This window comes from Furipterus horrens, unplaced genomic scaffold, assembly GCF_987537825.1.
Source record: "Furipterus horrens unplaced genomic scaffold, mFurHor1.1.pri manual_scaffold_4, whole genome shotgun sequence".
NCBI classification, from domain to species: Eukaryota; Metazoa; Chordata; class Mammalia; order Chiroptera; family Furipteridae; genus Furipterus; species Furipterus horrens.
In genome coordinates this window covers 106555937-106700115 of record NW_028327174.1, presented here as the reverse complement: position 1 = coordinate 106700115, position 144179 = coordinate 106555937, and the positions used below count along the sequence as shown (strand labels likewise).

General features: G+C 36.1%; 1 long non-coding RNA gene, 1 other non-coding gene and 1 pseudogene across 3 annotated transcripts; 1 reads left to right on the top strand and 2 right to left on the bottom strand.

The window, feature by feature from the left end:
* The first annotated feature begins 71115 nt into the window (after positions 1-71115).
* On the top strand, positions 71116-140340 carry LOC150012618 (uncharacterized). 2 transcript variants are annotated; one of them, XR_016510764.1, is made up of 5 exons: positions 71116-71190; positions 81121-81259; positions 99287-99441; positions 131752-131919; positions 139880-140340. It is a non-coding gene; the product is annotated as an uncharacterized LOC150012618 (long non-coding RNA). The 2 variants fall into 2 exon arrangements; XR_016510765.1 differs by lacking the exon at positions 99287-99441.
* On the bottom strand, positions 90447-92698 carry LOC150012620 (serine/threonine-protein phosphatase 2B catalytic subunit beta isoform pseudogene; annotated as a pseudogene).
* Positions 99284-99449, bottom strand: LOC150012619 (U1 spliceosomal RNA). The gene has a single exon (XR_016510904.1). It is a non-coding gene; the product is annotated as a U1 spliceosomal RNA (small nuclear RNA).
* Positions 140341-144179: the final 3839 nt, after the last annotated feature.

Below are 144179 nucleotides of genomic sequence, written 5' to 3'. Positions count from 1 at the left end.
AAGGTGTTTAATTTACAGGCAAGAAGAATGTCAAATGCCTTGCACCTGGATGTCTTTCTGATAAGACAGTCTTACAGATTTAGAGATTTGTTTGTGGGTTATGTTACATAAATTAACATGTGTTGTCTGTTTTCAAAGGGCATAAGCCCACAATCTCATTACCTGAGTGATTGTCTGTATGTATAGGCCTCACTTAATCCTGTCTGCATCGCTGCCTCCTGAGACTCAATGTTCTGTCTGAAATAAGTGGCTGGGTTGATGAAGAATGGGGTGGTCTGCGGGCTTCACTTTAAAACTGGTTTCTCTTTTCTGTCCTAAAGGCTTGGACAGAAAGAGCCCAGAGGCCTGAGAGGGGAGAAACCTAAAATATTTCCCTCAGCCCAAACTAAGTATAATGGGCAAAAGTGTTTTTGACAGGTGAGATGTACCTGGCACACCTTCCTCCAAAGAAGCCCTTCTTTTCCCTAATGTGGGACGTTGAAAAATTAATATCTGCCTCTTGTCATCTAGTGGTTATAAATTGAATGATGTCCTTTAACTCTGTTGCCAATCTGTTGCCTCCAGAATACAACAAGGATGCCAGCCTCTTCAATCAAGCTCGCCATTGTCCGGGGACAGCCAACCGACCTGGAGTCTGTACGATCCTTCCCCATGTGTGAAGGCCACCCTCCCCTCCACACCCCGACTCTTATTAGGGATTTGTGGCCCCAAGGGTAGGTAGGACGACGACCATGTCCAGCTTGAAGCAGCTAGAGGAGCTTGAGACCTTCACCCATTGTCCTTTATTAGATTATAAAAGGTCTTAAGTCTGAGAAGGAGGGATTGTTATTTTTTATTGTTAAAATAAGTATTTATTTATTTATTTATTTATTTATTTTTTAAAAAAGAAGAATATATAAAAGGGTGAGGCAGGAGAGCTTGTATATATGACCCGTGGGCATGGACTTGGGGGGTGATTGTTGGGGAAGGGGTGTGCTGGGTGGAGGGGAGCAAAGGGGAAAAATTGGAACTGTTGTAACAATATAATCAATAAAATATACTTAAAATAAATAAATAAATAATCTATATTATTATTATGGCTGCTGAAGGATCTAAATTTATATCTTCCATGGTTAAGTCCAGATAAACTTTTTTTTTTCCCAATAGTGACCATGCCACTATATAAAAAAATGTAGTGAGCTGTCCCTCATTACTGAAAGAGTGTCATACCCATTTCTGATCTAATCTGCATGGCCAAATGAAAAAAATCTGTGAGTGTCTCATCACAAACCTATTCTCCGTCATTGAGTGAGGAACTGTGCATTGAATAACCTTATTTGAATCAAACTTGGAAGACAAGTAGTTTCCAAATGAAAACCTCTGTGCTAACTTTAAAACAAGGGAAAAATTAATTCTGAGAATACAATAAATTTCCTTCTCAGGGGGTAAAAGTCCCTTTTGTGTATGTGTTTTCAGTTCTGCTATGGTAATAAATACACCAAAATCTCAGCAAATTTAAACAACATATATTTATTTCTGACTCACATTGCATGAAGGCTGTGGATCAGCTTCAGCTCTGACTCAGCAGCTCAGTATGGCTTCAGATCTTCTCATTCCAAAGCCCCAGGCTGATAGAGTGGACCCTATGATGTGATTCTCACAGCAGACGCTAGGGATACAAGCGTGACGTCAAACCAAATCATATAACAGCATTTGAAGCTTCCAGCTCAGGGCTTGCAAATACCATGTTCATTCACATCCCAACTGCCAAAACTTGTCACCTGGTCAAAGATCTGTGGTCAGTGCCATGGTAACATATGTATAAGCAAAGCACAAGGTCAATTGACAGGGATGTATAATCCTATTAATAGGTGGGAATAAATATTTTTCAGTAATTATGTAATCTACCACAAGAATATATAATTCCAGTTTACAAATTATTTTCCTCCAAATTTTGAAGGTGTTTTATTTTTTGACATCTAGTTTTACTGATGGAAAATATGAAATTGATCTGATTTTTTTTTTTTTTTATAGCACATTTTATTCCCTTTGGATGTTTCCCACAGGCACTCTATCTGGGTTTGGTAAAATTTTCGTTTACTGACTTATCAGATGTCTTGTTTTGCTTCAAGTATACTTATCCTGGGTATTACGTTCTAGACCCCCCGGCGAAAGAGGAACCTTACATTTATTCTACACTCTTAAATGTACATAACTTTAAAACATACATATACAGTACCACAAAATCCTGTGATATAGTGAAAAACCCACGCTAAATAATTAAATATAATATTTTTAAAAATCCCGCGATACAGGGTGGCCACGATAAGTGAACTGCGATATAGAGAGGGACTATTGTATATATTTAAACACTTTTTGTTTTATCATATGTGTATTGTTTATTTTAATTATTTATGTCATTCTTTCTCTTTTATCTTTTCCAGCTTGAATGAGTATAGTCTATTTGTTGTTCTTTTCTAAGAGTGGTTACCTCTATATCTTTAAATAGTATTGCCAATATTTTTCATTTTCTTATTATCAACTACAGAAAATAAATGGTATCTTTTGATTGCCTGCTGTGAAAGGTGAAGGGTACCCTTTCCTGTATGGCCATCTTTCTCAATTTTTGTCACACTGTGGGATATTTTTGTCTCTCTGCTATTTTTCAATATACTGACTTTTTAAGAAATGCTACATTTAAAAAAGATTCTTGTATATTCAAAAATGTCTTTTTTTCTCTTATGTGAATCCTGCCCTTGTTTAAAATATATATTTAATATTTTTCTCCTGAATATTCTTTAGATATTGGTTTCCTGTTCTTAGTACTTTAATGTTATGCTTGAGCCACCTGGGTTTAAAATGAAAATTATATTTTATATGTTTGATACATATAGCAATTTGTGTTTCATTATCAGGGGTTCTGTATTTTATTTTTTCTTGATATATATTACTCTTCATCCACATGGTCAAGATTTGCATCGAAGCAAATAGCTCCTTCTATGCTTCTTAGTCTTTGTCCTAGTCACTTGTCTGGGATTACACCCATTTGATTCTCCCTTTATATTTGTTCTTTTTCCTTTTAGTATAATTTTAATTCTGGAAAACGTGTCAGAATAGGTTTTTTTTTTTAATGTTAGTTTCCCCCATGGTTGGAAAATCAGTCTTGTTTTTGATAATTCCATAAAAATTACATTTCCTATGGATAATGTAAGAATATACCATGGTAATTCCCTGTTACATTGCAAAGGAGATTACAAACTACATAAACACAATCATCATTTTATAAATTATACCAGGAGGATTTAAGAGTGAAGAAGATACATACATGTTATTTTACAATCGACTATCTTATGCTTTGGTTTTGACCACAAATACAGAAATTCAGAAGTCAGTCATGGAGGGAAGTAGGAGTATGGTTATTTGTTACTTTTTTCTCTTGTTACTTGTCTTCAATCATCAATATTTAATACATTTTTAGTTAATTAAAAAGCATGGCATCAGGATGGCTACTCCAAATTTGCATTATGCATCAAAGAATGATGTGCATGTTGTGGAATGGCTTTAACACATTCTATTTTCTCAAATTCTTTCCGCATAGTACAACTTATTCTGAGGACTTTTAAGAGGTTCCCAAAATTTGTTATCTTCCACATTGGAAAATATAATCTCAATTATATAAAAAAGCCAGGAAACTCAGCTGACTCAGTCTGAAGTCACAATTAATCTTCATATTCTCAACAATTGGCTCTGTATTCTATCTCTAACATTTATTAACAAAATAAGAAAAATGGAGTAAGACGTGGTTTAAAAAATGCTTTGTTTCTTGTTGAAGAATTTTAGCTATATATGTGCCAATTCAGTCTCATCAGAAGGAAATTAGCCATATAAAGTTCCATTAGGGAGATTCCATATTTTAAAAACATTTTGGAACACAGACCGGGAACTCTTTCTTATCCTTTAGTATATGGACCTGGACAACCTGGCACATTAAAAAGTTATCCTAAAATTGTTTCTTTTCTCTGTGTTATCAGGCAACCAACCATCCATTGGCTCATGTTAGTGGTCATCCTGGAGAAATCTTTGCACAGCTACAAGCAAGGAAATGAAGTACAGATAACTCAATCTTTCAGTCTCTCTCTCTCTCTTTCTCCCCCCATAGATAGATAGACAGATAATAGATTAAATCTCCAAAAACATAGTTTAAGATTTCAATAATAGAATATTAACCTAGGAATCATTAAAATTACAAATAATATTATAAATGAAGTTTATGCCATATAAAATTATTTAAAGAATTACTTTACTGTAGTATATGGCTTATAAAACTAAAGTTTATAAAAATACAAAAAAACCCAAACTTACCTTTTTCTTTTCATTTTTTGCTTTATTTTACTTTAAAAATAAGGATTGGCTTAGATATTAGGTTTTTTTTTTTAAAATCAAATTTGTTTCTCAGAAAATGACTCTATAAGACAACTTCGTTTACTTTGCTGGGGAAAATAGTATTTTACTAAAGAAGATTATTTGATTCTTACGACTGTTGGAAAATAAATTTGAATTACATGTGAAGATACTTTGGACTATTTCAACATATTTTAACATCACTCTCAGCTTCTTATTTAAATGGTTATGATTCACAGTATAAACATTTATTCAAACATGTTTCAAGATCATTATTTATCTATTCTCCCAAATACTATATATCAAAATTTCTTATGTACTCATGCATTTACAGCAGTCTTCTTGATAGACTTTTTAACAGCAAAACATTGTTGTTGCCAAGAATTTGGATTAATGACTGTTTACTGCACTAGTAATGGAAAATATTAAACAAGGGCAAAATTTTAAGCTTGGGGGTCTGATTAATGCTGCAGAAGTAATTGAACTTTGCTTAAATCAAGCAGTTTTTCTGAAAAGGATAAATAACTGTTCTGTCTTGTACAATACTTTGCTAGTCAACATCAGCATACATATTTTGTACCAGCATGACTATTTTTATTTTTTCTTGTGACATTAATTGTATATTTTTGGGGTTACACAATGAAAAATGAAGTATTTCTTTAGGTATCATAATTTGAATCTATTCCAATATGCTGAGTTCTCACTAATATGAGCAATAGGAAGAGACTGAGAGTATGTTAAGTTTGCATGGTATCTAAAAATCAAAGTGACTTTCTATAGTCGGATGGCTTAAGGGCAGGCTATTATGACAGTGAGCAATGTCTAAAGGGGTGAAAGTTCAGACATGGTCCGGGAAAGGTTTGGTACATAAAAGAAAGATTTAACAATCAATAATCATTTTCAGATTGGGAAAAAAACAGTCAGTGTTAACTTTTTCAAGGACTCAGTTCCAGGGAGTGATAGTTTTCTTTCTGGTTAAGTGGTTTTATGACAGGGTTCTCACTCCTAGTATATCTTTGAAGGGTCAGGTAGAAAATGAGAATAAAAAATAGTCATATGTACATGTCCACTCTGTTCATGAGAGAAGGAAAGAGAGGGAACAAGAGAAAGAGAATGTCTGGGGATTCTTGCAAAGCTAAATGGAAACCTTCATAGGAAACTAGAAACTACCCAAGATGTCAGGTAGAGAAAGAAAGACTAATCCTAGGCCTTTCTTTAATTGAACAGAGGCTGATACTTTTGTTCTGTCCTGCTAAGAACTGACTCAAAAACTAAGAAAGAATAATAAGGTAAAGGCTCATTTGATCATTTTTTAAATTTATTTTTAAGTATATTTTATAGATTATGTTGTTACAGTAGCCCCATTTTTCTTCCCTTTGCTCCCCTCTGTCCAGTACCCTCCTCCCCTCCTGCAGTCCCAACCCCCTTAGTTCAGGTCCATGGGTCATGCATATAAGTTCTTTGGCTTCACCCTTTCCTATATTATCCTTAACTTCCCCCTGTCTATTTTGTACCAAGAAATATGCTTCTTAATTCCTGCACCATTTCCCCATTTCTCCCCCTTCCCCCTCCCAGCTGATAACCCTCCAAATGATTCCCATACCTATGATTCTGTTCCTATTCTGGTTTGCTTAGTTGGGTTTTGTTTTTATTTTTTAGATTCAGTTGTTGATAGTTGTGAGTTTGCTGTCATCTTAATGTTCATAGTTTTGATCTTCTTTTCTTAAGTTTCTTTGACAATTCATATAATAATGGGTTGGTGATGATGAACTCTTTTAGATTTACCTCGTCTCAGAAGTACTTCATCTGCCCTTCCATTCCAAATGATAGCTTTGCTGGATAGAGTTATCTTGCTTGTAGGTTGCCTTTCATCACATTGAATACTGTTTGCAAGTCCTTTCTTGCCTGCAAAGTTTCTTTTGAGAAATCAGCTGATAGTCTTATAGTGACCCATTTGTAGGTAACTCTCTTCTTTTCTCTTGTTGCTTTTAAGATTCTCTCTTCATCTTGAACCTTTGACATTTTAATTATGATGTGTCTTGGTGTGGTCCTTTTTGGGTCTAGCTTGTTCGGGACTCTCTGTGCTTCCTGGATTCATATGTCTGTTTTCTTCAACAAATTTGGGAAGTTTTCCTTCATTATTTTTTCATATAAACTTTCAATTTCTTGCTGTTCTTCTCCTCCTTCAGGCACCCCTATGGTTTGGATGTAGGCATGTTTAAAGTCGTCCCAGAGGTTCCTAAGCCTCTCCTCATTTTTTCAATTCTTGTTTCCTCATTCTGTACTGGTTGACAGTTTTTTTCTTCCTTATATTCCAAATCATTGATTTGAACCCCACATTCCTTCCCTTCACCATTGGTTTTGTGTGGATTTTCCTTTGTTTCATTTAGCATAGCCTTCACTTCTTCCCTTATGTGTTTGCCCTACTTAAGCATATCTGTCAAGTCTGTGAGCATCTTTACCACCAGTGTGCATCTGTTAGGTTGGCTATCTCCTCGCTGCTTAGTTCTCCCACTAGAATCTTGATCTGTTCCCTCTTTTGGGCCATACTTCTTTGTTTCCTCATCTTGACAGGCTCCTGAGTTTGTTTACCTCTGTGTCTTCGGTAGAGCTGTCACACCTGTTACATTGTAAGAGATGGAGACTTAGGGATTTGTCAGTACAGGGTGTGGGGGAGGGGTCTGAGAGGAAACAATGCCACTTGTTCAGCACTAGCCCCCTTTCCAGTCACTTCTCCCACTTCTGTATGGGACTGGCGCCTCTGTAGTTGTTGCCCTGGCTGTTGTTTCCAGAGTGGGTGGGTCTGTGGATGTTCTAGGGCCATGGGTGGCCTTTAAACAAGCAGACTCTGCTGAGAGACTGGCAGTTTCTTTCTCTACCCCAAACCCCACAAGTTTGCACAGTCAAAAGCAATAAGGCTCCAATTTCTCCTAAGCTGCGTGGTCTGGTCTGGTGCTGGGAGCTCTCCCCAGGTGTCCCTCCTGACTTTTTAAAATGCGTGACTGTGCTTTCCACTGGCCTGCCGCTGCCGCCGCTGCTGCCACCACCACACTGCCTCCTCTCCACCCCGGCTCTGCCCTTCCTACCTGTCTGGATGAGTTTTTTTTTTTTTATATCTTTGTTTGTTGGACTCCCATGTAGCTTTATTTTCTGGAACTTCTTGTTGTCTCTAGTTTTGAGGTAGTTGTAGTCATTCTTAGTTGCGAAGAGAGACATTGCGAGTCTGTCTAGGTCTCCATCTTCAATGGAAGTCCTCTACATAAATTTTTAATCACTCTTGTACACCTGAAACTAATATAATATTATTTGTCAACTGTAATTTATAAAAATAATTTAAGAAAAGAAATCACTAAAAATGATCATCAGCACTGAAGTGGAAAATTTGATAAATCCATAAGCTCCTATTGTAATTACTGTACAACATGAGAGAAGTCGTTAGAGATAAAGGTATTAAAGTTCTCAGTTGAGCGACTTAATGTATACTACACAATTTATTAAGAGAAGCACTAAATACCCACTCTTCTTGCTTCAGGAGCATTTCACTCCCTGCCCATATAAAAAAAATATTAAAAAAAATTCTTCTGGGTCTTTCCTTTACCTCTTACTTAACAGACCACCAAAAAATCAGTCACTTATCTAGCAGGTAGAATTAATAAAAGGGGTGCTGAGATTGTATCACTTATCTCTCTCACTCATTTTCTCTCATTCTTGAGACCCATCTCTTGGACTAGTTTCCCATAAGGACCATAAGACCTCTCTGTTGTTATCTTCCATCCAGGAAGCACCACAGTATGATCTATATATGTAAAGCTGTAGTTGTATGATTTCATTGCCTGAGATAAATGTATGGGATATGATATAGGAAAACAACTTTGGCCTTCATCCACAGTGTGTTTCCATATGCCAATTCAGCTTTCTTTTCCCTATATTACTTCTGTGTCTCTACCATAATTGGTTCTGAATTCAGAAGGGAGTAAGTTATGGGTTATCATCTAAACACTAATACACTTTTGTGTGAAAAAGATATGTTGATCACTGCAATGGATTCAAAGGTAATTCAATCTCTGTCTTCTAAATGTTTATGATCTAAATAGAGATAGAGTGTTTATTTGTCTGTTTTTCCTCTTTTATTCATCTTGTTGCTTAGGATGTGTCTTCTGTAAGTGAGTCTATTTGGTCTTTGGGGACATGGGTCATACCCTAGTTTTAGTAAAATATGAAGCTCAAAAGAGCCTGAGTCCTTTATAACTTAAAAAGTCCCCTTTCCTGCCCTAAACACTGCTTATATCTGAACTTTTTAATGAAAAAGTTTTAAATTTCTATCTCTGTAAAGCACAATTTGTATAATTTTTTTTGTTATGCATAGCCAAACTGACTTTTAGAGAATCAGTTATAGACATTTTGAGGTTGATGATGTAAGAGGTAAGATTGAATGATGAGTAGGAATTATATATGATACTAGGTTGATGGGAATAGAGTGTTTCAGATTAGAGGGCCATACATTCTAGAAAGTGAAATGGCTGTTCAGAAATTAAGAAAAAAGTCATCTATTTTTCTGTGAGTGGAGTGTATGTGAAAGGGGACAAAGTCTGGAGGGACTTAAAGCCAGATTAAAATAATAAATAATTCAGTAAATAGAGACTGTTATATAACAGGTTTTGGGGCCAGGAAATAACTCATTATTCTACAATTAAAGAAGATAAATATGGGCCTGGTCAGGTACTAAATTGGTTAGAGTATCGTCCCGATATGTTAAGGTTGCAAATTTGATCATTGGTCAGGGCATATACAAGAATCAACCAATGAATGCATAAATAAGTGGAATGACAAATTGATGCCTGTCTCTCTTAAATAAATAAGTTTAAAAAAAGATAAATTTGAAAGCAATGAGGGGATGGATGGGGAAAGGAAGACTGAACATAAGTATGATGAACAGTCAGGGGGTGGTTGCATAACTCTATGACCATACCAAATACCACTAACTTGTATTACTTTAAAATAGTAAATTATATGGTATGCAGATTATATATCATTAAAGCTGTTAGTTAAAGAAAAACGGGGAGTGATAGACTACACAACAGGAAGAGAGCTCTATTTTGGGCACTGGCAGTGAGAGAGAAAGGTAGAGACATGTGATGTTATGAAATGTCTTGAAAGGGTTGTCTAATCAAATGTCTCCAATCCTTACATTTACCTGCTCTTTATATCTCATTACAATTTCTTCCAGCACATCACTGTTGTTTCTGTTACCATTGATAAACTATTTTAACTCAATGGTTTCTTCTCTGTTGCAAAATGTAAAGCTGTTTGTAGCATTTAACCTTGCTGAACACATAACACTGATTGAAACTCGGTCACTGACCTGGAAGATAATCTACCCTGGGTTTTCCACTAACTTTTTTAGTCATTTTTTATCAGATTCCTGATTAATTACACACATATGAGAGAGAGAGAGAGAGAGAGAGAGAGAGAGAGAGAGAGAGAGAGAGAGAGAGAGAGAAAGATTTGTTTTAAGGAATTGGCTCACACTATTGTGGGGGCTGGCAAGTTTGAAATCCACAGGGCAGATTAGCAGTTGGAGATTCAAGAAAGAGCTGATGTTTAGCTTGAGTCTGAAGGCAATCTGGAGGCAGAATTCAATTTGTTTTCTTTTAAGACCAACTGATTAAAGGAGGCCAATACATATTATGGAGGATAATCTTCTATTCTCAAAGCCTACTGATTTAAATGTTAATCTTATTTTAAAAAATATCTTCACAGAGTTATCTATATTGATGTTTGAGCAAAAATCTGAATTTCACATCCTTGCCAAGTTGACACATGAAATTAACCATCCCAGATTTTTTTGAGTATATTATATTGATTATGTTGTTAAAGTAGTCCCAATTTTCCCCCTTTTCTCCCCTCTGCTCAGTACCTCACTTCCCTCCAGCAACCCTCCCCCCCTTAGTTCATGTCCATGAATCATGCATATAAGTTCTTTGGCTTCACACTTTCCTATATTATTCTTAACTTCCCCCTGTCTATTTTGTACCAACTGATTATGTTTAGTCCCTGCATCATTTCCCCATTTCTCCCCCTTCCCTCTCCCAGCTGATAATCCTCCAAATGATCCCCATACCTATGATTCTGTTCCTATTCTGGTTTGCTTAGTTGGGTTTTGTTTTTATTTTTTATATTTAGTTATTGATAGTTGTGTTTATTGTGATTTTAGTGATCATAATTTTGATCTTCTTTTTCTTAGGTAAGCCCCTTTGACATTTTATATAATAATGGCTTGGTGATGATGAGCTCCTTTAACTTCACCTTGTCTGGGAAGCATTTCATCTGCCTTTCCATTCCAAATGATAGCTTTGCTGGATAGAGTAATCCTGGTGACAGGTTGCCTTTCATCACATTGAATACTGCTTGCCAATCCCTTCCTGCCTGCAAAGTGTCCTCTGAGAAATCAGCTGATAGTCCTATAGTCACCCCTATGTAGGCAATTATCCGCCTCTCTCTTGCTGCCCCAGGACTCTTTTATCTTTCACCTTTGGCATCTCAGTCATGATGCATCCTGGTGTGGTCCCCTCTGGGTCCAGCTCGTCCAGGACCCTCTGTGCTTCCTGGACCTGTATGTCCATCTTCTTCACAAAACTTGGGATATTTTCCTCATTTTTTTCAATTCTTGCTTCCTCCTTCTGCACTGGTTGACTGTATTTTTCTTCCTTATGTTCCAAATTATTGAATTGAACCCTGGTTTCCTTTCCTTCACCATTGGTTTTGTGTGGCTTTTCCTTCATTTCACTTAGCATAGCCTTCACTTCTCTTATCATTTGCCATACTCAAGCATATCTGTCAAGCCTGTGAGCATTTTTATCACCAGTGTTTTGAATTCTGAACCTGTTAGGTTGGCTATCTCCTCATCTGTTAGGTTGGCTATCTCCTCATTGCTTAGTTCTCCCACTAGAACCTTGATCCATTCCCCCTTTTGGGCCCTACTTCTCTCTCTCCTCATTCTGACAGGCTCCTGTGTTTGCTTGCCTCCACATCCCAGGTAGAGCTGTTGTTCCTGTTACATTGTAAGGGGCAGAGCCTTAGGGATTTGTCAATACAGGGTGACCTGTTTCACCACATTGTGGAGCTGTATGTGGGGGAGGGGTCCCAGAGGAAACAATGTCGCCAGCCCAGCACTCGCCCCTTTTCCAGGCACCTCTCCCAGTTCCGTACTGGACTGGTGCCCCTCTAGCTGTTGCCCTGGCTGTTGTTCCCAGAATAGGTGGGTCTGTGGATGTTCTAGAACTGTGGAGGCCCTTTAAACAAGCAGACTCTGCTGAGACTGGCAGTTTCTGCCTCCACCCCAACCCCCACTGGTTTACACAGTCAGAAGCAATGAGGCTTGATTTTCCCCGGTCCTGGGACCCTGAGCTGAGCGGTCCAGAGAGGAGCTGGGAACACTCCCCAGGTGTCCCTCCTGACTTTTTAAAACACGTGACTTCGTTTTCTGCCATGAATTCACTTTCTGCCGGCCTGCCGCTGCTACTGCAGCTGCCACCACCATACCATATCCTCTCTGCCCTGGCTCCGCCTCTCCTAACTGTCTGGGTGAGTATATCTTCTTTATATCTTTGTTTGCTGGACTTAAATGTAGTTTGATTTTCTGGAACTTCTGGTTGTTTCTAGTTTTGAGGTAGTTGTATTCCTTCTTAGTTATGGAGGGAGACGCCACATGTCTGTCTTTGCCTCCTTCTTCGCCAGAAGTCCCCAGATTCTTTTTTAATGAGTGTTTTTTCACCCATCTATCAAACTAACTCTGTTCTAGTTTTCACTCCTTGGTTCCCTTTGTTACCAAAATACTATTAACCTTTTATTCAGAAATAACTTGTACATCGATCACTTTTATTTAGTAATCACTTTTATATTCACATATCTGCTATATTAAAATTGATTTAATGTGCTATCTGCGTTGAAGGGAGAGATAAAGTTAAGGTGTTGATAAGATCATTTTAGAGAGATAAAGAGGTTCAAGGACAAAATGATAGCCAGGTTTGGAGTACAGCAGGATAAATACAGTCATAACCTGCAAGAAGGGAATGGAGTAAAGGCTGATGGGTCAGGTGGTAAGGTCAATAGAACCAGCAGACTAACTTGTCTCTTAAAAACCTCACTAGTAACAAATTAATCAGGAACCACAGAGAAGATGAAAACTGAAGAAAAGGTAATTATTTGGTGACTAAAGATAATTAGGGATCTTATTGGAGTGAGGCATGGATTCATTAAAATAGAGATACCGTGGGGGGAGAGAAATGGCTTCAAAATTAAAAACCAGAAAACAGCAACGTCAGTCACAAAAGAAAAACCATCCAGATCATAATGTTTGGAGCATATACAAGCTGTCAAACCATGCTGCTTATAAGCTATATAAACTTGAGCAAACTAATGAACCAGCACTCCTCCGTGTCCTCATCAATTATATAAAAATATTAAAATTAGGATACATATATATACACATTAAGTACATATGACTTATATAAATAAGTATTAGGTTTTTTAGTAAATATTTAATAAAATAGGATCCCTTAAACGCTTAACACACAGTGGAGAATGGCCTAGTCTACTGGCCATTTGGGATGACGAAATTTTTTATGCAGCCACTTTCTTCCCAGAAGTACAAGTGAAGTTTTCCCCACACTGTCCATATCCTCTCTGGTCCTGAAGCTAAAAACAACTAGTTAAATATTTTAGTAGTCATAGAGATATGTGTCAGGTGCAAAAAACCCTGGGTACTGTGTGGAGTGAGGGGGACCTTCTCTCACCCATGATATTGTTCTTGTCTTGATTTTCAATGTACCAGACTGGGCTGGTTTTTGTATATTTCTCAGATAAGGCTTGATAACATAGAGTAAGAGTTGAGCATATTGATTTGACATCCTACAACAGGATTTCTTAATCCGAAAACTATTGACAGTTTGGGTTCCACAGTTCTTTCTAGGGAAATGGGGGCTGTCCTGTGCATTGTAGGAGGTTTAGCAGCTTCCCAGCCTTTACTAACTAGATGTAAGTAGCAACTTCCTTTAGTGTGCTAACCTAAAATGTCTCCAGACACTTCCAGATGTCTCTGAGTGTAAATGTAAAATCTCTCCTCTTCCTCAGTTCAAAATCACTGCTCTACAACTATTCAAATGCAGCACAAAAACTATCTGCTTGGCCCAGTTTTATGGGTGCTTATATGTATGAATGTAGTGAGTAGAAAGGGTTTTGCCTTTGGTTTGTTTCAAGGATCACTGTCTTTTTCATTGACTGGCTTGGGTAATTATTAAGATCATTAATCTATATAGCTAGTCATAGAGATCATGGGACCGTCTTTATTTTAGTAAAACATTTTTATTAGAAAGAACAAATTAATGCTTTGGATTGCATGAATACTCTCTTGTGTCACAATTAACACCACCATAAATAAGCCTTTAGTGACATTCCCAGAACCATTTATAGTGCTATCTAATGGTAATTGCCAGAATTACAGGAAATTCTTTTTAGGAAACCTCTGGCTATGGTAGGACCAAACAAATCCTATTGTGTTTAATGATGATAAATATCACACTCTGTGATATTTCTCTAATAGAAACACTGGAGGTTTTGGAAGCCCTTTAGAGAAGTGGCAGAGGATGCCCACTGGGTTCACAAATCCTCTGGCTCATTGTCCCTTCTATATTAAGTCCTTGCCCACAAACATCAGCTACTGACACCTCCTAAAACCCTTCAGAGATTTTTATAAAACTGTTTTCAACAAAATAACCTCTAATACAAGAAAATCCTAGCTTTCTAAATTTAAATTCTTTATTTTAGGAGCTTTGAATTTTAAAGTCTAGATTCTTACTGTTATTGGTTATTAACTCTTTTGAAATAATTAAAACCCATCAAAAACTGAAAAGAATGAAAACAATTAATTCTCCTTCTTCAAGACTTGCTTAATGTAAATTCAACACCTGGTTAGTGCTGAAGTGGGAGCAGGATTATTTTTTGTTCTTTAATAACACGAAAAAATGCAGTCACTCCATTACTCTGGTTAAAACACGTTCTCTGACTATTCTTCTTCAAGATAAAAGCCATATGCCTTTCATGGGCTTTCTGTGATATGCCCAGGTTTGCACATCTCCCCTTTACCACATGCTCTTGCACTCGGTGCTCAAACCTCCTACTCTATGAAGTTTCCTGGGGCTATTCTTCTCCTCATGCCTCAGAGGCTTCCGAGTTTATTTTCTTCCTCTCTTATTTATGGAACTGACTGTTGATACAGATTCATGACTCAGCTAAAATATAGGTTATGCTGCAAAGTCTTCCCACAATTCAGTTAAACTCTGGACCCAGCACGCTCCCACAGTGTGGCAGCCCCAAGACAGTGTCTAGCAGACCTCCCACTACAGGGAGGATCCTTGACCAAGAACTCAGCTGCTGTGCTCTGATATCCACGGCTGCATTTGTGACATGATCACACCTTTCACAGGCCATGTCTAGTCAGCACTGAGTGTGGCAAGACTAAGGCAGACTCATGCTGGGAGTTATAGAACTCATCAAATTCTAGCTTTGCCTCGGTGCCTCCTCTGCATTGCTGGACCTTCCTTAAATTACACAGCAGTCCAGGAAGCTTTCACCCTTTTTTCCTCCCTTTCTCCTTCACTCAGAGGCAGGTTTGTATCATGAATTGACTGCTTCTCAACCTTTTTCACTTCCTCCCTACGTTCCCTCACAGACATATCCCCCAAGCAATTTGTTGCACATTTAATCCTACCTTAGCATCTGCTTCTCAGAAGACCCAGAGCACCACACACATAGCTCTGTGCATATCTCTGGGCACCATTATGCTGCATTGTACTTGCACATTTACTAGTTGGTCGTCTATACTAGATTTCCATCTCTTTGTCACTAGGGAATAAGCTCTCTTTTCCTCTATCCTCAGTGCAATATTTAGTTAAGTATTCCATACATATTTGTCAAATGAAAGACTAAATTACTTTACTGAGCTTGCAATCCTACAGACAAATATGACTAAATCCATTTTTAAAATTGACTTATTATGGCAAGGCATTCTGGTTGCTATAGGATACAGAAAGCTATTAAGATAGTTCCCCATTTTACAACTTATAATTTTAGATCTGGAGATAGAAAAATATAAATACATAATGCTCATATAAAGATGCATGCACATGTGTGTTTGTGAAAGAGAAAAGAGACTTCATTGTAAACTAAAAATGGTATAGGTTTCCTGAGCAATACTATTTCACTTGACAATGGATTGTGTGCCCAGGTAAAGGAAGTTTTATATAATATGCAAGGAAAAATACAAGAATAAATTTTGAAGATGGAAGTACTCATGGATTCTTTGGGCACGAACATAGTGTTTACTAACAGAATGTTAATATAGAGGGATAAAACTGTGGAAAACTGTAAATGTTGAGCTAAGGAGTTATTTTATCTATTTTATGTTTATTTCCCCCCATTTTCTGTACACTAGCCACTCACTAGTCTTTTTTCCCCTTAATTGGTTGAATTTTAGAGAGAGATGAAAGGTGAGAGAGAGAGAGAGAGAGAGAGAGACATTTATTTGTTATTCTAATTATTTATTTGTTCATTGGTTGCTTCTTGTATGTGCCCTCACCAGCAATTGAGCCCTCAGCCTCAGTGTTATTGGGATAATGCTCTAACCAATGGAGTTACTTGACCAGGGCCTTCACACCAGTATTCTTGCTGTTCCAGAAACTTTAAGCCTGCTTCTACCTCAGGCCTTTTCACTTGCTTAATATCATTAATTTTTTCTATTTTTTTATTTCTATCTTTTTATGCAAGTACCACTTTCTTAGTGTCTCCTCCTCTGGCCATTCTACCTAAGGGTTCAACTCCAGTTCTATATTTCCCTCATCCTCTATTAGCCCTATCACTAACATTCTATAATATTAAATTTATTTGATATCATTTTTAACTCTTCATTAATAGTATTTATTTTTTATCTCTTAAAACATATGCTCAATATATTTGTTCACTATTGCATTTGTACTGTCTGAAATGGTAGCTAGTACATACTAGGCATTCAGGAAATATTTTCTGAATGGATGAAAATTAAGAAATCATTGAAGATTCCTAAATTATGGTGGGAATAGTATGTACAGTATTGTAAAGCAAGTGGCTGCAAAAATTTCAGTTAAAATTAGTAGAAGAAGTTACTTGGAGTGGAAGTTATAATGGGAGGCAGGGGGAAAAATAGATAATTATTGCAAGCTGACAAGGGCAAAACTGTAATAGTAGTTATATTTATAGAAACAATAGCTTGTAAAGTATGACCAGCATTGTCATTACCTGAGAATTTGCTGAAAGTACAAATTGTCTGACTCTACTTCAGATCTATTGGGTCAGAAACTGTGGGGATGGGGTCTAGCAACTATTTTAACAAGCTCTCCAAGGATATTTGAAGACACTGAAGTTTGAGAATTGCTGATATAAGGAGAAGGAGTAAGGTAAGCAACTGGATACAGGAGGAAGACAAAATGAAAGGTACTGTTGAAGATTATTTAAATTTGAAGGAGTCTTGGCATATGAAAGTATAGTGGTTCCATTGAAAGGAATAGAAAAATTTAGAAGAATAATTTGAAGGCAAAAGTAGATTAAAATTTTCACTGGCCTATCTTATCTATTTATCTCTATATGTCATCTGTCATCTATATACACATGTATTTATTTGTTAAAAATGTCTTTCATGTTATACAAATTTTTCCAATTAAATACATGTGTCTAACCTATTTGCTGAAAACCAAGGTGACAAATGATGCAGAGAAGAGTATTTGGATACTTCAGGGACCTCGTGGCATCAATTTCTCCAAATCTAGTAATGTTTAAAAATATCTGCAGCCTATTAAAAACCCTTGTCACAGATCCATGAACTTTGTAAAATATTTGGTATTATATTAAATGCAAATTTTTAAAGTGGTAAAGTTGAGAAAGCCATAAAGAATATCTAAACTGAGATATCTAACATAATATCTAAGTGCTACTATTTCCTATGACAGTAGTTTATTAAGAAGCAAGGAACTGAAGTGACATCTTAAAGCATATTTAAGGAAAAAAGGATGCAAGTAGAAATGTCAGTTACATTTTTCATTATGGACTGAAGCTAAGAGAAGAAAACAAAGAAGAAGCCACATGTTTTTCTTCCAAGTTTGAGGATATTGTCAAAAAAAATATTTCTGGGCATTTTGGAATTCCACAGGCTCAAGATTGTTTGCCATTACCTAGAGAAAATCGGCAAAAAAAAAAAAAAGAAAAAAAAAAAAAGAAAAAAGTTTTTCTGTACTCTGAGTTTTATCATTACTTCCTCTATGATTCTTTAGAAACTAAATCAATACTTGCAACCGTAAGCCTCAGTGAAACCTTGTCTCCCTATCTTGGCTCACAATTTCTATGGATGCACATAATAACAGTGATTTTAGGGACCATTTTTTCCTAAATGTGCATGCTGTTAAATTACTGTGGAAATAATTTAATTCAAAGAGTAGTTGCACTTAGAAAAGGCAGAGTGCTTGGCTGGCATGTAGTCAAAAGCCCACTGTCGTAGCTGCTTCTTTCAGGTTCCACTGTGATCTCAGGCTCCTCACTTGCTTAATGGATATTGTAAGTAAAATAAATAGAGGTTTATTTGGTGAGTACCAGCTTGGAATTTTCAAATGACGAGAACAAAAAAATTCCTAGTTTTTATTTCCTCATCAACTGTTTAATATCTGTAGAGAATGAGATGGTTGAACATGACTTTTTATTGCAAAACCAAGCCATTATTGTTTTAGGAATATTAGCTTTCCTTTAAATGAGCTTTCACACTGAAGGAAAAAGGAAATTTTGATTTCATTGATTTATTTAACAAATGATTTCTGTACTCTCTGAAAAGTACACTTACATTCTGGTCCCCCCAATATTATTTGTCTTAAAGGATCAAGTATTCTGAGAAGAAGGTTTTGCTTTTTTAGGACTTAATCAAGCACTAAAGCAAGTTGTATAAATTTTTAGCTCAATATACCAAGTTATGGGGCAAAATGTCAGATCATCATGTCTCAGCTCAAATGTAGAGAAAATGTGCTCACTAAGAGCAAGTTACCCAATGCAGGACAATTTGCAGTCATTCTATTTTCTTACATCATTTTGAATCTCAGGCAAAAGACCTTAATTATATCTATATTGTGTCAGTAATGAGAAATGAGATTTGAGAATAGAACTGATAAAATGCTTCTTCTCAGAGGTATCATCAGCCCTCATTGCTGGGAGACAATCAGTTTTTCTTAAGCTACCAAATAAACAGAGTTCTTGGCCACTTATATTCTTTACAACTAATAACAATTTGAAACAAAAGCTTAATTATGACATATGAATGAAAGCTTTCCCAGTGAATCATACAAGACTAGACATAGAAACAAATCTGCCATTGTTAGACATGAATAATAAAAACATTTTAAATTTTTAAAACTTTTCCCTGTTTACTTTTTCTATATCTATTATCTAATAATCTCTAAATGTTATTGAATATTTCCTTTACATAGGGTAAGTACTAAAGACATAATGTAGAAAATATTTCTTAATATACAAAATTACCTCATTCTGTAGGTACTATTATGATGGCCATTTTACAGATTATTTTTTGCCTAAAATCACAGTTATCACACATAGAAGTCTTATTTAAATGGACATGGCCTATTTTCAGAATTCAACTCTTAATTACTTCATTGTATTTACCAGCCTTATAAAGATATACGGAATTTTATAAAACTTTTTGACTGTGATAAAATGATATTAAATGTTAAATTGCAAGAGAGCTAATAGTAGAAATATTAATTTACTTTTATATCATGTGTTTCAAATTATAACCATAACATATTTATACTTTTTCTGTCAAAAATTATAATAATGTATTGAAAAAGGCTTCTTGGGTCATACTTCCCTTTATTACCCTGCACTTTACTCATGAAGGACATGTTTATGGTGAACACATTTTCTGGTGGAAGGTCTTATTAGCAGGGATTCTCAAGATACCTAGAGAATTCAGGAATGTAGTCACACTGTACTATACTAACCTACTTATTTCCTGGCTTTATTGTGTGCAGTATCTTTCAGTATACAGTGTGTACAAGGACACATCATCAAGTGCTGTTGGCCTACATGAGGTGGTCACTTAGGCATCCACAAGAGACTAAATACAGGAATACTCTTATCTTGTGTGATTTGGAGGAAGAGATTTATGCTTCTAGAAGGTCTGGGGTTACTCTAAGTCATTCAAACATATTATTTGTAACTGTGCACTTGTTGGTGAGACATTGCAATAAGCAATTATCCCAACTATGCTGATATTATAAGATGTGCTAATATATTCTACTATATTGAAGCTTGATATTTGCCTTCTAAAGAAACAAAAAATGACTGTTACTAATCATCATTAAATTTAAAAAGTTTCTACCAAAGGAACTGACTTAATTTCTTAAAATATCTAGGTAGCTCTTTGGTCACTGATAAAATACTATTAGAAGAAAATCATAATAAAAGAAACATTTATTATAAACCGGCAGAATTTAGTAAAGAGCTAATCAGATGTACAAGGTCTGTCTGGAACAAGTTCAGCCATTGTTAATATAACAAGAATGGTTTGTGTGACATCAATGTAAACTAGCAGCCAAGGAAAATGGACTGGAATGTTGCATGTGTGAACAATAATAACTTCACTATACTAGTCAGTGGGGGTGGTAGACACCATTGAGTGAGCATGTGTACTATGTGGAGGTCGTATTCAAAATGATTGAGTGACTAGAGCAAGGAATCCGCATCACATTTTGCATTAAGCTTGAACATTCCTTCATGGACTATTTGGATGACTCAGAAAGCCACAGCTACGGGCAACTGGTGATTGGCAGCTTCATCATGACAACACACCTGCTCATACATCATGTCTCATGCAGAGTTTTTCAGTGAAACATCAAATCACCCAGGTGGCTCAGCCCGCTATAGCCCAGATTTGACACCCTGTGACTTCTGGCTTTTCCCAAACCTAAAATCACCTTTGATAGGAAAGAGATTTCAGACCATCAGTGAGATTCAGGAAAACATGAGAGGGCAGCTGATGGTGATTGAGAGAAATGTGTGAGGTCCCAAGGTGCCTACTTTGAAGGGAACTGGGATGTCATTATCTTATGTACAGTGTTTCTTTTATCTTGTATCTTCTTCAATAAATGTCTCTATTTTTCATATTACATGGCTGGATACCTTCTGGACAGACCTCATATATATGGAACTCTAAGTATATTTATTAAAAATAAGAAAAATTTAAGAAAAACCCTGCATTTTTAAACATAAATAAGTGGGAAAATGCAGTAATATAATCATGTGAAAATATTGATGAAAATTCAGAAATTAATTTCATAAGGCAAAATAAAGTTGATTGATAAATTTAAAAGAGCTAATTCTCTGGGAAAAAAAAAAAAAAAAAAAGACAGATCGTGTCCCTGATGGTTTCAGTGGAGAATTCTACCAAAGGTGTAAAGAAGTAAGACAAATTTTGCATAAACTCTTGTAGAAAACATATCAAGAGGATCCTTTCCAAATTCATTCTATAGAGCTGGTATAACCTAATGCCAAAACCAGAATCAAGAACAAATGGATTGCTTCCCATGAATATAAACAAAAAATCCTCAAAAATAGCAAATAATATTCAACAATATAAGAAAAGAATTCTACATCATGACCAAGTGAGGTTTATTCCAGTGATACCAACAAAGCTGGCATAGTATTTGAAAATTAATCTGTCTAATCTACTTTATTAATGGATCAAAAAAGAAAAATTATGTAATCACATAAATTGATTTTCCTAAATATTATATGAAAAAGCAAATATAAAGAATATTTAAAAATGATTTCAAAAAGAATAAACTTCAAGGAATAAGTATATCTGATTTCTAGACCTATTTATAGCTATGATAATTAGGACTATGTGAAAATTAGCATGAGAATAGACATATAAGTCAAGAGAACAAAATAAAGAACCAGAAACATACCTATGCGAATATACCCAACTTATTAAAGGCAAAGATGTTAAAATAATACAATGAGGAAGGATAGTTATTTTAACAAATGTTGACATCCATAGACAAAAAAAAAAGAGCCACAACTTAGGTCTCATACTTTTTGAAAAAATTACCTCAAATGGGTCATCATACACTTAAATATAAAATGTACTTGGCTCTTAGACTTGACACCAAAAAGTATAATCCATATCAGAAAAAATAATTGGTAACTTAGACTGGATCAAAAATAAAACTTTTGTTCTGGGAAAGACTCTTTTAGTGGTATAAAGAAAAGACAAGCCAAAGTGGAAAAAAAATTCAAATTATATATCCAACAAATAGCATCTAGAATATATAAAATCTCAAAACTTGGGCAAAATTTTAAAAATTTTTAAGAAATGAACAAAAGACAAGAAGAGGTATTTGTCAAATCAAGGAGAATATAGAGATTTCACATACTGAAATGCTTCATTTAACAAGAGGATGAATACTTACTGAGAAGCAGGTAAGTGATGTTTTCACTGTGCGAATATAATATCGTGCCCTTACACAAACCCAAGGTGGTACTGCTACACAGCACGCAGTTCAGTAGCTCTGTTTACACCAGCACCATCAAAAACATTGAAGTAATGCGTTGTGATAGCTATTAGGGTGGTTATGACACCATTAGGTGATAGAAAATTTTTAGTTCTTTTAAAATCTTATGGGACAAGAGTTTGTATTTTGTCCATAGTTGAACAAATGGAATGTCATTATGCAGTACATGATTGTATAAATAAGGGGACACAGATAAGCACATAAAAATATATTCAACTAATTAACCTTTAGAAAAATGCACATTAAAATTGCAGTGAGACATCAATACCCAGTTATTATGACAACTAAAAGGAAAAGAAAATTGTGACAACACCAAATGTTAGCCAGGGTATGTAGAAACCAGATCACTCAAACATTGTGGATGGGAATGTAAATGATAGATAGAGCTACTCTGGAACACTTCAGCAGCTTCTTAAAAACCTAAACATGGAACTACCATATGACCCCGCAATTGCAATCCTGGGCATTTATCCCAGAAAATTGAAAATTTATACTCACACAAAAACCTATACACAAATGTTTATAGCAACTTTATTTATAAATAAACAACCACAAATGATACAACCCGGATGTCCTTCAATAGGTAAAAACATCCATACCATTTGACAACCAGGACTGACCTTTAGAGAATTATACTGAATGGAAAAAGCCAATCCCAAAAGATAACATACTGTCTGATTACATTTATATAAGGCTTTTGAAATGACAAATACAGAAATAGAGAATAGATTTTTGGTTTCCAGGAATTAAGGGAATGAGAGGACAGGAAGTGGGTGTGTCTGTAACTGGGCACCATGAGGAATCTCTGTGGTGATGGGAATGTTCTATATTTTAACTATGTTACTGTACTATAATTTTTCAGGATCTTACCACTGAAAGAGAGTGAGTTAAGGGCATATAGGATTTCTCTGTAGCATTCCTTAGAAGTATATGTGAATCTGTAATTATATAGAAATAAAAAATTAATAAAAATAAAGATGTGATAATCCTGTCAAAATTATTAGTGACATTGAGCACTAAGATTAATCAATGTAAATAAATGTCTTAGAAGATATATGATTATAAAACTGAATAAAATAAAAATAATTTTAAAAAGATGAAAATTTTACCCTTTGCAACAGCATGGATGGACCTGGAGAATATTATGCTAAGTAAAATAAGCCAATCAGAGAAATACAAATATCATATGATTTCATTCATATGTGGAATCTAATGAACAAACTGAACTAACAAACAAAATAGACAGATGCATAGAGAGCAGGCTGACATCTCTGGAAGATAATGGAGGGGGTTGGAGGGATGGAGCAAAAGGAAAAAGAAAAAGCACTCATTGAAATGGACAACAGTGTGGTGATTGTGGGAGAAGTGGGTGAGTGGAGGTGGAAGAGGGTATTGGGGAAATAAATGGTAATGGAAAAAATACAATAAAAATGCAAAAAACCTGAATGAAACAAATTCTTTATAAAAGCAAGGAATAACAGGAAACAATTGATAATGTGATAATAAGTCTATGAACTGAACACTCCAGGTTTATTAACAGAGTATATTAATTGTGGTAAGGATAGTGGTAGGGGCAGCATAGAGTGCTTTGAATCTTTTATTTCAGGTAAAACTCAGTAGGAAACTCTTCCTCATAATTTTGAGAATAAGATTTTATCAAGTACTATACTTTTTGCACTAGAAGATGCATCTGACCATAAGATGCACCTAGGTTTAGAGGAGGAAAACAAGAAAAAAATATTCTGAGTCAAATGCTGTATTAAATTATTTAACAAAATATAACAGAATAATATTTCAACCATGTAAAGTGAACAGCAATCAACAATGGTATTAAGAACCATCATCACTGTCATTAACAAATGAGGAGAGATTTTAAGGTCTAAGTACTTTTCTAGTTTTCTGGGAACTCCAAGAACTCATCATCACTAGTGTCAGAATTTATGGGGGCCTTTAATAACAGGCATTGAGGGAGTTAAAAGGTATCCCTAGTTGTAACAGTCACTGAGAGTATCACTATCCTAGTTATAATTCTGGAAGACTACCCCCAGTGCCAGTTATGGTAGTGATACCCATTAATCCCCTCAGTGCCTGTGTTACTATTAGAATAGTAACCCCACCATAACTCCCTTTATATACTACAAACTTCAGCATTTATGGCTGCTCACCCAGTTACTGCTGGCCTCCTCACACAGAAATCTGGTGTGCACTGAAAAGAGTATGGAGGTAGATGAGACAGCTGTAGCATCTAACGAAGCCAGTAGCCAGCTGAGAGCATGTTACTTTAGCTCCATCCATCTGCCTCTTGTGATTGGCAGAGCTTAAGATACAGTGATTGGTGATTGGAGATGGTTCTACTGACACAGACCCCACCCAGTGTCAAAGACAATTGGCAATCTGCACTGTGCCTCATACCCATTATTAGCCTCAGCTGACTTGACAGGTCAGTGGTTGTAGCTGAGAGTGTCAGGTGGCTCTGCACTCTCCCACGTCCTGGGTGATGGGCAGAGGTGGACAGCAACTAACCAGATGCCCTGAGATTTGGCAGTAAAGTGGGACATTTAAGCATCCCCAGGGGGTTCACATGGGCCTACCACTTCCTCTTCTAACAGTCTTCTAACAGCTGTCGCCATTGCTGACAGGTTAGGTAATACACATCACGGTCTGTGACACAATATTTGCCCCGTAAGACACACAGACATTTCCCCCCATTTTGGGGGAAAAAAGTGCATCTTATGGAGTGAAAAAATATGGTAAATATATGTTGAAAATCTATAACAGTATTCATTGGTTGAATAAAAGATAAGGCATATACATATTAAATACCAGGTAATATAAAATCAGAGAAACCATAAAGCAATATATGTGAACATATTAAATAAGAATTAAATGCAAAAACAAAAATTATAATAGCTAAATGATGTATTTATTTTGTTGTAGATGCTTCTATCCTAATTCATTTAAATCTCACAATGCCTGTATGATGTGGATGTCATTACTATTCTCATCTTGCAAATGGTACTGTGACAGTTTCATTAACTTGCCCAAGATCACACCTCAGTAAGTGTTATAGACAAGATTCAAATTTAGGCAGCTCATACTCTTATTCTCTATTACAGAACAAGATGATGAACATAAGCCTAAATACTTTATACTTTATATTGATTATAATAAAAATGCCAATGTAATAAGTTTTTTTCCAATTAAACTAAAGCCTCTTAGTTCCAATTACAAAACAAAACTAAACAAATGACTAATTAGGAAGAACACAAATTATAAATTTAAAAGGAATCATGCAATATTACATAAGGTCAATATAAAGAAAATGGAATCGAACAATGATTACAACAGTCATGCTAGGCAAAATAAAGTCAAGGCAAAGAATAAAGATGATTGTGGTAACTTTCACTAATAATATAGGGTTAAACATCACAACAGAGAAGGAACTGCCACAGACTTTTTCAGTGATAATAATATGTATTTGAATCATAAACCATTATTGGTATAAACACAAGAGCTGAACAGAAACTTGTAATGCTAGAAGACAGTCCACCATACAAGTAGATAATAATAAATATATAAACAAATGTGTTTTATAAATTTTAATTCAGAAAATTCTAATATTCTGTGGCTTTTAAGAGGATAATGTAATAACTGAACTGATCCAAATATCTGGTCTCTTTAAAATACTTAATTGGCATTCTGATTACACACTTCAGTTTTAATTCCTATAAGTCAGGCTCTAGCACTGAAATCTACCATGGAAAATATTAAGCACTTGTTATGAATTTGCTCAAGAGAGTACAAGTAGCTGGTGTGCATGTTTCATCATTATGCTATTGTATGACCAGACAGTTGCTCTTCACTGGCTCCTTCTCATTTCTATAGAGTATCTGTAATTCAAAGCTTTTAGGACTTATAAAAAAGGCATCCATCCAACAGAGGATTTCAGAGGAAATTTTTTATCTACATTTCTTTATTCACCATAGTTTATTCAACGAATTCCCCTACTTTGGCTCATTTCCAGGTTTTTGAATCTATAAATAATGTTGTATTGATAACCTTGAAAATAAATTGTATATTATTTCAAGATATCTTTAATATGACACTCATTCAAATTTTTGGAATTTGACAGAGTTTAGCAGGAATTGAGAATCATCGGCAGCCGTCCGTCTCGAGAGACGATGGTGTAGCTTCTTAAGAGTCTATCTGCACCGCCGAGAATGGCTGTGCAGTCCGACTCGGGAGTGACACGGTATCTGTCTCCTCTCGTGTTGAATCGACATCTTGCGATGACGCTGGAGTGTCCTCTCCAGTGAAGCTGAAGCTACAGAGCCTGGGCAGGGTGATATGGAGGGTCTGCTGTTGCCCATGCAGCAGACCCCCCCTCTCTTCGCAGCTGAAGGGTCCAAGGGAAAGACGGAGTCAATACAGCTTGGTTTCAGGTGCGCCGCAGGAGTTGCCGGTGTTGACTACAACGTCAAACCGCCTTAGGGACTCCGGCTCCGGATTTTCTGTCGGGGTTTACTCCCTTAGCCTTTCCCCTGAAGAGGTATGCCGCAAGGCAGCGGAGGTTTTTTGGAGTCAGAGTTTTCCTTCTCTGATGTGCCCTGACTGGAAGATCGAACCAGAGACACTTAGCTCGCAGGCTGACGCTCAATCCACTGAGCCAAACCAGCCAAGGCCAGGAATTGAGAATACATTTAATGTAAATAAAGATAATCTTTTTGTTTATTTTAAAATATCCTCTTAAGCTATATTACAAATTTATGTCTCCTTTTCAGTTATGGCCTGGATAAAAACAAATTAAATCCAAATATAGATGATAAGTAGGTAGGTAAGTAGGTAAGTAGATAGATAGATATGTGATAGAGATAGATATAGATAAACAGATAGATAGAATCATTATTCTACTCAAGAACCTGTGGAAAGCAAAAATAACAGTGTGAAGTAATTGTCACTTGTGTCAGAGATAGGTAGTTACTTTTAAAAAATCAATTTCCTTCTTGTCCTGCTCAGTGACTCAGTTGGTTGGAGCATTGTCCCATAGACCAGAATGTCTTGGATTCAATTTCCCATCAGAGTACACACATAGGCTGCGGGGTTGATCCCCGGTTCAAGTGTGTATCAGAAGGCAACCAATTGATGTTTCTCTCTCACATAGATGTTTCTCTCTCTCTCTCTCTCTCTCTCTCTCTCTCTCTCTCTCTCTCTCTCTCTCTCTCTCTCTCACTTTTTCTCTCTTTCTCTCAAAAGTAAAGGAAACATATCCTCAGATGAGGATATAAAATTAAACAAAATAAAAATCCAATTCCTTTTCTTGCTGGACATAAAATTAAACCACATTTCTAGGCCTTCCTTGCAGGTAGTTGAGACTTTCTGCCTAATATTTAAAGGGTATGAGTAGAAGTGTTATGTACTACTTTCAGTCCTGGCCCTTAAAAACTTTTTAATCATGATCACAGTTGTTTATTCTCTACTTTAGTGGTCTTCAGAGTGTGGTCTCCAGATGAGCAGCAATATCACCTGGAATATCACCAGTGCTGGAAATGCAAATTCTTGTGTTTCACCCTAGACCTGTTGAATAAGAAACCTTTCAAAGTAGACTGAGCAATTTTTCTTTTAATATATCCTCCAGATAGCGGAGCCATAATGTGGACGATTTCTGAAAGTCATGTGGAAGGCAAAACTCTAATCATGAACACCATTACTTGTCTCTATCTTGAAAAAAGGTGATGTATTACTTCTAACAAAGACACCTGTAATAAAAGAAATATATTAATGATAAAGATTCTCAGCCTTCATTGGATATGGCTAATGTCTGTTGTCTGTCAACAGTGTTCTTTCTAGACATCACAGTATATTATAGATAGGGATGTGTTAGCAGCCATCTCCTGGTGTATAAAAAAATAAAGGAACAAAGAGGGTAAATATCTGAGATTTACTTGGCATAATAGACTTAATGACCCAGGATTCTAGTAACTCCAGCTCTTTCTTTAATGATATTTTCTTTCTTTTCTTAAAAATAGTATCTGTAGAAATGGAAAGCTAAAATACATTGGTCAATCCAGACAGATGATGTAATATTTCTTTTAATGCCAGAAAGAAGTAATGGTGACAACTTTCCACAGTACTTTGAGTAGTAGACGGTTGTCACTTTTAACACTGATTGACTTTACTACAGTGTCTGATGATATAAACCAAAAATAATAATAGGAAGAAGTAGTTAATTGGGGAATAATACAACTCTGTTCTGTATAGTTTGCCAAAATATACTTTGGACCAACCAAAACACAGGTATATTTCTGTGGTTATAAAGACCAATAATGTATGTTATAAAATGTGAAATAGATATGCTACTAAAACATTTACAAAGGCAGATACCAGGCTTTGTTGGGTGCATGTAAAATTTTTATATTCCCTCCTGGATATTGTTAGTTATTTTTTACTTGACTATCTGAAAAATGCTGCAGTAGGTAAAATTTCATTTTTATAAAATACTTTCATATGTCATTGAGTCAGAAAGTTTTATACAAGATTGATTATTATGGATAATTAAACACTTGATACAAATTACATTTGGTTTAGTAATTATCCTTATTTGGGGACTTTTGGTTGAATATGCCATTCATAGAGTTAATGGCCATTTCAAACAACCTGCTGAATTTAGTCTTGTTTTGGATGAAGATGTACTAATCACTTTTAGTGACCCAGGAATATACTGTCTTTTTATGTGCTAAGCATAGTGAGACACAATGCCTTTCATTTAAAAGTAATTACTATTAATTTTTTATTCAAAGCATTGCCACAGAGTTGAGAACATTTAAATACACATAAACAGTTGAACTATATTGAACAAAGAACTGTTGAATGATCATTATAACGTGTGTTGTTTTGCTTGGTTGCCAGAAAATAATTCTTGAGGGGTAATAAATTACAATTAGTTTGTTAATTCAAGGAGTTCTAATATGTTCTGTTATAACTTATATAATTATATTAATTAATGCCATATTTATGTAGAAATAACTGCACTAAATACCCAATATAATTATTAAAATATCTGAAATAGCTCCATCCTTCAGCACTGGGAACAAATATTTTAATAATAGAATTTGAACCTGCTATTATCAAAGACAAAATTTGAATTAAGACTGGTAAGAGAAGAAAGGTCAAAGATCTTTTATCTTCCCTGGCAAATAGTATGCCAGAGAAGTGTTTGTAAAGACTCTAAATATTTTTTTCAGACATCTATAAACAAAGTGAACAAGGTGGTCTTCTTGAATTGAAATGAGATAAATTCAAGTAGGAACACCTTATGCTTAGCTCTTTCACTAATTAAAAACAAGCCAAACATTTTTCTGTGTCTACATACCTAAAGAGCTTTCTTTCTTTCCTATGTGTAGTAGAATCCCAGTATTTGGATTCTATTACGTTGGTGAGTTTTAATGAGATTTATGCAGGTGGTTTTGTTCATTTATTTTAATTAGTCTATCATATTAAATTGTAAATGTATACTACCAGTTATATATTCTATAAATGAGCTTTAAATTCATTTCCAATTTATTACTATTCTAAACACTGATTCAATAAGCATACTTTTTACATATTTCATTGTGTACATGCCCAAGAGTTTTTATAGAGCAGTTGGTTTCAAAATGTGGGTAGTGGACCAGCAACATCAGCATCACTGGAAAATTTTTAGAAATGGAAATTCTATGGTGGCAGGAGCAGACATCTCTATGTGAACATGCCTTCTGTTTGACTCTTATGCAGCCTAAAGTTTGCTGATTCCTACTTGAAAGAATATATATAGGTGTGAAATTACTGCATCGAATCATACACACGTACTCATTTTATAAAACAGACATTATGTAGTTCTTTACTTATTGGTAATATCTATTTATACTTTGCACAATTATATATGAGAGACCCCTTTGCTCCATATCATCTGCAAGACCTAGTATTTTCATATTTTTAAAGCATTGCCAATCTGTCATATGGTAAATGGCATTTCTTTTAATTTATATTTTTCTGCTCATAAGTAATAAATAATTTTCATATGTGTGTCTATTGTATATAAGTGTTTTACATGTTAGTTTATTGATGTTTTTCTTATGTAAATTATTTGTTCATATTATTTGTTACATATTTTAAAACTGGGGTTTCACCTTTTTAAATTGATTTGTGAGATTACTTGTATAATTTGGATACTAATATGTATTCAGTTATGTGTTACATTTATCTTTTCTTACTATGCTGTCTTTTCTCTTGGGTAATAACAAATTTCACTCTTAAGTTGAATTTCTTACTTTACTTTATATTATACAAACTCCAGTAAGTCAAACATGTAGATCTAATGTATTTTATGGGTATAGTTGTGTTTGAATTTATTGAACCATTCTCTTATTGATAGATGGATCAGTCAAAATCCCAGTTGAAACCAAATACCCCCCTTACTCTGAAAATAATTTAATAAAAAACTACTTCTAAGGGAGTAAGAAAAAACAACAACAGGAGACTAGTAGCACTAGGGAAACACTAACACCAAGAAGTCTGAATGGGTAAGAAGAGGGAGCAGAGAGCAAAATTCAGAGACGGAGCAGCAGGAAGCACTCTTCCAGACAGAAACTGTGGCCTTTGGTGGGGGCACATACTAATCCATGAAAACCTAGTGAAAAGTGAGTGTGGGGAATAACTATCCTAGAGTTATGTGTCTCTTTTCCTTCCAATCACTGTCTAACCTAACTGGACAGGTCTCTCAGAGTGCCAGGGAGTCCCTAATGCAGTTTCTACAGATGAACCTCTGAGGACACAGAGCAAGAAGAATGGAGGATGGCACTGGTGTTCATGTGGCACAATGGCTGTTCTTTCTTCAACGTTTAGTCTTCATTATATGTGAATGAACAAAAATCTTGTAATAAGAATCCTTGTTCATTTTTACAACATATTGGTACTCTCATATTGCATAATTGAGCCACCAATTTAGGAATGAGAGTCAAAATATATTCTTTCCCTCTGTTTTTAAGGAGATAATGCAAAGTTTCTTCCCAAAAGTATAAGAATTCACACTCTCATAGCAATGTACGAGAATGTTTTGATTCTTTGTGATAATTTCATTTTTTGCTAATCTAAATAAAAGTTATAGGCACCTCATTTTTAAAATTAGTGGATGATATTGGCCATAGTTCATTCAATATTCACATTTCTTCTCTATTTACTTTTTTTCTTCAGTAAAGATTTTGTACAATACTATTTTTATATTTACATTGTTTTTTTTAATTCTTATAATTTGGTAGATATGTGGGTATATTATTGATATTAATAAGTCTGATTCCCTAAAAAGTTGACATATTGTCTTTCTTTATTTATGGCAATGATTATATGGAAAAGAAATACTGAAAAAAGATATCTAATATGAACATTTTAGGTGATTGTCTTATCAATTGGACTCCAGCTATAGATATCTTTAAGTGGTTTAGCACAGTTTTAGCCAACATTATTGAGTACAATAAAACTGTTATGTCAGTTAACAACACTGACTCAAACTTCATTAGAGGTATGGTCTTATGCCTAGTAAAATAAAGTTGGACTCTTCTCAAAATGAGTAATTAAAGTGAAAAAGAAATTCACAGTTTTTATTTATACCAAGAGGAAAGCATTATTAGTATACTTCTTTAATCCTGAGAGCATGAATGCCAGAGTAATTTATTCTATGAATTAGACCTCAGTCCAATTCTCTTTTTAAAATGCAATTAGCAATTGAGAGCTTAATATGGGAGTATGAACAAATTTTGTATATTTTGTGGTATATCTCTTGTTCCATTGTTTTACCTATAGTATTCACTGATGTCAACAAGGAGCTAGTAGTCTATTGATGTAGAAAAAGAGGCATAAGTCCCTACACTCACTAAGTTTCCCAGATCTTGCTTTTGTTATTAATGTACTAAATGTATTATATTAATGTATTTTATCTTTCTAAAGAAATGAGTCAGTTTATAGCAAAGTATAACAATAAAGTTAATTTAAAAAGAAATTGTATCTTAAAATCAGAAGTAAAGTGTAGATGTGAAAATATAACACACTTTCTGGGACTAAATCATATGTTTGCATTTGAAATTCCTAATAACCAGAATAATTCAGAAAATACAGTAAGTGAAAGACACTTGACATGTATTTCGGGAAGACAAAGGTTTTTCTGTGAGATAATTCTAAATAAGTTTAAGATAATTTTTTGTAGACAGATTGAACACTTAGCATTGGCCTATAAAACTATTTCCATCTTCATTTTATGCCTGAATAAAACCGTGAAATTACTTAAACATCTCAAATGCCACCTTCTATTTATCTAAGAAATGTTTGTTAGGATGCGCATGGTTTCTTCTGAGTTCCTATTAAGCTAATATTGGGGATGAGACAGGATTAGGTAATGTCAGAAATGTTTTATGTGTATGCTTACAGAGTTGTTAAAAAGGTAGCAGAAATACAACAAAACAATAATGCTTTAATGTTGTAAATAAATTTTCAAAAATATATATTTGTCTTAATGAAAATATATTACAGTATTATGCCTTTTGTTTATGGCATTTTTGACTTTTCAGATAATTTCAGTGTTTGCATTTATAAAGATATATTTGGAAGTGTTAATTAGTATTTATTAACAGACAGCCAAATAAGCAGACAAGAAAGCACAAAAGATTACAGAACAATGAATTTAATGTGAGTTAAATTACATGGCAGTAGTTGAAATAAAAATAAAAAGACAAACATGTATTAATGAGATGAGAAGATTAATCATTAGTCAAAATAAAGGTGTTTAATAATCCCACAAACAGAACAAAAATACAATAATTGTACATACTAACAGCCTAGTTATACTGTATTGTTAGGTATTATTGTCTTTTGTAATTATTTACATAGTAATTGTCAAAATAAGTAAAGAAAGAAAATAATGATAAAACTGTTATTCTTAATTGCTACGTAAGTTTCAACACTGGTGATTTACAAGCAGTTTCCATGTTTAATCTTCAAACATCTCTGTAATGTGTTGCCTGTTATCATCCTAATTTCATACACAAAGAAATTTAGGCCTAGAGTGGTTAAATCATTTGCTCAAGGTCATAAGGATAGTAAATGGTAGAACATGAATTTGAACTAAAAATAATTGACTCTAGAACCTGGGCAGTTATTCACAATGCTATACAGGTTTTTCAAGCAATCCTTCATAGCTCCATATTTCAATCACATTATTTTATTTAATGCTCTCAACTCTGCCAACTGCACATGGCTAACATTATTTTATATAAGAGGAAATTGAATATAGGCCCTTTCTTTCATGATATAAAGCATGTTAGCTAGGCTTAGAATAACCATCCATCACTTGATGCCCATATGGAAAAAGAAATGAAGCAAGATGTAAGAGGGAATTTACCCACTATTTCTAATTTGTACTAAATGACTAAGTGGAGATAATTAGCCACAAAATAACAAGTTCTTGCTCTGGGCTTCTAAAGCAATTCTGCATATATTACAAATATAGCACTTAAAATAAATTGCAATGTTTTACTAATGAGTTTAGTATGTGTAAAAAGTAGATAATAGAAAGAACCATACTTTTTCCAACTTCGAATTCCAGAATATGGTGAAATGCCTCGTATATACCAGGCACTCTGCAGTAGTCTCAGTCATAGTAGTGTTGGGTCCTGGGGGAGAAAATTGGGTAAGAATCAGGTCTGCAACTTGTTCTTTACATTTATGAAAGAATATCTGTGAGAGAGGAAAAACAAAAGATCCAGTCATGTATGATCATAATCAGGCCAATGACAAACCTTCTGGCAAATAACTGTTTGCATTTGCTAGTGGGATAGTCCTTGTTTATAGAATGCTTTCAGCAGTATATACCTGATCTATCTAAAATTGTGTATAATAAAGAAAATTAAGTTTGATGGGTTTCTAGGACATAGTTCTAGGAAAAAGTGTAATGAACCAGAGAATAACATAGAGATATTTCATTACCAAAACAGAAGGCTTTGAGTAAATAACATATCTTCCTATATTAATTAGGAATGTCATATGTTAATCTGCAGCAAATCAAATACTGATACAGTGACCAAAAAACATGGGAAGCTATGCACTAGAGCTCCCCAGCTTTGCCTGTACCTTATAATTACTTTTATTTTGAAATTATTAATAAAGCTTTATACTGAATAAGACCCCTGATTCACATGAGTCTGATTTGAACAACAGAATAAGATAATATGACTTGAATTTTAAAGTGGAGAATAGATTGTAGAGGAGCAAATACAGAAGCTGGGAAAAATATTGCAACTCTGCAGGTGAAAGCTCATAGTGGTTTGGATTAGAACTGTAACAGTGCAGGTTGCAAGAAGTGACTGGAGTTTGGATGCTATTGCATCAAGAATGACAAGAGTCAAATTATAGCTCACTAGGAGAAATCTACAACAAGATCCATTGTTAGGTGAACAATACAGTGATTCCAGAGAAGCAGAGAATTAAATCATTAAGGTCTGAGTGACATTAGATGGTGTTTTGAAAGACAGCTAACTTAAAATACAGATACATTTTAAAGCTCTATATTGACAAGTTTTAAACAGCCTAATTGAGCAGGAGGTATGAAGGTAAATTCTGTCTCTTTGATACCCTGTTTTTCTTTGCCCACTTCTTTTTTGTGTGTGTGGGGGGGACGATGGCATGGGGTACATGTGAGTTTAAACTTAGAAGAAGTGGAACTACATTTAAGGACATTTCTTTTTACTGATGTATATCATATTGTATGGATACATTATAATTTGATTATCCATTCAACAGATAGACATTTATGAAACTTCTTTTAACATTATAAATAAAGCTTCTATTAACACTTATGAACAAGTATTTCTGTATAGACATGAGGAAATTAGCTCCCTTTTTAAAATAAGTGCTATAAACTTCTATGACTCCTTTTTGGTATTATTTTACTTAAGATAGACTTTCATATTTGGTAGCTATTTTAGGTCAATCTCAGGCTAACCCTCCTCTTCTCTCTTCCATGCTGTTTCTCCAAGCTACAGTGCCTCTGCCTGCAGTGGAAGAGTGCGTTTTAGGCTTCCAGGTGGTTTGAAGATTGATTGTTCCCCTTCTGTATGTACATTATGATGTGTGTAGGGATCTTGCTTCATTTATTCTTCTTATTCTTCATCATTTTTGAAGGGCATATTGGAAGATTTGAATTAAATGCTTAGCATTACTGTGGCTACCAGCTATCAAGGTGTAAAGAGGAAGAGTGTGGAAGTCAGAATATGCCCTTCCCCCCCAAGAAAGATACCAAGTTTTACTCCTTAGAGACTGTAATTATTTACTTTTAAGGAAAAAAATAAGTGTTTTACAGATGTGATTAAATTAAGGATTGTGTGATGGGGAGATTATTGTGGATTATATGGTGGGTCCCAAATGCTGTCCCAGCGTTCTGAGACCAGAGAGTCAGGGGGAGACCTGGCATGCGCATGGAGAGAAGCCATGTGAGGACAAAGCAGAAAGAGACCAAAAGGTGCTAGAGTTGAGTTTGGAACCCCAAATGTCACAGTGAAAAGTGTGCTACCAGCCACCAGAAGATGGAAAACAAGGAACAGACTTTTCCACTAAGATGAAGATAGTGAGGTGTACCTGTAACACAATAAAAAAACAAAACAAACAAACAAAAAACCCCCAACACTTAACTTCAGATATCTACTTATTGACCACAAGACATGTCCATTCACAGGACATTTATATTGACAGTTTTTCTCCTTGGTCTAAATGCTGATATCATAGGACAGCAGCCCTGTGCTACCCAACAGTAGATGGTCAACATATATTTGAGGAATATTGAATGACTGTGTTTTTCTGGTATATTCTCTAACTTCTATTCCTGCAGTTCAGACTTATCTCGTTGACTATAAAAGAGCCAAAATAAAACAAAATAAAAAGTTTGCATGAAGAGTAATCTCTTCAGAGAGTTACCCTTCAAAATCATCACATAAAATTTACTAATATGAAATACCATACTTAATTATTTTACTGATTCATCTCTTTTTCAAGTAGATGATATATATGTTAGGCTTAGTAAATCAGCCTCCACTAGGATAAAGTAAGGAGTCTATCTCAAAAACAAATTTCAGTTCCCACTCTTTGAACTGATAAAAAATCAGAAATATTTTAGTTTAGCTCCACAGTAGCCTGGTAACAGTGCTCGAAATATAATCACTTCTTTACTTTCTTCAAGTTTCTTGTAATATAATTAGTACTCAAGAAAAAAAAATAAGCAAATTTGGTTGGAGCAAAAAACAGAGTCTCCTATGCATATATATCATTTCTATTTCTTTTTTTTTTTTTTTTTGTTGTTGTTCTACTTATTTATGTATTTATTGGTTGATTCTTTTTTTTTTTTTAAATATATTTTATTGATTATGCTGTTACAGTAGTTCCAATTTTTTCCCCTTTACTCCCCTCCACCCAGTATCTCCCTCCCCCAGCATCCCCCCCCAAGTCCATACCCATGGTTCGTAAAAAATAACTATCCCTCCCTCTCAGATATTAAGACCCTTTGTAATCTTGTAAAGGACAATGGGCGAAGGTCTCAAGCTCCTCTAGCTGCTTCAAGCTGGACATGGTCGTCGTCCTACCTACCCTTGGGTCCAGAAATCCCTAATAAGAGTGGGGGTGTGGAGGGGAGGGTGGCCTTCCCACATGGGGAAGGATCATGCAGACTCCAGGTCAGTTGGCTGTCTCCGGACAACGGCGTGCTTGGTTTAGCAGGCTGGCATCCTTGTTGTGTTCTGGGGGCAACAGATTTGGCAAAAAGGGTTAAAAAGCATCATTCAATCCATAACTACTAGGTGGCAAAAGGCAGGGATTAATTTTTCAATGTTCCACATTAGGAGGAAAAAAAAAAAAAAAAAAAAAAAAAAAAAGGGCTTCTTTGGAGGAAGGTGTGCTAGGCACATCTCTCCTGTCCAAAACCCTTTTGCCCATTTTATTTAGTTTGGGCTGAGGGAAATAGTTTATGTTTCCCCCCTCTCAGACCTCTGGGCCCTTTCTGTCCAAGCCATTAGGATAGAAAAGAGAATTCAGTTTTAAAGTGAAGCCCACAGACCACCCCATTCTTCACCAACTCAGCCATTTAGTTCAGCCAAACTGTTGAGTCTCCGGAGGCAGCGCTGCAGAGAGGATTAAGTGAGGCTTATGCGTACAGACAATCACTCAGGTAATGCGGTCATAGGCTTATGCCCTTTGAAAACAGAAAACACATGTTAATTTATGTAACATAACCAACAAAAAAGTCTCTAAATCTGTAAGACTGTCTTATTGGGAAGACATACAGTTGCAAGGCACTTGACATTCTACTTGCCTGCAACTTGAATCTCTTTGGTGATATCACAGATATGGTTTAATTTTCAAGTGAAACCATTTTTTAAATGAGAAGAAACTTTTAAGACGGTTAGCTGCCCTACTTTACAGTCTGCCACTGATCATTGTGATTTTCCTTGAATACTGATTTTTCTCCCTAAGATTACTCTCCTTGTCTTTAAAGGGACTACATTAAGTCCATTTTTAATTTATCCTGTTCATTTGCATAAGCATAACAAGAGCAGCAAATGATCACTTATGATCTTTAGTTCTGTTTTGCTGGAACTTACCCAAGGAACATTTAGGGTGGCCCTCAGTCTGCTCTTCAGTGCACAGAAGCTGGGCCACATACCTGGCATTCATCCTTGCCTGTACACACCTGTCCTTTCCAAGTCTTTCTGGTTTTCCATTGTGCCTTAAGGTCCCTTCTAGCCATCTTTCAGGAAAACAACCTTCGTTCCTTCCCTGGAGAGATTGCTGTGGACCGCACAACCAACCATGGCAGCAGGCCTTTTATTTCGCGGGCTTTTATTACCTTTGAAAGTCATTCCCAGTTCCTTAGGGCTTTTTGGTAACAACATGAGCCCAAGCATGTCTCCTTTAGGCTTGACATTCCAGTCAAAGGCTTGTTCAGAAAAAGGAACCTCTATTAACAACTGGTCTTATTAGGTCTATGCAAAGAAACTTAAGTCATTACTTACTTGTTTAGAATGCCAAACTCTGGAGAGATCAAATAGGGAGAAAAATATACAACGTGAAGGAAAATCTTTGTCCTAATATTCACTGAACTGGCATTTCCATTCTTCATATTTTCATTTTCCCCCACTAAAAAAAATTTTTTTGTTTGTTTTTCCATTACAGTTGTCTCTCATTTTTTTTTTTTTTTCCCCTCTTGCTTCCCTGTATCCTGCCCCTCCCTTCCCCCACATTCAGTCCCCACTCAGTTGCCCATGTCTGTGGGTCATTTATACATGTTCTTTGATTTTACACTTCCCCTTCTTACCCCCTTTTCTCCCTCCCCCCTCCCCCCTTGTTACTGTTAGTCTACTCCTTGTTTACATACCTCTGGTTCAATTTTGCTCATTTGTTTGTGTTGTTCATTAGTTTCCTGTAATAGGTGACAGCATAACGTATTTTTCTTTCATTGCCTGGCTTATTTCGCTAAGCATAATTCTCTCTAGTTCCATCCATGTTGTTGCAAATGGTAGAAGTTCCTTCTTTCTTTCTGCTACATAGAACTCCATTGTGTAAATGTACCACAGTTTTTTGATCCACTCATCTACAGATGGGCATTTAGGTTGTTTCCAGCACTTGGCTATTGTAAATAGTGCTGCTATGAACATTGGAGTGCATAGGTTCTTTTGAATTGGTGTTTCAGGATTTTTCGGATATAATCCCAGTAATGGAATTGCTGGTTCAAAAGGCAGTTCCATTTTTAGTTTTTTGAGGAAATTCCAAACTGTTTTCCATAGTGGCTGCACCAGTCTGCATTCCCACCAGCAATGCACCAGGGTTCCCGTTTCTCCGCATCCTCTCCAGCACAAGTTGTTTGTTGATTTCTTGATTATGGCCATTCTGGCTGGTGTGAGGTGGTATCTCATGGTGGTTTTTATTTGCATCTCTCTGATGGCTAGTGATGTTGAGCATATTTTCATATGTCTATGGGCCCTCTGTATGTCTTCTTTGGAGAAGTGTTTGTTCAGGTCCTTTGCCCATTTTTGAATTGGGTTGTCTGTCTTCTTGGTGTTGAGTCGTATGAGTTCTTTATATATTTTGGAGATCAATCCCTTGTCTGAGATGTCATTGGCGAATATATTTTCCCATATGGTTGGTTTCCTTTTCATCTTGCTGATGTTTTCTTTAGCTGAGCAGAAACTTTTTAGTTTGATGTACTCCCATTTGTTTATTCTTTCCTTTATTTCCCTTGCCTTAGGAGATATATCAGTGAAAATGTTGCTACGTGGGATATCTGAAATTTTCCTGCCTATTTTTCCTCTAGGACTTTTATGGTATCACGGCTTACATTTAAGTCTTTGATCCATTTTGAGTTTATTCTGGTGTATGGTGTAAGTTGGTGGTCTAGTTTCATTTTTTTGCATGTCCCTGTCCAGTTCTCCCAACACCATTTGTTGAAGAGGCTCTTTTCACTCCATTTGATGTTCTTTCCCCCTTTGTCAAATATTAGTTGACCATATGAACCTGGGTTTATTTCTGGGCTCTCTATTCTGTTCCATTGATCTATATGTCTGTTTTTATGCCAGTACCAGACTGTTTTGATTACCGTGGCCTTGTAGTATAGTTTGATATCAGGTATTGTGATTCCTCCTACTGTGTTCTTCTTCCTCAAAATTGCTGTGGCTATTCGGGCTCTTTTTTGGTTCCATATAAATTTTTGAAGTATTTGTTCTAGGTCTGTGAAATATGTTGCTGGTATTTTAATAGAGATTGCATTGAATCTATAAATTGCTTTGGGTAGTATGGACATTTTAATGATGTTGATTCTTCCCATCCATGAGCATGGTATATGCTTCCATTTATTTGTATCTTCTTTAATTTCTTTCTTCAATGTTATGTAGTTTTCTGAGTACAGGTCTTTTACCTCCTTGGTTAAGTTTATTCCTAGGTATTTTATTTTTCTTGCTGCTATGGTAAATTGAATTTTTCTTTCAGTTTCTATCTCTGAGTTTTTATTGTTGGTGTATAAAAATGCCTTTGATTTCTTAATATTGACTTTGTATCCTGCTATTTTGCCGAATTCACTTATTAGGTCGAGTAGTTTTTTTGTGGAGTCTATAGGGTTTTCTATGTACACTATCATGTCATCTGCAAATAATGACAGTTTTACTTCCTCTTTTCCAATTTGGATTCCTTTTATTTCTCTTTCTTGTCTGATTGCGGTGGCTAGAACTTCCAAGACTATGTTGAATAGGAGTGGGGAGAGCGGACATCCTTGTCTTGTTCCTGATCTCAGGGGGAATGCTCTCAGTTTTTGCCCATTGAGTATGATGTTGGCTTCAGGTTTCTCATATATGGCCTTTATTATGTTGAGGTATGCTCCCTCTATTCCCATTTTGCTGAGAGTTTTTATCATAAATGGGTGTTGTACTTTATCAAATGCTTTTTCTGCATCTATTGATATTATCACGTGGTTTTTGTCTTTCATTTTGTTTATGTGGTGTATTACGTTTATTGATTTACGAATGTTAAACCATCCTTGCATCCCTGGGATGAATCCTACTTGATCGTGGTGTATGATCTTTCTAATGTGTTGCTGGATCCGGTTTGCCAATATTTTGTTGAGGATTTTAGCATCTATGTTCATCAGCGATATTGGCCTGTAGTTTTCTTTCTTTGTTGTGTCTTGACCTGGTTTTGGAATTAGGGTTATACTGGCTTCATAGAATGAGTTTGGCAGTCTTCCCTCTTCTTGTATCTTTTGGAATAGTCTGAGAAGGATAGGAGTTAGTTCTTTCCTAAATGTTTTTTAGAATTCACTTGTGAAGCCATCCGGTCCAGGGCTTTTGTGTGCTGGGAGTTTTTTGATTACTGCTTCAATTTCACTAGCTGTTATTGGTCTATTCAGACTTTCTGCTTCTTCTTGATTCAGTTTGGGAAGACTATAGGTTTCCAGGAATCTGTCCATTTCCTCTAGGTTGTCAAATTTCTTGCCATACAGTTGTTCATAATAATTTCTTATAATCCTTTGTATTTCTGTGGTATCAGTTGTGATTTCTCCTCTTTCATTTCTGATTTTATTTATTTGGGTCCTCTCTCTTTTTTTCTTGATGAGCCTGCTTAAAGGCTTGTCAATTTTGTTTATTTTTTCAAAGAACCAGCTCCTACTTTTGTTGATCTTTTGAATTGTTAGTTTAGACTCTATGTCATTTAATTCTGCTCTGATCTTGATGATTTCCTTCCTTCTACTTGATCTGGGCTTTGCTTGTTGTTCTTCCTCTAGATCTTGTAGCTGTAGGGTTAAATTTTTTATTAGATATTCCTCTAGCTTTTTTAGGTAGGCCTGTATTGCTATGAACTTTCCTCTTAGGACTGCTTTCGCTGTATCCCATAGGTTTTGGGTTGTTGTGTGTTCATTATCATTAGTTTCCAGAAACTTTTTGATTTCTTCCTTGATGTCATTGTTAACCCATTCATTATTTAATAGCATGTTATTCATTCTCCATGAGTTTGAATGTTTTTGAGTTTTTTCCTTGAGGTTGATTTCCAATTTTAAGCCATTGTGATCTGAGAAGATGCTTGATATAATTTCAATTTTCTTGAATTTGTTAAGGCTTGTTTTGTGTCCTACCATGTGGTCTATCTTTGAAAATGTTCCATGTGCACTTGAGAAGTATGTATATTTTGCTTCTTTGGGGTGAAAACTTCTATATATATCGACTAAGTCCATTTGATCTAGAGTGTTGTTCAGTGCCTCCATATCTTTGGTGTTTCTTTGCTTCGAAGATCTGTCCATTGTTGACAATGGGGTGTTAAAGTCCCCTACTATGAGTGTGTTGTTGTCTATATCTTTCTTGGAGTCTTTCAAAAGTTTCCTTACATATTTGGGTGCTCCTAAGTTTGGTGCATATATATTTATAAGGGTTATATCTTCTTGATGGATTTTTCCCTTAAGTATTATGAAATGCCCTTCTTTGTCTCTTTTTATGGACTTTGCTGTGAAATCTGTTTTGTCTGATATAAGTATTGCTACCCCGGCTTTTTTTTCATGTCCATTTGCTTGGAATACATTTTTCCATCCCTTTACTTTCAGTCTGTGTAGATCTTTTGTTCTAAGGTGGGTCTCTTGTAGACAGCATATATGTGGGTCATTCTTTCTAATCCATTCAGCTACCCTATGTCTTTTAATTGGAGCATTTAATCCATTTACATTTAAGGTTATTACCGATAAGTACTTATTCATTGTCATTTTTCCCCTTTGTACTCGTGTTCTTCTCTGTCTCTCTCTGTTTCTTTATCTTCTTAGAGCAGACCTTTTAGCATCTCTTGCATTGCTGGTTTGGTGGAGATGTATTCTTTTAGCCTTCTTTTGTCTTGGAAGCTCCTTATTTCACCCTCCATTTTGAATGAGAGCTTTGCTGGGTATAGTATTCTAGGTTGTAGGCCTTTGTTTTTCATTGCTTGGAATACTTTTTGCCATTCCCTTCTGGCTTGTAGTGTTTCTGCTGAGAAATCTGATGATAGCCTTATTGGAGTACCCTTGTATGTTATTAGTTGTTTTTCTCTTGCTGCTTTTAGGATCCTCTCTTTGTCTTTGAATGTTGCCATTTTAATTATGATGTGTCTTGAGGTGGGCCTGTTGGGGTTCATCTTCATTGGGACCCTCTGTGCTTCCTGGACTTGCGTGACTCTTTCTCTCGTCATGTTAGGAAAGTTTTCTGTCATTAGTTTTTCAAAGAGGTTTTCTATCCCTTGCTCTTCTTCTTCTCCTTCTGGAATTCCTATGATACGGATATTATTACGTTTCATGTTGTCCTGCAGCTGTCTTAGAACCTCTTCAGTCTTGTTCAGTCTTTTTTCATTTTGTTGCATTGTCTGGGAGTTTTTGTGTAGGTTGTCCTCCAGCTCGCTGATCCGATCTTCTGCTTCCTCTAGCCTGCTTTTAATTCCTTCTACTGTGTTCTTCAATTCAGAGATCGTATTTTTCATTTCCTCCTGGCTCTTATTGATAGCTTCTATGTCCTTTTTCATGCTCACGTAATTTTCTGTGAGTTCCTTGTAGTTTTTCTGGAGTTCTTTGAAGTTTCCGCTGAGCTCATTCAGCTTCTCCATAATCCATGTTTTGAATTCCATATCTGATAGTTCGCTCCCCTCTATTTCATTTAGCACTCTTTCTGGGGATTCTACCTTTCCTTTTGATGGGAGGTTGTTTCTCTGTCTCCCCATTTTTTTGACTCCTATTGTTTGTTGGTGCTTCTTGGAATGATCTGCACTTCCTGGATCTGCCTCTGGTGGCGTCAGATCATGTACCAGTCTGGCCCTAGGCAGCCTGTTGGAGACTTCCAGGGATCTACTGCTGTTGTCTGTCTTCTTTGATTGTTAATCTATTCAATCTGTGATTAGCTGTCAGGCTTAAGAACTGTGGGTGTGGCAGCTTAATTCCTGCAGGCAGGGCTTTTGCTTCCCCTCAGGCTGACGCCACTTGGAGGGGAATGGTCTACCCGCAGTACTGGGGATGAGTCAGCACTGGGACCCAGTCAGCTGCTCCTCCAGTTCTCCCCTCAAAGCCACCGTGCCAAATTCTCCCCAAGTGTCTCCAGTCCTCTCTGCCTTCCCTCTGCTTGAGCCCAGGGTAAGTGGTGGCCAAAATATTTTCGTATGTGATCCACTTAAGAGCTCTTTTTCTCCTGCTGTTTCTCTCCGGCTAGCAAGAAAGCCTGTGGCTTTTCGCTTTTCACAGCTGATACTATTTTACTTTCCACTCTGTCGCTGTAGGCTGGGAAGCCCAGCTGGGGGTTTAGACCCTGCCCTTCTCAGGGGGAATCCCCGGCTGCTGAGCTGTTTCTCAGTCCCTTCAGCAGCCACCCGTGTGAGCCCAGCCAGCCCTTCCGCGTCTCCGCACTCCCTACTGGTCACGTTGTGATGTAGCGGCCTTTTCTGTCTCTCCGTGGTTATAAGACTTCTTTCCAGGTAGTGTTCCGTTGGTTATTCCAGATGATTTCTCCAAAATTAAGTTGTAAATCCAGACTGGTCCTGGGAGGAGGTTAGTGTAGCTTCCACTTACTCCTCCGCCATCTTGGATCCTCATTTCTATTTCTTGATGTTATCAATTGCAAAGAAAATCTCCAAAACATAATGGAGCAAAACGAATTGTGTCTAAAATTCAAACAATTGATCAGTAGTCTCAAATTACTCTAAATATGAGGTAAAAAGTAGCCATCTAGTATTTCAAAATAATTTCCGTGTAGGTAATGCTTTAAGTATACACTTTGATAATCACAAAAAAAACTCTCCAGTTAAGGTAAGTGAGAATATGTTAATTTTATACATAAAAAATGAAGTTCAGAATAATTTGGTGATGTCTCAAATCACAGTGTTGTAGCTCCCTTAATGTCTGCATCACTAATGTTCTTTGCACTTATAACATCTTTTTTAAAAAAGATTTTAAAATTTATTTTTAGAGAGAGGAGAAGGGAGGGAGAAAGAGGGAGAGAAACATGGACGTGCAAGAGATACATTGATCATTTACCTTTTACATGCCCCCAGCTGGGGACCTGGCCTGTAACCCAGACAAGGGCCCCTATGGAGACTCAAACCAGCAACCTTTTGGTTTGCGGGCAGGCACTCAATCCACTGAGCGACACCAGCCAGAACTTATAACATTTTTTAATGATAGGTAAATTAATCAGTACTAATACTACAAATTTATTTGAGAAGACAGAAATAATTCTAAAATAATTCAAAATTAGTATCAGAGCATGGAATAATGTGTTTAAAACATCAATCATTTAAAAACTGAGCTGATACTACCATTTTTGGAAAAGTTGCAACTTTTAAATTTGAATATAGTCTCTGAATATTTGAACTTGTAAAAATTTACCATGAATTCATTTTAATAAGTGTTTAAGTGCATATAATAATAACAGTGGAAGTGGATTTTTCTTTATTAAAACTACATAGAAATACATTTCATAAAATAAATTATTTTATTTCTAAGCCTAATGTCATCGTCGTCGTCGGCAGCCGTCCGTCTCGAGAGACGATGGCGTAGCTTCCTGAGAGTCTATCTGCACCGCCGAGAATGGCTGTGCAGTCCGATTCGGGAGTGACAATCCCTGCCGCACTTGGTACAGGTGAAGGCAGATGGCTGTTGTTGCTGCTGTTCACGCTGCTTCCGCCTCGATCTTTTCTGGGCCGCCTCCTCGTTGCGCGCAGCCTCCGCGCGTGACGTACCTTGCCTGACCGCGAGCCTCCAGGCTAGGCGGTCGTCTGCTTGAACTTCCCATGTGTTGAGATTGATGGAGCATTGTGTCATGTCCTTTTTGCAGATGTCTTTGAACCGCAGTTTTGGGCGCCCTGTCATCCTCTTGCCTTCTGCTAGCTCGCCGTAGAGGAGGTCTTTGGGGATACGGCCTGCATCCATTCTTTTGACATGGCCGAGCCACCTGAGGCGTCTCTCGCTAAGAACTGCATGCAAACTGCTCATGTTGGCTCGCTTCAGCACTTCGGTGTTGGGGACCTTATCCTGCCAGGCGACATGCAGGACGCGTCGCAGGCACCTCATGTGGAAGTTGTTGAGTTTCCTTTCGTGCCTTGTGTAGGTGGTCCACGTCTCGCTGCCATAGAGGAGAGTGCTGAGTATGCAGGCTTGGTAGATGCGCAGTCTGGTTTTCTCAGTGAGGCTGGAATTGTTCCACGCTCGCCGGTTCAGTCTGGCCATAACTGTGGCTGCCCTGGCGATTCTCCGGTTGACCTCCAAGTCGACTGACAGAGAGCTCGAGATGGTGGACCCGAGGTAAGTGAAGTCGTTGACAACCTCCAGGGTGTATCCATCGATGGTGATGCATGGGGGAGTCCCCGTGCCTTGAGCCATAACATTCGTCTTCGTCAGGCTGATGGCTAGTCCGAACTCCTTGCATGCGTGGGAAAGGCAAGTGACTAGCTGCTGGAGTCCCTCTTCGGAGTGTGATGTCAAAGCTGCGTCGTCGGCGAAGAGCATCTCACGGATGAGCACCTCTTTGACTTTGGTCTTGACTCGTAGACGGGCCAGGTTGTAGAGCTTGCCATCGGATCTGGTGTGAATGAAGACACCCTCGCTGCAGTCCTTAAAGGCGTATTGGAGGAACATGGAGAAGAAGATTCCGAACAGCGTAGGCGCGAGGACGCAGCCCTGCTTTACTCCGCTGCTGACTGGGAAGGCCTCAGAGGTTGCGCCGTCATAGGACACCGTGCTGTGCATGTTGTCGTGAAAGGACATGACCACAGCAAGCAGATGTGGTGGACAGCCAATCTTCCGTAGCAAGCTGAAGAGACCGCTTCGACTGACCAGATCAAACACCTTCGTAAGGTCGATAAAGGCGAGGTAGAGTGGTTTATGCTGCTCGTGACACTTCTCCTGCAGCTGGCGTAGGGAGAAGATCATGTCCACTGTTGATCGGCCAGCTCTGAAGCCACACTGGGACTCTGGGTAGACGCGGGAAGCAAGGGTCTGCAGGCGGGCAAGAGCGACCCGGGTGAATACTTTGCCGACGACGCTGAGGAGAGAGATGCCCCGGTAGTTGTTGCAGTCGCTGCGGTCTCCTTTGTTCTTGTACATGGTGATAATGTTGGCGTCTCTCATATCCTGGGGGATGTAACCCTCCTTCCAGCAGTGACAGAGTAGATGGTGGAGCGGCTGTAGCAGGACTGGTTTCCCGCTCTTTAGGATTTCTGGAGGGATTCCGTCGCTTCCTGGTGCTTTCCCACAAGCGAGGCGGTCGATGGCTTTGCCGAGCTCTGCCGCAGTAGGTGGGGTGTCTAGCTCCTCCATGACTGGTAGGTCTGGGATGACGTTAAGAGCAGTGTCTGTTACAGTGCTCCTCGTTGCGTACAGCTCGAGGTAGTGCTCGGTCCACCGCCGCATTTGCTGTTCCTGGTCAGTGATGACCTCACCTGTCTTGGACTTAAGGGGGGTGATCTTGGAGGGGATTGGGCCTGTTGCCTTCTTGATACCCTTATACATTCCTCGTGCATTGCCTATATCGGCGGCTTCCTGGATGCTTCTGCACAGGTTTAGCCAATAAGTGTTGGCACAGTGGCGGGCTGTCTTCTGGACTTTGTTCCTGGCAGCCCGTAGAGCTTGAAGTGTACTGGGAGTGGGCGTGGCCTTGTAAGCCAGTAGGGCCTTCCTCTTAGCCTCGATCATGGGTTCCATTTCTTCCCAGTGAGCCTCGTACCAGTCAGCGTTCTTCCGCTCTTTCTTCCCGTAAGCAATAATGGCGGAGTTGTATATGGCGTCGCGGAGACGTGGCCAATTGGATTCGATAATGTCATCTGCCGCCACTCCCTCGCCGAGTGCATCTTCCATCTTGTTGATGAATTGCTGGGTCTTAACTGGGTTGCTGGCACAACTGGTGTTGATGCGTGGGCGACCCTTCATCTTGGAGTGGTGCAACCTCTTCGGCATTATGCGCACCGTGCTTACCACGAGGGCATGGTCCGTGTCGCAGTCTGCACTGTGGTAGCTGTGGGTGAGGAGGGTGCTGCCAATATCCGTTCTTCTGGTGATGACGAGGTCAAGCTGGTGCCAATGGCGGGAGCGGGGGTGCCTCCATGACACCTGGTGGATCTCTTTGCACTTGAAGAATGTGTTTGTCACGCACAGGCCGTGGTGACACGAAAGCTCAAGCAGTCGCTGACCATTCTCATTGATCTTTCCTCTCCCAAAGTTTCCAAGGCAGGTGGGCCAGGCCATGTGGTCGGCTCCTACTCTTGCGTTGAAGTCTCCAAGGAGATAGAGAGCGTTACATCTGGGGATCTTGGATAATGCTTCGTCCAGTGCATGGTAAAACTGTTCTTTCTCTTCGATGGTGGCGCAGAGGGTTGGGGCGTACGCGCTAAGAATGCTGACTGGGCTGAAAGTTGTTGACAATCGGAGGGTAAGTAATCTCTCTGTACCTCCTGTGGGTGGCTCTATGGAGTTAACAAGCGTGTTCTTCACAGCGAACCCAACACCCTGCTGTCTTGGTTGGTCCGGAGACTTCCCTTGCCAGTAGAAGGTGTAGTTGGTTTCTCTGATAGTTCCGTTGTCGGCCAACCGGGTCTCCTGTAGAGCCGCAATGTCGATGTTTAGTCATGCCAGTTCCCTATCGATGACAGCGGTTTTCCTGGCACCCTTGATCCACGGAAGGTCTGCAGTAAGTCCGGGGCACATGGTCCTGATGTTCCAGCTAGCGAGGCGAAGAGCCGGAGGCTTCTTTCTTGTTGTTTGCTTGGAATTAACTGGTGCGGGTGTTTTGTGGCCCACTTTTCGAGAGGCGCCTCTCTGATCCCCACGCACCCAGTGGGGCAGGCGATCCATGGCGAGACGGCACCTAATTGGCTGGGGCTGCCCAGCTTGAGGTGGGCGGTAGCTGTCCAGTGAGGTGCGATGACCTCTCCCACCGTCAGAGGAGACCCCTGGCGCTTGTTTCCTTCGCCAATCGGATGAGCTTATAACCAGTATCTGTCTCCTCCCGTGTTGAGTCGACATCTTGCGATGACGCTGGAGTGTCCTCTCCAGTGAAACTGAAGCTACAGAGCCTGGGCAGGGTGATATGGAGGGTCTGCTGTTGCCCATGCAGCAGACCCCCCCTCTCTTCGCAGCTGAAGGGTCCAAGGGAAAGACGAAGTCAATACAACTTGGCTTCAGGTGCGCCGCAGGAGTTGCCGGTGTTGACTACAATGTCAAACCGCCTTAGGGACTCCGGCTCCAGATTTTCTGTCGGGGTTTACTCCCTTAGCCTTTCCCCTGAAGAGGTATGCCGCAAGGCAGCGGAGGTTTTTTGGAGTCAGAATTTTCCTTCTCTGATTTTAGAGATGAAATTTGTAATAATCAGAGAATTTAGTATAACAAGTGGAGTCTGAAATATTTCAGAACAGGAACAGAATCATAGATATGGATATTATTTGGAGGGTTATCAGCTGAAGGGGGAAAGAGGAGAGTGAAGGGAAAGGTACAGGGATATGAAGTACAATTGGTAGGTACTAAATAAATGGGGGGAAGTTAAGGATAATATAGAAAAAGGTGAAGCCAAAGAATTAATATGCACAACCCATGGACATGAACTAAACGGGGATGGGATTACTGAATGGAAGGTGGGTACTGGGTGGAGAGGAGCAAATGGAAAAGTAATTGGGACAACTGTAACAGCATAATCAATAAACTATACTTAAAAAAGAAAGAAAGAAAAAGTCTGAGAAACTCACAGCAAGCAGGATCCTAAAAATATATGAGAACTAAATGTATTAAACTATATCTTGTATATATATGCTAAATATATGGTATAGGCCCACAACTTGTTATTTGAGGCCCTGTGGGGCCAGATGTATGTTGGAATTCAGAATTTGGTGTGTGGGGGGGGCAGTTTAGGAAGTCAACACTCGAAACAGGGTTCAGGTCAGCATTCCATAATCAAACATTAACGCCTCTGCAGTGAAATATAAGATTATTCGCACTAAGTGGATAAGAAATGACTATAAATAGCCTCACACCAGTTCAGGTCAGGTCTTGCTGCCAAACGAGTTCACATCAGGTCCCGTTTGCTCTCAAACGAGTTATGGAAACACTCTATCTTCAGAGCTTTCTGGGTCTGGGCATCGAGAATGAGAACTTGTGAGCCTATATGACAGACTGTTCCCTTGCAGAATGCCATCTACTCTGCAGGACAGGCGATGAAACACATTTCAACCTACCAAATATGTCACCACAATTAATTTGCGAGTAATATTATTCAAGAAGTACTTTCAAAACAGGGAGTAAACAATTGCAGGGAGATTTTGAAATAATTAAGCTGCATGCTGTTAGCTGACATTAAGAATGGGCCAAAAGCATGATAGTAGTTGGTGGGTAATCTTTTTGGAAACAGTCAACAAGAGCCAATATCTTATCTAGCCTGTCTTCTGCTTGTCAGAGGCAATGTATCAGCTAAGAAAATTGCCTTGATGGACAGACACATGGCTGATTTCAGAGAATCTCAGGATTGGAATAGACCTTTAAAGTCACTACTGCCCAACCACCTCTTAGAGTGAAGAATCTTCTTATCCTCGGGTCACCAACCCCCCCATCTTGCTTCAAGAAAACATCTTCAGCACGTCATCCACTTTGCAGGAAAGAAGCCTTCTGTGTTTTGATACACTTGACCTCTGTGGAATTATACCAGAGGGAACAGAAGTAAAATGAATGTTTATAGATGTTGAACTTTAAACTGGCCTTCTAGGTAACATTCTGAAATTCCTTCAGTAATCCATTTTTTATTTTTCTACCTAATGACTATGTTATAAAATGAGCATTTAATTGCCTTTTGTTTCTTTTCTCACAAAACTGAACTGATTTCAAAATAAAGACTAAAAAAATGAACACAAAGTAACCCTTAAGAATCTGCATGGGAGATTATTTGACTTTGGATGATGGGCAGAGAAAGAAATATACAGATCATGTATCATAGAAATGTATACAAAACCTATATGATCTTATTAAGCAATGTCACCACAATAAATTTAATTTTAAAATAAAAAAAAGAGAATATGCATTCCCATTTGTTTATTTGTTCTTATGTTCCCCTTGCTTGGGGAGATAGATCTGATAAAATATTGCTATGAGCAATGTCAGAGATTTTGCTGCTTATGTTTTCTTCTAGGATTTTTATGGTTTCAGGTTTAACATTTAAGTCTGATCCATTTTGAATCTATTCTTGTATGTGATGTAAGAAGGTGGTCTAGTTTCATTTTTCTGCACGTATCTGCCCAGTTTTCCCAACAGCATTTATTGAATGCACTATCTTTAGCCCATTGTATGTGCTTGCTTCCTCTCTCAAATATTAATTGACTATAAAGGTGCAGGTTTATTCCTGGGCTCTCTATTCTGTTTCATTGATCTATGTGTCCTTTTTTTATGCCAGTACTAGGCTGTTTTGATTACTATGGCCAAACTAAAAAGTTTTTGAACAGCAAAGGAAATCAACAACAACAACAACAACAAAAAAAAACAACCGACAGAATGGGAGAACTCATCTGCTAACAAATCTGATAAGGGGTTAATATCCAAAATTTATAAAGTACTTACAAAACTCAACACCAAAAAAACAAACAACCCAATTAAAAAATAGGCAAAGGACCTGAATAGACACTTCTCCAAAGAGGACATACAAATGACCAATAGACATATTAAAAGGTGCTCAACGTCACTAATCATCAGAGAGATGCAAATTAAAACCACAATGAGATATCATTTCACATCTGTCAGAATGGCCATCATCAATAAACAAACAAGTGCTGGCAAGGACGTAGATAAAGCCAGACCCTTGTGCACTGTTGGTGGGAATGCAGATTGGCGCAGCCACAGTGGAAAGCAGCAAAAGAATACCTCAAAAAATTTAAAAATAAACCTGCCTTTTGCCCCAGCAATCCCACTTCTGGGAATATATCCAAAGGAACCCAAAACACTAATTCAAAAGAACATAAGCACCTCTATGTTCATTGAAGCATTATTTACAGTTACCAAGATATGGAAGCAGCCCAAGTGTCCATCAGTAGATGAGTCAATAAAATAACTATGGGACATTTACACAGTGGAGTACTATTCAGCTGTAAAAAAGAAGAAAACTTTACCCTCTGCAACAATATGGATGGATGTGGAGAACATTATGCTAAGTGAAAAAGCCAGTCAGAGAAAGACAAATACCATATTATTTCACTCATATGTGGAGTTTAATAAACAAACTCACCTAATAAGCAAAACAGAGACAGACTCATAGACAGAGAGCAGATGACAGCTAAGTAGGGGAGATTAGGGGCGGATGGATTGAGCAAAAAAGCAAAAGGACTCATGGACATGGACAACAGTGTGGTGATTGCTGGGGGGAGGGAGCTATAAGAGGACTAAATGATAATGGAAAAATACATTAAAGATTAAATAAAAATAAAAAAATAAAGATATTACCTTGTTCTCAGCAAAAAATATAAATATTAAAAAATTAAATAGAATGTGCAGAAAGCTTGTTCACATTTCTTCTTTGCTAGCAACGCCCCCAGAACAATAGAAGAACACTACTCTGCGATTTACATTCCTGCTGCAACGCAGTGATTTCAACTGTTGATTGCAGTTTCTCTTACTGAGCAATAGAATACTAGGCCAGAAAATTCTTTGCCAACTGTATTGTGTAATGCAGCATTATTCTTGAATGCAAAAACACACATTTCTCCTTGGCATTTCTCCCACTTTTATCTAGCATTTCTAAACAAATAAGAAAAGACATGTTGACACATATTGTGTGTATAAATAAGATATCTGTTTGGCATATTCTTTCTGCTGACAATAAAAAAGTTTAGTGTTTGTTTCGTTTTGTTTTGAAGAAATAAATGGTAACTACCTGTGTGGTCTGTCACTAATTCAAAGAAAACCATAGGTTTCTGAATATAGGAATATTTATCTACTTATTTATTCAATAATTCACTTCTTTTTAATGTTTTATTTAATTACCAATTAGTGATAACCTACAATGTACCAACCAGTCTTCAAAGTGCTAGAAATATAAACAAACAGACTACAGTCCAGGTTTTTTAAGGACTGAGTATATTATGGGAAGTAGGTAAGAGAATCTAATTCTATCACATGGAGTACTACATCAGAAGCATGTTTGGTTTAATAAAAGAGAACTGAGGAGATGCTTCCAACTTAACCTGAATATTTCAGGAAAAGTCTCTCAGAAGAATTGCTGTTTGACATTTCCCTAATGATATTGATTTTGTCATTAACACCACCTGAGGCTTTTTTATAGGCAATCTCATTATACGAAACTCATCTGTGAACAAAGTGCTGATATTTTTTGATTTCTATTTCAGAATGACTTTTTTTCTTGTCCTATAGTTATGCTTTAGGATGATAAGTGAGAAATGAGAATTAAGAGCTGGAATTACTAATGGAATGAATTCTTGTCTACCTGTGTTCCCAAAATAAGTTTAATAAATGAAGATGAAGTTAGGTCTGTGTGACTATACAGTTCATGCTAATTTATTTTAAAATCACATAGTAAGTATGTTTATATACATGGTCAATAGCACAGGTAGCTGAAGAATGACATTGTTCATCACACAATATCATTGTATTTAAACCCCCAAATCATGGCAAATAATTGGTTTTAGAAACTAAAACCTAACACTTGAATTAATCATTATAATGAATATTAGGTTATTTCATACCAATTATTGTCCTTGGCTTCAAAATTTCTAGAGTAAAACTAATTTTAGTATCATGTATAGATATTTCATTTGTCTTTGGTTACAATGTTCTGATTTCCTTAATAACCATTTTATACACGAATTTTTCAGCACCTCATTCAACATTTTTGCTCATCTCTTCTAGAGAAGATAGAGAAAATCAGATATGAACTATTTAATACTTCTGTTACTTGCACCCACAGATATCAGTGCTGTAGCCCCTCACTTCATTTTCTTTAGTTGCTCATGGTAAGTTTCCTTCATGATTCATTCAGGTTAAACCCACCATCAATTTGGGCTTTGATTTTATTTGCTCTCCTACTCCTGGGACTTTGCTACCTTATTAACTCTTCTAACTGCAGAATCTTCAAGCTTTCTTTCTTTATCTTCTGAATTTTTCCTGTTAGCAGGTAAACATGCTTACATCTTTTCCATCCTAACAAAAATCCACAATAAAAAGCACTTAACCCTAAATGCATGCCCCTGGTTACAATCCAGTTTCTTCCATTATATTCTCACAAAGCTTGTCTACTTTTGCATATTCTGTTTCCACACTACTGGTCATGCTTCACCCCATCACAATATGGCTCAAGTCCCTTTCTTGTATTTGACACCTTTGATCATTCTCTCCATTAAATGTATTTTCCATCCTTGAAGTCGTGTTTCCAAGACAGCTTCATGTAGCTACTGAAGTAGTCTCTCAACTCTTCTTTAATCTTTTAGGCTTATACATATAATCTCCTAAACTACAAGGGTAATTAACTAAAATGCAAATCTCACCATTATCACTCTTTTGATTAAATCAATCTGAGGAGTGAAATTCCAATATCTTAGAAGGGAAGGTCAGATTGTGCTTGATTTGACCTGGACTCTCTTTCTCTCCAGCTTTAGCTTCTTGTTTTACCTATACAGAGGATGGTAAAACTGAGTTTACAGTTGAAGCACAAATAAGTAATACAATAATTAATAACTAATACAAGAATAAACTCTGTGTCTCATTTACTCACAACTGTAAACCTACTATTGCCTACACCTGTATTTTTGACTCCTAACTTTTGGTGCTCCCAGAATTTTGTCCTTTACTTACTACTTTTCATGGCCAAACACTTATATACTCTTAGGGTTTCTTTTCTTTCTTAATTTTTTTGCTAATCAATTCATAATCACCTCAAATTTACCATGTCAAAACTGAAATACTTTCCTATATAAATATGTTCATCTTGGTTTTTTTAAATTTGTGTAGGGTATAATTTTTAAGTATATTTTATTGATTATGCTATTACAGTTGTCCCAATTGTCCCCTGTTTCCCCCTCCACTTAGTAGCCCCATTCCCTCCAGCAATCCTTGCCTCCCCCTCTTAGTTCATATCCATGGGTTGTGCATATAAGTTTTGTGGCTTCTCCATTTCCTATGTTATTCTTAACTTCCCCCTGTCTATTTTGTACCTGAAAGTTATGCTTCTTAACCCCTGTGCCTTTTCCCCCACTTTTTTCCCTTCCCCTTCCCTGCTGATAAACCTCCAAATGATCTCCATATCTACAATTTTGTTCCTGTTCTAGTTGTTTGCTTAGTTTGTTTTTATTTTTTTAGATTCAGTTGTTGATAGTTGTGAGTTTGTTGTTTAATGTTCATAATATTGATCTTTCTCTTTTATAAAAAAGTCCCTTTCACATTTCATATAATAAGGGCTTGGTGATGATGAACTCCTTTAGCTTTACCTTCTCTGGGAAGCACTTCATCTGCCCTCCCATTCTAAATAATAGCATTGCTGGATAGAGTAATTTTGGTTTTAAGTCCTTGCTTTCCATCACCTTGCATACTTCTTGCCAGTCTCTTCTTGCCTGCAAAGTTTATTTTGAGAAATCAGCTGATAACCTGATGGGAGCTCCTTTGCAGGTAACTCTAATATTCTCTTGCTGCTTTTAAGATTCTCTCTTTATCTTTAATCTCTGTCATTTTAATTATGATGTATCTTGGTGTGGTCCTCTTTGGATCAAACTTGTTTGGGACTCTCTGTTCTTCCTGGACTTGTATGTCTATTTCCTTCACCCAGACATTTTCTTTCATTATTTTTTTCAAATGCTTTTTCAGTTTCTTGCTCTTCCTCTTCTCCAGTTGGCATTCCTATGAGTTGGATGCTGACCTGTTTGGAGATGTCCCAGAGTCTTCTTATAGTCTCCTTATTTTTTTCAATTCTTGTATCTTTATTCTGTTCTGGTTAAAAGTTTATTTCTTCCTTATGTCCCAAATCATCGACTTGAATCCTGGCTTCCTTATCTTCACTGTTGGTTCCCTGCAGATTTTTCTTTATTTCACTTAGTATAGCCTTTATTTCTTCCTTTATGCTTTTGCCATACATATGCAATGAGTTCTCTGAGGATCCTGATCATCAGTGCTTTGAACTCTGCATCTGATGGATTACTCATCTTCCATTTTGTTTAGTTATTTTCCTGGAGATTTGATCTGTTCTTTCACTTGGACCATGTTTCTTTGTCTCATTTTGGCAGCATCCCTATGTTTGTTACTATGTATTAGGTAGAGTTTCTTTGACTTTGTATCTTGGTAATATGGCCTAATGTAGTAAGTGTCCTGTAGTGTCCAGTGGCACAGCCTCTGCTATTACTGAAGATGGGTATTCAAGTTGCACCCTTTGTTTAGGTTGAGTACAACCTTCTCTTGTAGTTGAGCATTGGCTGCTATTGCTAGATCAATGGGAAGTATTTACCTAAGTAGGTCAGCTGCAAGGACTGGCTGTGACCACTGACCATCAACCTCCACCCTCTTTGGAGGATCAGCTGTGCAGGGGCAAGGTGGCGGTGCTATGATGTGGTCTGTAACTGTCCACTGGGTACATTGGCCCTGGGGTTTCATGAGTGGTGCAGGCCAACATCAGCCTCCACCTGTTTTGCCCAGAGCACCCTGTGTGAGCTTTAAAGCAATCTAAGATAGCTGCTACTTGTACCGGGCTTGGAGATTTCCAAGCTGTAAATCTAGGCTGGCTTCTGGTAGTGCCAGGACTGGAGCTCACTGAGGCCAGCTGTTGCTTATTTGATAGGATTTAGGGAGTTGTGAACCTTGAGCCAATACTATTCATTCATATGGAAAAACAGCTTGGGTGGACCCATAAATTGGGTGGGAAAGAGTCTCTGGGGATCTCCAAGGTGGGTCAAACAGTATTAGTTATATTGATGGAGTCTCAGATATGGCACTGACTTGCCAGCTCTGTGGGGAAAGGGTTTAGCACAGGGACAATGGCCTCTGCTTGCCTTGATAGGAGACACCTCAGTTCTCCCTGTGTACCACTGGTGCCTTTCAAGCTGCTATCCTGGTGCTGAAGCTCAGACGGAGTGAGTCTGAGTAGGTGAGTCCATGATTGGGTTCTTTAAGAGGGACTTCAGAAGTTTCTTCCACTAATTCAACCCCCACTGGTTTTTTTTTTTTTTTTTTTTGCAGCCAGAAATTGTGGGGACTTGCCTTCCTGGACTGGAACCCTCAGCTGGGGGGCCTGGTGTGAGGCTGAGACTCCTCACTCCTGAGATATCCCCATGGAATTTTTATACACCACACGTGGGTGAGGAACCAACCTGTTCCACGTCTGCTCCTCCTACCCATCTCGATGGATATGGTTTCTTTAATTCTGTAGTTGTCAGACTTCCATTCAACTCAATTTCATAGTTGTCTGATTTCCATTCCACCTGATTTCTGATGGTTCTGAGTGATGGTTGTTCTATATTTTTTTGTTGTAATTTTGATGTGGTTGTGCAAAGAGGTGAGCCATGTCTCCCTACATCACTATCTTTGGGTGTTTCTTGAAGCCCATTTTAAAGCCTGTTCACAAGGAAAATTACTGTTATAACCAAAAGAGCCAGGTTTAATACAATAAAGTTCAATATAGGTCAGTAGCAAAGCTCTGCTGTTAGAGTCATTCAGGGATGCAGACTTCTGTCAAATGCTATAGCCTCCCCTAAGGTCATGGAGTACTTCAGAACCCTATGTATCAGAGGAGTGAGAAGAATAAAAAAACATTTTAGAATTGCAGACAGAACATCTCAGTGAGCAGCTGGACACTGGCAGGACTTGAACCTTAGCACTGCTGGATTAGAGAAAAACCATCTGGGAACAACCTGTTTAGTGAGGATAGCGGAGGAAAAAGGGATGAAACAGGATTCCTGACTGGGGCGGCTGCCGGAGCTGCGGCTGGAAGGACACAAAGGCTTTTTGGCGACCACAGGCTCCCCCAGAGGGGAGTCAGGAGGAAAGCAGATCTCTGCCCGCTGGCAGAGACGGGACTCAACCAGGTGGTATTGGCACTGGAAGATGGGAGACAGCGTGCTGCTGTGCAAGTGAAAACGTAATTTTTCCTTTGTATTTTTCTCTTGTGAACTGCGGAGAGGGGTGGAAAGTTTGGGGGTGATAGGACATTCTTGAGGAGCGCAGGCGAAGAAGTGCACTTGCCCACTCCCCAACACTCCCCTTGGGTCGTGCAGGCGCACATAGGAAAATGCCCTCATTCACTGGCCCAGGTGCGCGGGGCCACACATCCAGGTGCCCCTCGGACACTCCCCAACAGACATAAGATCAGTGCCCCAACAGGCGCAGGGAGGGCCCACTGGACACGCAGAGGACCGTGCGCAGATACCCCTGGCCAGCTCCAGTGGCTCCCAGGCTGGAACGCGGAGCATTTGCTCAGGTTCTGCTCGTGCCCGCCCAGGCAGGAACGGCGGGTGGCTGCAGTGGGGGAACAGCAGGCAGCAGCGACTCGCAGACACTCACTTCTACTGAGCACAAGTGTCCAGGGCCCAGCATTGGGAGGCAAGAGACCAACTCCCAGAGCACGGAGCGGCAGGCCTGACTAGCTCCAAGGCCACTTTAAGCGCACACAGGCGCACAAGCGCAAAAGCACGTCGCCAGCTTCAACAGGTGCCAATCGCACACTTCTACTATTCCCAAGAGTCTGGGGCCTTGCCCTAAGAGGCGAGAGGCCAACTCCTGGAACGCGGCACGGCAGGCCTGAGGCAAGCTCTTGGGTCCCCTTGCGTGCTCACAGGTGTGCATGCAAGGGTACCTCGGCTAGCTCCAACAGGCGCCAGAGGAATGCGCCATGTGGGGGCATACCACTGCTGCAAGGAACAGGAACCTCTGACCCACCTCCTTAGACCAGCTGTGGACACAGAAAAACAAGACAACACACAAAGGCTGAACTGATATCTCCACAAAAGAACTCAAGACAAAGTGGATAGAGTGATTCTCAACCAACTAGCCAGAAGGAAGATCCTAACAAAGAGCATCTGAAATATAACCAGACAACATAAACAAATGACATAAAGGGTACCCCAAGAACAACAGGCTCAGGAGATCAAAGAGACTACACCACTGAAACCCCCAGAACTCGTATAAAGAATCTCATACCACAAAGGTGGGAAGTCAAAGCAGACAAACCCAAAAAACAAACATAAATAAGAAGAATCCAACATGGTAAGATGCAGAAACAACCTCTCAATGAAAAGAAAAGAGGAATCCCCAGAAAGAGAGGTAGATGGAATAAACATAGCCCAAATGTCAGACATGGAATTCAAAACAATGGTGGTGAAGAAGCTCAATATACTCGACAACCTTAAAAAGAGCTATGACAACCTCCAAGGAGGTTACCAACAGCTCCAAGAAAATTACAGGGAACTTGCAGAGAACTACACTAGTGTAAAAAAAAAAAACAGAAACTATCAACAAGAACCAGGAAGAAATGAAGAATGCAATCTCTGAACTGAAAAACACAGTACAATCAGTCAAAAGCAGACTAAATGAAGCAGAGGATTGGATTAGTGAGTTAGAAGATAATATAGAAAAACATTCTCAGACGATACAGCAAAATGAAAAAAGATTTAAAAAGTATGAAGAAGAGCTAAGGGGATTACAGGATAGCATAAGGAAGAACAATATCAGAGTCATTGGAATTAAAGAGGGATCAGAAGAACAAGGAATAGATTAATTGATAGGAGAAATAGTGACAGAAAATTTTCCGAACCTGATGAGAGAAAAAGTTATGCAAGTCCAGGAAGCACAGAGAGTTCCAATAAAGAGGAACCTCCAAAAACCCACTCCAAGGCACATCATAGTTAAAATGGCAACATTCCAAGACAAAGAGGGAATCCTGAAAGCAGCAAGAGAAAAACAGCAAATAACATACAAGAGAGCTCCAATAAGGCTCTCGACTGATTTTTCAACAGAAACACTACAAGCCAGAAGGGAATCGTCAAAAATATTTCAAGCAATGAAAAACAAAGGCCTACAACCAAGAATACTCTACCCAGCAAGGCTCTCATTCAAAATGGAAGGTGAAATAAGGAGTTTCTCAGACAAAGGAAGACTAAAAGAATACATCTCCACCAAACCAGCATTGCAAGAGATGCTAAAGGGAATGTCCTAAGAAAAAAGAAGGAAAAAATAAAAATAAAAAGAGGAGAGGAACAGAGGTACAAAGGGAAATGAATAAACGCACGTCAATAATAACCTTAAATGTAAATGGATTAAGTGCTCCAATTAAAAGACATAGGGTAACGGAATGGATAAGAAAACAGGACCCACATATTTGCTGTCTACAAGAAACACACCTCAAAACAAAAGATTTACATAGACTGAAAGTAAAGGGATATAAAAAAATATTCCAAGCAAATGTACCTGAAAAAAAAGCTAGGGTAGCAGTCCTCATATCAGACAAAACGGATTTCAAAGCAAGGGCAATAAAAAGAGACAAACAAGGACATTTCATAATACTTAAAGGAACAATCCATCAAGAAGATATAACACTGATAAACATATATGTACCCAATATAGGAGCACCCAAATACATAAAGCAAATACTAGAAGACCACAAGAAGGATATTAACAACAACACACTCATAATAGGGGACTTCAACACACCATTATCAATAATAGACAGATCATCGAAGCAAAGAAACACCACGGATATACAGGCATTGAACAACACACTAAGCCACATGGACTTAACTGATATATATATATATATAGAACTTTTCACCCCAAAGAAGCAAAATATACATTCTTTTCAAATGCACATGGGGCATTTTCAAAGACAGACCATATAACAGGACACAAAACAAGCCTCAACAAATTCAAGAAAATTGAAATTATATCAAGCATCTTTTCAGACCACAATGCCTTGAAACTAGAAATCAACCTCAGAGAAAAAAATCAAAGACACCCAAATTCGTGGAGAATGAATAACATGCTATTAAATAATGAATGGGTTAACAATGACATCAAAGAAGAAATCAAGAAATTTCTAGAAACTAATGACAATGAACACACAACAGCCCAAAACCTGTGGGACACAGCAAAAGCAGTCCTAAGAGGGAAGTTCATAGCAATACAGGCATATCTGAAAAGACTAGAAGAATCTCAAATAAAAAATCTAATCCTAAAGCTACAAGAACTAGAATAACAACAACAAACAAAGCCTAAGGCAAGAAGAAGGAAGGAAATCATCAAGATCAGAGCAGAATTAAATGACATAGAGACTAAACAAAGAATCCAAAAATCAACAAAAGCTAGGAGCTGGTTCTTCAAAAAAAAAAAAACAAAATTGACAAACCTCTAGCCAGGCTCATCAAGAAGAAAAGAGAGAAGACTCAAATAAACAAAATCAGAAATGAAAGAGGAGAAATCACAACTGATACTACAGAAATACAAAGAACAGTAAGAAATTACTATAAACAACTGTATGGCAAGAAATTTGACAACGTAGAAGAAATGGACACATTTCTAGAAACATATAACCTTCCAAAACTGAATAAAGAATAAGTAGAAAGTCTCAACAGACCAATAACAAAGAAGGAAATTGAAACAATAATGAAAAATCTCGCAGCACACAAATGCCCTGGACCGGATGGCTTCAAAGGCGAATTTTACAAAACATTTAGGGAAGAACTAATTCCTACCCTCCTCAAACTATTCCAAAAAATCCAAGAAGAGGGAAAAATCCCAAACTCTTTTATGAAGCCAGTATTACCCTAATCCCAAAACCAGGTCAAGACACAACAAAGAAAGAAAATTACAGGCCAATATCGCTGATGAACATAGATGCTAAAATCCTCAACAAAATATTGGCAAACAGGATCCGGCAATACATCAAAAAGATTATACACCACGATCAAGTGGGATTCCTCCCATGGATGCAAGGATGGTTTAATATTCACAAATCAATAAATATAATACATCACTTAAATAAAATGAAAGACAAAAATCACATGATCATGTCTATAGATGTAGAAAAAGCATTTGATAAAGTACAACACCCATTTATGATGAAAACACTCAGCAAAATAGGAATAGAGAGAGAATACCTTAACATAATTAGGCTATATATGAGAAGCCTGAAGCCAATATCATACTCAATGAACAAAAACTGAAAGCATTCCCCCTGAAATCACGAACTAGGTAAGGCTGTCCACTCTCTCCACTTCTATTCAACATAGTGTTCGAAGTCCTAGCCATAGCAACCAGACAAGAAAAAGAAATAAAAGGCATGCAAATTGGGAAAGAAGAAATAAAACTATCACTATATGCAGATGACATGATAGTATACCCAGAAAACCCTAAACACTCCACTAAAAGACTACTCGATATAATAAGTGAATTTGGCAAAATAGCAGGGTACAAAATAAATATGCAGAAATCTAAGGCATTTCTGTACACCAACAATAAATATCACAGACAGAGACAAAAAAAAAATACCATTTACTATAGCAACAAGAAAAATAAAGTACCTAGGAATAAACTTAACCAAAGAGATAAAAGACCTGTACACTGAAAATTACACAACATCGAAGAAAGAAATTAAGGAAGATACAAATAAATGGAGGCAAATACCATGTTCTTGGATGGGAAGAATCAACATCATCAAAATGGCCATACTACCTAAAGCAATTTACAGATTCAGTGCAATCCCTATTAAAATACCAATGACATATTTCACTGACCTAGAACAAATACTCCAAAAATGTATATGGAACCAAAAAAGACCCCGAATAGGCAAAGCAATCTTGAAACAGAAGAAGACAGCAGGAGGAATCACAATACCAGACATCAAAGAATACTGCAAAGCCACTGTGATCAAAGCAGTCTGGTACTGGCATAAGAACAGACATGTAGATCAGTGGAACAGAATAGAGAGCCCAGAAATAAACCCAGGCCTCTATGGTCAACTAATATTTGATAAAGGAGGAAGGAACATAAAATGGAGTGAGAAGAGCACCTTTAACAAATGGTGCTGGAAGAACTAGACGGGGACATGCAAAAAAATGAAACTAGACCACCAACTTACACCACACACGAGAATAAACTCAAGATGGATCAAAGACTTAAATGTAAGCTGTGACACCATAAAAGTCCTAGAGGAAAACATAGGCAGGAAAATTTCAGATATCCCACGTAACAATATCTTCATGGATACATCTCCTAAGGCAAGAGAAATAAAGGAAAAAATAAACAAGTGGGACTACATCAAATTAAAGAGTTTCTGCTCAGCAAAAGAAAGCATCAGCAATATGAAAAGGAAACCAACCATATGGGAAAACATACTTGCCAATGACATCACAGACAGGGGACTGATCTCCAAAATATATAAAGAGCTTACATGACTCAACATCAAGAAAACAAACAACCCAATTAAAAAAATGGGCAAGGGACCTGAACAAACACTTCTCCGAAGAGGACAAACAGAAGGTCCATAGACACATGAAAAAATGCTCAACATCATTGGCCATCAGAGATGCAAATAGAAACCACAATGAGATACCACTTTACACCAGTCAGAATGGCCATCATCAACAAATCAACAAACAACAAATGCTGGAGAGGATGTGGTGAAACGGGAACCCTACTGCACTGTTGGTGGGAATGCAGACTAGTGCAGCCACTATGGAAAACAGTATGGAATTACCTCAAAAAACTAAAAATGGAACTGCCTTTTGAACCAGTGATTCCACTGCTAGGATTATATCCGAAAAATCCTAAAACCGTAATTCAAAAGAACTTATGCACCCCTATGTTCATAGCAGCCCTGTTTACAGTAGCTAAGTACTGGAAACAGCTTAAATGCCCATCTGTAGATGAGTGGATCAAAAAACTGTGGTAAATTTACACAATGGGATACTATGTAGCAGAAAGAAAGAAGGAACTCCTACCATCTGCAACAACATGGATGGAACTAGAGAGAATTTTGCTTAGTGAAATAAGCCAGGCAAAGAAAGAAAAATACCGTATGATATCACCTAATACAGGAAACTAAAGAACAACACAAACAAAAAACCAAAATGAACAAAGAGCAGAATAGCAGTCAATAGGGGGGAGGGGAGAGGGAGAGAAGGGAGATAAGTAAGGGAACGGTATAGTCAAGGAACATGTATGAATGACTCATGGACATGGACAACGGGGAGGGATATGATTGCGGGAGAATGGGTGGGCTGGGTGGGGTGGGGAGCAATGGGGAAAAAATGGGACAACTGTAATTGAAAAACCAAATAATAAAAGAAAGAAATAAAGAAAAACAAACAAACAAAAATATGTTTTAATGAGCCAGGACCAGAAGTAGCAAATAAGAATTCTAACTATATGCCACTGGTCACCACAGATATAAGGCTACCCCAACTGCAATTAAAGCTGAAAAATGCAGTGTATTCATCAGTCTGAGAGGAAAAAATAAAAGATTTTGAAGAACACACAGCATAGTCTCTGCTGTAACTGCTGAATTTCAAGTTGTTTTTCCTCCTTTACTTCCTAAATACTTTTCATATTTATTACCACCTCTATTTTCAACCCTACAAAGCCCATTTTCATGGGTCTGACCTCGTCATTTCTCAAAAGAATCACTGTAATAACCTCTAAACTGCAATCTTCGTGTTCTGGTTTAACTCCTCTGATATATCATCTGCATATCTGTAGGAACATTCAAAGTAAAATAAAAATTTTACCTATCAAGTTCCTCTACTCAAATCCTTTCAGTAACTTCCCCTCATATACAGGATAGATATATCATAGATTGAAAAAACAAGGTCCTCCTGTCTTGAAATATGTCTGTTTCACCAACGTCAATTCTGGCTGCACATTGATATCCACCTTATTTCCACCAAGAATAAAACAATACTGGTATCCTTAAGACATGCCATTTAGTGTCTTTGCTCATTTTGTTTTCTCATGTGAAATACTGTTCACTTCTCCATAACTTTTCAGGATGAGTGAGGTGTCTCACATAAAAATCTGCATAATTTTTGGTACTTTTATCAATCATCTTTTATTTACATCATTGTACATAATAATCTGTGCTGTTGCCTAAATAATTCATTAAACTATGAGATCCTTGAGAATAGAGGCTATGTCTTACTTATATTTCATTCCCATCTCTAGCAGATACATAAAACTTGGTAATCATCTACAGATATCTGTCAAATGAGTAAACTTCTAAGCAGAATCTTACCTCCAAACTCAGTTTCTTTACCCATATTCCTTGTAACCTACTTATATCTTGCCATTTACTTCCATGGGACTAATTCCAGATTTTCCCAAGTCCACTGGCTGGAGTTTGCTTTTGTATGGACAGATTACAAGATAATAATTATTGTTATATTAAATTCCACCATTTTTACCCTCTCCATATGAATGGATACCCTGGCATCATGTGAGCTTCAAATGACACTTGGGCACTATATTATAAGCCCAGGGAAGCCTGTCTAAGCTTTCTGGAATTTGTCCCTTAAACCATGTCAGTGTCTTTTAGCCCATAACTCTTGTATAAAATAGATTCATGCTTGTAATTCCAGCTGTCAATCTATGCTCATTCAAGTAACCAGTCATATCTCATAATCAAGGCTGTTCAATATTATAACAATAGGCATTTAAAATAATGGCATTTCTACCACACAGTGGGATCAAGAGTTTAGCCATGATAATAGCCCAAAACAATACAAAGAAATTCCATTGCAGCAACAGTATAGTGTGGGTGGAAATCTAAGTATAATTTTCTGTTGTCCTCTGAATTTGAAATGACTTGTGCCAATTGTGAACTTTTTTATAACGCAGACCAAAATTGAGTGGAAAATGCACTCCACTCAATCTTTATTAAGTTTTGGTCTCATTTCAAAATTGGTAGAGCCAAGGCTTTTTCTACAATATCTTGATTGATAGCATCAAGTTATGATTTAGGACAAATTATGAAAGACTACATTAGTTGTACTTGTGCCTCATAAAAAGTACATTGGTTTTCATTAATTAGGGGCATTGAATTAAGTTGTTATTGGGGAAAAGAAAAATAAATGCATAACATAAAATGCCTGGATGTTTAAATAGATATTATTCAGAGGTTAAGTACCTAGAATCCTTGAATTTGAAGTATAACTTGATTTTTTAAATGATATGTATAAGAAGAAAAAAAAGAAATAAAATATCTAAATTTAAGGCTATTTTGAGATACTTTTATTTACTTTCTAGTTTACTTTAAAGGAACATTTTTTCAGTTCATTTGAGTTTTTGTAATAGACAAAAATAAAAAATACATATATGCTATAGGAATAAACATTTTTTATATATTACTTCTTTATATGTCTTTGGAGACTTAAAATGTATTTTTTAATTTTGATTTTTAATTATAGTTTTTATTCAATATTATTTTGTATTAGTTTTACATGTATAGCATAGTGCTCAATCATATACTTTACAAAGTGATCCCTCAATATTTCCTATATCCACATGGCACCATACAAAGTTATTAGGTATTACAATATATTTGTCTTTTTATATTTTATTGATTATGTTGTTATAGTAGTCCCAATTTTTTTCCATTTGCTCCTCTCTGCCCAGTACCCCCCTTGCTTCCAGCAATCTCATCCCCCTTAGTTCATGTCCATGGGTCATGCATATAAGTTCTATGGCTTCATCCTTTCCTATATTATTCTTAACTTCCCCCTGTCTATTTTGTACCAAACAATTAAGCTTTTTAATCCCTGCACCATTTCCCCGTTTCTACCTCTTTCCCCTCCCAGCTGATAACCCTCCAAATGATTCCCATACCTATGATTCTGTTCCTATTCTGGTTTGCTTAGTTGGATTTTGTTTTTATTTTTTAGATTCAGTTGATAGTTGTGAGTTTGTTGTCATTTTAATGTTCATAATTTTGATCTTTTTCTTAAATAAGTCCCTTTGACATTTCATATAATAATAACTTGGTGATGATGAGCTCCTTTAGCTTTACCTTGTCTGGGAAGCACTTTATCTACCCTTCCATTCTAAATAATAGCTCTGCTGGATAGAGTAATCTTGGTTTTAAGTCCTTGTTTTTCATCACCTTGAATACTTCTTGCCAGTCCCTTCTTGCCTGCAAAGTTCCTTTTGAGAAATCAGCTGATAGTCTTATAGACACCCCTTTGTAGGAAACTCTCTGCTTTTCTTTTGCTGCTTTTGAGATTCTCTCTTTGTCTTTAACCTTTGGCATTTTAATTATGATGTGTCTTGGTGTGGTCCTTTTTGGGTCTAGCTTGTTTGGGACTCTCTGTGCTTTCTGGATTCATATGTCTGTTTCCTTCAACAAATTTGGGGAGTTTTCCTTCATTATTTTTTCACATAAACTTTCAATTTCTTGCTGTTCTTCTCGTCCTTCGGGCACCCCTATGGTTTGGATGTTGGCATGTTTAAAGTTGTCCCGGAAGTTCCTATGACTCTCTTCATTTTTTTCAATTCTTGTTTCCTCATTCTGTACTAGTTGATTTTTTTTCTTTCTTCCTTATGTTCCAAATCATTGATTTGAACTCCAATTTCCTTCCTTTCACCATTGATTTTGTGTGGATTTTCCTTTGTCTCATTTAGCATAGCCTTCACTTCTTTTATGCATTTGCCCTACTTAAGTATATCTAACAAGCCTGTGAGCATCTTTATCACCAGTGTTTGGAATTCTGCATCTGCTAGGTTGGCTGTCTCCTCGTTTGTTAGGTTGGCTATCTCCTCATCACTTAGTTCTCCTACTGGAACCTTGATTCATTCTCCATTTTGGGCCATACTTCTCTGTCTCCTCATCTTGATAGGATCCTGTGTTTGCCTTTGTGTCTTAGGTAGAGCTGGCACTCCTGTTACATTTTAAGGAGTGGAGCCTCCCTTAGGGATTCGTCGGTACAGGGCCACCCGTTTCACCACATTGTGATGATGTATGTGGGGGAGGGGTCTGAGAGGGAACAATGCTGCTTGTTCAGCACTCGCTCCTCTTTCAGGCACCTCTCCAACTTCCACATGAGACTGGTACCTCTCCAGCTGTTGCCGTGGCCATCATTCCCAGAGTGGGTGGATCTGCAGACATTCAAGGACTGTGGGGGCCCTTCAAACAAGCAGACTCTACTGAGAGATTGGCAGTTTCCTTCTCCATTCCAGCCCCCACTGGTTTGTACAGTCAAAAACAATGAGGCTTTAAGTATTTTCCCCCGTGCTTGGACCATGAGCTGCGCAGTCTGGTCTGGTGCTGAGAATGCTCCCCAGGTGTCCCTCCTGACTTTTTAAAATGTGTGACTGCGCTTTTCACTGGCCTGCCACTGCCACTGCTGCCGCCACCTCACCATGTTCTTCCCACCTGGGCTCTGCCCCTCCTACTTGTCTGAATGAGTATTTCTTCTTTATATCTTTGTTTGTTGGACTTCCATGCATTTCGGTTTTCTGGAACTTCTGGTTGTCTCCAGTTCTGAGGTAGCCGTATTTCTTCCTAGTTGTGGAGGGAGATACAGCATGTCTGTCTAGTTCTCCATTTTGGCCAGATGTCCAGTTATTACAATATTATTGACTATATTCCCTGTGCTGTACTTTACAGCTCATGACTATTTTGAAGCTACTGATTTACAATTTTTAATTTTTTCACCGCTTTTTCCAATCCCCCAACCCGTCTCCCATCTGGCAACCATCAGTCTGTTCTCTGTGTCTATGAATTTCTTTCAATTTTATTTGTTTATTTTGTTCTTTAGATTTCACATATAAATAAAATAATATGGTAATTGTCTTTTTCTGACTGACATATTTCACTTAGCAAAATACTCTCTAGGTCCCTGGTTTTGCAAATGGTAAAATTTTAATCTTTTTATGGCCAAGTAATATTCCATTGTATATATGTACCACCCCTTTTTTTACTCCCTCATCTGTTGATGGACACTTGGGTAGCTTCTACATCTTGACTATTGTAAATAATGCTGTGATGAACATAATAATGCATATATTCTTTCAAATTAGTGTTTTGTGTTTCTTTTTATATACACTCATAACTGGAATTGCTGGGTCATAGGCGGTTTCATTTTTAGTTTTTTGAGGACCTGCCATACTGTTCTCCATAGTGGCTGCACCAGTCTGCATTTCCACCCACAGTGCATGAGAGTTCCTCTTTTCCACATATTTGCCAACACATGCTGTTTGCTGATTTATTGATATCCATTAATAGTTGAGTGGATAAAAAAGCTGTGGTACATGTAAACAATGGCCATAAAAATGGCACCTTTCCACTTGCAATAGCATGAATGGATCTGAAGGACATTATGCTAAGTGAAATAAGTCAATCAGAGAAAGAAATATGTAATTTCACTCATGTTGGAATAATATTTTAATAATATTTTATTTTTTAGGAATATATGTATATAAATAATATAGTTTTCAAATCATGAATTTAACAATTGAATATTTGATCAAGTATTGGTATATTAAATAAGTCTATGCTTTGACAAATAGTGTTTGCTGCAGCTTAAAAAGCAACAAATCCATTTCCCAGGCTATGCATTTAACTCTGATCAGTCCTGCTACAGTTTTTAAACATTGGCCATTCATATTTTGTCAATTATCTTTATTAATATGAGTTCCTCCAGAATTTATAAATAGCTCATTTAAAAGCAAAATTAAAAAATGCTTTAGTTACATCTCATACATTATAAATTGCTAAAAATAAACACTCATTTTTGAATTAACTCAGAAAAATAGAATATAAGAAAAAGCACATTTTTGGTTCTACAATAAGGGATCTTAATTGTGACTGTGAATGTTAATAAAAGATTTGTCAATGTTAGTGTTTTTAAATCTCAAATTACCCTAAGAGTTCAGAAAATTATCCATCATTATCTATTTAGGTGTCTTCTAAGCACACACACAGTTATTTAAGGCAGTTGTTCAGAACTCAGAAAATATATGCTCATGCAAACTGTAATGTTCCAGGCTGCCCAATACAGGAATATTTTACTCATGCAATAGATAAATTAAAATTAGTTAGGTACCACAGAGCCTCTTTGGGCTCTGAGGGCTCTTGGGAGGCAAAAGAAAGGTGGAAGCAGTGCTGACGCACCAGAGATTTTATCCTGAAGTCAATGAGGATGGAGAAGGGAAAGAAAGATCCTAGGGTGTCTGGTTGCTGCCATAACAAAGAGAAGGAGTAGTTTAACAAAACAAGGGGAAGTATCAAAACATTGTGAGCATTAGTATTATTTTCATAAACATTAAATTCTTATCCTCAAAGTTTCATGAATTCTACAAAGTTAATCCAGGTGTCATCTCCTCTGTCAAAGCTTTCCAGATCTGTCAACCTGAGTTAAAATTGCAATTGCTCTCCTGTGTATTTCTATAGCTGGAATACTGTACGAACATACTTCTTTACAGCACTTACCACTCCACTGAATTAATATTCTATGAAATTTGTCTGTCCTCATTGACTCAGGGATCTTTGAGAGCAGAGACTGTCCATTTTTAAGCCTTTTGTATGCTCCGTTAGTGCCACAGCCACTGCTCCAGTATGTAGCACCATGATAGGCATTCAATAAACACACACTGAATTAATGACTGAAATCCAGTCAGAGAGCATTAAATATATGCCAGGCTGACTAGTTTAATCATGGACTGTGGTAATAGGGATCCAAAAGGGCAGGTGTCACAAATTTAAATTCATAGTATGTTCCCAAAAAGGTGACAAAAATGTAACAGGTAAAATTACATGTACATTTTATATATAAAGAAAAAAAATTCAGTATTAAAAGAAAAGCTAATGGATAAGCTATAAGGTTGATGATAAACCCTAATCAATAATAGTTGGTCACAGTATCAGGGAGACAAGGGGACACAATGTATACTATGGGAAAGCTATTTCCTGGCTCAAAGACACGCCTCTTTCAAGTCTATTGTCACACAAGGAAATCTGGGTTCAGTATTGCTAGGCATACCAATTTTTAAGAAAAGTCAGAAATTGAGTATTGACATGACATATCACAGTTTTAATACGCTGGCTTAAAAAACATATGAGTCAAACAAAACAAACTGTATGAATCTGAAACAAGGGCCACCAGAGTATGAATGCCACCTGAAGTGGTCCTTTCAGGTCTGACAAAGCTGCACCACTACTTTGAGAGCTTAGTTTCATGCTAGTTTGTCTCACTGTTCCAGGCTGATGTACAAGCATAGTCACATCCAGTTCTCAAGGAATTGAATCCAAAATCATGATGACAATGACATATATAATAATTTTATAATTTTCTAGTATGTTTCCTACATTTGACTCTCCTGAGCGAACTACAATGGCATAGCCAAGTCAGTTTGTATATAAACAGCTCTACACTTCAAATATTATGTTGTTTTTCCTTTTTTTTTACTGTTATCACTGTTTCTGAGTTCCTATTTCCTACTACATTTCCCATAAGTCTTCACTACATTCATTCCACCCAGCCGGCTCTTTTTTCACCCTCCCTAGAATCTTACAGGCCACAGAAATACCTGATTTCAAAGAGATGTTCACATTCTATACTGATGCCATCTAGGAGGGTAAATGCCCATTGTCACACTGCTGAATGGAGAAAGGTAAGAGAAATCATTGCAGGACTTTATATTCTAATCTTTTAAAACATTTTGAAGAGACAGAAATGTTTTATTCTTCAACCAATATCTTAGTTCCTTATTTTTGTTTTATCTCTGCAAATCAAAATGCAATAAATTTTTTGAACTATAGAACTGGAATGTGTACTCAAAATGTGACACCAATGTGATTGCAAGGAAAATTGAAGGAAGACTTATGTAAGACTGACAGTGGCTCTGACTCCAACAGCATGACTTTGAATATAAATCTTGCACAAGTAAATGAACTACAAAGAAAATATTAAGCTGATATCCTGCCTGATTGATATGCCATGATAGCAATGCAAAGAGAAATAGATTCATTTAAGTTAGGCTAGAGGCTTAGTTTTTTCACAGCTATCATCAGAAAGCATATATTAAGTTCTTATTCTCAAATCATTTCATGATATGAAATCTTTTCATGTCTTTCAAGTAGGGAATCAACATTTAAGATAAAAAAGCAAAATACACACACACAAAAATTGAATGGCTAAAGAAAAATTTAGTTACTTAGGTCATAATAGGATTTTCTTTTTAACTAAAATGAGAGTGTAATCAGGTAATTTATCTCCAAGTAGTGGAGATTATAGTTCTGTATTAAATGGATGCATTTGAAGGTTACATTTGATTACTTACTGTCTAGGATTGACATAAAAGTGGTATATTACACTATGCCATGTACTTGGTTAACCCACTTGTAAATCATTAAACCTTTGTTTAATAATTAACAGTGTTCTCATGAAAACAATAAGATACATCTATTATTTATTTTCAGTACAGCTTTGCACAATTATGATAATATGCAATTTAATCTGTGAAGCTATTAATTAAATACAAAATACTTAATGAGTACTGGAGAGTTGTGCTTCAAAATGCACAATTGTTCATTGTGTGGTCATTACCTTAACTGCCCTTCCTGCAAAGCATGGGGGAGTAATCCATAAAATACATTAGGAGAAAAAGGAATATTAAAAAACAATGATAACCACAAAGTCGTGGGTTGGTCAATAGTGTTACAGTTTTCCAAGCAGGTAGAAATATCTAATTTGTATCCTACCTCCTGTCCAAGCTCCTACTCTGTGTCTTTGAAGATGAGTATACTTAAAAAAAATGGCCCCAAACAGTCAGGAAAGGGGAAAGGGAAGCAGTTTTGGTGCCTAGATTATTGAAAAATTAAAAATATTAAATAGAGTATTCCAAAAAAACTAAGAGCTATGATTTCCAACTTCCAATTAGAAAGTCTATCTTTATGAAACTCCACATCATTGGCAAGAGATTAGTCAGATATTCTTATTATTCTTTTCCAATTTAGCTTCAGTGTGCTATTAGATGTAATCTTATCACGTTATTCAGAATTTATCACTTTATTCTGCTCAGGAATTTAACACTTTCTATAGTATTAAATCTAATCTTATACATTTTTAAGACCTTTACATACTAGGCTTTGTTACCTTTAGAATAATAATGATGGTTTAAGCAGCGAAGGCTAATATTTTCCCTAGGAATTGTGCTGTGTCCTATCACCTCATTTAATTTACTGAGGGGGAGAGAGAAGAGAGAGAGAGAGAGAGAGAGAGAGAGAGAGAGAGAGAGAGAGAGAGAGAGAGAGAGAGAGAGAGAGAGAGAGAGAGAACAGGCTGTGAGAGATAACCTAACTTGGTTTGAGTTTTACTGCTTCTGTGTTGCAAAGTTAAGCCAAACCCACAGTTGTATGATTCAGAACCATTGTTCTTAACCTTCCTGTATGCTAAAAACTTCACATTATTCCAAGACTCTTCAAAACCTCCCCTGTATTTCACTAAATGAATCAGACCTGACTCTTTCATGTACTTAGTATTGATTTATTCCTTTCTCAGTGCCTTAGCTTTTATGTTGTTTCCTCTCTTAAAGTACTTTGTCGATTAATCAAATATCCCTCCTCTTTAAAGGTGTGTGTCACGTCTTCTCCACAGCAATTCCACCTCAAATGCATACCTCAGACCTAAGATTTATTTATATTCCCCTAGTGCCGATACAAAGGTTATTATCTTTCAGTAAGTATATTTCCTGAAAACATTAATAGTAAAGACACAAATAGTTCACTATAAAATTGAGTCTTTGTCATACACATTTGATTTCCTTATACAAAAGATAGATTTTCTGCCAGACATATTTCCTGTGCAAGATTTTTCATCATCAACAAAATTTTTTAAAAAATTTTATTTACTTTCAGAGTGCCCTTGGTCTGTGTTCAATTTTTTTCTTAAGAGCTTCCAAATTTAATTTTAACTTTAAGTGTTGCTGCCCAACATAAGCAGTATAGAGTCAGAGCAGGAATTTCCCTTGCAGAGAAATGGGATCTATTTAATTGAAAGGAAGGATGGGAATTATTCTGAGGCTGTACACATCCTTGGGAGTAGTGGGCTCCACTCTTCTTCTGGCTTTTCCTCTCCAGGGTCCCTGCTCCCTTTACCCTTAGACTCAGGTTCATTCACACTCCTGGGGCAAGTCCTGGCTTGGCCCTGATACAAAGGAGAGCTCTTCATGAGGAGTTGGTGGGTTCAATAAAGCTCTAGTCAAGTTTATTGCATGTTACTCTGACACCTTTATCCAATATTCTAACCTTATGATGCTCAACTCCTTTTTGGCTCTATGATATATTATTGGCAGGGAATGGATGACTGCCAAATTGTTAGGCTGGTGGCAGGGAGGAGGATTCTGAACCTTGGCCGGCATGACTAAGTAGCGTGATTACCATTTCTTTATGCTAGGCAACATCAGGCATATAGGTAATACTCCAAGGACATCAATTTAGATTCACTGTATGATTGTACTTACAGAAAAGGCAGTGTGTTATAGTGATTGAATGGACTCTGGAGCCAGACTGCTTAGGCTGAAGTCCCAGCTTTTATACTTACAATCTGTATGACTTTGGATCACTTATTTGGCTTCTAAATATCTCATTTTTCCAATATAAAACAGAGATAATAATAAGACCTGTGTGATATGCTTTTTGTAAGAATTAAAATGAGTTAAGACATGTTAAGCATGTTGAGCAATGATTGATCTCAACAGTGTTGTTATTATTTTATATTTGTTGAGTAAGTAAATTAACTTTAAAATAATAAATTTATTGTATAATACAATTTTTGTCTTTTTATCAAGACTGAAAACCATTTGAAGGCAGAGAGCAGGTATTGCTACTCTTTGTACATCCCCAACACTTTTCAGATGATGGTCCATTGTAGGCCCACAATGACTACTTGCTGAAAGAAAGTTGTGGAAATTAAAGATAAGGAGTACCCTCCCTGGCAGGTGTGGCTCAGTGGATTGAGCACTGGCCTGTGAATCAAAGGGTTGCCAGTTTGGTTCTTAGCCAGAGCATATGCCTGGGTTGCAGGACAGGTCCCCAGTTGGGGGCATGCAAGAGGCAACTACACATTGATGTTTCTCTCCCTCTCTTTCTCTTTCCCTTCCCTTCTCTCTAAAAATAAATAAATAAAATCATTAAAAAAAAGATAAATAAGGGGCAAAGCGAAGTAGAGTTTAAGAGTTTAAGGAGTCCAAAATGTTTAGGAATAATGAGACTATTATATTAGTAGGTTTGTCTCATCAATGTTGAAGTCTCTCATGGTGATGGTAATAGTCAAAGTGTAGATAGGAATTGTGAAACAAGTGTCATATTTCTCAGAAAAGAAAATAAGTGTGAACAAAATCATAAAATAGTGTGAAGATTACCTTAGATTGCTGGTGTAAACTGCATGTAAAGACCTTTCCATGAAGAGGAAGCTAAACTGTCTGCTGACACCTGGGAAAATAGAAAAATGCCAACAATATTCATGGCATATAAAGTGTCCATTTAAAATGGCTGCCTACTCCTTATCTCCTCTTTATTTAATCCTCACCTGAGGATATACTTATTGATGTTAGAGAAAGAGGAAGTAAGAAAAAACAAGAGAGAAACATCAATGTGAGCAACATCAATCAGCGGCCTCCTGCACCTACCCCAACTTGGGATCAAATCTGCAACCTAGGTATGTGCCCTGACTAGGGATTGAATCCTACTTTTTGTTGCATGGGATGATGCTCCAACCAACTGAACTACCCAGCCAAAACTCCTTATGTCCTCTAAAATGTCTTAAAGTAATTTTTAAAATGGAGCTCTTGATTTTATTAATTTCTTCCCACCAAAGTACATATAAATTAACAGCAACAATGTTATGGGTTGAATTGTGTTTCCTAAATGTTCATATGCTGATGTCCGAATCCCCAAAACCTCATAACCTAACCATATTTGGGTATAGGGTCTTTAAAGAGATAATAAAGTTAAAATTATCAGTAGAGTGATCTATAATCCCATATGACTAGTTTCATTATAAGAAGAGGTAACATGGATATAGACAGATACAATGGGAAGACTATGTGAAGATACAGGGTAGTAGCTGAAAGTGATAAAAGTGGAAAAATAGAGAGAAGCTAGTTTTGATGTTCTAGGCATATTTAGACTAAAGCCCAAATGTTCAAACACCTAATGTGGTTAATCTATGTCCATGGTCAACAGTGCACTCAAGTCTCAAAAATTGTTCTCAGAGAAGTGCTCCTTGTAGCCTTAAGAGTTCTCAGCATAATTACTTGAAAAATTGACGAGCATTGAGGATGCTTCTCTTGGATGGGTTTAATAGCACCTTCTGTTGGTTCGGAGACCTTAGGCTTCCACGGTTAAGTTGGATGGTAATGAGGAGTAATAAACCTTGAAAACAACCCTGCTCAGGTGGTTAGAAGGAGAGTTCTGCAATACCCAGGAGCTCCTGCTATAGGGTAATTGGCAGAGGAACATTCTGAAGAAGGACTGATCAAAGAGCTATATAAACCAGAAAGCTCAAAAAGAGACACAAGGCAATAATATACATATGCTATAGTTTTGGTGCCTTCTGTCCCTTCCAGACTGCTCTGGAGCTGCATGTTGGACTCAGTTATCCTGGATGGAAATGTGAGGAAAAAGAAAATAAGGGTCAAATAATGAGGTAGTATAGAGGCCAATGGTCACTTCAGGGGAGTGTGAGATCAGGAAAACTCTCATGAGTCCTAACAGAAGCCAGTGATCATTCACCTGCTGTGTAGGGCTCCCAATGGCCATTTACTGGTGATAGCAACAACACTAACCAACCAACAGGGGACTCTGCCAGTAACCAGCTAAGAGAAGAGGTGCCTGCCTCTTCCCTCCCATTGCCCAACACCCATTTTCCTCAAATTTGATTTTTGCATAAGTATGTTTCTGACTAGTGAAAACAGAAAGAAAAAATGATAAGGGATGAACGTATGAACACAACTGATCTTTCACTCAGTTTTTCTATCCAACGTCTTTGGACTTTGAAAAATATATCCTTTTTACAGTGGTGACATTTTTGTTTAATGTACGTTTTTGTTTTACTACAAACCTCAATTTCTTAGGTTGAAATTTATAGTATAAATTTTTCCTTATTTGTAATGGCTTTCAATAGCTTCATTTCCTACCCCCAAATAGTTCCTTCTATTTGTTACATAGAAAGGAGATACCAAAAGTAAGTTAAAATTAGTTCTCTTTTTCCAGAGAAATAACATGAATATTCTAATTTGCAGAGAATATCATGGTGTGTGCTAAAGTAATTGGCAAGTGTAAAATCTGCTCTAAGATGTGGTTCTAATATTAAGACTGTTTGGCAGTATCACAAAGGAAAATGCACTCATCTATGGGATCAGGAGGTTCCCATTCTAATTCCCAATGACTTGACCATTTTCTACATAAATTTTGGCATGCATTATATCTTCTCTGAGCCTCAGATATATAAAATAAGGAGTTTGGTCTAGAAAATACCTAGCATCCCTTCCCAATGTAAGTGTTAATGACTACTTAGGGCTGGGAATGAGCCTAGATTGTTATTAACTAAAGGAAAGACCCCTCTGACCACTGGGCAGTTCCTTGGTCCATGGTGATATCCCATTTTATATTACACTGAAATGTAAAATATGTCTCAGGATAGAATAAGATATAAAACTAAGAAGAAAATTTTAAATATTTATTCCATGTAGGACAACACATTAATTAGAAAAGTTATGATTAAAGCAAAATTCATAAGGATAAGGAATGAATCTGACATATTTGTTGCTCCATTGTCAGTGCCTGTCTCAGAGTGACATTTGAGAATCAGTCAAATACTATTGGTTAATGTACGAATAAATAAATGAACAAATAAATTAGTCATAGTGAAAATATGTTTGCTAAAATAAAGATATCCTATACTGGCTTCCTTTGATCCCATGTCACCTCCACCCTGCAGGGACACAGACCAATGCAGGAATGAGGCAGGGTGGACATAAATATTGCATTCTTTGCCTCAGAACCTAATCAACCCAAGGCACTGTGCCCCATGGGTGACCTCTGCATTTCTGCCTTGAATCTGTAGTCCCAGAATAGGAACAGTTTTGACCATTAGGCTTCTCCATTAGTCAAAATTTATCCTCTTTTGCTAAGAATAGTCTGAAATGCCTTGTTGCAGAGCCTGTGTCTTCTCTCTCCCTGTTATTATAAGTGTCACTTAGATTTAGGGTTCTGCCTTGGTCACTGTTTTATGTTATGATTTCAGTATTGCCAGCTTCCACCATGTCCCACTTGTAGTTGGAGACCCAATTAGCTTTTTCAGATTCCCATAACTGTATATGAGAATCTTCACCTAAATTTTAATTCAAAGCAAAGTCCTCTTATCCATGGTCATCAATTTTCTCCATATAATATTTATATTACTTACCTAGAATTCTGAATATTGCAGACATGGCTTTCCCATCTGTGGCTCTTTTTTAATGTCCTTCCTTTACAGCTTTCTTGCTGCCTTGCTCTACTGATGGAATCTCCACTTATGGATGGGCCTGACATAAAAGCCAGCCATAAACTTCCATATCCTAGTATAAATAAATCCTTACATCTGCCAAGTTGTTCTGCACTATAATAATAACATCCTTGGTTTTACTTATGGAAGTAATTAACAATGATGTTTATTTTTGATATATGGGAACATATTTAGACCCTAAACTTTGAAATTATCAACCAGTGACAAAAATGTCATTAGAACTTCCAATTTTACAACAAAAAGTTTGGATCATACTATGAAAAAAAGAAAAGAAAAAAGGGAAAATTCACCTATAAGCTTATTATTTAGAAAGGTACGATAAAAGAACTAAAAGTGTTTCCCTTCAGTTGTTCCAATCCTATGCCTGGAGAGAGTGATTGTTAGCATTTATTGAAAAATTACCATGTTCCAGGTACTGTTGTGGGCCCTGAGGGTCCGGAATGGAACAATAAGAAACTTATCTTCCCTCATGAAGCTTACATTTTGATTGGTGAAACCTACAAGCAAAAGAAAATTATGTAAGATTTATAATTATATATGGTGAGGAGAAAAATAAAATTAGGAAGTGTTAGGGGAATATATACTGAAATTTTAGATTAGCTCTCCTGGAAAACTGCTGAGAGGAATGGATAGGTCAAACCATTCAGATTCCTGGAAAAGAACATTCTGGGAAGATAGAATAGCAAGAGCAAATGCTCTGAAATTAGAGTGTGGCTAAATGTTTGAGAGCAGCAAGAACATGTGTGAATGAATTGAAGGGAAAGGCTTAAAAAGGAAGGGCTAGTGTTGTCATAAGGGGAAGAAGTCCAAGGAAACATGTTCAAATAAGTACTTTGATTTTGACTTTGAGGCAGATAAAAAAATATTTTGGAGAAATTACGGTAATGCTTGTTGTGCCGAAAGGAGAATGAAGAGAACGAAGTGTGGATCAGGGACACAACAAAGATTTGCAATAATTCAGGCCAGAAACGGATGTGGACTAGTGTAGTGCCAGAAATTGTAGTGATTGAATTTTGGGCATAATTTGAAGGTAAATATGACAGGATTTGCTAGTGGTTTAGGTGGACGTGAGGGTGGAGGTACAGAACAAGAGGGGATTCAAGGATGCCACCCAGCGTTGAAGCCTAAGGCACTGGAAAAAGAGCTGTCATAAAGTGAGATGGCAAAACTGTTAGAGCAGGTGTGGGATGGCTTAAGAATCAGAAGTTCAATTTTAGACATGTTAACTTTGAGATGGAGATGTTAAGTAAGCAGCTGGATATGAGTTTGAAGTCAGGAAAGAGATCCAGAAATGAAATACAGGTCTGGAGTCATCAGCGTATCAATAGTATTTAAAGATAGAGAGTGGATGCAATCACTAAGAAAGTGATCGTGGGTGAAATGAGAACATGACTGGAAGGAGTAGCAAAACTACAAAGGAAAACAATAGTAAGGAACTAGAGATGTAAGAGAGAAGCTAGATGAATATGGTGGCTTGTAAGTTAAGAATAACAAGTGAGTCAAGAAATGTAACCCATGATTATATAAGGTCACATGCACATATGCATAATCAAGTATATATGGATGTACAAATATACAGGTGTGTATGTTTATGTAGGGGCACTTTTATTTTGTAAAATAAGATTATACTATACCAAATAATGTAAAATCTGCTTCTAAAAATTAAATTTATTATGGAAAAAGTTTTTATATCATCATTACTCTTAGATTAAAGATGTTCTATTTTCAAATTGTTTACTTTCCAGCATTAGTAAAATGAAATACCAGGACAAACTTTTGTTTTTAAAAAAGCACAGTACAGTGAAATGTTGACTGAATTTTTAAAATAACACTATTTAGTTAGCCAAAACCCTCTTTGTAAAATTAAGAAACCAAAGAAAAACCAAATCAAGGAATACAGGAGTAGAAACAAAATAGAAAAATATTTTTGATTATTACTATTGGTACATATCAATGGATGCTGATTCTCTTTTATTAGAGTGAGGAAATAGCTTTGAATAGAATTTTATGAAAACAATTATGAAACAGCTGGCATTTTCTGCTTCTTTTTACCAGAGATAAGGTACCGTGTTTCTAAGATTCTAACATCTGTTTTTGTGTCACAAAAACCAACTCAATGAAAAATCACCTATGTGGGAGCTCCAATATTTCCATTAGATAGGAGAGATGGAAAATAAGTAAAATTAACAATAGTTACAATGTGTTACTATTAGCACATTTAGGACAACAATATGGTACATTATTTCACTCCATCTGGAAAAACATTGAATGTGTTGAAGGCGTTCTAGTAAAAGATGTGAATCAAATGTCCCTGAAAGACTCTTGTCAATGTCCCCAGCTTTCTCCCAAATGAGGGAACTTTTAAAACAGTAAGTTAGCTATGTCATAGGACATTTTATCTACTCAAACATAAGTGAAAATCAAATAAACAATTATTGAACATTGACTACATGGCAGAAACTGTGGTGGGCTGTTTATACTCTCTGTAATGTTTTGGATCATTCCCTGGTGTTCAGGGTAGAATTTATAGGAACATTCAACCAAAAGTGATTGTGTAAAAGAGAACAACAAAAGTGTTCTAGTGCATAGTTTAAAGACTTTATTAATTAGAAGTAAGTACACTGGCAAACACAATTTTTCAATCAATAGTTCTTATGATCTAAGTGTTATAACAAATTAGATGTGTCATTTAAAATTTTCTGAGTATTTACAATAAACATAAAAGCAGCCTTAGAATTGCCTGTATGAAAAACTTTCAATGACTAAAGAAATAGACATGAGCAAAGTTAATTCTTTTGTCTTCCTCAACTACCCCATGCAATGTCATACTTCTTTTTCATTCATATTGTTGATTTTGAAAAATCATCTGGATTGAAGTCAATTTCATGTGCAGCAGTGCTTCCCAAATATATTTGTGGTAAACATATAAGGAAGGATTTCATGTTGTGAAATGACTTCTAAACTGGCATTTACTCAGACCAGGCATGCAATCTTGGCTCTGCTACTAATTGACTACTTACCCTTGTCTTTTAAGTTCCTATGCCCTCTGTTCCCCTCTTTGTAAAATGAGGAAAACAACCCAAGACTATGCACTGACAGAAGAACAAGACAATGGGATGCTGAGGTGCAACTTGTAGATCAAAAACCCATTCGATTTGAACATCGCTTTGTGGGTAAGTACAGAATGTGTTCTTTGGCAGCCTTGTAATTAATAGAGGAAATTATCAGGATGTGTGAGCCTTGTTTCTATTTTTAGGAATTATGGTTACCCTGTGTAGACTCTGATTTTTTTTTCTTCTTTCTTTTCCTATATAGATGATTTTTCTTTTAATTTGTTCTGTTTCATCTGAGGATTTTTGTTTTCTGATTATACTTTGTCAATATTTAGGGTACAACTTCTTTCATTATTTTTTCCTTGTTTTTATATTTTGTATTTTTTCCTTTGCACTTTCTCTGAGTGGCAATTGTGCTCTATAACAATTACATATTTTATTTTCTCATATTATTTTTGGAAATTAGTGAAATTAAAAAATAGTTTTATGTGTGTATCTCCTACATTACAATAAATACTTGTTGAATGACTGGTTCTCAGCCCTATCTCATCTTGTTGATTCATGTTTCTTTTCTATAGATGCCAATCTTTTTTGTGTGTGTGTGCCTTGCCAAGAAACTATAACTGATGCTCCAAATTAATGTTATAAATTTTCTTTCTTTCAGAAAATAATTTTCAAAATTAATCTTTTGCTCTCATTCTTTATGACAGTTCTTGCCTTTTATATGGTCTCATTTTTATTTGTTTGCCTGATTTTTTTTAAAGTTAATTTATTATGTTGTTACAGTAGTTCTAATTTTTTTCTCCTTTGCTCCCCTCTGCCCAGTAGCCCCCTTCCCTCCAGCAATCCCACCCCACTTAGTTCATGTCCATCGGTCATGCATATAAGTTCTTTGGCTTCACTCTTTCCTATGGTATTCTTAACTTACCCCTGTCTATTTTGTACCAATCGATTATGCTTCTTAATTCCTGCACCACTTCCCCATTTCTTCCCCCTCCCCCTCCCAGCTGATAACCCTCCAAATGATCCCCTTACCTATAATTCTGTTCCTATTCTGGTTTGCTTAGTTGGATTTTGTTTTTATCTTTTAGATTCAGTTGTTGATCGTTGTGATTTTGTTGTCATTTTAGTGTCCATAGTTTTGATCTTCTTTTTCTTAAGTAAGTCCCTTTGACATTTCATATGATGATGGCTTGGTGATGATGAACTTTTTCAGGTCCACCTTCTCTTGAAAGCTCTTCACCTGTCTTTCCATTCCAAATGATAGCCTTGCTGGATAGAGTAATCCTGATTGCAGGTTGCTTTTCATCACATTGAATACTTCTTGCCAGTCCCTTCCTGCCTGCAGTGTCCTCTGAAAAATCAGCTGATGGTCCTAAAGGCACCCCCCTGTGGGTAACTCTCCACCTCTCTCTTGCTGCCCTCAGGACTCTCTCTTTATCTTTCACCTTTGGCATTTTAATCATGATGTGTCTTGGTGTGGTCCCCTCTGGGTCCAGCTTGCCTGGGACTTGCCGTGCTTCTTAGACTTGTATGTCTATTTCCTTCACCAAATTTGGGGAGTTTTACTCCATGAATTTTTCACATAAGTTTTCAATTTCTCACTCTTCCTCTTCTCCTTCTGGCACCCCCGTGATTCGGATGCTGGCATGTTTAAATTTGTCCCAGAGGTTCCCAAGCCTTCCCTCATTTTTTTTCAATTCCTGTTTCTTCATTCTGTATTGGTTGACTGTTTTTTTCTTCCTTATTTTCCAAAATATTGATTTTGACCCGGTTTCCTTCCCTTCATTATTGGTTTTGTGTGGATTTTTCTTCGTTTCGTTTAGCATAGCGTTCACTTCTTCCTTATGCATTTGCCATATTCAAGCATATCTGTCAAGCCTGTGAGCATCTTTATTACCAGTGTTTTGAATTCTTCATCTGTTAGGTTGGCTATCTCATCATCTGTTAGGCTGGCTATCTCCTCATCACTTAGTTCTCCCACTGGAACCTTGATCCGTTCCCCCTTTTGGGCCATACTTCTCTGTCTCCTTATCTTGACAGGCTCCTGTGTTTGTTTGCCTCTGTGTCTTAGGTAGAGCTGTTGCTTCTGTTATGTTGTAAAGGGCAGAGCATTAGGGATTCATCAGTACAGGATGACCTGTTCCACCAGGTTGTGGCACTATATGTGGGGGAGTGGTCTGAGAGGGAACAATGCCGCTTGCCCATCACTCGCCTCCTTCCAGGCAGGCACCTCCCCCCCTTCAATATGGGACTGGCGCCCCTCTAGCTGCTTCCCTGGCCATTGTTCCCAGAGTGGGTGGGTCTGTGGATGTTCTGAGACCATGGAGACCCTTCAAAGAAGTGGACTCTGCTGAGAGACCTGCAGTTTCTGCCTCTGCCCCAACCCCTACTGGTTTGCACAGTCAGAAACATTGGTGCTTGATTTTCCCCAGTGCTGAGTCTGTGAGCTGCTGCAGTCTGGTGAGGAGCTGGGAATGCTCCCCAGGTGTCCCTCCTGACTTTTAAAAACATATAACTGCTTTCTGCTAGCCTGTTGATGCTGCAGCTGCTGCCACCACCACACCCCACCCTGGTTCCGCCCCTCCTACTTGTCTGGATAAGTTATTTCTTCTTTATATCTTTGTTTGTTGGACTTCCATGCAGTTTAATTTTCTGGAACTTTTGGTTGTTTCTAGTTTTGAGGTAGTTGTATTCCTTCTTAGTTGTGGAGGGAGACGTAGTGTGTCTGTCTAAGCCTCCATCTTGGCTGAAAGTGATTGCTTGTTTACTTTGTTAAATATTCAGTTACCCTAGGATTTGGTGTGATGCGTCTGGGCTTAGACTTTGGTGGAGCTGAAACTTTCATCCCCTTCACTGTGTGCTTATTCTGCTCTAGGGTACTATAAATGTCCCCACTTGAATCTAGACCAGGAAGCCAAGTTGATGCATAAATATTCTAATTAACTTTGTGATATCCAGTAGAGCTTTATTGAAAGTTGGGCTGGTCTCTCTCCTGACGGTTCTCTGACTTGGGAGACCCCTGTTCTTTTCTCAGTCTATGGGGATTCAATGTTGTGGCTTGACCAATCCTTGTGTATCTTACTATGGCTGCAAGATGCCTTTTGCAATAACAATCATCAAACTTTGAAAGAGAAAATCTTTATTATTTACAAGATCTGGAAATTACATGGCACATTCATAGCTGCACAACAAGCTCACATAGAGAGAGACAGATAAAGAACAAGAGAGAGATGGGCCTGGGACTCTACTTTCATTAGAGTCAAGAATGGAAGCCTAGGATTTCACAGGCTCATTCTTTATGGGTGAGTATTGGTGAATTTAAAACATAACAATGGGAATTTAAAGTTGGGAAGGGAAAATACAAGTGGCCCAAATGGTCACTTAATCAAAATCAACCAAGATCTCTAAAAACAAAGCAGTGAGGAGCACTGGCTTTCTTTATCTTGTTGTGTGGCTGGCAATGCAGCCTCCTTGAAGGGGGTGCCTCAGCAATCACAGCTTTAGTGATGCAGTTGATTATAAAAAGAGAAGCCAGCTGTCAGGGATTATACTTTATTCTTACACTAAAAATAAAGATATGAAACACTATATCTCAAAGCATGTAGTGCTTCTGGTGTTCTTCCTATCTTCTTTGATATGTTTTCCTTTGACAATTTAGAATCACATGTTACAGTGTGTTTCTGTGTCACATTATAGTTCCTGCCATATTACCTACTGGGTGTTGTATCATCAAAGGGATTCACACAGAAAACAACAACAATAACAAAAACTAAGGGAAATGGAGTAGGGTGACTGGTTCTGTCAGCATATACAGTGGCCAAGCGTTCGGGAGTATGAATGGCAATTTTGTGTATCATGGAATTAGAGAGGAGCAACAAGAGAGTGCTGAGAGCAGTATCTTTTTCAAGCTCTTTTAAAACAAATGGGGAGATGGGTGAAGCAAGAGGAACAAGGTGCTTCTCTGTGGTACCCTAATTTGGAGGGTGGAGGTGTGGTGGTTATTACAATGATGTATTTCTCAACACATCACCATGGACAAGACACTAAGTGGGGGTGGGCCTGGTCTTTCACAATTAAGTCTCTTTACATTTATTTTACTCTACGTTTTTGACATTTTAGTCCTTTAAAAATACTTCCATGAATATTTCTATGTGACGTTGAGAGGCATATCATTTGCTACAAAATATCTACATATAAACACATTTGAAGCTCATCTTAAATCAAAGCCACTATTCTAGATTGCTGGTTATATATGCCCATATTTCCCCTGTTTTCTGTGGCAGTTATTTGCTTGAACTGTACAAATTTGAGAGTATATTGAAAAACTTTCATAGAAAAATGCAGTCATGGTTGTAAAGAATGCAGGGTCTCAGCTTTTATTATTAGTCTACTTTTAAGTTATTTCAGCTCTGTAAAATGTAAGAAGCTATGAGAATCAGAGAAGTTCCTTATTTAAGTTTTCAAGGAATAATTTCCACATATATTATATCTTGTATCCAATGGTAAACAAAGGCATCTATCTATTGTAAATAAATACAGAAATAGACATAGGAAAGAACTTTAAGTTTGAAATCAATAATTTTTAGCTCTATCAACAACTACGTTATGATATTGATCATTAATCACAAAAATGATGGAAATTTAAAAGTCCCTTAAAGTCAGTTGGAAGGATAATTCAATATACTATAAATTGCAACTTTTTTTGCTAAACTTAAAAGTGTGGTGCCCCCTACAGAATATGAAAACTCTTCCATGGGATACTTGCCACTTTTTACGGATAATCGCTGGTGTAGGGGTCATCAAGCTCTAACATACATACTTTATCTCTGCAATTATAAGAACATAATATTAAATAAGCAGTATAAAAGTACAACCTAGAAATTTTGACCTTCCATTCCCTCAGTTAAAAATAAATGATCTAGATTAACCTCTTGATTTCAGGCATAGTAAGTCTTATAAAAGTACACTATCTCATCCAATGTTGGACTAATTATAAATGGAAGAACCCAGGGCCCTGACTCAGCCTTTGCACAGCATTATGCTTTCTAGCAAGACAGGGTCCTAAAATTGATATTATTCAGTCAGGACTCTACTCTTTTCTGGTTTTTCTTTATTGGTATTGTTTTGAGCTGCTCTGCTATTCTCATCTTCTTTCATCCTTAAGATCACAAAATGGTTTTTCCATTTCTAAGCATGGCACTTAACCAGAGTCATACATGAAGAAGAGAGAATAATAGGAAGAGGTGGTGCTTGCTTAGAATAAATCACCTATGTCTTATTGATCCAAAAATAGGTTGTACAACCATGCCTATTTACAAGAGAGTCAAGTGGTTCTTTTTTCTTCTAAGCAGGACATTGACATACTAAGCAAAATTATGGGATATCCATTATGGGATATCTTGTGTTCAGTAGATGTTGAGAGACTATCAGTATCTACCCCCCCCACATGCTTGCATTATCCTTGATGTGAATGAATATTTGTAGCTATAGTCAAGAGTAGGTAAATTAATAGAATACTTTGTTTTTGTCATCTTCCAATAATAAAATGGTCTCCTTAAAATATTTTTGCCAACTTCATAATTATTCTAGTACATATAATCTTTTTAAATCTAAGATTCTATTAATATTGATCTCTTCTCAAATGTCAGTGACTGATAAATGACATTCTATAATAACAGAGATTTTTCACATACTTATAAATTGGTTATGCTTTTCAAGGCCAAATGAGTGGTGCATTTGAATCAACTTACATATTCCAACGCTTACTTACCAAAGTCTTATAAATATCAGGGTGAACTTTGACTGTATTATAAGCTGGAAATGTATTTTTAAATGAAAAAATTTCTAACAAGAAGATTATACAGATATTAAGATGTTTCAGTCTTTGAAAAAAATTTTGTTTCTGACTATCCTCCTATAATATTATTTTTTTCAAGTGACTGATAAAAGTTGAGTATTAATAAGATGCTGACATATTATCTGAAAAGTATTTAAAATTCAACAATCCTATATTTTCAAATAACTATATATTTATGCCTTAATGAACAACTGAATTTGGGGTTATAAATAACATTTTATTGTGGAATTTGAAATGCCTAATGAGAACTTGTGGCTGAACAGGTGGAAAAGTGAAATGAAATTATTTTCATAGATGAAGGTTTTTCTTAAAAAAATATTTTTACTACATTAATAAGTACAGAAAAATGGCCAAGAGACACCTCAAAGAATAGCTTTTCTAGAGTATTATTTTTAAATGTTTTCTTCATAAAGAGTTCTTTTTTGTCTTTATGATATCATGTTTCTCATCAGCTCTCAAATTGACAGGTAGAACTCCATAAAAAGGGCCCATAAGTAAAAATAATTAAGCTTAAATTTATTTTTATGAAAAACAACATTTTAAAAAGATATTGCTATTCTTTGCCAAGGTCTCATGTGCAAAATTATAAAACTGATTATGAAAATCTTGCATATTGAACTATGAATTATTAACTACACAGCATTTTGTAGGAAGCTTTCTAAAATCTAGAAGACAGATAATGAGCAATTTTTCCCAATATTTAAAATTCTTTCATGAAAGAGATGTCCAAAATACTACGAATGATGAGCTGTAATTTACTAAAATAAATCTAATAAACTGACAGCTCATATGGACAGACTATGGGATCCTATCACAGTGGAAGGGACTGTAGTAGATTTCTACCTGTATTGACAGACTGCATATGAAATGATGAATATCTGAATAAAAATAATTACATTAAAAATAAAATTGGATTTCTAGAATAGAAGTATTTTCTAAGATAGGTAAAATATTTAAGAGCACAGACTTCAAACTTTGATTGCACAGATTTGACTCCAGCATCTTTTCCTTACAAGATGTCATCTTGGTGGGCTGCTCCTTGCATAATACCAGGAGGTAAAATTCACATTCTATTAAATATTGTACTCTTAATAATGTGAGTGGTGCTTCCAGGACTTATAAGTGACTGACACTTACCTGCTCTGTGTCTCAGTACTTTCAACTATAAAATGTGTATAATAATAATGATACTTATCTTGTGAGGTTACTGGGAGGATTAAATGAGATAATATATAATGAAGTTTATTCAAGTGTCTGGAATATAGTATGTGTTTACTTATTAAGTGTTATTAGTAAGTGCAGGCCCATTAGTAAAATAAAGACAGTGCATCAGTTTCAACACGTCCCAGCTCGTCTCCATGCCATCTCCAGCCTTTACTTCCTCTGGATTCATTCCAAGGTTTCATAAAAAAAACTTCTCGCTGGATTTTCATGTTGAGATCAGGTATGAATAGTGACTCAAACAAGCATTATAAATGTCATTTTATGTGGTATGACAAACCACCCTCCTCTATTGTACGCCACCTTCATATTAATTATATCTGCCATGAAAAGTCTAGGTTATGGCAACTCTCATTGGTATATATATACAAAAATGAATTGACATGAAATGAGAGTAGAGGGCTCATATGGTGAAAAATGGCCCATATGAGGTAAACATGGATGGAGGTGGGAAAAGGGGTAGGGGAATGGAGACATCTGTAATGGCGTCAATAATAAAAATAAAGTTAAAAAAGAAAAAGAAAATGTCCCACACTACCAACGCTATAAGTGTATTTTACCTAAATTATACTGTTTAGACAGGTAGAGAGTTTTCTGGCTAAAATTTTAAACTAGTGCTAAGATTTTGAGTAGCCTACTAATAACCCTAAAAGTACTTCATTCTCTACTCCATGGTTTCCGTTATATGCTATATATCTAGTTTTTTTCAGGTTACCCCTGAAAATCGTCTGTTTTTGAGTCAAATGTTAGGATGTCATATGAAAGATTTGGTAAACAAAGTAGGAAAATAGAAAATGGACACTTAGATTCATTCACTGTTTGACATTTTTATATTTTTCAAATATCTAATAAATAATTCCAGCAAATTAAGAACCATGTTTTCTATGTGTAAAATTATGTGTATAATATATACATAAAGTCTGTGAAAAGACATAGCTGAAAGAAAGTGTTCTCTTTATATGCTTTATGATGCTCAGAAAAATCAGAATTTTATCTATCTGTATTCATGCAATCTCAGAAAAGACAGCAATTTTAACCACTGGAATATTCGAGCATTAATTTTTTTTTTTTTTTTTTTGCTTTACATACAATTCTTTTTATTTTCATGTAAAATAAAGACACACTTAATAACAAGTTTTTTATTTGACTTAAAAGATTTAAATTCAACCCCTTATAACAATGACAATATCTAGCGTTACCTTCATGTTCAGAATATGCAAAGTTCAGCAAGAAATGTAGCAAACCTCAAGACAAGGTGCTACAGAGTTGCTCCTAGGGGAAGGGACTAGTTAAAGAACAAGTATGAATGACCCATGGACATGGACAACGGGTGTGGTGATGGACCGTGGGAGTTGGGGGTGGGCTGGGTGGAGGAGGGCAAAATAGGAAAAATTGGGACAACTGTAATAGAATAAATAAGAATTTAAAAAAGTGCTTCTACTTATGTCTGATAGAGTAATTTAATTTAACATACTTTTATAGACATGCTGCTAACTTAAAGACAGGAAGATTTCAGAAAGCAGTTACATCTGCAAAGGAAGGAAACAACATGGTACAGAGAATCAATTATACATAGTACATTTGACAAACATACAGAAAACAACGAGAGCATCATCGACCAGGGTACAAAACCTTGCACAAGTCTTTTGGCAAGTACATGCATAAATAATGTTTTTGGCCCAAGTGTATTATTAATTCTGAAGTTAAGCATCTGATAGTAAACGCAGAGTCTACTACAATTACATAAATTTTAAAAATAAAAAACTCGGAGTTACACTTCCATTTTAGTAATGTGATATAATGTATTATATTATACCCTTGATTCACATTCTGAAATTAGAGTTTGTTTTTTTTTTTTTGAAAGGATGCATCAGGGGACTCCTACAGGCCCACAAGGAGGACCAGGAGTCCCCATTCCCCATTCCCAATTCCCTGTTCCCCGTTCCCTGTTCCCCATTCCCCTTGCTCCCACGGGCCCTTGAGTTGGTCTGGGAGCTGCCTCTCCCCTCCCCGCTTACCCCTTTTTCCCTCAATAAACCCATTCCCTGAAAAAAAAAAGGGGGGGGGGATGTATCAGACATTACATGAGCTGCTTCCATACCATTTCATGAAAAGCCGAGAGATTGACCAATATTTTCTATTGAAACAGGTACCCATTCTATCAATTTTCTGCCCCTGGTCAGGTTATTAGTCAGTCAGGACCTATCATATAGTATTCTGCCTGTGTCAGCTGCTGAGACAGGAATGAAGAGGCAGGAGGGATTCGCTGCATGCATTATGTGGATTGTCAGCAGGAGAGGGAGGTGTGCACCGGTCCATCTGAGGCACAGCCAGTGGCATAACGTCATTATCACTTTGCAGGGTCTCCCATCCTCCAGCCAACGCCCCACTAGGAAACATTCGCGTGGGAGTCAAGCCCTTGAGTGTCAGTACACTTTCACTCTCCTCCGTGAGAACACAGAAAAGCCTTGCCATCGTGTCAAATGCTGAAATTTTGTTTCTTGATTTCTTTCTGAGCTGCAGCTGAACCATGAAACTGGTCTTCACCTTCAGTCGTCCGTTCATTATCAGAGCAAATACTCAGAACAGTTACCAACATTTCTGTCGCTTTTTCTCCAACAAATAACAAAGATCATGTGAAGACACCCATAAAATTGGGTAGCTGGTAAGGATGTGGAGGACAGTTAAACTGATGAATACTCATCACATTATTTTCACACTTTAATACAGCAGCTTTATTATTATAGACATATAAGTAATTAGGTGTCAAAAAACTGTAATTAATGAAGGGAACCCTGTAGTTTGACTTTTTCTGTACATTCTATAGCCTGCAACTTGAACTTCATGAGCTCTAATAATTGATAACAAATTATTGTTTTATTCTTTTTAAAAAATTTACACATTGCTGGATAGTTATACAAATCAGAATATCCTCAAACTGTACTGACTAAACTGTTTCTGTGATTTCTTATTTCTAAAATCTTTAGAAGGATTGGACCATAACAAGTCAAACATTGGTCCACAAGCAGGTCCCTCTTTAAATCTACCTAAATTCCTAATATCATCCACTGTGTGTATTTCTGGTGAAAGTCCATCATGAATACAAAAAAATTATCAATTTATAAGTGCATGAAGAGGCAGGCTATCAAAAGTTCTATAAAGCTTCATAGATTCTTTCTAAATATTTAATTTTACATTTCTGGTTAAAGGTAAAATAGTAAGGTGTCTACATTCATGATTGCCTCCCAGAAGAAATAATATACTTAGGTATAGAATCTTTAGAACACATGAAGATATGACAAACTGTATATTAAAATAACTCTGTCCACATAATCACCAAGAAAAGGGTATCGTGCGTAGCAGGTAACCCTCCTACTTCAAAAAGTTTCATCATATCAAAAAATTGGCCTCTACTTCTGTTGTTTTCTATTTCTGAAGGAATGCCAGCACCCTCATTGATAATTCTAAGTGTAATTTCTTTATCTACCCGACCTTCTTTTACTAAGTAGTTCCCTAGAACATGAATCCTAGGTATCCCATTGATATCTAAGACTTCTTCAGATGTCAAGTGATGTGTGATGATGCAGTCAGGCCCAGGATAGGGCAGTGGGATAGGGACTTGACACCACGGCTCATCTAGGTGCTGAGCCTGGCAGGGTTGGGGGTAGTAAACATGGCGACTACCATAGTCGAGTGGAGGTGCCACCAGGGAGCATCATGGACCTTTGAGCATTAATTTTTTTATTGCATGCAGAATGAAGTAATGCAATAATGAAATTGTACAATGCCTTAGTTCAATGTAATGTTCATCAGACTGATGTCATTTTTCCTATTCTTACACACTATAAAACCTTGAATTTCATTGTTCTGACAAAATATTATTTCATCTATTAAATTAACAGTAGCTAGTATTAATCAAGAGCACATACATTTCTAATAATTTTTAAATTTAAAATCCCTGCCAAAAGTCAGTATTTTCATCCATGTTCGAGATGCTAGAAATATTACAAATGCGTTGCTGACATTAAATTCTTAAATTGTTACTACAAAATAACAAAAATAACTTTAGCAAAGTATGTTGAAGTTGTGCATCATTACTTGTAATAGAAGAGAAATAAGAGAACTTAACCTTAAATTGGTAGTAAGAAAGTTAATGACCCTCTTTTCTCTCTAAATTATACAGGTAACATGAATTAAAACTAGTATAATAATCTTCACACAATATGTCAATAGGAGGCCATAAAATCTATTATTAAATATCCTACAGCTCACTAAAATCAGTCACTGAATAAGAAAACCAACGTTTACAAATCTGGCAGTGGTCAACAACAAAAACATGAGCATTTATTTCAATTTCTTTTGCTACTTTGAAATATTAAAATATGTATGGAAGGACCTTGACCTAATAATAGAGAGCTAACCAATGCAACAAATCTCACATCAATGGACATAAGGAGCATATCATATCTCCGTAGCATAGTTGTTGAAACTATCAAATATTTTAGATATCACAAATTATATAGTTTAAAATTTTTTAATCAAAAAACTTTTTCAATATACCTAAGAATATTGAACCCAACAATTTTTCCTTTCTTTTTTTTTTCTTTCTTTCTTTCTTTAATTATTAGAGAGCAAAAGAGGAAAGGAGAGGGAGAAAGGGAGAGAAAATAGATTTTTTTGTTTCACTTATTTATGCATCCATTGGTTGTTTCTTGTGTGAGCTCTAACTAAGGATCAAACCTGCAACCTTACTGTATCAAAACGATGCTCTAACCAACTGAGCTACCTGACCAGGGCCCCAATATTTTTTCAAATATTGCAAAAGTATAAACTAAAATAAGTTAAATCTGTTCTTCTCACATATTTGCTGTAAATACCATAAAATATTAAGATCAACAAAAATAGAATTTTGCAAATAATTATTGTTTTATTTTCTTTTTTCAAAATATTTATTTTAAGTAGAAACTTAAATGACATACTACATATATGAAGACAACCACATGTAAGATAGTGAGTAAAATACCTTGAGAAATATATTCACTTGGTTATTCAAATATAAAAAACAAAGTTTTACATTCAATACTTTGAAAATAGTGTCTTAATTATTCAGTTTTCAATAAGTTATTTAATCTGAAATGATTCAATATAAGAAAAACATGCAAATACCTACCATGGAAAATCAAAAGGCATATGTTGATGCAATAAATAACAATGTATGAAATGAGAGAGATGCAATTTTTATTTGCATAAAACTGTATTTGCAAATGCAACTCATTTCTATCAGCAATAAGATTTTGGTCCTAAATTAAATTAATTACTTACAGGTCATAAATACGAAACTAGCATTTTTATCTAAACATTATGTGATCTAAAGGCAAACCAATTTAAATGAATGCATATCTCTAAATACTGTTATAAATTATCAGGTTTATTTTTCCTGTTATACAATCCAATATGTTACTGAAAACAAGACATGATAACTGATCACACGTTATCTTTCAAAATTGGAAATAAAATTCAATTCTTGAGTCTAAAGAGCAAAGAAAGAAGAAAATCAGGCAAATAAATGATCTTATATGCCAAGTTCTTTCTCAGACACTACAAAACCCCTATAGAATAACTGGGCACCTAAATATAACATCACCACTAAAATCTTAGTAAAATTGAATGGCATTCTGTTCTGAAAAATAAGATACCACGAAAGTTCAATTCTATCTGCTGTACTGAACAGAGAAACCATTTACAAGATATAATGAAGCAAGAATCTCTTTAAAAATACATGAAGGGCAAATGTGTTTTCTTTATGAGCTTCACAAATTTGATGCACGTTCTAATTTCTTTCTGTTGTAGCTTCCAGGGCTCCATTGATCTTGGGGCGTGAGAGGACTGCTATGCTATGAGTCTGTTATCAGGAGCTATCTGACAGCGTTAAGTTGTGCTTTATGAAAAACAAAAGCAAGATGCACATTTGCCTTTCTGTAAATAAATGCTGAGCTACAGCAATGAGCAGAAATTCCTGGAATATTAATCAGTTTGATTTTTTCTTTTTTCTTTTTGTTGTGTCATTTACTTTTCTTTTTTCTTCCCTTCTTCCCTCTCTTCCTTCTTTATTTCTTTTGCTTTTAGTGATGGCTTTATTTTTTTTTTTTTTAAAGTATATTTTATTGATTATGCTGTTACAGTAGTTCCAATTTTTTCCCCTTTACTCCCCTCCACCCAGTATCTCCCTCCCCCAGCATCCCCCCCCAAGTCCATACCCATGGTTCATAAAAAATAACTATCCCTCCCTCTCAGATATTAAGACCCTTTGTAATCTTGTAAAGGACAATGGGCGAAGGTCTCAAGCTCCTCTAGCTGCTTCAAGCTGGACATGGTCGTCGTCCTACCTACCCTTGGGTCCAGAAATCCCTAATAAGAGTGGGGGTGTGGAGGGGAGGGTGGCCTTCCCACATGGGGAAGGATCATGCAGACTCCAGGTCAGTTGGCTGTCTCCGGACAACGGCGTGCTTGGTTTAGCAGGCTGGCATCCTTGTTGTGTTCTGGGGGCAACAGATTTGGCAAAAAGGGTTAAAAAGCATCATTCAATCCATAACTACTAGGTGGCAAAAGGCAGGGATTAATTTTTCAATGTTCCACATTAGGAGGAAAAAAAAAAAAAAAAAAAAAAAAAAAAAAGGGCTTCTTTGGAGGAAGGTGTGCTAGGCACATCTCTCCTGTCCAAAACCCTTTTGCCCATTTTATTTAGTTTGGGCTGAGGGAAATAGTTTATGTTTCCCCCCTCTCAGACCTCTGGGCCCTTTCTGTCCAAGCCATTAGGATAGAAAAGAGAATTCAGTTTTAAAGTGAAGCCCACAGACCACCCCATTCTTCACCAACTCAGCCATTTAGTTCAGCCAAACTGTTGAGTCTCCGGAGGCAGCGCTGCAGAGAGGATTAAGTGAGGCTTATGCATACAGACAATCACTCAGGTAATGCGGTCATAGGCTTATGCCCTTTGAAAACAGAAAACACATGTTAATTTATGTAACATAACCAACAAAAAAGTCTCTAAATCTGTAAGACTGTCTTATTGGGAAGACATACAGTTGCAAGGCACTTGACATTCTACTTGCCTGCAACTTGAATCTCTTTGGTGATATCACAGATATGGTTTAATTTTCAAGTGAAACCATTTTTTAAATGAGAAGAAACTTTTAAGACGGTTAGCTGCCCTACTTTACAGTCTGCCACTGATCATTGTGATTTTCCTTGAATACTGATTTTTCTCCCTAAGATTACTCTCCTTGTCTTTAAAGGGACTACATTAAGTCCATTTTTAATTTATCCTGTTCATTTGCATAAGCATAACAAGAGCAGCAAATGATCACTTATGATCTTTAGTTCTGTTTTGCTGGAACTTACCCAAGGAACATTTAGGGTGGCCCTCAGTCTGCTCTTCAGTGCACAGAAGCTGGGCCACATACCTGGCATTCATCCTTGCCTGTACACACCTGTCCTTTCCAAGTCTTTCTGGTTTTCCATTGTGCCTTAAGGTCCCTTCTAACCATCTTTCAGGAAAACAACCTTCGTTCCTTCCCTGGAGAGATTGCTGTGGACCGCACAACCAACCATGGCAGCAGGCCTTTTATTTCGCGGGCTTTTATTACCTTTGAAAGTCATTCCCAGTTCCTTAGGGCTTTTTGGTAACAACATGAGCCCAAGCATGTCTCCTTTAGGCTTGACATTCCAGTCAAAGGCTTGTTCAGAAAAAGGAACCTCTATTAACAACTGGTCTTATTAGGTCTATGCAAAGAAACTTAAGTCATTACTTACTTGTTTAGAATGCCAAACTCTGGAGAGATCAAATAGGGAGAGAAATATACAACGTGAAGGAAAATCTTTGTCCTAATATTCACTGAACTGGCATTTCCATTCTTCATATTTTCATTTTCCCCCACTAAAAAAAATTTTTTTGTTTGTTTTTCCATTACAGTTGTCTCACTTTTTTTTTTTTTTCCCCTCTTGCTTCCCTGTATCCTGCCCCTCCCTTCCCCCACATTCAGTCCCCACTCAGTTGCCCATGTCTGTGGGTCATTTATACATGTTCTTTGATTTTACACTTCCCCTTCTTACCCCCTTTTCTCCCTCCCCCCTCCCCCCTTGTTACTGTTAGTCTACTCCTTGTTTACATACCTCTGGTTCAATTTTGCTCATTTGTTTGTGTTGTTCATTAGTTTCCTGTAATAGGTGACAGCATAACGTATTTTTCTTTCGTTGCCTGGCTTATTTCGCTAAGCATAATTCTCTCTAGTTCCATCCATGTTGTTGCAAATGGTAGAAGTTCCTTCTTTCTTTCTGCTACATAGAACTCCATTGTGTAAATGTACCACAGTTTTTTGATCCACTCATCTACAGATGGGCATTTAGGTTGTTTCCAGCACTTGGCTATTGTAAATAGTGCTGCTATGAACATTGGAGTGCATAGGTTCTTTTGAATTGGTGTTTCAGGATTTTTCGGATATAATCCCAGTAATGGAATTGCTGGTTCAAAAGGCAGTTCCATTTTTAGTTTTTTGAGGAAATTCCAAACTGTTTTCCATAGTGGCTGCACCAGTCTGCATTCCCACCAGCAATGCACCAGGGTTCCCGTTTCTCCGCATCCTCTCCAGCACAAGTTGTTTGTTGATTTGTTGATTATGGCCATTCTGACTGGTGTGAGGTGGTATCTCATTGTGGTTTTTATTTGCATCTCTCTGATGGCTAGTGATGTTGAGCATATTTTCATATGTCTATGGGCCCTCTGTATGTCTTCTTTGGAGAAGTGTTTGTTCAGGTCCTTTGCCCATTTTTTAATTGGGTTGTCTGTCTTCTTGGTGTTGAGTCGTATGAGTTCTTTATATAGTCTCTCTCTGTTTCTTTATCTTCTTAGAGCAGACCTTTTAGCATCTCTTGCATTGCTGGTTTGGTGGAGATGTATTCTTTTAGCCTTCTTTTGTCTTGGAAGCTCCTTATTTCACCCTCCATTTTGAATGAGAGCTTTGCTGGGTATAGTATTCTAGGTTGTAGGCCTTTGTTTTTCATTGCTTGGAATACTTTTTGCCATTCCCTTCTGGCTTGTAGTGTTTCTGCTGAGAAATCTGATGATAGCCTTATTGGAGTACCCTTGTATGTTATTAGTTGTTTTTCTCTTGCTGCTTTTAGGATCCTCTCTTTGTCTTTGAATGTTGCCATTTTAATTATGATGTGTCTTGAGGTGGGCCTGTTGGGGTTCATCTTCATTGGGACCCTCTGTGCTTCCTGGACTTGCGTGACTCTTTCTCTCGTCATGTTAGGAAAGTTTTCTGTCATTAGTTTTTCAAAGAGGTTTTCTATCCCTTGCTCTTCTTCTTCTCCTTCTGGAATTCCTATGATACGGATATTATTACGTTTCATGTTGTCCTGCAGCTGTCTTAGAACCTCTTCAGTCTTGTTCAGTCTTTTTTCATTTTGTTGCATTGTCTGGGAGTTTTTGTGTAGGTTGTCCTCCAGCTCGCTGATCCGATCTTCTGCTTCCTCTAGCCTGCTTTTAATTCCTTCTACTGTGTTCTTCAATTCAGAGATCGTATTTTTCATTTCCTCCTGGCTCTTATTGATAGCTTCCATGTCCTTTTTCATGCTCACGTAATTTTCTGTGAGTTCCTTGTAGTTTTTCTGGAGTTCTTTGAAGTTTCCGCTGAGCTCATTCAGCTTCTCCATAATCCATGTTTTGAATTCCATATCTGATAGTTCGCTCCCCTCTATTTCATTTAGCACTCTTTCTGGGGATTCTACCTTTCCTTTTGATGGGAGGTTGTTTCTCTGTCTCCCCATTTTTTTGACTCCTATTGTTTGTTGGTGCTTCTTGGAATGATCTGCACTTCCTGGATCTGCCTCTGGTGGCGTCAGATCATGTACCAGTCTGGCCCTAGGCAGCCTGTTGGAGACTTCCAGGGATCTACTGCCTTTGTCTGGCTTCTTTGATTGTTAATCTATTCAATCTGTGATTAGCTGTCAGGCTTAAGGACTGTGGGTGTGGCAGCTTAATTCCTGCAGGCAGGGCTTTTGCTTCCCCTCAGGCTGACGCCACTTGGAGGGGAATGGTCTACCCGCAGTACTGGGGATGAGTCAGCACTGGGACCCAGTCAGCTGCTCCTCCAGTTCTCCCCTCAAAGCCACCGTGCCAAATTCTCCCCAAGTGTCTCCAGTCCTCTCTGCCTTCCCTCTGCTTGAGCCCAGGGTAAGTGGTGGCCAAAATATTTTCGTATGTGATCCACTTAAGAGCTCTTTTTCTCCAGCTGTTTCTCTCCGGCTAGCAAGAAAGCCTGTGGCTTTTCGCTTTTCACAGCTGATACTATTTTACTTTCCACTCTGTCGCTGTAGGCTGGGAAGCCCAGCTGGGGGTTTAGACCCTGCCCTTCTCAGGGGGAATCCCCGGCTGCTGAGCTGTTTCTCAGTCCCTTCAGCAGCCACCCGTGTGAGCCCAGCCAGCCCTTCCGCGTCTCCGCATTCCCTACCGGTCACGTTGTGATGTAGCGGCCTTTTCTGTCTCTCCGTGGTTATAAGACTTCTTTCCAGCTAGTGTTCCGTTGGTTATTCCAGATGATTTCAGTGATGGCTTTAACATTCACAATTCAAGGGCAGTTAGAAAGGACAGATACTAGATATGGATTCATTACAATCCCTCATTCACAAAGAAGTTTAAGAAAAATGCATACAATAAAATAGAGCTTCAAGGCCCATTGGGCCTCATGAGAAACTTTCTTAAATAATTTGTACTGTGGTGTTTTGTTTGTGTTTTGCTGGAAGGAAAGAAGCTGATCTTTTTTTTTTTTTTTAATTTCTAAACTGTTTTTTTAAAATTGTTTTCCTATTACAGTTGTCCCATTTTCCTCCATTGCTCTCCCCTTCCCACCTACCTCCCCCTGCTCCCTCAGTCAATTCCCACCCTGTTGTCCATGTCCATGGGTCATTTATACCAGTTTCTTGACTAGACCTCTTTTCCTCCATTTTCATCCCCCTCCCTCCTCTGGTCGCTGTCAGTCTGTTCCTGAACTCTTTTATTTCCTCAGGGGAGAGCGCGAACGCAGTCCCCCACTACCACAAATTATGCAGTAGAGTTTCCCACATTTGGGGAATTCGCAGGGGTCGGCACATCCGGAGTGCAATGGATAAGCCTCGCCCTGGGAAAACCACCTTCTCGTGGTCACGGTATCTCCCCTGCCAGGTAAGTATGTTCCTGATCTTAACATATAGGACTGTTACCATTCTAAGGATCATTATAGTCACTGTTTTGAGAAAAATGGTCCTTCTTTCCATGGTAGTCTAAGTGTCTTTCTAAGTATTCTTAACTTTAACTTAACTTGTCAAATTGCCTTTTTTTTTTCAGAAATATCTTCCATAACCATTTTTAAAATAAGTTCACAGGTTTTAGGGAAAAAACGTATCTGTGCAGAGGTACAAAGTGTAGTTGAAACTTGTTGCGTGTGCTGGCTCAGCCTCCATTTGCCTGCCCAGTCTTGTGCCCAGTTCTTTCTCCAACTGGTATAGACTGTGCTCTTTGCCTGCGGTGTCTTCTTGGTCAAAAGCAATCCCCAATTTTTTTGAGGATTCTTACTCCCTTCCTCAGCATCCCCTCCAGCCTCTCTCAAGTGAACTACCTGTCCCTTTTTTTTTTCTTTTTGCTATTGCATTTTGTTATGCCAACATCATAGAACCTGTCACATTTTATTTTTTTAAATTATTTCTATTTGGTCTCTAGTTGGCCTGTGAGTTTCATGAGGATATGTGCTGTGTTCTGTTTATTCATCTTTATAGATATGTATATTTATTAGAGTTGCTATTGTTATGTTATCAGGAAGTACTTACAAAAAATTATTTTTTCTACATTTCGCTCCATCTTCCCTGCCCCAAACATCTGTTGAAGTAAATTACATACATGTTCTGTCCTATAGTCATGGCACACTGGAGTATTTACTGTGTGCCACAGCAGGCACTGTTCCTGGAGCCATTCATGCAACACTAAACAAGACAAAATTCCTGTTCTCTAAAAACCTTTAGTTTAGCAGTTAAATCACCCACACTTGGGGGTAATTTGATTATTGAATGTGGCGATAAACAGTTTTTGCAATAACAAGTAAGTAAACTATTGAAATTATGCAAAACTGCATACCTAGTGGCACTGGATTGGAAGAGAAAAGGAAGTCTACATTGGTACATCTGTGTTACTTAAATGGAACACTTTAATATCCAAAACCAAATACACGATCTTTCTTCTTTTTACATCATTAATTATTTATTTATTTAGCAACGTGCAGAATAGCACAGTGTCAGAAGCACAGGATTTGAAATCACACCAAAAGAAAATGTTTTAATTTAAATATTTTATTGTTTATATTATTACAGTTGTCCCAATTTTTTCCCCTTTATCCCCCTCTATCCAGCCTTCCCCCCACTCCCATAGTTAATCACCACCCTGTTGTCCATGTCCATGGGTCATTCATATATGTTCTCTGACTACTCCCTTCCCCTTCTTTCAAGTGGTCCTGATCTCCTCCTTTCCCTCTGATCACTGTCAGTCTATCCCATGTTTCAATGCCTCTGTTTCTATTTTGCTCATTAATTTATTGTGTTCATTAGATTCCACATATAAGTGAGATTATATGGTATTTGTCTTTCATTGACTGGCTTGTTTCACTTAGCATAATAGTCTCCATGATCTTTCTCTTTAATTAATTTGTTCTAAATAATGTTACATGGTAATTTTACTTTTTGCTTGGATTATGACTTACTAGAATAGCTGTCTGTATTTCCCAGAATACCTAATTTCCCTTGGCCTTATTTTGTTTCCTAATAATTTTTATAACAAGAGATAATTACCTTCAACAAATGACCTAGTTGACCCACTGCATCATAACATATTTATTGAAAGGAAAATGTTGGTCAGACTTCTTAAGCTTCAATAAGTCTATAATCCAGAGATTTTATTAAATTTTACTTTTGAAGTCTTTCCACAATTTATTGATTACGCGAGTTATCGTTAGCTTTGCTAAAGTAGATCTACAAATAATAATTTTTAGAAAGAGTGCAGACTTTCTTAGTGCCTGAATTCCAAAACTGTTGTTATTTTACTCGCACTTGATTGACAGTTTAGCTGGAAATAGAATTCAAGATTTAAAGAAGTTCTAAAAAAATACTTAAAGTATTTCTGCATTTTCTTTAAATTTTCAGTTTTTCTGGGGACAAATTTGTTGCTCTTTACTGCCATACCTGCTTAAATTTTAACTATATTTCCCACATGCTCTTATTTCTAAAAAAGAAGGAATCATATATCTCATACTTTTTTCTTACAGTGCCTATTAGAAATAGTATTTGTACTGCAAGAGTTGCTCCAAAAAGATTGTTATTGATAAGAAAATGATGATTATAATGTCTGATTTTACATCAATGCTTAAGAAATAACCACAAACTATTTCCCATACCCTACTCCCTAATTTAAAAATTGCATCTACTCAGAAACCTGGCAGTCATTCTTTATCTTGCTTATACAAACAAGCTATTTATTTAATTTGTTAACATTTATTAAGCACCTTCTGTGTGCCAGGCACTATTCTAAGAGCCAGAAATAAATGATGAAGGAAACACTCCTTACCTCACTGAGCTTATTTTCCAGTATTCTAGCAATAACAATTCTAACAGATCTTGAGGTATAAACTTCTCTGCATCTTCATAGTCACTATGGATTGAATATCTGAGTTCCCCCAAGTTTATATATTGAAGCCAGAATACCTAATTTGATGCTATTTAGATGTGAGACCTTTGTGAGGTAATTACGTCATCAGGGCTGAGTCATTATAAATGGGATTAGTGCCTTTATTAAAAAAAATAAATAAAAACAACAAGATGTGACTTCTCTTATGAATCCATGGAGATAAAGCAAGAAGACATCCATCTACAAAACAGGAAGAGGGTTCTTACTAAAATGCAACCTTACTGGCTCCCTGATCTTGGCCTTCCAGCCTCCCAAACTGTAAGAAATAAATTTCCAGTGTTTAAGTCACCATATATGGTATTTGTTATAGGAGCCCAAGCTGATTGAGACAGTAGCCATTGTCATCACTTACTTGTACAACTAAAGTAGCCTTTCTACATATTCTTCCTAATATCTAGATCCAAAAATCTTCATATCTCACTAGACCCTACAATGTACTAATGCCACCATCCTCTCACCATTTATCTTTTATCTCTCCATCCCCAATATTTATATTTCTCCTTTTGCTTAATTTCCATAGGATTCATTCCTAGGATATATTCTCACTGCTCTTCTCCTGACTTGTCAAATTCTCTTCGCTAAATCGCAACCCTCATTAAAATTCATTTATCCAAGAATTCTGCTGGTTCACCCACAGCAGGAGATAAACACACACTGGCACCCTTGCCACACTCCTCAGTTTTTCCTGTTTCCTGTAACATTCACTAAGTTCTTTGTTGTTTGGGGACTTTTGTCTAGGCTGTTGCCTTGCCCTGGAGTCTTCTACCTGACTTTTTCATGTAACTCTCTGCTCCTCGGGCTTACCTCCCAGTTCAAATATCACTTTCTGCAGAGCCCCTTTGTACTGGTATTTTAAACCAGAATATGTATATCTTATTTTATATTGATATATTTTATTTTATATAACCATTCTCCATCATCCTCTGTTGTTGTCTTTTTTTTAATTCACAAAGTAAAATACATAGGATTATAAAGGAAACAAATGATATTAAAATAATTTTATTATGGTATTTAAAAGAAAGTTTGTGATAGTAATATATATGTTTATTAATGTATTTAATGCCATTATCTTACTGTGCATCTAGTAATTATTATAATTTCTCAATAATAAGATTAAATAACAACGAGATACTCATAACAACTCTTTAATAATACAAAAATTTCTGTCATTTCTCTTGGTGAAAAACTCACAATTACAGTTTACTCATAATAAAAGGAAATGCTAATTTTCAGTTAAAGGTTTTTGAAAATTAAGATATTTTTCTTATTTAAATTTATAGCTTTCAATAATTTTACTCACAGACTCTTTAGGAGTCAATTGACCTCTGGTGAAAAACCCTGACTACTCCAGATCTCTCACGTTATAGATAAGAAACATTTTCCATCCTAAGGATTTGTCCATGTATGTTAGGTGGGAATGGAAGCCTACTCTCCCGAGTAAGTAAGTAACACAGCAAACGTAGGCGTGAATGCACACTGAAGTCCTGGTTGACAATCTCAGTTGTAGCAGTGCTTTGTTAGGTCCTTAAAAGAATCTAAAATTCTAAGTATTGCACATTAAGTTAAGCATCATAATGCTTGTACCCGCCTCACCACTGTTGCACTCCATCTTTTATGTATCTTCTTGGGCCACTGATTATTAATTGAAAAAAAAATTAGAAGCTGAAAGATACTAAATATCTTACTTTGATTTTTGATAACTTTTACTGTCAAATCTACTAAACTGTAGGCTCCAGGAAAGTGGGGACTTCCCCTGTTTTATATTCCATTGTATTCCTCATGCAAACAGTACTGCCTGGAGCATAGTGGGTGGCAAATAATATTTGTTGAAATTGAGTTAATGAGCAAATTGACCAAAGTGTAAAATCTAGTTTATAAAAAATGCCTTTTTATTTTTATAAAAACTTTTTTAGAAATTTAAAAATAATATAAAATGACATATCAATGAGTAAAATTCACAATTTTTAAATTGCTGGCTAACAAGAGGGTAATACAAAACTCACGAACTATCATAAAGCTTATAAATACAAAAATATGGTAGTAGAATTGTTACTCTCAATTAAATAATGAAGAATAAACTTTCAAATCATGATTATGTAAAATCTTACAAAGAAAGGTTTCATAATTTATTTTAGGACTCATCAAGGAAATGTATTCATTTAATGCTCGCATTTAGAAGAGTATATATAAAATATTAGGTTTATCCTTGAAGAGAAAAGTGAACTTACCATCTTTCAAAATAAGATTGCCTGGGGAAAAATCTATCTATTTAAACACCAGTAGCTAGAATCTAAGGGAATCTTCAGATCTTCATGCAGGTAGGTGGAAGATGCACTCATTTAAAATGAAAGGAGACATTAGGAAAGCAGGTGGGAGGACTAAGTGAAATGATGTAGGCAGGAGCACAAGTACCACCGTGGGAAAGGGAGATATTTGACCTTGAAGTGGGTGGTGAGGAGAAAGCAGTGAAAAATGTGTCAGAGGAATAAAAATGAGAGGTACGTGGGAGAAAGCTGAGTTTTAAAAGATCTTTTACTGTGAGGCCAAGAAAGCGAAAATTGAAAAAGCACTAACTAGTTCTTGTTCCTAGCTCAGCAAGAGCTTCTGTGCACCTGGCCACATCACAGCAGTTACGAAGAATTTGTGTGCCATTGTGATTTAGGGCCATTAGTTCATGGATCTCTCCTTGCATTATGAGCACTTTATGAAATGTAACATTATTTAGAGAAGGTGAAGAACCATGCTATAGAAAAAACTCTATTCTCTTTATTTCTTCTTATCAAAGATCCTTCTTGATTCTGATGAAAACCATTAGTGTAGTTCAATGGATAGACATTGAAATGAGATAGTTCTGGCTCCAGGTCTAGGTCTCCCACCTGCCAGCTATTTAATACAGTACAAACACTTAACGTACTTAAGCCTACGTTTCTGTTGGGATAAAATGAGTCACTGTGAAGACAGGACTTCACACCAGGTCCAGCACATATGAAAAAGAGCCCCAAATAAGAATCAGGTATTATCATTGTTTTTGTTACTGTTGTTGCTCTTGTTTTTATTGTTATATGTCATGTCCAAATCTGTTTGATTCGCTTTGTTAGTAGTTTTCCAACTTTATTCTAAAAAATATTTAGAGAAACACCATCATTTTTGTTCAATATCTGGACACTAATATTTTGTGTAACACTGTTTTATCGCATAAATTGTATTTACATTAGAATGGGTAACTATGTCTGAGTTTATCTAAAAGTTATTCAATAATATAGAGGTTGAAACTAATTCACTAAAAATATAGACACAATGTCAATACATATACAGCAATTCAGGCATATACAATGATGATAGTTAAGCAATATTAAATCGGCTGAATTTCCCCTAAAGTTACTCAGTTACTGATGGTTTGTTTCTAATCTCTATTATATTTCTAACATGACTCTTAGTAACAAATATTTAGAGAAAACAGACTTCTTTCCCAGGCTTTGGTTTCCAAGGAGTTCATGTGATTTTAAATAAATAATTGAGATAAACATACTGAAGTAGATGATGCTGAAGTTTGTACCTAACTAACCATCCAATTTAAACCAATGCCAATGAGTTTTATGAAAATATTATTTAATAAAATAAATCAAATAGAGAAAATATAAATGTGTGATTCCTTTTATACAAAATTCAAAAACTTGCACATTAAAAGTGTATGTAGTTATTATATAGGTCACCCTGAGGGTGAGAGTGTAGTGACTGAAAGGGGACTGGAGAGGCCTTCCAAGGGTATTGGGTATGTTCTCTTCATGATCTGGTGCTGGTTACATAGAGCTATTTACTGTGTGAAAATTCCCTTAGCTGTAACTGTATAGTTTTTGCACTTTTTCTCTATGTATGTAATAAAAAATAAAAAAAACCTTCAAAATAAAAAGGGGAAGTGTAGATTTTTTAATGCCTCCCTCTGAAACAGTGTAATTTGCATTATTGCCTATAGAAAACCTGAAATGTTTCTGAGTTTACATGTACAGCCTTTTCAGAATAATATGATGGTACATTTTATCATCTAAACTAGGACAAGTTGACATCTTAAACAAAATTGACACTTTCAACTGATTCCTTTTTGGAGATTATATTTTAATTGATAACGTATTTGCTCTGTAGGTGCTAAGCTACCTAGCAAGATGAGATAAAATTCTGTCAAATGAAAGTTCTCAATTTTGAGTTGCTTTTTAAAAAATTGTGGAAACATTTTAGCCCATGAGTTTTTATGGCTACTGTGTTTTTGCTTCATTAAGTACCTTTCTTAGACAATTATTTTTTGCAAGATAAAATTCATAAAATCATATCTCTATTTATGTTTATTTTGATTGGTTTTTCCTAAATTTGGTGCTATGAAATTGTAAGGCTGATTAATTTCAATTCCCTCTTTCAAAGAATATAAACTTATCAAGTTAAAAGTGGGAGCACATTAAAACAGGCTTGTGTAAGTGGAATTATTCTGAAGTACAATTATGAAATTAAATCTTAAACACGGGGTACATACTCTTATCATCTAATTTCTTCAGGTCTTCTCTTGCTTTTTGGGGAATAAATTTTAATGTTTTCCTGTTTGCATATTTTATTTTAAATAAAGCTTTAATTCAATAAAAGATTTAGAAACCAAAGTTATTTTGTACCCTACTTGTTAAATACTTTGATTAAAGATTTTACAGAAATTTTAAACAGAATAAAAACAAAATGTAAAGACCTGATATAGCAAAAAATGTAAAAAATTTGCAGTACTTATAGGTTGATTTCTAAAGTAAATTTCAACATCTCATATATGGTTGAAATCAAAGTGATAAAAGAAATGTGTCAGAAAGCCTACATTACAAAGCAGAAGTATTTTCTGGTATTTACTGTCACTCTGTATACATAAAAATGATTGTGTATTTTGACACTTCAATTTCTATTTGGATTGGTATGATGTTATAGCTAGTTTCCACACAATTATACATTAGCTATTCATCACAATCCCTTTTATACCTCTTAGACTTTCTCAGTAAGAACTTGATTTTGCCTCCACAATGTGTTTCACCAAAAGTTGTATTCACACTGTCATTTCCAAAAAAAATCATTTTAAATTTTGAACATTAATTGAGTTTATATTTGCATTCAAAATTATGTCAGATACATTACCTTTGACCTAGTACATTTCCCAAGACTTTAGTTAGATTACATGAATTGGATGAAACAGTATTGCATTTATCAGAATTAACTTTTGATATTTTATCTGAAGTCTCTGATGACACATAAAATTTGTATTGTATGTGAAATTCTTCTGTTAATGGAACTAGTATAATAAAGAGCTATTGCTTCATTTTCTGTGTGTGCACAAGAAAACATGGAATTGAAAGCAAGCAGTTTGATCTAAATGCAAAATCAATCATCACCAAGTTAATTTTACACATACTTGCTGAAGTCTGAGTTCTTAAAATATCTCCTAACTTTTGAAGTAGATTTTAAAGCTTTACAGCAGTTTTTGGCCTTCATATGTTCAGTAATATCACTGTGACTCCCACAGTAAATAGTAAATATTGGCAAATGTTTTGTGGTTACATGTTTATCATGAACTTTCTAGACATTCACTTTTGTTTACTTTGCACTTATTGTTGCTAAGTAACAACAATAAAGACATAAGTGTTACCAAACCAAAAATAAATATTTGTAAATAAAGAAAAATTGAGAAAAATCACTGTAGAAAGGACATCAAGATTTTTCTCCATATCCTTTAGGAAAGGATTGCTTAACCACTAATCTCCCCATATATTTTGTATAAAATTCAAAAGTATGATATTCTCTGTTCTTTCCATGGCCCTACCCACTAGTGGCCAAGTGACTTAGTGCATATTATATGGGTGTAACAGAGGCCACAGCTGAACAGGCTGGTACAATGGTAGGGGCAATGGGACCACGGATTCCTCATCCTACTTAGACCGGAAGGAGTTAGATGTATTTAGCCACTTAATTCTGAGAGCATTTCATTTATCAGCTGACACTCTAAACACTGCCATTGAAAAAGAGATATTAGAGACCTTACTTATATTTAACTTAGAAAAGTTGCTCTGGTGATCTTTCAGATTTACCCAGCTAAAATAAGAACTCTGTTCACAGTACATGTATCTCCGGACACTACATCAGATCATGACCAACGCTGGAGGTACAAATTGTTGGTCTACACAACACATTCAGTCTTATTTTAATACAACAACAACCAGTAATACTTCACTGAAAAATGAAAACTCAGAAATGTGCTGAAGTGCATGAGCTCCTTAGGCATAAGATGTTAAGAACTCTTTATAAAAGTTTCTGCATTGAAATACTACCTATTATTTCTTAAAGACTAAAGCTTTTCTGATAAGAACATTTACAGACTAAAATGTATCCCATGGGCCTCTATAAATCTCACTTTTAGATATTTTAGTGAGTTGTTACTCTGTCACAGTTCTGTTCAATATGGAAGAAAAGAAGATAAAATGCACTAACAAAAGTAAAAAAAGAAAACAAAAAAAAAGTGCATAAAGAAACATAAGCAGGACAGTCTTCAAGTTGACCAACAATTCTAGGTGGGTGTTAGGGTAATTGAAAGGCTAGTGAATTTATATTACTTTGCTTCTATTGGCTAATAGATGCCATGTTGCTTTATTTTATTAAAATTGACAACAAATTAATATCTTTTACTATTTTTAAAATAGATTATCAGATTGCTTTTATGGATAGTAATTAAATTATTCTGTGTTCTCCTCCTGGATCTGGAAGCTTTTCCATTAATTTAATACTTGATGCTCAATTTCACAGACATGTTACCTCAGGAAAACATATAATACTCTAAACATATCTCTAGAATTTTTAATTTGTGGGGTCATTATAAGCAGCAACCTGTTGACATCTTCATAAATTTGAATGTGTGTATAGTAACACAGACATGTGGCAAGAAATAATTGTGTTCTAATAGAAGGGCTCAACCATCAGTTACGATTTTTCTCCCTGTGACCTCAACAAATCTTAATAGTAATAAAAGCCATTTTCTTAAAAATGATAATAAATTATTACCTCAATATATTTTAGAACCCATAAAATACCCATATAGTATTCTAAAATATTACAAATTAACAACAATCATAGTCTCATAGTAATTTTCATCTGTAAGAATAAGCAAACCTGATTTCCAAAATAGACATCTTTAAAATATGGTAAAATAATTTTCACATTTTCAGAAAGCATTGCTTAATACTGTCATTTCCTCAGCTTCGCCCCTCCTTAGATGTTTCCTATGGAAATTTACTTTAAGCAATTAAACCCAAATGCATTTTGCATCTTCCTTTATTTTTTCTGATTTATATTTCACGCTGTCATTGTGACATGACCAAATTGAACTGTGAATAATTGAGTATCTTGTATTATAATAACAGCAATAATATTGGCTAATCATCACATAATCATTTGGTTTGTTCAATGAAATATTGCTACTAAGATGAGAAAAATTACTCACAAAGTCAGTTAACAACAATTTTTTCAGCTATCTGGAAAACTGAGTAGGCCCATAATTTTTAAAATTACTTTGTTAAACATCATATATTCTTAAATAAGATTTAGGTAGTCTTATTCAACATCTAAATTGCTAAAGGTTTTTTTGTTGTTGCTGTTGTTTGTTTGTTTGTTAGAAATTGCAGGAGTCATGCAGTAAGGCTTTACTGAGAAACTTCAGGGAAGTAGATGTTTATAACAGCTTTGGGTCAAAATTCTGATCATCCTGTAACTTGAAGTAAGTGTAATCAAGACCATGAGTCTCAACCATACAATGGGGGTTTGACTATGTTCTCCAAGGTAAATTACAATTTTATCATACATTTATCAGTGGAAGTCTGGAAAAGGAATTGACATATACCTGATGAAACTCTTAAACCCTTTGAGTGTTTCTTCCACCCAATATAATTTCTCTTTATCTGGTAAATTTTTTTCTCAACCTCCAGGTCTTGGCTAAAACAGCATTTCCTTCCCTTTGACTTCTCAATCACTACCAAGTGAAATTAGGGCGCCTCCTATGAGCTCCTGTAGCATCCTGTACTTCCTTTCTTCACAGAAATTATGTGTCCATTCATTGCCTATTGACTTATAAGTTGTCAGGAGGACAGGGCTGTGCCTTAACATGGTATCTCCAATAGCTAGCATAATGTGCAGCAGCAATAAATACACAATAAACATTTGAATGAATAAAATATTAAAGTATGTATTTGTATAAGCAGTTTTTACAAGTTCTACTTTAGAATAAGTATCAAGTGAAATCCAAGCTAAGTAATTTTGCACCAAATGCAAATGAAATATTTGAGTGTTATTCTTATACAGCAAAATAAAACTAGTAAATGTTACTACTTCATTATGTTTCTTTTCATTTTTAAAATTTCATTAAATACATGTGAAAAAAGATGATAAGTGGCCAGAAATTTTGTTATATTTGAGTATATTAAAGGGATATTTTCTTAGGATATTTTAAATAAAATCATTATTATAATTACTTAAAGTTATCTTTAATTAGATTTAAATGCATACATACCAAATTTATATATTCAGTCTAGAGATAAACTAAACATATTAGAAGTACATAGCAACAAAGTTACATGCTTAATTTTCTTACCTTCTGAATAATAGTTAAGATGACTAGAAGAATATATTAAAACAATAAGAATGCAAAATAATAATATTTTTCTTTGAAGTCACCAAAAAGTGCATGTAATATTGACTATAAATTAATTCATAAATATATCTGCTGAAAAGAAGATGTGCTATGAAATTAAATATATATTTTGTTCAATTATATGCATACTCACAATGTTTTTTAAAAATATTTTTCAATGCAATAAAAGTTGACAAGGCACCATAATTCTCCTTGCTCAATTTCTCTTTTATTTTATTTTTATATATCAAAGAGCAAACTCACTGGCTTGTTTAGCACAGGAAATGAAAAGCAAGTTCTAAGAAAATAGGTTACAAATGTTAAATGCTTCGAGACATGAGGCATGCCCCAGAAGAATTTCCTGACAACATTCAGAGTACAGCACCAAGGATGGCACTATGCAAATAAAGGAACCCTAATCAGAAACATTCCTGGAGGAGTCTTCCTGAAAACAAATATTCTTTTTACAAGCTATATTTAATCTATATCTGTTTTTTTAGGCTCAAATCAACTGTGTAATTCCAAAATTTATAAAAGCTTATATTTTTAAAAAGTAGAACTAGTTATTGAGCTGCCTGTACTGTCTGAATATAGAGGAACTTGGTATTAAATACTATTAGGAAATCCTGCTGCACAACTATGCTGCATTATAAGACACTCATGCAAATTTGATTACTAAACATCTTAAAATGAAAAGATCATTCTGTAATGTGTAGTAAAGATGTTAATGCCAGCCTTGTATAAACCATTTAAACTACTTAAGTATATTAATAAGCACATACATTATCATTTTTAAAAAATATATAATATGGAAAGAGTAACTAAAGACTTTTAGTTCCTGAATATGCAACACATCCCTCTAACAGAAATGAAGACAGTGTAGTATATTTGAATTGCTATTAGAAAACATAGTCACTAACTTTTGAAAGTAACTGCCGTAGAGTGGAAATAGAATTTGACTGGTTATCAATTTCTGACTTTGACAATTTTTCTTAATTTACTAGCTATGTGATCTTGAACAAGTTGTAAGATGCTCTTATCTAAATATTACCTATGTGACAGTGAGGATAAAACAAATCAATCAACATATATCAAAAATCGACATTCAATTTCCTTTCTTCCTTTTCATGTGCAAAAACGCTGTGATTTAAATGTCTATTAATGAAGTATTATAATACAGAGTATTATAAATTTTTAGTGTTGTAAATGTTTTTGATGTTCTGAGTCCAACTACATGTTGTCATATATGACATGTGACATATATGATTATTAAGTTACTTGGCCAGTGTTACAAGTATAATCAGAAATAGAACTTGTTTCTCTACTTACAGTCCAATGTTTTTCACAGTTGCACCTTCTTCAGAGGTTGCACTGTCTTTATAAAATTTTTGCATATAGCTTCCTACTTAAGTCATCAGTCTACCAAACAACACTGTCTTGGAAATGCTGTTTGAATTTTTATGTTTAGTCTTTTCATGGATTTATCCAGCAATAAAGTTCATTAAAACTATATATGACCATCACTTTTGTATCATAGAAATGTTAGTGATTATAAGGATTCATAAATATTTGCCTTCTAGAGCTATGTATTGTCATTGCATGCATTCATAAAATGGCAATGACTGAAACAGTGCAAAAAGAATAAGTGATCTTCAAGATTAAAATCATACAATGTCAGTGAACCAAAAATAGGAGTTTCTTTTAGATAAGAAAACAAAAAGTAAAATAGGAAATATTATGCAACTAACCTATAAATTTTTTTTTTTAAATTCTAAAGGCATTGACAGCACTCTGACATAAGCTCTTGTCACCAAAACCCAGGTCTGAAATACTGTTCTGATACTACTTATTAGAATATTGAATATTATGTGGGAAGATACAGAAGGCAGTCTTTTAATGAAGATAATACAGTTAATCATGAGATTACATGGAGACTAATACAATCACTAATAATAATAATACAAGAATAAACTCCGTTTTGCATGCTCACAAATGTAAACCTACTTTTGCCTCACCCTGTATGCATCGTGTTCCAGATGAAAATTCTTAGTCTTGTTGAGAAGTGGGAATTAACACAATAAAGCATCCTTAAAAAACAGAGGAAATCTCAAAAATTTGAGGTTTGAGAAGTTGGGATTATAAATTAAAGTTCATGTAGACAAGTTTTATTCATTTTTAATGCAGCTTTGGACAAGTGGCTCTTCTCTAAATATGCAAAATTTGAAAAGTTTTTTTAACCCAACACTAATGTGTTTCCATTATAATAAAATTATTTTAAAAAATAATAATTATGAAATGTATCATCTACTAATTGCTAGGCATGCTTTTTCCATTTATCTAATTTTCATCTGCAAAACACTCTGATGAGGTTTGTAACATTACTTAGATTTTATAAAGGAGGATTCAAAGTTGGGTGATAGCTGAATTATTTATAGAAAATAACAGAGATGGGATGACACTTAAATCTTTGTCATTTTGATTATTTTGTGTCAGTACTTTAAATTAAAATTAGTTATGAACATATTAATTTAACAATTTGTATTATTTTAGTATAGTCAAAAACATGTTATCTAATATTTCTAACTTGTGTTTTTTTCTTTTTTATTCCAGTTTTATTGGGATATAGTTGACATATAAAATTGTATAAGTTTAAGGTGCATAGCATGTTAACTTGATGTACATACATATTTCAATATAATTACTACAATAGCTCCAGATAACACCTAATCCCACTTTTTGTGGTGAAAACTTTTGATATCTACTCTTTTAGCAACTTTCAAAAATATAATTTAGTGTCATTAACTATATTCACAATGATGTATATTAGATCTGAAGAACTTATTAATCTTCTAACTGAAAGTTTGTACCCTTTGACCAATAACCTTTCATTTCTCCATGCCCCAGCCCCTAGTTATTACCATTCTATTCTCTGTTTTTCTAAGTTTGAATTTTTTTAGGCTTCACATAAAAGTGGAATTATACAATATTTGTCTTTCTCTGTCTGGCTTATTTTACTTAGCATAATGCCCTCAAGTTTCATTCATGTTATTTCAAATGGCAGGATTTCCTTCTTTCTCGTAGTTGAATAATATTGATGTGTGTGTGTGAGAGAGAGAAAGAGAGAGAGAGAGAGAGAGAGAGAGACAGAGACAGAGACAGAGAGAAAGAGAGAGAGAGAGAGAGAGAGAGAGAGAGAGAGAGAGAGAGAGAGAGAACTACATATTCTTTATCATTGATCCACTGATAAACTTTTAGATTATTACTATAAATTGACTATTCTGAATAATGCTCAATGAACATGGGAGTACAGATATCTCTTTGAGATCCTGTTACTTCTTTTAGCTATATAAAAAGAGTGGCTAGATAATATGATAGTTATATTTTTAAGTTTTTGAGAAACCTCCTTACTGTTCTCCATAGGTAGCTGTACCAGTTTACATTTCTACCAACACTATGCACAGGCTTCCTTTTCTCCACATTCTGGCCAATACTTGCTATCTCCTGTCCTGTTGATAGCTATTTGAACAGGTAAGTGGTGATGCCTTGTAGACATTTTTATTTATATTTTCCTGATTATTAGTGAATTCATATGAGAATATGTAGTGTATCTCTCCATTGATTTAGCTTTTTAAAAAATTCTTTTGCAATATGCTGTATTTCAAGTGTAGAGTCTTTGCATGTCATTGGTTAAATTTATTCCCAAATATTTTAAGTTTACTTAATGTTACTGTAAGTGAATATTTATATTTTAATTTTATTATTTAATTGTTTGTGATTAGTATACATGAATAAATCTAACTTCTGTATCCTTACCTTGTATGTAATCAACTTCCTAAATTTTCTTAAGAGTTTCTTTGGCAACAAATGTGTCAATTATGAGTAAAGACAATTTCATTTATTTATTTCAATATTCAGTCCTGTTTGATAATTTGTATTTTCTCTCTCTTTTTATTTTTTTAAGGTAAATCTGGGAAATTTATTGACCCTTAAAAAACACAAATTTTGGCTTTAAATGTTTTGCCTGTTGCTTTTCTGTTTTCTATTTCATTGATTTCTGCTTTTACCGTATTTTTAATATCTTTCATATTGGCTGTGACATTTATTTGCTTTTCTTCTCTTTGCTTATTAAACTGAAAACTTTGATCATTGCTTCAATCCTTTCTTCTGTTCAATAAGAGACATTTAAAAGTACAGATTTCTAAGAATTCTTTAGCTGTAGTCACTAAAGTTTAATGTATTCAGTTATTTTCAGTGAAAATATTCTTCAGCTTTTGGTAGTTTTTCAAACCGGTGATTTACTTATAAGTCTATTGTTTAATTTTCAAATATTTGCATATTTTATTATCAAGTTCTAGTTTAATTCCATTGTATTTTTAGTCCAGAATTTATAAGTTTTTGATCTTTGAATTAGACTTATTTTATGGCTGAGCAGAGGCTTTATCTTGGAGAATATTTCTAATGAACATGGAAAGTTTATATCTATATATATAAAATAATGTGAATATGCCAATTAGATCAAGATGTTTGACAGACGTATATAAATTATCTAAATTCTAACTTATTTTTTCTAAAGGACAGTACCTGATTCACAGACTACTATATTTAAATGTCTGTTACATACATCAACTTCAATGTCTAAAATATACTTCATATTTAATGAGAAATGTTCCCAAACATGCTCTCACCAAGATTCCACTATTTCAGAAAGTTCCACCACCTTTGCTTATCTCAAATACTAAGAATAATCCTTTACTTCTTTTTTATCTTACACACTACTGCCAACCCATCCAAACAAATTAAATCTGCCAACTCATTAACATCTCTACTGATAAATCTGCAGTTCAACCCTGATACCTGTCACTGACTCCTCTGGTTGCCCCACCCTTCCCTCAGGGCTTCATATCTGAGCTATCAAAAGAGAGCTAGGTGATCTTGTTAAATCCCTCACATTTTCCTATTGCAACCAGATAGCTTACAACTCCATTTCAAGGGCCACAGGGCCCAGCATAAACTCACCTCAAACCACTTTCCCTCCTTCATCCTTCTCCAGATATACTGCTTTTTGTCTTCCCTTAATATGTGAACTTTGAGGATTTGGCACTTTCTGTTTTTTTTACTTGGAGCAGATTCCCCTAGATTACCTTATTCTATCATAGTTGGGCTCCTCCTCTCTATGGAAACGTCAACACAAACATCAGCTCCTGAGAGGGGCCTTCCTTGAATTCCCAAATTCATGTACTACCCAAGTCACTTCCACCATATTATGGTATTTTATCTTTCTTATGACCCCTTTATTACTTGAAATACTTATTGATTGATTGACTGATTCACTCATTACCTTCCTAATTTCTGGAATATAATATTGTAGGGGGAGGAATTATGTAAATCATGTTTATGTTCCTGTTGGAGAGAGGGTCTCTTGCAGTTCAGGTTTCCCACACCAGGTGAGCGTTCTAGGAACCTGTCTGTATCAATGCACCAGGCGGTCTTTTGAGAGGTTGCATTTGGCTTCAGTGATTTTTCTGAAGACGCTTTCAATGAGTTTGCCTATTTCATGATGGGTGATTTATGTGCACACCTGCCCACACCACACTGAATATTCAGAAGTTTTTTACCAAAAACGGCCAGACTTCTTGTGCCCCACCCTTCCTATTCACCTGATCTCACCCAGAGCAACTTTTTTGTTTCCCCAGATGAGAAAAAGTGCTCAAAGGGAAAACATAAAGTGGCAAAAGCACTAAAAGGCATCAAAATTGACAAGTTCAAAAACTGTTTTGAGCAGTGGAAAAAACGTCTCATTAAGTATATTGTATCAAATGGAGAGTACATTGAAGGTGACTAAGGTTTTAACATGTAAGAATGAATACACAATCTTTTTATAAATAAATTCCAGTTTTGGGGGTCTCCCCTCATGTATCTTATTTCTCATACATTGCCTAAGACATAGTGCCCACCTAACTAATATTGACTGATTGAATAACTTCATGTCTCTGAGTTTACAAAGAACATCTAAGTATTTCATTTAATTATCAGTGATTAATAGTCACAAATTTCACTGTGTATATGGCTTTCTTAGAGAAAACCATGAAGGGGAAGATTCCTGTAAGTCATTCTTTTAAAAAACCCTTACTTTTTTGTTTAACCAAAATCTTTCCACTGAATTTTAAATCGGTTATTCCTTTTTCTATCTACTATATGAAAAACAGTTGGATGCCTCTGTTTGTATCCTTTCTGTCATTCAAAGACCATCATGAAGCCAGACCGCTTTCTCCTTTCCAGGCTAAATAATTCTGCCATTTTAAAACTTCCTGAAGTTCTGAATATTTTCCTCTGAAATGCTTTGTAGGACTCTGTTTGCCGTCTTATTTATTAGAACTATCAGTCACATTGAAATGTTCTACATTTATCCTGCCCAATACCGTAAATACTAGCCATATGTGCTAGTAATAAACACTTAAATGTCAGGAACTAGGGACTGCATTTTTAAACTGTATTTAAATTTAATTAATTGAAGTATAAGTATCCACATGTGGTTTAGTGGCTATCAAATTAACACAATTCTTTTGGAAACCATGGACTATTCTATATACTGTTGGCAGAAGCACATTTTATCTACTAATCAATGGCCCATATTAAATATGAAACAGAATATTATTTTTAAAGTGAGAAAAAGTTTCAGCAGTACTTAAAGCAAATGTTGAATTTTTTTAAGGTAAATGCTATTTAGATTATACTTTCCTCGGATAACCATTTAATGATGCCGTGTTTATACTTTTTAACACTGATGACAACCCTTGATGCTACACTTATTTTCAAATTTCAAAGTGAGGGGTGTGTATGAATTAGAGACAGCTGGAGGCATTTAAGTCAGCCTCACATATCTGGGTCACGGTTACATCATGATATCCAGAGTGCTTCCTAATTGAGATAACAATGTTCATTAAACAAGTAAGAAAGATTTAGGCCAAATTTAGCTTTCAAATATATTTTTATTTTTCCAAATTTCTATGTTGAATTACACTCTGATTTGGGGGATTTATGAGTATTCCCCCCCCCTTTTTTTTTTACAAAGAGAAGTGTCTTGGCAAGAATAAATGTCCATTTTTGCAAGCCTATTTAATTGAACTCTGCTTAATGCACAGGCTTCAAAATTCATCTATATTAAGTTAATTGCATATGGAATATAAAGCCAATGTGTTTTATATTGAAAGTTTAGTACTGCTGCTAGTCACAAATCATGTTTATATATTTTCATATCACTTCTAATACTTCAGTTTTATTGAAGACATGGATTTTAAAAAATTAAAGAGCAGGAAAAGCTTTCCAGATGCCATTGTGTTATATTTCCCGTATACAGGAAAGCAGAACATGCAGTTCATGAAATGCAGGGAATAGTGGATCATTGTATTTTTAGGGTACCTTGCATATACCACACCCAGAAGCACTTGTTTCCTCTTTTTCTCCTCTTTGTAGAATTCAGCTCTTTCTGACTCAATGTGACAAAAATGTAACATTTTAATAAATTAACAGTAAAGAATGAAATCATTCTTAATTTATCACCCATGCTCTGGAATATTAATGAGCTAGGGGGTCATGCATTTAATAGCAATCTCTCTCTCTCCCATACACACACACACACACACACACACACGGTATGAGTATCAACTTTAACAGAAGTCAGTCTAATATGTTCTTCACCTTTTGACTACAGAAAAAAAGAACCCCAATAAAGTAAGCATACAGTGTTGCCTTTCTAGGGCAGGAGTCTTCATATAAGCAGGATTCCTCCCCCCACCCCCACCAGTATAGAAGGTTGTATTGCTCAAACATCACAAATTTCATTGGTGCAATAACAACTGAAAATGATGACTTCGTTGTCCATAAAATGTGAGACATTTTCACCTTCCTTCTTTAATGGTGCATGTAAATGCTAAATTTTATGCTTTGATGAATAGTAAGCATGCAAATGGCTATGTTTGCCACTGTTAAAGGTGAAATTAAAACAATTATTACAAACGTTTCTCTATGAAAGTTCCAAAAGTAATTAAATAAAATTAAGTTTTATTTAATTAAACAAATGATGTCTTAAGTGTCGCAAAGACATCATGGAAGATATATATTGTTGAGGTGATAAAGAAATAGCTACACATACGCACACATATTACTTTTTAAAAAATCTGAAAATAGAGAATTCACAAATACCAGCATCCTTTGTGTGTACTAACACAAAACATGACATAGTCTTTGTTTTACTTTGCTACTCTACACACATACATAAATGTGCACACAGATACACACACATACAGAGCAACATCTTTATCTAGAAAATCTGTTCTTGACGTGGTTCTTAGAATTTTTGACTCAAAAATTCTTTATTGAATCTCACTTTATATACAAATCTGATGGTTTCACATCTTTTCTGAAGCTTGACCAGGGACTTTTCTTAAGGAACTTGAGAGAGAAGACTTTTATTTATTTTATTTAAAAAAATTTTTAAGTATATTTTATTGATTACATTGTTACAGTAGTTTCAATTTTTTTTGTTTTTGTTCCCCTCTGCCCAGTACCCACCTTCCCTCCAGCAGTCCCACCCCGCCTTAGTTCATGTGCATGGGTCATGCATATAAGTTCTTTGGCTTTACCCTTTCCTATATTATTCTTAACTTCTTCCTGTCTATTTTGTACCAATCGATTATGCTTCTTAATCCCTGCACCATTTCCCCATTTCTCCCCCTCCACCTCCCAGCTGATAACCCTCCAAATGATCCCCATACCTATGGTTCTGTTCCTATTCTGGTTTGCTTAGTTGGATTTTGTTTTTATCTTTTAGATTCAGTTGTTGATCGTTGTGATTTTATTGTCATTTTAGTGTCCATAGTTTTGATCTTCTTTTTCTTAAGTAAGTCCCTTTGACATTTCATATAATATGGCTTGGTGATGATGAACTCTTTTAGCTTTACCTTGTCATTCCATTCCAAATGATAGCCTTGCTGGATAGAGTAGTTCTGGTTGCAGGTTGCCTTTCATCACATTGAATACTGTTTGCCAGTCCCTTCCTGCCTGCAAAGTGTCCTCTGAGAAATCAGCTGACAGTCCTATAGGCAGCCCCCTGTAGGCAACTCTCTGCCTCTCTCTTGCTGCCCCCAGGACTCTCTCTTTATCATTTACCTTTGGCATCTTAATCATGATGAGTCCTGGTGCGGTCCCCTCTGGGTCCAGCTCACCCGGGACCTTCTGTGCTTCCCAGACCTGTATGTCCATCTCCTTCACAAAATTTGGTAAGTTTTCCTCATTTTTTAAAATTCTTGCTTCCTCATCCTGCACTGGTTGACTCTTTTTTTTTTTTTTTTTTTTTTTTTTTTCCTTCCTTCTATTCCAAATCATTGATTTGAACCCGGTTTCCTTTTCTTTACCATTGGTTTTGTGTGGATTTTCCTTCGTTTCACCTAGCATAGCCTTCATTTCTTCTCTTATGCGTTTGCCATACTCAAGCATATCTGTCAAGCCTGTGAGCATCTTTATCACCAGTATTTTAAATTCTGCATCTGTTAGGTTGTCTATCTCCTCATCTGTGAGGTTGGCTATCTCCTTGTCACTTAGTTCTCCCACTGGAACCTTGATCCGTTCCCTCTTTTGGGCCAAACTTCTCTGTCTCTTCATTCTGACAGGCTCCTGTGTTTGTTTGCCTCAGTGTCCCAGGTAGAGCTGTCGCTCTTGTTATGTTGTAAGGGGCGGAGCCTTAGGGATTTGTCAGTGCAGGACGACCTGTTTCACCACGTTGTGGCGCTGTATGTGGGGAGGGGTCCGAGAAGGAACAATGCTGCCTGCCCAGCACTCACTCCCCTTCCACACACCTCTCCCGCCTCCGGACTGGACCTGCACCTCTCCAGCTGCTGCCCTGGCGGACGTTCCCAGAGTGGCTGGGTCTGTGGATGCTCCAGGACTGTGGGTGCCCTTTAAGTAAGCGGGCTCTGCTGAGAGACTGGCAGTCTCCGCCTCTGCCCCAACCCCCACTGGTCTGCACAGTCAGAGGCAATAAGGCCCAACCCTCCCCCGTTCAGGGACCTTGAGCTGTGAGGTCCAGTAAGGAGCTGGGAACACTCCCCAGGTGTCCCTCCTGACTCTTTAAAACATGTGACTGTGCTTTACACTGGCCTGCTGCCGCCAATGCTGCTGCTGCCACCATACCACATCTCCTCCACCCTGGTTCTGCCCTTCCTACCTGTCTGGACAAGTATCTCCCCTCTATATCTCTGTTTCCTGGACTTCCATGCAGCCTGATCCTCTGGAACTGCCTCTAGTTCCTAGGTAGTTGTACTCACTCCCAGCTGTGGAGGGAGATGCAGAGTGCCCGTCTACGCCTCCATCTTGGCCAGAAGTAGAGAGAAGACTTTTAAATGTTTCACTATGTCCGGTACTCTCAACAAAGGTATGTTGTTCTGTAATTTTGTATTTTCTAAATAAATCAAAATAATGCATTTCTCCCAAGACAGTTTTAAACTTAAGAATTCTTAAGAGCAGATACTAAAAAATAGATGTTCTTTACTTGGCAAATTTCTGTAGTTCAGCTTCCATATCGTTAGTCCCAATTATATATTTACATTCAGAATAAATTTAGACCCCATTTTATTGAGAAAAAACAGCCATTAAATATTTCCATCTTAAGAGCTGAAATAAGACAGATATTAGCCAATAAAGACCAGTATAGTATTTAAATCGCTCCCCAGAGGTTAATCTGTTTCCTAAAATGTAGGGTGAGTTTTTTTTATTAGTCTTGCCAAGGTTTGTTGATCTTAGTTGTCTTTTTAGCAAGCCAACTTTTGGCTTTGCTGAAACTCTCTATTGTACTTTTGCTTTCTCTTTCATTGAATTTTGTTCAAAATATAATTATGTCACTTATTTTATGTTTATTGTGATTTTTCTAACATCTTAAGATAAATTCCTACTTTAATAATTTTCAGAGTATTTTGTCTCATGCCCTCTTGTTACCACTTTTCACAAATTAAAATGAGAAAATATTTTTAGCAAAATAGAAATGAATTCAAGAGTTAAAATAAACTTGTTATATGAGTTTTGAAAGAAGAGAAGAGAAATATAAATAAGTAACTAAAAAAGTAGACAAAAAATATTCCAATAATTAGACATAAACTCATGTCAATGTAGATGAATTCCTACAAATATTCAATTAAGAAAAGAAGATATCTTCAAAAAACAAATCTAAAAAAACCCTTGGATTTTTAGTCCACAGTAATAAATACCAAAAGGCAGCACACAGAACATCTTCTGTCACTTGGGAATCTCCTTATCTATTTTTAATCATATAAAAAATACTATTTTAAATGGAAAGTAATACAGCAGAAAATGATAACAATGAGCAGAGCAGTATGGAAAAATAACAGAGGTGTGATCATGCAGAATGAACTGTTCTACGTATTTAGGTTGGAAATGATTACACCTAAATTATATAATAGATACGGGAAGGAAAAGTCAAATTTTGGAGTCACTGCATATCATGAAGTAGTGTTATATGGCATAATAAGGTGGGTATAAATTCTGAATTAAAAATTACTTAATTCAGCTTCAGTTTACCCATCTGTTAAAATGGGGCATTACATCAAGCTCACAGGATTGTGTTGAGCTAATGTTATGATATATTTGCATATCCATCTCCTAGCCATTTAATGAGATAATATGTAGGAGGGAGCACTATAAACTTCTAATATTATAGTATTAGGAATTAATTATTATTGCTTTATTGCTGAAACTATATAGGATTTACCAACTTCTTTCATCTAAAAGTGAAGAAAAAGAGACTCAAATGTTACTTCAGGAATTCCATCTCTGAATGATTGAAACAATGATAATGTGTCAAAGAAAGACAGAACTTATAATTTATTTCTCTCTCTCTCTCTATACACACACACACACACACACACACACACACATATATATATATATATATATAGAGAGAGAGAGAGAGAGAGAGAGAGAGAGATTGGATTAGAAGAGAAAAACCATTCATTAAAATATGGATGTATAAAATTAAGAACACCTTGTTCTTAGAACATCTCAGTGGAAATAGAAATGCTTAAGTCAAGCAAGAAGATAAAGTTTAAATGTAAAACTTGAAAGACAAGTTGTATTTACTATTGCACTGCCATAAAAATTGTAAATGTGAACATTACTTAAAAATTTAATTTACCTCCCTAATTTACAGGCACAAAATTTAGATATAACAGCAGACTTAGAGAGAAGCAAAATATTTTTGATCAATGAACAAAACAAGATGAATAAAGTATATTCAATTGTTCCTCACTAGTTTAACTCTTAAGGTTTGATGTTTTCTATTATTGTGTTTTGTTTTAGGAAGACAGTGCAAAGTGAGAACAGAAAACCTAGACCTAATATTAGGCAAACTTAGTTGGATGAGTCAGTAAAGTAATATTAAGGAAAATAAAATGTGCTTGCAGAGGTTGGAGTACAGCCAAAACGTTGTAGTAGACAAGACAAGGCAGCAGAGTTGCAAGTGGGTGCTGAACAGAGCCAAAATAGGAGAAAAGTCAAGAAGAAAGAGAATATTAATTTTAAAAAACCTTTACTTTTGGAACATGGAAACTATTGGCAAACATTGAGAGAACAATTTCAGTAGAGCAGTGATGATGGAAGCCAGCTGGCAGGGGTTGAGGCAATAGGGTAGTGGAGAGAAAATGAAGGCATCAATGCTTGGAGAAATGTGAATAATTTTTCAAGATTGTATTCTCAGGGTTTATCACAGTCCCTGGCATTTAGTGGGAATACTAAAAGCATCTGTTGAAATAAATTGAAGTTGAGTATGAGAGTTCAAGATCAAGAAGCTAGTTAAAAGTTAGCAATGCAGGACAAGAATTAGGTAACAGAGTGGGTAAAGGCCATAGAAATGGCAAGAGTCATTGTCGGACAGATTTGGGATCTTCAGCCAAGTGTCGATAGGTCAGGATATTGTTACAGAAGGGGTCTCAGAGGTTGAGGTTAAAGCTGACATAAGATAAAGTTTCCAGCAAGAAACTAGTCACAGGTAGGATATCATCAAATAGTAGTATTATGCTAGCCTTTTCCATTTAGTAAATTACTTATGTTTCTCCTATACTGATGCAAATCCCTACACAAGAACAGACAAGATTTAGAGATTCAAAGATTAGAACAGAAGATGGTGTACTTCTTGAGAAGTTGAGTTCAAAAAGAAAACTCAAGACAAAATTTGGATTTAGTAGGAAAAAATTATGTGCTGGGAAGCGGATTTGTGAATGGTATCCAGATTCACAGAATATCAGGAAGAAATGAAATACAAATGTAAAATGAAGCACTAGCTCTAGATAGAACTTTCTTCTTCCTGGAACTAATGAGGAAAGGTCAGGGAATTGATACAGAGGAAAGCTGTCAAGTCGATGATGTGGAAAAATGCTGAATTCATGTCAGATAATTTAAATCTGCTTTAGGATGTAATATAGGGTCATCTAATGAAAGAGCGCAAAGGCAAATGACAAAACTGAAGATGACATAGCAAAGTTGTTCTTGTGGGAGATTCATAAACAGCAAAAGAACAATTAAATCTTTTCCCTCCATTAAAATAATGAAGCAGGAACTATTTGATATCACGTGTATGTAGGGGGCTAGAGCTGCAGTATTTTGCATTTTCCTAGTTTAAGACAATGCAAGCAGCTAAAATGATCCCAAAATGAGGATTATTTTGAAAGACACATTGTTATTATAAAATTATATGTGGCTTTTTAGAAATTTCATGTCATTATAAATATAACAACTATAAAGTATGTATAGTTTTAGTTAGTGTAGTCATTTCCAACACATTTTGCCTTTGTCTTTATAAGGTTATCATTTAGGGTATTGATCTTTTTAAGCTCTCAAGACCACCAGATACCGTTTCCCAAAGGTTCTATGGTACAAAGTGAGACTAAACAAGAAAGCAGGAACCGGCCACATGTTTACTAGCTTCTTTTCCTAAATCATTAAAAAAAAAAAACTTTCCAATTTTCTTATGTCAAGATACATTTCAAAATTATATTTTACTTGAAATAAAATTGCTGATTTTTCCTTTGCTTTTCTATCAAAATGCTTTCTACTTGCTATTACTTTAATGACTCACTTTTTAAAAAATTTTATTATTATTTTTTTTAATTTTATTTTTTGGTTATTCAATTACAGTTGTACCATTTTCCCCCCATTGCTCCCCCCTCCCAGCCCACCCCTTCTCCCACAATCATATCCCTCCCCATTGTCCATGTCCATGAGTCATTCATATACGTTCCTTGACTAGACCCTTCCCTTACTTATCCCCCTTCTCTCCCTCCCCCTCCCCCCTACTGAATGCTATTCTAGTCTTTGCCTATTTAGTTCGTTTGTTTGTGTTGCTCTTTAGTTTCCTGTATTGGGTGATATCATATGGTATTTTGCTTTCTTTGCCTGACTTATTTCACTAAGAATAATTCTCTCTAATTCTATCCATGTTGTCACAAATGGCAGGAGTTCCTTCTTTCTTTCTGCTACATAGTATTCCATTGTGTAGATGTGCCACAATTTTTTGATCCACTCATCTACAGATGGGCACTTAGGCTGTTTCCAGCACTTAGCTATTGTAAACAGTGCTGCAATGAACATAGGGGTGCATACGTTTTTTTGAATTAGGGTTTTAGGATTTTTCAGGTATAATCCTAGCAGTGGAATCACTGGTTCAAATGGCAGTTCCATTTTTAGTTTTTTGAGGTAATTCCATACTGTTTTCCATAGTGGCTGTACCACTCTGCATTCCCACCAACAGTGCAGTAGGGTTCCCGTTTCTCCACATCCTCGCCAGCACTTGTTGCTTGTTGATTTGTTGATGATGGCCATTCTGACAGGTGTAAGGTGGTATCTCATTGTGGTTTTTACTTGCATCTCTCTGATGGCCAATGATGTTGAGCATTTTTTCATGTGCCTATGGACCTTCTGTTTGTCCTCTTCGGAGAAGTGTTTGTTCAGGTCCTTTGCCCATTTTTTAATTGGGTTGTTTGTTTTCTTGATGTTGAGTTGTATCAGCTCTTTATATATTTTGGAGATCAGTCCCCTGTCTGTGATATCATTGGCAAATATGTTTTCCCATATGGTTGGTTTCCTTTTCATCTTGCTGATGTTTTCTTTTGATGAGCAGAAACTTTTTAGTTTGATGTAGTCCCATTTGTTTATTTTTTCCTTTATTTCTCTTGCCTTAGGAGATGTATCCGTGAAGATATTGTTACGTGGGATATCTGAAATTTTCCTGCCTATGTTTTCCTCTAGGACTTTTATGGTGTCACGGCTTACATTTAAGTCTTTAATCCGTCTTGAGTTTATTCTCGTGTGTGGTGTAAGTTGGTGGTCTAGTTTCATTTTTTTGCACGTCCCTGTCCAGTTCTCCCAGCACCATTTGTTAAAGAGGCTCTTCTCACTCCATTTTATGTTCCTTCCTCTTTTATCAAAGATTAGTTGACCATAGAGGCCTGGGTTTATTTCTGGACTCTCTATTCTGTTCCACTGATATATATGTCTGTTCTTATGCCAGTACCAGACTGTTTTGATCACAGTGGCTTTGTAGTATTGTTTGAAGTCTGGTATCGTGATTCCTCCTGCTGTGTTCTTCCATCTCAAAATTGCTTTTGCTATTCAGGGTCTTCTTTGGTTCCATATGAATTTATGGAGTATTTGTTCTAGATCAGTGAAATATGTCATTGGTATTTGAATAGGGATTGCATTGAATTTGTAAATTGCTTTGGGTAGTATGGCCATTTTGATGATGTTGATTCTTCCCATCCAAAAACATGGTATTTGCCTCCATTTATTTGTATCTTCCTTAATTTCTTTCTTCAATGTTGCATAATTTTCAGTGTACAGGTCTTTTATCTCTTTGGTTAAGTTTATTCCTAGGTACTTTATTTTTCTTGTTGCTATAGTAAATGATATTTTCTTTTTTGCTTCTGTCTCTGAGATTTTATTGTTGGTGTACAGAAATGCCTTAGATTTCTGTATATTTATTTTGTACCCTGCGATTTTGCCAAATTCACTTATTATATCAAGTAGTCTTTTAGTGGATTATATAGGGTTTTCTAGGTATACTATCATGTCATCTGCAAATAGTGATAGTTTTACTTCTTCTTTCCCAATTTGGATGCCTTTTATTTCTTTGTCTTGTCTGATTGCTGTGGCTAGGACTTCCAACACTATGTTGAATAGAAGTGGGGAGAGCGGACAGCCTTGTCTAGTTCCTGATTTCAGGGGGAATGCTTTCAGTTTTTGTCCATTGAGTATGATGTTGGTTTCAGGCTTCTCATATATAGCCTTAATGATGTTAAGGTATGCTCCCTCTATTCCCATTTTGCTGAGTGTTTTCAACATAAATGGGTGTTGTACTTTATCAAATGCTTTTTCTGCATCTATAGATATAATCATGTGATTTTTGTCTTTCATTTTGTTTAGGTGATGTATTATATTTATTGATTTGCGAATATTAAACCATCTTGCATCCCTGGGATGAATCCCACTTGATCATGGTGTATGATCTTTTTGATGTATTGTTGGATCCTGTTTGCCAAAATTTTATTGAGGATTTTAGCATCTATGTTCATCAGTGATATTGGCCTGTAGTTTTCTTTCTTTAATGACTCACTTTTCAAATTGACTCACCTCATTTCTCCAATGTCATTTTAGTAATTTATTAAGTTTATTGGAAATAAAACTGGGTTATACTTTTTAGATCCTAAGAACATATACCATTAATACCAAAATATGCCTACGCATTAGGATTTTACAATATTTGAGTTCAAGACACTTTAAAAGCACTAAGTTAGCCTCATACATTAGATATAAGCCAAAATTTGGAGGAACTTGAATTCGAATACATTGCTAATAGGGGCATACGATGGTCCTGGAATGATGTTTTTAAATATTTTCTTATAAAATTAAGCACATATCTTCCCTTCTTCCCAGAAATTCCACTACAAATTATTTATCCAAGTGAAATGAAAACATCAATATATACACTGACTTGAATATGAGTGTTTATAGCATCTATATTCATAACAGCCAGAATCTGGAAACCATAATGTACATCAATAAGAGAATAAAGAGAAATAGATTAAAGTAAAGGAATATTTTTCAACAATACAAAGAAATGAACTACTGAAATATGTAGCAATGTGAATGACTTAAAAAGAAAAAGAAAATGTTGAGAAAAAGAAGCCAGATACAAAAGAAAATATACTGTAAATTTTATTTATACAAAGTTTTAAAGTATTCTTAACAGTGGTTACCTTTGAGGAGAAGAATATTGACTAGAAAGGGCCCAGGGAAATTCGCTGGTGTGTTGAAAATGTTCTATATCTTAATTGGGGTGTTGACAAATAGGTGTGTGTTATATTTGTTTAACTCATTGAACTTTACAATTAAAATCTGTGCACTTTATTTTATGCAAGTACCTCACACACACAAAGAAATAATTACCACGTGATAATATTATGAAGACTCCTCTGAAAAGCCAAGAGATTGAAGCTTCATTATTTTCATTGGATATTTAACCCAGACAAAAGTAACACATTGTATTTGTGTTATCCATGTCATGTTAAGTCATAATAACTAAACGACCTCTTGCATCCATCTAAATTGTTTTTAAATATACAGTATTTAATATTTTCATGTTGATATCTGTCTCTACTATTGGTTATTAAGCTTTCCACATGTAGTTTACTTATGGGCTACAGACTTTCATACATGAAATTGTTGCTATCTGGTAATTCTCAACAAATTAACTTTTCAAAAAGAATAGACTGGTAACTGACATTTAACTGACAAAACTATAAGCTGTAAAGAGTTTTAGATCTTTATTTCAAAAAGATATTACTATGATATTTTTCTTACAAAGTTCAACATCTATGAATTGATGCCATAACTCAGTTCAAGGGACTCTCTTGTTTTAGATTTTATTTCATACTTTCATCTTGCTATTCTAAGGTGCTAATTACTTTTTCTCTCATAATGTCTCTCATAATAAATTCTTGGCATATTAACTCTTAATAGCTATTAAACAGGAATGGCACTATTTTGATACCATGCTTCTCTAATTTTTAGTTTTATGTACTCCATTATGTGCTCTGCCCAGGAATCGAACCTGTGACCTTTCAGTTTATGGGCTGGTGCTCCAACCAACTGGGCCACACAGGCCAGGAAAGTAACCTGCACCTTAATCAGGATATGCCTATACAAAATCTCAGGGCATCACCTTCTATTCCATTTATCATTAATAGCCAGCTAAATAGCTCTTCTTATTGTCATATATTTTAGAACCTGCTGCTTTAGTATATGTTGCCTACAATTAGAAGGTGCCCTGCACATTTTCACCCGCAGAAATCAACACGAAGAGGTCACTCGTGTGTAGATTCATAAATAAATATAAACGCTTGGCAAAACAGTCCACCTGTTCCAAATCACCTCATATTTTCTAAAGCTACCTCTCTTAGAATATATTCTAGTATATCTCTGCCCTTTTTTCTTTAATTAAAAAAATATATAGATACTTTAGTAATACTGTATTTTTAACTGCTGATTTTATTTTATCTCCCTTTCTTTTATTCTCTCTTCATGAAGAATGTTGACCTTGGGAAATATTTGTTATCTTTTAATCCAAGATTCCTCAGACTATAAAATATGGATAGAGATATCTATATACTTTAGAGGGATATTGTGAGAATTAAATTAAAAATAAGTGTAAAGTGCTTAGGATAATGTTCAACACCATGGCCATGGTAAATATCTGTCTTTTATGTTTCAGTGTGGAGCTGCTTCTTGATTCCCAAATTTTGTCACTCCTTTTCTCTCTGCCATTCCATGCAACTGCTTAAAGCATTTCAGCTCTTCTTCATTAACTATTGTTTGTGTGACCTGACTTGTCTTTTGTCCTTTACTTTTGAATGTTTTAGCTTTTCCTTTTGGGATGTTGGCCTGAATAAATATTGCCACACCAAAATGCCATCTCGAACCTGATTATTTTCTTTTTGGACATAAACTAGTCTTTCCTTAGATTATTGATTTAGCACCTGGACCGATTATCTTGCTTAGTTAAACAAAGGACTAAACAAGTTGAAGATCAGGAGTTCATTCCCTATTTAGGCCAGTTGAGGTTGCACTGAAAACACATTTCTTTCATGGTCACAGAGGGACTCCTAACCCTGACCATCTGCTTAGCAAATGAGCAGAAGGATCATGATGAGTAGCAGTGGACTGTATTATACAACCCAGTCTCACCGTTAAGCATTCTGTCTCACTCATCACAGCATCATCCACATCATGTTTAAAGACTTAAGCACAGCTGAGAAGATGTCTTGGGTATGATCCAGGAACAATACCAGCGAGAGGGGTAGAGTGAGAAAAATGAAAGCCTTAGACAAAGTGGCATCAAGCAGGGACCCTGAATATATTGATGTAGATATACCTTTGATTATAAGTTACTTAAAAGAATAAGATGATTTTTATGATTCTTAAGATGACCTTTATAATTCTTAGTCGATCCTTTATAAGAGGGTAAAATGAATGCTTATTTGAAGTTTTTGTCCTTCAGCCTATTTTACATGATAAAATATTGTGTATATAATATATATAAATTTATGCATACACATTATTCATAATATATACTTATTACATATATAGTTATATCAGAATAAGTTTCAAAACAGTATACTCTAGGTTGCCATGTCATGATTGTGTGATTTAGAAGACTTTAAATAAGACTTTCACTGAATTAAAGAATTGAAATTATGGCCACGAAAGGGAGATTTTGGCAAGTGGTTTAAGGAATTTCCAACCTACCTCTCATTGCTATTTAAATTCTAAATATAAATTGTGTTCCTTGTCAGAGCAAGCTGCCCCAAAGACAAAGCTGCACCATTAAAATTAGAAGGCACAAACGTCAGCAGAACTCTGAGACACTGGGGTTTCCAATAAGAAAAATTTCATTAATAGAATGGTGTTTTTTCACAGTGTTCTATTTTTATCCCCTGTCTGAGAAAATAAAGAGAAATTCTATTTCTCAAGGGGAGGAAACAAAGATGTTCACAGATGCATAGCATTTATATATTTGACAATTCATCTTCCAGGGAATATCAGTTTATTATCTTTAAGATATTGAGATTTTTCCTTGCAGAGGAAAGTGATCTTTGTTTATAAGAATAAAGAAATGATTAATTTATCAAAGTATTTGCTCCAGATGCTTATCTTTTTTTTTCATTATATATCTGGTACATACCACTTTTAGCATTCAGCAATTAAATCACTAGTCAATGGCCTTTTAGAAATGACCTTCCAAGTCTACACTTGTTCACTGTATTTCAGATTTCATGAGCCAGCAATGTACTTTAATCATTAGGATATTTATTAATATAATGTAAATATTATCATACTATTGCAGACAAGCAATAATGTTTAAATTTTTTTCATTTAATGAGAATAAAAACAATCCATATCATCCTTAATTTTTTTTTTTTTTAGTATGAGAGAGACAGACAGAGGGGGAGAGGGGGGTAGAGAGAGAGAGAGAGAGAGAAGGAGAGAGAGGAAGAGAGAGAAATATCCATTGTTGTTCCACTCGTATTTATGCAGTTATTGGTTGTTGATTCTTGTATGTGCCCTAATGGGGATCAAATCTGCAACCTTGGCATATAGGGACAGCGCACTAACCAACTGAGCTACTTGGCCAGGGCCTGATTTTACTTTTCTTTGTGAAAGTTGCAGGAGTAAAATCACCTCTGTGGGAGTCAGTAAGAGTCATAGTTTGCTGCTGTTATTCCTCGGAGCAGAGACTTTTAAGAGGGAAATAGATTGTGCTTGCTGGAATCAGGGACCGTTCTATTTCGTCTTTGCATCCCATATGCCTAGTACATGGGAGGTATTCAATGATGGTTGTTCAATAAATAAAACTAGGTTGTAGGTATCCTTTTCAGGTATATTCGTTTGAAGTACTATTGTATAGAATTATAGTATATTCTTCTCCCATTTTGTTGTGGGTCTGTTTATCTTTGCAGCCCCTCCTCCACAGAGGTATGAGTGATGCCATCCATCAGGCCTTCATTTTACAAACCACCCTTAGCCTAACACAGGATCTGAGCATGGATATATCTATAAATAGAATCACAGGATATTAACCTTCCAGACACTCATCCTGAAAATAAGCCACGCCTCTCAAATGCATGGTAGGTATGAAAAAGCCAAATGTAAAAACTGTTCTTAGGAAAGGTAGATATATTACATTTTATTTTTTGACCAATGCAGATAACTAAAAGAGGTCTTCATTATTTTGACTGCAATATCCAGAAGAGCTGAAATATTTAAAGAGAGAGAATATCTGAAAAGAAAGAAATTCTCCCATCCAAGTATACCACCCCCCAAAAAGGATAATACATGAGATAATTGATTTATTAATTAACTCAACGGGGAGCACCCTTTCACAATGTATACATATATAAAATCATCACGCTGTACACTTCAACTGTCTTAAAATTTTACATGTATGCCTCAATAAAGCTGAAAGAAAAAGAACAACAACAATTCCAGAATCTATTTGATATACCTCAGAATTGTGTCACTCAGCAGCAGAAACAAAGCTATCACAAAGGAAAATGGACAAATGTACACTTGAGACTTTTCAACTTTTACTTATTAATTAAGAAGTCCTTACATATTAATATAAAGTAAGAATCTGGGTCCATAAGGATGTATTAGAATATATAATATTTTCAGAAACATTCATTTAAAAACTCACTGCATTGAATGAATACTAAACTATAAAACTGAAATCATCTTTTATTTCTAAAGTCTCCTTTTAACTCATGATTTCTTAGTGGAATCAGAATTAAAATAAGTGTTTAAAATATTTTTTTCCAGTGGAGGATGATTGTTCAAATTGTTAGGGTGAAATGTTACTGAGACTACTTTCACAGGTTTCAGTTTCTCTTGAATCAGCCATGTTTGCTCTAAATTATGTAATCACAGTGTCTGCTCCTATATAGAAATAAAATCCTTATCATAGTGGTCTTATAATATTAATAACATCAAAAATAAAAACAAAATTATAATTAATTCATAAACATTTATTATTATTAAAATATTAAACTAATATTGGGGGATGAGATGAAAAAGGTGAAGAAGTTAAGCAAAAAATAATAATAACCTCATAGACACAGACCACAGTGTGGTGATCACCAGAGGGAATGGGGAGTGGGGGAAGGTAGACGAGGGTAAAGGGGGGACAAATGGTGATGGAAGGAGACTTGATGTGGGGTGATGAGCACACAATACAATACACAGATGATGTATTATAGAATTGCACACCTGAAACCTGTATAATTTTATTAACAAATGCCAACTTAATAAATGCAATAAAAATTAAGGAAAATGAAAATAAAAATTAGTGATTACAAATGATTTGCTTCATTATTGTATTTTCAGATGAAGAAATCGAGGCTGGTGAGGTTAAGTGAGCTCCCAATGTTGCAGAGCTATTAAGTGTCAGGACCAGGGTTTGAACCAAGTCTATAAAATTGAGTTCTGCAATTAAGCTGTGTGCCAGTGTTTCTCCTACTTAAAAGTTTTCAGATATATCTATATAGGTTTGAGAAGTCTACTTGTATAAGAAGTATGGCTACCATTAGTTCAACCTTTTCAAATGCTAGAAGGAACTGGCTCACCTCTGACATGGTAGTAAAGATGCATTATTTACATTCACTAATTTTCAAAAATTTATTGATCGGTATATGCTGGTCACATGCTGTTAATCACTGGGGATAGAGGAGCTATTAAGTAGGGTGGAGAAAAAAAAACCTGCCTCATGGAGTGTGCATTTTGGTAGGGGGAAGAAAGATAATAAATAAATAAAATGCATAGAGATTGGGGTGGGTGTGAAGGTAGAAGAGGTTACAAGGGGAATAAATGGTAAATAATGGAAAAATAAGTGAAAAATGCAAAGAATGTAAAATGGTAATAAGTGATAATAATAAAAATAAAGCCCAACAAAGGATAAAATGAGGAGATGTCTCAGGTCACGAGTTACAACTGGAAATCATATGGTTAGTGAAGACCTCATAACAAAGGTAATGAAAATGCCTTGAGATTATCCCAGAAAAGAACCATCTAGGCAGGGGCAAACTAAGTAGACAATCTGAGCCTCAGGATACCTGCTGTATTCAAGAAACAGCAATGAAAGCAATGTGCTGGGGCAAAATGAGCAAGATAAAAGCATTAGGACAGAGAAAGACTGGAATCCGATGGGGTAGGGATCTGGAGGCCACCATAAGGGTTTAGTTTATTCTGAGGATGACAGAAGTCATTGACAGGCTCTGAGCAGAGGATTAAAGTGATGTGGCATATTTAGAAAAAAAAAAAGTCTAAGATAGGAAACCATGAGTCAGTTAGGAGGCTATTGCAACAATCCACGCGTGAAAGACTGATGGGCATATCTGATGACATGAATAGAGAAGAAATGTCTGGTTAGTGGGTATATATGAAGGAGTACAGACAGAACTGAGCCCTGGAGCTCTAATCTTAAAGGTCAGGGAAATCTGGAGAAATCACCATAAGAAAGTTAAAAGAAGCAGCAAGAGAGGTTGGAGGAACAACCAGAAAAGTATTGTATATTGAAAACCAAATAACAAATATGTTTCAAGAACAGCAACCAATGGTGTGAGATGCTGCTGGTTGCTAAGCATGATCAGAGCTAACAGCTAGCAATTGGGGGTCACTAGAAAACTCGCCAAGCAGTTTCAGTTGAGTGGTGGCTTCCAAGCCCGACAGAAGATGTTTATATAGTGTAACATTCACTTCTTTATTTAATAAAATAAAAATGTGATTTGTTATCACAAAAATATTTTGTGTTGTATTTTTATTTGCTTCATGACATATTTTTTATTAATTAACAACTTTAAAATTTTCCAGAGTTACATTTTGGGGTACACTATTAGGTTGATGAACCTGTCAAAATAACAATTATTAGATTTAAAAATTATTCAGCATACAAAGAAACCTTTTTTTTTCCTAATGTGGGACATTGAAAAATTAATTCCTCCTTTTTGTCATCTAGTGGTTATGAATTTAACAATGCCTTTTAACCCTGTTGCCAAATCTGTTGCCCCCACAATACAACAAGGATGCCAGCCTGTTAAACCAAGCACGCCATTGTCCGAGGACAGCCAACTGACCTGGAGTCTGCAAGAACCTTCCCCATGTGGGAAGGCCACCCTCCCCTCCACACCCCTCACTCTTATTAGGGATTTCTGGACCCAAGGATAGGTAGGACGATGACCAAGTCCAGGTTGAATCAGCTAGAGGAGCATGAGACCTTCACCCATGTCCTCTATATGATTTTAAAGGGCCTTAAGTCTGAGAGAGAGGAATTGTTACAGAGCAGAGGTCCCCCCCCAAAAATATTAAACATAAATAAATAAATTAAAAAAAATTATCCAGCATACAAAAGGAACAATAAAACTTTGATAATTTTATAAATTTGTTCATTTTTAATTTGAAGATATGCTTGGTTTTATAGCATTATTAGATTTGTAAACATAAAGAGTTCATACCTAGTATGTTTAATCATATTTATTTAAAATTATAATTTTAAGAAATTAAGTCAATATGAATGATACGTAACAGAGAATTAATTTCCCTGGGAAGAGAGTAGGACATTGCTTAATAATGAGAAACTCTACACCATGCTCTACTGTCTCCCAACAGACATGATCAAGGTTGAAAGGAAACTTATCGATGCCAACTGTATAAAACTTATAGGTCACTAAGCATTAGAAGTCAGTGTAAGTTTTTAGAACATTGCCTGACACAAAACAAATGTCTTATGTTTGCTATCATTATTACTGGGAATTTTTGATATGTTGAATATTTTTGAAGACCATAAAAATTACTTTACATTTAATTATTTAATAGCACAATCCTGGCCCCTAAACTGTTACCTAAATTTTCAGTTAGTCTTATTATTTTTTTATACTTTCTTTACATTTAAGCAAAATAAAATAATTAGATCCTGGAACTCGATTGTGGGGTATAAGAAATCATGAGCTTACTTCACAAAAATGATATATGTGTGTTCTAAACTAGAAACTCTTGGCATTTTAATTTTGATGTTAATTTCTGACTATTCATGTTAATTAATTTTGTGACTGTCTTAGTCCTTTCTGGCTCATATTTCATACCGTTATATGAAAAAGACATTATTGTGTCTTAAACTGAAGGAAGTTGACATCTGTTAGTAAAAAGTATATATTTATAGATTTATATAACGTATGTGTAAATGTAGCATACATATAATATATAGTACATATAATTTATGCACATATATACATGTCACATATATAACATATACACATATATATGCATTGTGTGTGGGGTAAGAGAGAACATGATTTGCAGTATAAATACATTGTATGTTTATAATTATTTATAATCCATATTTATATATTTATATATAAAATATATAGCTTTTAGAACTATATATATTGTAGTCTTTTAATAAAATTCCTTTGGATAAATAAATCATAAGCTTAGAAATTATAATTTTTAAAAATAAATTTGTAACTTTTAAAAATAAGTACATTATTTATACTTTCAATAGTGATTCCATAATAATATCTGATTTTTGCCACAATAATATGTTCAATATTTCCTTTAGAGTATTAAATTATGTATTTTAAATTTCATAATCTAAAGTGTATTTTCAGTCCTGAGTCTGAGCATTAACATGGAATTCCATTTCTCTCTCCCTCCCAACTAGAATTTTTTTTTAAGTCTCCTTTTTGAGTATTTCAGGATAGTGTAACAGGTTGAGGTCTTTGAAACAATTTCAGCTTCAATTCTCTGTCTCCACATTCTCTGTATTTCATGGACTACTTGAGGCCAGTTCTATGTGAAGGACTCTCCCAACTGTTATTACTTTGTTGGAAGAAGCAAGGGGAAAAAGAATGTCTTAAATTAATTTTTTAGACCATACTTGGTCCAGATTTTCTTTCTTTTCATATCCTCTTCTGCTTTTTGGTATTATTGAGATTCTTTAAACAAGGCCTTGAGCTATTAGTGCTAGTGATTCACTACCAAAAGACTTTTTGTTAAAGGATTTCATTTTGGTTCAAGGAAAAGGAAACTATGAAACTGGTAATTCTCAGTTGAAATGTTGGAGCATTGAAAAACTAACAAATGCAGGTTTTAAACCTTAAAAATGTTTACGTAAGAAAACATAATTTACGTTAACTTCTTATTTGAAGAGCTTTCATCCTCCAAGTTATCATGCTTTTAGGTAATAATACATGTTATTTCCAATGCTTTCCTACTAACTCTTCAGATTTTTTTTGTACAAACTTAATTTCATAAAAATTGAGTTATTTTAATCTATAGTTCCTTTGAGTTGAATATGTATTAAACAATTCCAAATCCCCATTCTGTTTTTTTTTATATTTCAGCTTCAAAGTATTTCTTATTCAACACAATTGCATATAATTCTTTTGGATAGCTCATATTTAAAAATTTAACTAACATATATACTCATATTTATAACCTGTTTTACATTCTGTTTCATTTGGTCTTGTTTTTTGAGCTGAGCTCTGAAAAAAGCACTGGGTAGTTCTTGTTTCACATGTTTTGTGCATGTGTACTGCCTTATTCTTGTAAATGTAGCAGGAATGTGCAGTGTTTTAGCTCTTGGGGCACTCATCAAGTACTGATTGTTTACGAAAGTGAAGGGGGTAGCAAGAATTCCAACTGCCTTGAAATCATTAGATGGTTAGCTTTCCCTTGAGCTCCATGTCACCCTGACAGGCTTTCTGAAGGGCCCATTATGTTCTTCTTCCCCTGGTACTGACCAAGGAAAACAAAAATAGAAGCATCACTGAGTACAATGTTGATTTTGAGAGGAGGCATTGTTTAAAAAGAGAATGCTAGGAAACTGCTCTGAAGTACAAACATTTATCCAGGTGTAATGGACAATGCCAATTGTTTTGCCTTAAAATCCAGAGCTTTTAAGAAGCCCTTCCCTTTCCGGGAATAAAAACTCAAAAAAAGTTGCTGAGATTATTTCTCTAAAAGATAAGGCCATGGATGTTAAGCAGTAAACTCTCTTTGTCATGTGAAATATGTTGAAGGTACATCTAAATAATGTTAATATACAGTAAGCAAATAATACTGAATATGAATAGAGGTTAATTTAAGATTTTTAAACAGTGAGTCTATTATCAATATAAAAACTGATCAAACCTGTGTAACTAGTGAAAACCAGAAATAGAACTAACACTCATTGAAAAAAAATTCATGAATATAACTAAACATTTATCATTTATTACAATATTTTCTGAATATATGCTATGCTGATTACTACATATAAAATGTAAAAAGAACAATTTTAAGTAAAAATAAAGTAAATGTTATCTATTTTTTTTCTTTGAATATACTTGAGATACATTAATTCACAGAAAGCACAGGCCAACAACTTACTATAATATTAGGCTTGTGTTTGGAATTTAGGGGCTTGAAAAATAAAGCTTACACAGCAGTTCCATTAAATAGGATTTTGCCCTCATTTATAAAAGTGGTGTTCAAGCAAGATCATTTTTTTTCCCAAAGCAATCCATTTAAAGGACTAGTACTCATATCAATGTCACTTTTAATGCAGCTTCTTCTCAGTGTTATCCTTATGAGCAAGAAAAATGTCCTTCTGAAACAGGGGAATCTGGTGAGATCGCTGGGGAGAAGACTCAGAGCCCAAGGTGGCACTGGAGAGCCTGCATCCCCCGCAGTAATGGGAGGGTCAGGAAATGCCAGAGGCAGTGGGACTTATACTGCAGCGGGCTTCTGATAGATTTCCTACCCCTGGGTAATGGGTAAACAAAACCACTGTCCCATTACCATAGCAACCCAGCAGCACGTGCATGACACAGCATGAGGAAGTTTGCACTTGGTCTGTGCAGGCTGGAGAGGTCACAGCCACACGTGTACCATGAAGGTTAACATGGCAGCACTGGAGGTGCTGACCTACAGTCTAGCCCATGAGATTGGCTAAAAAGTGGGATGCTTCTGAAGCACATGGAATTTGGGGGCCAGAGATTTAAACAGAGTTGGAGCAGAGTCTTGCCCCTTGTGGCTTCCCCTCACTTCCCTGGTTGGGGGCCAGCTTGCACCAAGACTGTGTCCCTGGCACTAGGCGTGACCCAGAGACACATGCCCCATGGCAGCCAGTGGGACACTGCAGCCCTGCACTGCAGGAGGCCCCAGACTGCACCCTTGTCTGCCTCTGAGATCAGCGCATGGACATGTGGGCCAGAACACTGTCCCCGGGGTGCGAGCAGCCTTGGGCACCAGGCCCTGATGACTAAGCCCCTGCATGACCAGCTGCAGTGGTTGACAGTGGGCCCAGGCCCCAACGTGTGAAGAAGCTGCCATGTGGCAACAAAAAGGCCATCCTAACAAGGATGCACTCTAGGGAGGGAGCCTGGAACTGGAGAGCAGTTGGCCTGGCAGCCTTGTGCTCCGGAAGGACAGGTGAGAATGAAAGGGGTTCTCTGGCCATGGATTTGGAGTTCAGTCTTTTTTGGGAACAAGAGATATCTGTGTTTTATAGAAGAGATTGGCCTAGAGTCAAGGGGTTCTCTGCTTCCCCAAATTGTGCCACATTTTAATAAAGACCTTTTTTCTTCCCCACCAACCTTTGTTTTATGCTTGTGTTCAGTGGTGGGATCCAAATCCATTCTGATCAGTACCAGTTTAACTGCTCCAATCTTGGAAAACATGGAAACACATACAGATTTGTCCCAGAAATGAGAATGTGCTGGTATTGTCTGTTTCCTATGATGAGATAGTGAGGGTGTGTGGTTATTAAGAAGAGTTGTAATTTACACAAATGCTACCGATCACAGAGACTTCCCCAGAAAAGGGCCTTTAACAGGCTCTACAGAGTGTCACACAAAAAAAATGTATCCATACTTTAATAGATGGTAGCTTGCTTAATTTTTGTTCATTTTAGATTTAACTGTTGAGAAATAATGGGTGAAAGCCGATTAAGTTATGAACTAGAAGTACGAAGACGTGGTAGGAGTGCAAAGACAGAACTGATGGTGTGGTGCAGCTTATACGCTCATGGAGTAATTGGCCCTTTCTTTCTTGCAGGTACTGTAACTGCTGCCACTTCCTTGAATTTACTGCAGGAATCAGCCATACCACGTATTCACAAAGATTTTCATGATGAGGACTTTTATTTCCAAGATGGAGCGCCTCCACATTACCATTGTGATGTAAGGGCCTATCTTAATGAGAATCTGCCAAACAGATTGATCGGGCGAAGAGGTCCTGTAGGTTACCCTGCGCCTTCACCAGACCTCATAACACTAGACTTTTTCCTTTGGGGATTTCTCAAGAATAACATTTATGCTAAAAATCTTGAAACCATTGATGAATTATGAGTAGCCATTGAAAGAGAATGTGCTCAAATACCAAATGAAATGATTCTTGATATTTGTGATTCCATTGCTTCATGTTGTCAGCAATGTCTAAACCAGAATGGTCATCAGTATGAAAACAAGCGCTAAGTATAAAAAAGTACATTTATGCAGTTTATTGTGAACATTGAAAGGGAACTGTATGCTAATAAATACAGAGTTTATAATCATTAAAATTGTGGATACATTTTTTGCGGGGACACCCTGTATATGTCATTTCAATATCTGAAATTTCACAATGCATGAAAGGCTTGTTTCTAAATGAAGTCCATGATAATTCTGGATATTAAGTCTAATTCCACTGACTCAGTCTTCAGAAGAGAACAAAAATGGGCCATAGTAGGAAAGTAGACTCATAGATTTTAGTCAAGAAATGTTTTTGTTGTGATTGTGGTTGTGATTATTGTCATTTTTGTTGCGTGTTCACTTTGGCAGTTCTTGAAAAATTAAAATTTGGGACCAAATTTTAAATTATGACAATATTTAATTAAGTGATAGTTGAATACATTCCACCCTTATCCTCAGATCTCGTCCCCAGGGTAACAACTAGTTCCAAATATAGTTCATACTTTTCAAAAATATGCTTAAATGTCTGTTAATTTCAGCCAAGTCATAGCCGGCCCCTGTTCTTAATTGCCAGATTAACTGAGAGCTCCAACAAAAGCCTGTCCCTGGAATGGAAACTTGCACTTGAATTAACTAATTTGTGAGTTTAGATATTTGCTGCAAGAGTAACAGGATGAGGTTTTGTTGATGGTTCCTATTCCATCACTACTGGTAATTTACAAAGTAGCATTTTTGAGGTCTATTAGAATGAAATGAAAATTTAAATTACCTAAGCATTGGGGCAAATGTGGATATTGTAACCTCAATAGGTACTTGCTTTCCTTTCTCAGTTGCTGTCTCTCAACCCTGCCCCTCAGAAAGTAATGAAAACTGTGTATAAAGTTAGTATACTGTGATAAACCTTAGATTACAATATACATTTTTTAATTGGGCCTTGAGAAATGTTAAGGATTCTTAAGAATCCCTTATTTCCTTTACCTAAAAAAGATAGATATTTCTAAATGAAGTTACAAAATTTCAATATTAATATTGTATACTATTTGAGGGTTCACTGGGGAATTTGCTTGATATTTCCTGTGCTTATGAGAGGAAAATTTTCAATTCTCCCTGTTTCCAAATCTGGCTTCTAATAACTGCATTTTGGCATTTCATTTGATAAATACTTCAATTAAAAACTTTTATAAACACACACACACACACACACACACACATGGAAGAATCCCTTATTTCCAGCACAGTTAGTAAGAGCAGAAACCCAGAGAGAAGCAGCCTCAATTTCAACCCAAGCCACTTCACTTCCCTCTTTCATAAATCAAGTTGCAGTTGGTTCAAACGCTTGCTTGATTTTGAAATTAAAAAAGAAAGAAAGAAAGAAAGGAAGGAAGGAAGGAAGGAAGGAAGGAAGGAAGGAAGGAAGGAAGGAAGGAAGGAAGGAAGGAAGAAAAAGAAAGAAAGAAAGAAAGAAAGAAAGAAAGAAAGAAAGAAAGAAAGAAAGAAAGAAAGAAAGAGAGAAAGAAAGAAAGAAAGAAAGAGAGAAAGAAAGAAAGAAAAAGAAAAAAAGAAAAAAAGAAAAATTGGCTTCAGGGCAAGAACCAATTGTCTAAAATATGCCTTAAAAAAGATTTTGTTGACTAATACTATTGGAAGTTTAAATAAGCTGGCATTCTTGGATATAAAATTTAGTTTGTGTTACTTTGTTCATTTTTTATCTTTCTGCTTGCCTGAGAGCCACATCTTGCCATCTAAAAAAATTTTTTTAATGAATTTACCATGAAAACTTGGATAATAAATGAAGCTTTTTCCCTTAATTCCAAGGACTATTTCAAACCCCAGTGGGAGAGTTAGTTACTGTGTACTTTAGAAAGTCAGTCCATTAGTGTTTTTAAAGTAACATTATTTTGAAAGTGTGTTAATGTCATTTCCTATTTTAAAAAAAAATTACACAGAAAAAAGCTCAACTGGAGAAAAATCTTAAAACCAAATCACCAAACAAACATTACCAGATAAAGAAACTTATATTAGATTGCCTAAAGTCAAAAATATAACCTAAATACAATAAGAACTAGAGAAATTTGTTTCCTTGTCACCCAATTATTAATATCTGCATATGCAGGATATTTTTATTAAAAAAATTTCCCTATCTAGAACTTTATAAAATTCATCTTTTCAAAATCAGGAATGAAGAATAAAGAGACACTCATCAGTATTTTTGGGCCTTTTAATTTATCAAAACATTTCAGAAACACCCAAACTTTTCCTGTTATACATCACATTCCAGTCTAGCAGATGTCTTTACTACTTATAGAAATGATACTTATAGGAAACCTGAAAAATATAGAAAGCCATAAAGAAAATAAAAATCACAAATTCCAGCACCTGTCAATAATCTGGTTTATTTTCTTTTTCCAAGTAAATTTACAAGACACATGTATAGACATAAATATAACTTAATGTTTTTGAGTTAAATACTTAATGAAGAACTGCTGAGCAAACCCGTTTACTTGAATATTTTTGTCCATAATATTACTATTTTAAATTGCTTCATATCTCATAAAACATCAAGGATTTAGTCCCCCCAAATACTTTTCAAAACAGAAATACTTTAAAGGACAGCAATCTTGATTATGTATGAATGCATCAATGCCTGTATCCTAGTACCTTTATGAACAAGAAAGAGAGGGCTTAGTTATAAGAGATTTGCAAAGTGACAGAAAATTGGTGTTTATGTTTTATTTCCTTCAAGTTTTGGTTCATGGGTAAAATTAACTCATACCTTTAGAAATGTTACCCCAATTGACTTCTTTACTGAGTGATCATCAGAACATTTGACCCAATTATAAAATGTATCTTATCTTGTGGGTAGTTAGAGTAGTTATTAAAATCTTTATGAAGCCTTTAGGCATCACCTGGGGAGGCAGAAAAGAACACATGGATTCAATGAGTAAATCACTCAAGTTAAAGCTGAGTTGGGAACTTAAGTATTCTAATACCAAAACGTGTGCCCTTTTCACTTTCTGTATTTACATCTTTGGAAAAACCAACATCTTCCAAGAGAAGGCACATCTACTTATGTATAAAGCCAAATAAAATTAACATAAACTCACTTCAAAATATACATTCTTTGAGCTTGTATATTTCACCAGAAAAAGGAAACAATATATTTTTCTAACCGTATTTACAATAGACTTCAAATATATTTAGAACCAAAGATGTTTCAAATGGTGTGATATGACTATGGAAAACAAACATCGTTCTCTTATTTTATTTAGTTTATATTACTAGCACAGATATTTCATAGTCAGAAGTGTCAGAGGAAGCTTTTAATTTGTCTCCTGTGCACCAAACTTGAAAGTATGCTTTTGCAAGACAGAACATCTGTCTCAAAAAATAGCTATGCACACAGGTGGTTATTCTGTTTCATTTCTTATTTGCAGAATAAATCCTTTTGGACAGTTCTCTGCTCTCAGACTAAATTAGAAATGTTTACTCCTTCTATCCATTATTTACATGAAGTACATCTAGCAGTATTTTGCCTTTTGTTCTTCCCTTTCTGGTATGGATTTCAACTGGAACTTAATTTTAAACTAAAATAAGATTATGGGGTTTTGTTTGTTTGTTTGTTTGTTTTTGTATGATTTGAAAAGAACCCGATTAAAAATTACTTCTCCTGGCTATTGATATAATTTGGAAAGAAATTAGCTTCCCCAAAAGCCCTGGTTGAAAAGAATTTAAAAATTTAATGAAAAGAAAAGAAGACGAGAAAAGAAAAAAACAAAACCCAACATGGGTGGGAATGGTGGCTTGAGGAAACTCCCTTATTTCCTGTTACCTGGATCTGTACTGCTGTCCTATTTCATATCCTTTCTGACACTTGGTTTCCCATCAGTCAGATTTTTCATTCTACC